We start from the raw sequence: 126,577 nt of genomic DNA, 5'->3' as shown, positions 1-126,577 counted from the left end.
ATTTTTGTCGTTGAGTGTTTCAGCTGCTCTAACTGTGATAACACCACTACCAGTTGACTGTAACTATTCAGCAGAGGGAAATTTTGACTGTATCACATTACAAAAATGTAGTGAGGTCCTACGAGTAACCAACCCTTTCACTAATGTTTTTAGAATCAGTTCACTTGCCCAGTTGCTGCCCAAGGCATGCAGAGAGCTTGGTTGAAAGGATTTCTAAATTATTTTGTGATTAAGTTCTTAATTAGTTGCACACACTTAGTAACTGCTATGAAACACATACGGTGGTGGAAGGCTCTTTGCTGATTCAAACTCATTAGCTAAAGTGTGGTGACTGAAGAATTTAACAGAAACCCAACACTTATAAAATGCAGCAGCATGATAAGCAAAGTTTTTTCTTTCATAGGTTCAAATACGTTAATTAGGGTGTTTGTTGATTTTGTTCTTATCAACCATGATGACACTTTGTGTAGTATGGTTGAATTAACTAGCAAGCACAGTTTAACAAAGCAAGAATAAAGAACATTCTTGCTTTATTCTTAAGATTGTCTGCAGTTATTATTCCATCAATTGGTGCAGGGCGAGAACCAAAAAGATCAAGCAGATGCTTCTTTAATCTGATAATCATAGTCAGAAAATGACAGATGCAGGGACAAATTCTAGTTTATTGTTGCCTTATTTACCAAACTGCTTATCAATGATTTACAAGGTGTAAATCATTGATAATTTTATTATGAAATCAAGCCACAGTTTTCATAAATCTGTCATGATTTATTATGCAAAACTGGTAGTATAAATAATACAGTAGCAGCACAAGAAAACTAAAAACATTCAGACCTTTATATATAAAAAAAGAGAGCTTGCTGCAAATGACTTGTATGTGAAGTTCTACAAAGATGTAAAAACACAAGACAAGTCAGTAGGATTGCCTTAAACTGCAAGCATCTGAGCTTGAAAACAGCTGGACCACTGAGATACCACTGTGCCTGAATATTCCACCTGGTTTATTATGAATATCCAAACTCCCAAAAAAAAAAAAAACAGTTTTCCCCGAATCCTTCTCATGTGTCAAGAAGGGCAAAGCCATGTGCTATCTGGAAGGAGAAGAAAGCCAAAGCACCTGCTCTTATTACCATAGCTCCCCTGGAAGCATTAGGATGCATATTGACAACAGGACCTTGTGCAATTACAGGCTTTATCTTCCTGCTTGACAAACTGTGCGCTTCATTATAAGCTTTTAGCTGACACCTTACCTCAGCCTCCCCCGCTGGATGATCAGTACTAATGCGCAAAATGAAATGGCTAAGAGGTTTGTTAAATTCATCTGAATTGTTTAACCATCATTTTCTTTTTAAATAGTTATTTAAAGCTTCAATTAGCAAGCAGATGCAGAGGATGACAGCTGAATGAAGAACATTGATGGACACAGAGGAAGAGCATTTAGTAATGTGCCAACAACTCAAAGACGTTTCAAGCGAAACATTATTATGAGAAACAAGGCAAGTTGCAATTCCGGTTATTGATTTAGGTGTTGTCATTTTATTTCTAAGGAATAAGGAAGGCAGGTTAACAAGTTAGATTTTGTGCTTTGTTCCCACATTTATTTTAAATACATTTCTTGTTTAAGACAGAGAGGTTTGTCCTGGTAAAACAGGCTACTTAGTGTTTAGAGACAGCGTCACTTGCTGAGTATGTGGGAGTTCATGTAATCTACATTCATTTTTTACTATTTCCCAGGTCCAACAATGGCACTGGCCTTTTGTGTTTTTCTTTTCATAATGTATGAATTGAGATTTGGACTGAGATTTTCATCCTGGAAACTTCCAAGAAACCCAACATGCAATTTTGGGATCTTTGAGAATGTGTCCTTGCATTATTTTGCCATTTTTCTTTGAAAATTTTCTGAAAACATTATTTATCCAAATAACTTTTGGGACAATTTGTTGCTGTGAGCGTCCACGTTTTTATGTTTGCATGTCTCCTCATGCTCTGTTATGGATTGGTGACCTTTCCACAGTACCTTCCATATTGACCATTGGCAATTGGAGATTAGCATTAACATCATGCAAACATTAAGTGGGTATAGAAAAAGTTTGTTTGATGATTCATTATTAATCCATAAATTATAAGTCAGGTTATGTATTATTCTTTTCAGTCCAGTCTTTAGAGGTCTTAGGTTTAAACCTTAGTCACTTTAATTCATCTATTAACTCATTCAAACCTTCAACCATCCTGCAACCACACCCTGCCGTGTTAAATTAGCCCAGAGATGGATCAGTCTGTGTTTGCCCAAGTACTGAATTTCAAAAATAACCTAAATTAGGTTGTTTTCACCCAGCTGCTTTTACTGTATTAACTTTTCTTGGCAATGAGCTTAGACTGCCTACAGTCCTCTTTGTGCTCTGGTTTTGGGAGTTCCTCATCATTGCAAAAGCTTTAGTGGTGGAAATATTATTGGGACGTCTAGTCTTTTCAGCCTGGTTTTGTCATAATATCAGAAATCCTTGCAATTGCCTATTGAAGAGAGAGGATTCTTTCTAACCACTAATTTCCTGCCAAGTGTGAGGTATTGCTATGAAGAGAATATTAAAGTTTGTAGGCTGATCAGGGAAACGTCTTCAGTTCAAGTTGCTCTCTAGCAAATTATTTTGAGCTCCGAAGACGAATAACTTTTTTTTTTCATTGTCAATTGTATGTAAATATAAGTATGGGCAAGTAGGAGGACTGCTGATTCATACTTCAAGCTTTCATGTTTGTGTTGTTAACTATATTGTTCATTTCTGACTTCATTGTTTGTTCTACCAATCCCAAGACACTAAACAAAGAGACTGACTTCCTTCATTTTTGCCTCTCTGCTTAAAAATCAAGGTTTACGCAAATGGGTTAGCTCTAATTACAAATAATGACTGCAATGAGACGTTGCAAGTGGTTACCATAGAAACTCTGCAGATGCCATGCCAGTGGGTGTTGTGTTGATATATGGATGTTGCGTACAAAATGCTGCCCGTTAATTAAATATGCCAGAGCTGCAAATGTTCAGACATATCCGGATGTGCTGCAACACACTTTTTTTTTTTGTTTCCCCTCTTTATTAGGACCGGTTGTCTACATAATGTTTGTGTAACCAAGCTTAAAATGAAAGCAGAAATATTTTTCTCAGTATTAAGTGTGCATGGTATTGTCATCTATCTAAAGGAGTAGAAACTACAGGCTGTGCTTGTTGCCTCCATAAGGAGAACAGCCAGGGAAAAAATAAACAATGCAGACACGGTCTGCCTGCTTAAGACAAATGTATGAGTTTCACATGTGTAGCGAATATCAATTACTTTAATGGACTTTTAAATCCATAGCACAACCAGTCTCACTGGTTGCAAAAAGTCCCATCTGTCTCTTCACTTATCAATAAAATTAATTAATCCAAAGATGAATTGCTGACCTTTGCATGGAGTTCTTAACAATTCCTCTAAAAGGAGGCAGAGCAGATTTCTTATTATTTTTATGGCTAGTATTTATTTAAAGAATACGTAAGAGAAATCAGTTTACTGAAGCTTTTAAAGACAAAAACGTACATCACATTGATGAGCTATATAAATGATCAACCAGACAAGCATTTCTAAATCTAAGATGCACAACTTTTTTGTTGCCTGAGATAATATTTCTTGTCTACAACTTAGATATAAAGTATATGTTTGATTATTAGATGCCAGGAGGAAGATTGCTCTGGATGATCTATGTCAGAGTTTATCACTTAGGGGAGTTTGGTATGAAAATAGGAAAAGGTTAAAGGTCACTGGAGAATCCACTTGCAGATACATCAGTATCTGCTCTGGTCATGAAGGGAAAACACCTTTGGGATCTGACACGTTTTCTGGTATCAGCCGCTCATGGAACCTTCTGCATCCTCACGTGGCTCCTTTACATTTGTCTCTTTGGCTTAAAGACTAACTCAAGAGGACAGCATTGCCTCTGTCTGCCCCTAGTGGTCACTTTCAGATAGGACAGTGGTGTCTTAGCTTCACTTTAGGTTTTGGATGGTTCTCCACTTTAAACTTGAACCAGGTTATCAAACCAGTTTAGAAGGATATCACTCAAATTTGACAAATGACCATAGTATTCAACACAAAACAATTGAAACTGGTACTACAATGAATTTGCTGCTCTTGGTGACTTGGTTGGATTAATTTATTCGGTAACACTTTATTTGAAGTGGGGTGAATTAGTCATAAACACCTGTCATGAACATGAATAAGCCTTCATGAATATTTATGACTGTTGTCATAAAGAATCATTCGGTAAATTATGATACTTTTAATACAAAGTTGTCATTCAAAATGTCTTTGTTATGACAACTTGACATTAACCAAGAAATCATTACTGATATAAATGTTATAAATTATTACTGATTGCACTTTAAAAATTAGGTAACTTTATGTTATTAAAGGTAAAGTTTAAACAGTAATGATTTCTTGGTTAATGTTAAGTTGTCATAACAAAGACATTTTGAATAATGTCAACAATCTGCTTCAGGGCACAAACAGATGTGTGTTTGGTTAATTGTGGGAAAAAGTATCATGCTTTGTGGCAGAAAAGCTGGGCTTTGCTTTCTTAAACATTATAAAATGTGAACCAACAAGCACGAGTAAAGCCACTGAAGCTGAATAGGGTTATTAGTTTTCTGCTCTCAGGCAACAAATTTGTGTATTAGATTTTACATCCTCCAGGGTCAGCTCCATGAAGCAGAGCTCAGCTTGACTATTGAGAGTTTCTGAATGTTTAGCCGAGTTCTTCTCTTGTGTTTGGTTCCACAAGCAAAGCGACGTTGTTTGAGGCAGAAATGTAATTGTTTGCTTTTAAGTTGGTGGAACGCCGAATCACATCCTCTGATGATGCAAAGTATTTCTCTTGGTCTGTAATTAGAAAGTGTGGTCAGATACCATGATAGAGCATGATCAATGATTTTGTGTGAGAATACACTCACTCAGAAACATAAGTCCAATTAGTCTCTGCAGTTTTCTTGCACTCAACAGCTCCCTTAGCCACCCAGGTAAATCATCAGTTTCGCATAAAAGCAAAGGCTGAGCAACTGTGCAAGAAATTTTAAAACTTTCTCAAAGCTAAGTTTAACTAAATTACTTTCCATTTTAATTAAAATTGCATATAAACACAAAAATGATTATCCTAAAGCTTGAGTATGAGGGGTTGGGGAGTTCCCCTCAATGTTGTAATATTAATGCAGCACTGCAACACAGATTCCATTGCAAGACAGTCTTATTGAGGTGATGCAGCAAACACCAAACCATATTTTAGGAAACAAAAGTACAAATAAATATAAAACTATTCCTCAAGAAACATTTTCCTGTTCTATTATTATTATTACTATTACTATATACTATTCTGACCTGAGAGAAGGTGTAAAAAAAAAAAAACTTTCCTTCTAACAATTAGCACAACTGTATCTTTAAGGGTAACAGAAAACAAAATCTAGGTTTGCATTTGTAAAAAATATAATCAGGATTAGTGTTGCCAAAAGTGAGGAAAGCATGGGTCACATTACTTGGAAGTGACTTTAGCAGTTTTCAAATAATAGCACTCTGGGTTGGTTATTTCCTTCAGCATTGTTTGACCTCAGCTGACCAATGAATGGTAAATAAACAAAACAGCTTAAAGACCTATGACCTATGATAGATACCATAATGGAGATGGATGTGAGGAAATGTAGGCCACCAGTAATATTTAACCTGCTGAGGTCAGAGTAGATAGCAGCATCGAAGGATCAAGTGCCTCCATTTGACAGAAAATCAAGGTCAAGGTTATCATAGGCTGTTTGCCTGAATTCACTTCTCAGCCCTAACATGCAATGCTACAATGCATATACATTATATATTATATATATATATATATATATATATATATATATATATATATATATATATATATATATATATATATATATATATATATATATATATATATATATATATATATATATATATAGATATACTGTATATATAAACCAAACAAATATTGAATATTGAAGTCATACTGAAGTTAACCAAAAGAAAAAGGCATTTGGTACAGATTTACTTCTCATTGGTAAAAAAGGTATTATAATTCTTTCAAAAGATTGAATCATTTGTTGAGTTTCCCTCAAAACTCTGATATCAAAGGACAACCAAGTGCCCTCTGACAGGAAGGTTACATCTGGACATAAAGCTATGCTTTTTGCACCACTTTTCAGTAGCTAAACAATACACAGTCTTGCAAATGGCTTTTGAGTGACTCCAGTGAGAGGTCTGCATCAACGCAAATGCATTATAGCTGCAGGAGGTCTAAGTATTTGCATCTTGACATCCACCATTATATAAGCAGCACTATGTGTTATTTTCCCACCCACGCGCATGGATATGTTTCAGTTCTCCATTTTTATTTATTTACAGACCTTACAGTATCTGAAAAACTTTTTGAACAAAACACAAACTCCTAACAGAAACAAACAAAAGAATAAAGAACTCAATAATAAACTGAACTGTAATCTTGGGTGTTCTTTTACATTATTTTTCACAAAAAAAAAGCCTCCATAAGTAGCCTGATGTGAGTATGAAGAACTGATTGTCTCTCCTTATTTATCTCTCCAGATACACACACTGCAACCTCGAGTGTGTTTGTGGGAGTTTCCTGCTGAAGGAGAGACCTTCTTTCCAGACGCCAGCACTCAGAGATCGTAAGTAAATGCTGTATTTTCCGTTCCGTTTTGTTTTAACTCTACCAAATCCCTGCATTACTGTGAGAATCACTGAGTTAATATATTGCAGCGAGACGATTTAATCTAAAGCTAAAAGGGCTATTAGACAGAGCGTGGGTTATGTGTGAGGCAGTATCCTATCGCCCGTCTCTTTTATTTTGACCTGACAGAAACACAAAGGCAAATAAAACCTAATTGCACAAAGACGAACTGCCAAATCCCCCATCAATGAGCCACATCCAAAAGCTAAATAATTTTCTTAAACGTATATCCTCTTTGTCAACGTCTGATCATACAATAATAAGCCTTTCAAAGTGCACCGTGAGCACCAGTGATTTACCCTCCAACACTCTCAGCCTTGCCGTCTTTCTTTAGAGACATTATGTTCATCTAGTCAAAGCTGTGTCTCGATGGAAATCCCCTGTTTTTATGACACTGCAGTAAAGGTGCGATCATTTCAACAGCAGTGATGTGTGTGCTTGTCCGCTGCGGCTTTTGCTCACATCTGCAACTCTGCATTGATTCTATGCCAGAGAGCTGAGAGCCAGGGCCGAATGGGGTCCTCTGTGATGGCCCAGTGTACCTGCCAGTACTTGAACAGAACAAGGGACTTTATAATTATGCTGTAGGGTAAAAGTTTGCAATCAATAGCGTAATCAAATCTGAAGCAACCACAAGCGTTTAAAAAAGGAATGCACTTTAAATCCATTTAAATGAAGATTACAAATGTTTTTTTATATTTTGTCTGCAACAGACTAGTATTAAAGTGTTTCAAAGCATCCATTAATCTTTGTGTTAATCCATCAGTGAAGCCAACGCTGTATTATGCAGAACGAGTAAAATGCTTTCTCTAATTACCATATTAAATACAATTTCTGGAAACATCAAAAACATTTTGCTCATCCTCACAAGGCTTTAGCATTATAATTAATTCACTGGCCCATTTATTGTCTCGTCGTGGTTGCCACTTAGCGCAGGTAAAACCTCTTCTGTGCTGAATCACTGCCACGTATCTCACCCCGCTCTTTAATGTAGATCAGTGGCATGGGAAATTGAAATGGAAAATGTTCCTGCTTAAGTCATAAGTCATGTGCCCAAATATACCATTCACATTTAGAAAATCTGAGGGAGATCTCATAACGGTATATCTACTTTCAGAAACTGTCAAAAAAGGAGAACATTTCTGGTTTCATGTGATCAGGTGATAATCTATTTCTTAATTCAACAAATGGAGCTTGTTAATAAAATAATGATACCTGCTGTATATATTCATGCAAAAAAGTTTTGGCCGAGTAAGAAATATGTTGTACATTCTTTAGTAGGACATTTCTTTAAATTAGCAATAAACTAGACTGCTGACTTGGAGATGCTTTGCAGGCTTATCTTTGGTATCTTTTGGTATCTTTGTCTCTTGCACATGACCATATTCAGCAAAGACTCATTTTTATTATGCAACAATGCTAAAAGAATTGTGATCTTGAAAAGCTGTCGCATTATTGTCGTGGTTGTGATGTAACGAGTGAAAACATAAATACAGGTGGGACTGAGCAACACCCGACATCAGTGCATTTACTGACCAATAGGTACTAATGTGATCAAATTAATCTATAAAAGTTCCCTTATCTCTTCATTTCTTGCTTGAAAGGAATCATCATAAGTTTTGAATTCCCGTCTGTTTTACAAATCATTAAACCTGCAATGTAGCAAGAGGAATATGGCATTAATCTGCAATAAGCAGTAGACCAGAGTTAAAGTTCAATTTTATCCATCATTTTTCAAATTATATTACTCTACCGCTTAATGCCATACATAGGCAATTCCAGTTATAATAAATATGGCACAATAGAACTATGGAGCTATAAGACCTTTTTAAAAGTGGTGGACAGCACAGCAGGGAGACTCACCAACTCACAGGCATAAGAGAAAAAATATTTCATTTTAGGAGGTAAACATATTTGACATTTTCCTCTAGCTGTGCCTGACAAATAAAGTGCCACTCTTGAATATCTCAGTGTTCCCACTGGAAAGGATAGGCTAGTGTCCTTCAACACTTCACGCTGATCTGAGCAAACTGTGACGAGAAGAGAAAGCCACAGAGCACTTGGCAAGTTGATCAAACAACACCAGAAAAGACATAAAAAATATTGTGGAAGGAACATAATAAGCAAATGCAAAACTATTTCTATTGTAAACAGAAGAGTTTGCTTTCCTGCATCTCTCTGTGTATGGAGTTATGTTCTAGCAAGAAAATCCTTCTGCAATCCTTTGCTCTGCCTTTAATGATTTCCGAGTTCATGAGAGACCAAGCTAAAGAACAGCGACATCTTAGTCTCTAAAGAGCCAGCACTGGGGAAAGCTGTGGTTGATAAGCAACTGCCAGGCATATTTTACTTGTGACAATAAGATATTAAAAATGTAGAGCTAGATCTTGGCCCTTACATTAAACCAAATTCAACCAAGCATTTGCAGACGCAAAATGTGTGCGGTCAAGAACCTGTGCACACGTCGACTTCTGAAATGAGACGCAGACTGGGGGCTAAAGTGGCGGCGGTGGTTAATCTCCGTCCTTGGGGAAGACACTTCACCCGCCTTGGTCAGACGTACAGATACTGCCAGAGAAAAAATACCATCCGCTGAAAGCTGGTCATAATTTTGGCTCAGCAGAAAAAGAAACTTTACATTCATGAAGGGGGATTGAGATGATGTAATAGTTCTTGTTTTTTTATTCTCACATTACTATAATCTAGTAATTTTACAATCTGAATGCTGTACAATTTTATTTTCAACAAATGCTTATTTCCAAGTTAATTAGTTAAAGGAATGCATCATTCCATGATGCATTCCTTTAATGCATCATGGGCCATCATCCAGAGGGCCATCATCAGTGTGTGTATGTGTGTGTGAATGCTTGAATGACAGTGTAGTGTAGAACGCTTTGGGGACCTTTGAACTTGAAAGTGCTATACAAGTACAAACCATTTACCATGCAACCTGCAACATGACTTATTGATTAAAAAAACAAAAAACACTTAGACACTCCAGTCAGATATTGTTCTTAAGGACGTGGACCTGGATGCTTTGTTTTATTCAAATAATAAAATATATTAATATTTTTCTCAATGTCTTTAATTCCTTCCCTGGGATCACTGTGTTTTTGGCTAAAGAGAGGGCAGTGATGTGTGTGTTTTCTTGCAAGTGTATTTAATGCAATCTGCTTTGTGAATCCATTGCAGAAAGAAAAAAAAATCTAATTGCTTGTTTAATGCAATATAGAAAATTGATGAGATTGCTGTGCTCCATTAAGTTCTTTATGTCTGAGACATACAAACATTTAAAAACAGCCTCCCAGTAAAGCCGTTTCCCTGAACCGAGCCCGTCCCATCGGGCTCCTCCTGAATAAGTAAATGCTTTAATACTGGCTCAGGTAGAAATCCCATCAGGTCAAGACGTGTCCCTTACCATTTCGTTGCATCGCTGATGTGGCAGCAGACCCAGTGCAACAGTTGCGTCAATAAAATTGATCAACTCGAATTTACACTGTAAAGGTCTCTCGAGTCGTGCATCGGGATCATCCTGCCTCGCCGACTCCATACGCCCTGTTCAAAGTTGCAGCAAACAGCAGCAGTCAAATGAATCCATCAAAGGCCAGACTGGTTTTTCCTTGTGGGAAGCATTTACCCAGATCAAAATGAGCAGACAGCTTGTCCGCCTCTTGTAGCTTATTCTTATCTTACGCCTGAAAGACTTGCTCCGCTTTATCCCCGGCCTCTCCGTGGCGGCTACAAAGCTTGACGTTTACTACTCACTGTTCCATTCTTCCTCTGCTTTAATCCTACATCTCCTTCCTGACTTCTGTACACCACCACACATATGTTTTGTTTTCTCCTTCTGCTCCTTGACAGTCGAACGCTCTGTGATGGTGAACCCCAAGAAACCGTTGAACACAACATATTTATCTGGCCCTTGAGCTCAGAGACAGTGAGTTCCCTTGGATTTATTTATTTATTTTTCCCCCACCGTTTAGAAAGAGAGAGAGATTGCCAGCATCTTCAGAGTGATCACACAGCTGGGCTTGTGCCAACGAGGCACTGGAAGAAGAAGAAAGAATGTGGTGACATCAGTGTTGCTAATCAAAGCCGTGTACTGCGAGACTACAGTCGGCCTATGACAAATAGGCAGCGCTTCCCTTTTCTACAAGCCGGACTGGATTAAAGCCAGATCTTTTGTTCGGCAGAGATGACAGAGGGATTTCTGTGCCAACATAAAGCCGAATGCGTGCGACCGTACATGTGTGCGTCTTACGAGTTGTGGGTGCGATCATCTCCTGATTCATCAACACGGTACGGGTCTTCTGTCACAACAGTGACGTTGAGCTTCTCTGTCACGCTGGGTGACACAGCACTCCAATTAATCACAGAAAAGTACCACTAATGAAGTCATTATGTATTCCCAGAGTTTCATCTTGACATCCACTTTTCCCAGTAAAAAAAACAAAAAAAAAAAACGCAGACACAAAGCTACACGTAAAAAGGCTGGAAGGCATGGCGGTAATGAGTAAGCAAAAGTGGCAGTTGACAAATGAAACCAACTATGAATATGACGCCGTCGGTTATAATTAGACCAACTCTCTAAGTTTATACACTTTTCATCCTAGTGTTGCTGACATTTTTTTTTTAACCTTTGCTCTAATTTTTTGTTGTCTTTTAATTTGTGGGATAATGAATGAAGAGTTGTGGGGCACAAAGTTAGAGTAGCAGTTAAATCCATAGTTTGTTACAACCTAAATATAAGGTCTCTGCCTCCTTTAGGTGGTAGATCGTTTTATTTTGGTGATAAAATAGAAGCACCAATATACATAATAAAAGCCTGAGGCTGATATAATAATGTCTGGTATGGATGATAAGCTGCTAAACATAAATATACAACGACTGGCACTTTTTACAAAGTACTCCTGTTTAATGTCTTCTGTCAAATAACGAATCAAGATTTAAAAATCATTCTGCACACGAGGTTACGCTTATTCTATACAAATCAACTGAAAAAAAATATACTCAAAGCAAAACAACCTCACTTCATAAGTGTGCACAACCTTAAGCTACAACTTTCTTGATGAACAGCTCGATTCAGTTTTAGCATTTCTTTGAACGTCTATCAACATCCAGCATCTTGACTTGCAAATGTTTTCCCCACTTTGTGCTTCAAGGATTTCCCAAATCTACCAGACCGTGAGGACATCTTTGGGAGACCCCTTAAATTCTTAGATTTTGTTCTGGACTCTGGATTTGGGTGTAGGCTTGGATAAATTGTAACGCTGAGAAATACACATTTATTTTTTATCTCCATATTTCCAGCAGACTCAAAAGATCTTGGGTCAGAACTGACTGGCATTTAGAAGCGATTACAATTTTCTCTCTTCTGAAATAAACCCTATTTCTGAAAAATATACCTGACTGGTGATTCTTCCATCACAGTGTTTTACTGTGGGTAGTTTTTTTATTATTTAGTATTGTTTTTGTGTCTATGTTTTGGACATTTCTGCAGCTCCCAAAAGATTATTGTCAGGCTCTCTGCAGGCTTCCTCACAAGTTTCTGCTTTTCGTCATTTCTTTGAACACAGTCCAGTTTTTGTATTTTTTTTGTTCTCCACGCCTTTTTGTTTTTTAGTTGCTGAAGACTTTCTTCCATGTGCTAATAAATTTGAACGATTTTTTTTGTATCCTTCTCCTGATTTATATCTTCATACAATGAGATTATTTCTGATCCTTTGCACCCTCCCTGTAAACTTTGGCTTTTGCAAAAGGATAAAAATGAGCAAATGTTTAATTGTGTGGTTTAATTCAAACCAAATTGAATTAAACCACAATAAAATGGCTTTAAATAAAGAAAGCCAATTTATTGTGGTTAAATGTTTTTGAACACAATGCCAGCAACACATTTCAAAACTTCTGGCAAATTAGCATGTTTACAACTGTGTTGCATCACCTGTTTCCTACTCGCCCTGTTGTAGAACTGAGCCACTGTGTGACTTCACTTTGTTGCAGTCACATTTTTCTTTAAGAAGAGGCAAATATAAGTGGCTCACTGCAAGCAGGTACATTTTTATTACAGAGCCTTGCTTTGGCTTTAAACTCAGTTAACAGATTTATATGCCCTCCTGTAGAAGAACAGAGGTGGGTTCAAATTCAGATTCACAGTCAAAGGGAAAGAAGTGAGGAGAAAATAAGCAAAATTGTTAAGTAAAATAGATCAAAGTTAGGGCTCTCTATCAAACTAGAACATTGTGTAACATTGTAAAAATGGGACAATGTGTGATAAAAAAGAGCTCTTGAGGTCAATTCAGGCCTATTTGCACCTACGCTTTGAGGACACATGATGTCTTTATGTGCCTTGCTACTTTATTTTCTTACCTCAAAACAATCTTTGAACTTAGCTTTGGTAAATCAGTTAATTTCTGTTTGCAGTTCAATATTTTGATCATTAATAATGATCAAAATATTGATCATTATTCAAGAATTTAGTATTTAATATAAGAATTAAATACTCAATTCTTATATCCAATTCAATTTAACTCTAGATCAGTTTTGGAGGTTTTTTTACTCTTTCCTGTATTTGTTTGATTGTGATCTCAGTTTAGGCCAGTCCACATTATGAAACACATTGTATTACAACCTCAGCAAATTCCCGCTGGAAGATATAATTTATTAGGCCGGAGCAGCTCATTCACTCCGAAAACTGTTTTTCTTTTTTGATGTTTTTTGCTACTATTCTCTCCTCAATTGATTTGGCTATCTGGAGGCCTGAGTATGTGCAGAACTCACAAAAGTGTGCAGACATGCCTGTTGTATAGAAATGTATGCATTTTAAGAGTTTTGCAAAAAGTCTCAACAGAAATAGCTCAACAGCGCCCCCTGGTAACTTAAAAAAAAACCCTCCTCATATACCTTTACTTTATCATAGAGATATGAAATTTGGTTAACTTAGAACTTTCCAAGATCTATACAAAACTAACTTATATCCATGCTCTAAAACAAACGGAATGCCAGCCATCTTGGAATGAACCTACGATTTTCAACGTTTTTTTACCCAGTTTTAGCCTCCGTATTTGATCAAACTCCTTCCAGAGGTTTTTATCAGTCCGTGTGAAAATTGATGAGTTTGCTCAAAAGGCACCAGTGCCTCTAAAGTTATCAAAATCTTCAACTTTTCACGCCTGTTGAAGGGCCGTAGTCAAGCCTCAAACTTCAATTACGCCCCAAAAACTCAAATTGTCGCAACTCCTGCAAAGAAAGGCTGTGGTTGGTCCTCATCTGGCATCTAGAAAATCTCAGTGATCAAGCTCCATGCTTTACTTTGAATGGTCTACATTTGACTCCCTAATCCTGATCAACATCAAACTGTGCTCAGTAACAGAAGACAAGTTGGTGTAACTCAGTGCATAGTACAGAGACATCTAGCAAAGGGGTGTGGCCTTGAAGCCCCCAAGACAATGAAGAAAAACTAACTGAGCCATAAAATTTTTATTATTTAATAAACAGAACAAAAACACAGCTGATAAACACAAAACATAAATGCAGTGCCACATACAGCGTGTTCTTCTAAAACTTTGATGCGTTGTTATGAATCAATAATGTATCCACACAGATGTGAAAATTTCTCGGGGCAATAACACAAATTGTGATTAAAAAGAAAACATCTCTGTTACTTCAAGTTTCTACTTTCCCATAGTTACTGTTGAAACATTTTTTGGCCACTTTTCTGCATCTTCTTTGCATATATGTTTTTCATTACATTACTGAGCTTTAACTCTTATTTTGCGATGCAGCCGTTAACTGTGTTCACCGACTGCGTTTCTTTGAAATGTTCTTGAGGCCATGCATAAATTTTTATGCTCGTTTTCAATGTGGTGCTGCCAGTAGCCCCAAAATATCATGTCTATTCAATAAAGCTTCCCAGCATATGGAAATTTCTCTGAATTCGCTAACGATTTTCACAATATCACATGCGGAACAAAATGAGCCCGCCACAATCATTCGTAAATCATCATCTTAAATTATTTTGTATTTTGGCCTCGGCCTTCTAGATAGTGAACTCCTTCCTATCATTATAATCGTCTTTCTCTTTACTTTGTATTGAACCTTGAAAACAGAAGTGAAAATATACAATGCTTTAATGTTCTCAAGAAGGAATGACAGCTTTCAGTTCAAGACTTTACAAAGACTCCAGTTTAGAGATTGGAGTAATAAGTCCCCACAGTGCGCTAAAAGTCTACTTCTGTTTTTTCTGCTTTATTCTCTGGGTTCAGCTGTACTCTGTACACCGTGTTGAACACATTCACGCGGCCACTTTTTCGAGAACTTTGAAACGGAATAATTGCCTTTTTTACTTGATGAACTTGATGAAGTTCATCAAGAGTCAAACGATTCCAGGACTCCTCCTGGAATCGTTTGACTTCTCCTGGAGTCAAATGATTCATATGGGCATCGTCTAATGGTGGAGTCTACGGGAAATTACCTGCATTTTTGGGGTATTTTTAATGCCCAAAACAAAATCGACACTTTCCATCTGAGAGCTTGCAGGGAAGATGACACAGCCTCGAGAGCTGCTCTGTGTGTGTGTGGGTACAGCCATGGTTCAGCTGTTATGCACACAGAGGCAGTCCTTGTGGACACCCATTATCGATAATCTTTGCTTTCCCCCCAACTTTACACTTGACAACAACACCTTCTGCATCATCGCTTTAAGTTTCAGCTACGTTTAGAGCTGGGCCGATGAAGCCACAGCTTGGTTCATTCTAGGTAAACAAAGCCAAAAAACAGCAGGAATGTAGTTCTTAAGATTTTTGAGAGGCAGTTTTCTCACCTGACATGTTTTTTTTTTTTTTAAACAAGATTTTGTTTAAGAGGTGCTTTAAACGTTTGAATTTACAAACACAATTTTAAGGGACTACCTTAGGTTCACAGTTTCAGACTCCTTTTGTTTACCAATGACCAAGGTATTGCAAAATGTGAATCAGTCCAGTCGTTTTGGGAATTTGGCCGTAACACTATACAGTGTAAGAGAGAAATGAACAGATATCAATGAGCTGAGAGATGCCAGGTTTCATTATAAGATAATCGATGTGCTGAATAACATCACGACCTATGTTTTTCAATATTTTCTGTCAGATAAAATATGGAAAATTGATGAGAATTAGATTATGTTGAAGCTGTGAACTTCCAACAAAATGTTTCGGTGGTAACCCCTGAATGCTGCATAGTTTTCTAAATAATTTAGCAAGAAAAGATGGAAAGGAATGAAAGTGGTTTGTGAAGAGGGCTGAAGAGGACTGGGGCAATTAGTAACTATACATCTGATGGGAATCTGCAAGCCTGCTGCATTATTCACCACAACTGGAAAAAATGACCTCCATGACAGCAACATGGACAATGTAAAAAAGTGTCTTGTAAAAGCACAGGATTTCTGTGAAATCCATTTAGACACAGGTTTGCATCCACCCACAGCAATATTGGATTAACATGAACAGCCACTTCGTTCAGATCGACACTTCTGTCTTTACAGTTGAGGATTGTTGTTTACAGTGCAGGCAATGTCCAGTAAGCTTCATAACGGTGGAGCTGCCGTGTCGCACGCCTCATGGCCAAGCGTTCACAGTTGGGTCAAATCTAAAACTTCGACAGAGTCCGTGCCTCCAGGAGTCAAACGATTCTCAATAGCTGAGAGCCCAGACCCTCAAAGTGCAGTACAAGGGGCGCTTCCCAGCTTTTACCAAGTTGGGAAGCGATACCAGAAGAAAACAATTTACGGAGTAGTGAAGATGTTTGGAAGGCAATAAGATTAAAAACTTAAAAGAATATAAAATATTTGTACTAGTTTCAGCTCCACTTACAAAACTAATCCTTTCAACGGTTTTCTTCGGCCTCTGCATCCATGTTAGCATCCATCACGGCACGTAGAGCCTGTGTGTCATGTTCCGGCCCAAGCTCAAGAAATGTTGTTCTCCTGGCGGCCTCAACGCTCTGTCAGATCTTTGTTATGGACGTATCCATACGAGTTGTTTTCCTCAGGGAAAGAGTTTGTCTAACCTGATGAGAACGCTACAAAACCCATGTTAGAATCAATCACCAGTCAACTGTCCAACATTGCATTCCTTAACATCTACCTAGAAGTTGATTTTCTGAGTACACGCCATTTGTTTATTAATCTCCTCGCCATATCTCATAAGCCTCTCTAATAGCAGGACGATGTAAAAGTGACTTGTAAAATCACGGTATTTCTACGAAATCCAACATGTGAAATTCAGAATTTTATCCTTTTTTTATTATAATTAAACAATTACTGAAAAGGAAATGTTGCCTCTTGTCATTTACTTCAAATGATTTAAATAGACTGTTAATTGTAGCTTTAAGGCTGAATGTCAATGAAACCTGTTGCATACTTGTCATTTTGTAAGCATAGCTCAAAATGTAAATTTTACAAAAATGTAACAACATATTTTGAGCTTTTTATGCTATAATGTCAGAAACATAAATGTAAACTCAAGAGGCAGCAGTTTTCAATTCAAAGCAACAACGCTGCTCAGCTAAGCCACAGAACAAGATGTTCAGACTTAAAGTTACCAGAGGCTCCATTTTCTTTAACTCTTTTGAGATTAACAAGCTTGACAGCAGAAAACAGACACAGAGAGACAAGCAAAGTGAAGAAGAAGAAAAAGAAAACTGTCAGATTGGTTTGGAAAAACAAAACAATGCCGCAGATTCGTACTACAGCAGCCTCCGAGGACATCCGAGCAGCCGCGCACACACACACACACACGCACACACACGCACGCACACACACACACTTTCCATCCACGATCCGACGGGCAAAGTGCTCTCATAAGATGAGAGGAGCAGTAATAACCGTCAGATAAGAGCGTCAGTTTTGTCAATATTAATGGACTTAAATAAAATAAATAAGGTGTTAAGTTTGTGAATCAATGTAAATCACTGCAATAAAAGGAAACTTGATGTCAATAGATGGCTCTGAATTTGACAGCGTGCATTTGTCTCCAGGTATGCCTCGGGAGCGTTCGGAGAGACGAGCCGGCGGTATAAAATGATGACGATGATGATCTAGTCTCGGGTGTTTACGCCGGGTCTGGTTTTCAACTCCTCGCTCGTTCGTTCTCCCCTGAAGCTCACAGCCGCACAGATGCCGCTTTGCTGCATGTTCCGCTGGTTGCTATGGCGACCGCTGACCGAAGACAACATGTAAATTATGGCCTTCCAACGTCGGAAGGTATTTTAAAAGAAGTGGGAGGCAATTATTTTATTTGGAGAAAATGTCGGATTACAGGCGGCTTTTCTGTTGAAAAGAAACTTGCTGAAGATTTCTGAACACCAGCAGCGGCGAAACAGCCAGTGCACAGAGGAGGTCCGGGTGAATTATTAAAAATTCAGCTCTGCTACAGCCTAACAAGTTTGTGATTTTGTAATGTTGAAAAAAAAAACATATATATTGCAAAAATATTTCAGTTGTTCTATACGTTTTTAAAATATGTGCTAGAAAACAAGTTAGATTTCCAAAACCGAGCACATTTTCAGACATACTTTTATCTGTATTTTTGCTAGATTTTATGCACAGGATTTTTTTTTCCCCCTTCATACATCTTTTATTGTTTTTCATCCATGCTTCTTCAGGTGTGTTATGGTTATGGATGTGACTTTTCTTAATTTAGAAATTAGTCACTTATTTAAAAATATTCTTTAAATTCAGAAGAGGGAGTAGTTCTGCTACATTACACATTTATTACATTTGGCAAATAGTTTGTAAAAGTCCCATTGTCTCTATATTCAACATATGAATTGTTTGGTTTACTTCAATAAAGGCCATTTTTTTATTTAACTCCATCTTCCTCCCACAGTCCAAAAAATCTGATTGTTGGGTTAATTGGTTAATCAAAATGATGTGTGTCTGTGTGTTGCCCTGTGATGGACTGGCAACCTGCCCTGGGTGTAGCCTCCCTCTTGGCCAAAGACTGCAGGAGATAATCAAGACCCTGCAAGGATAAGCGGGTGTAAGACACTTCAGCATTGCATAGATGCAGAATTTGTTGTTGTCACTGTTAATGTCCTTAAAAGCCGTCTGATCCCCGTTTTGTCTCCTCTTGTACATTTCTCATGCAGACGGACAGATTTGCTTGTGCGCGTTTGTTTTGTGGAGATTTCTGGAGCATGAAATAAGCTTTCCGGGAACAGTGACGATGAGACCGGATGGCGTCCCCTGGTATTTCTTAATACACACAGCTCTCACATTAAAATTGTAAATGTCAACTCAAAGCTTCTGGCTATATTTCTTGGTTTCCTCCTGGTTATGACTCTTCATGAGACGGCGAGATGTCGTCGGGATAATGCAGCCGCGGGCCATATTTTTTGGGAATGAACAGTGAACGAAGGGCTCGGGGTAAAAGAACATATACACAAAAGGCAATTCTTACTCTTAAAAAAAAACCCCTGAAAAATGGACTCTCATCTTAATTTCCACCCTTTTTCAACTTTTTCTTCCTCCCTCTCACACTCAAGGGTGTGCACTGTTGTGTGTGCTGGTTTTGATGCGTGTGAAGGTTCTTTCATGTGCTCTGCACTGATGAGCCAGGAGCAGGTAGCTTGACGATAAGAAACATATCTGAGCTCGGCACCTGTTCACCTGTCTCCTGACTGACTACACAAGCTGATTGCAAGGGAAGTGTCATTCATTGTCAGTAGGGAAAACTGTAATGAGGGGAAGTACAGGTGGTATGCAGACTTAGAAGTTCAGTTTTGCTGCTGTTTCTCTGCAAATATGTCACAAACACTAATCAGCAACCACACACAAACCATCACTGCAAGTACTTTGGGATTTTTCAATTTTAGAGATAAAGAGGACAGTGTAAAGTTTTGAAGATTAAGCTGCACACAGCCCAAAAACCACTTATTTATAACTGTGGAACCAAAGGTTGCTGCGTTTCATTCAGTGTAGCTTATTTTACCATTGCAAAAATGGCTCTCCCAGCTACTATAAATGTATGCACATGCACAATGAAATAATCTGAACGACCCCCTTTCGTGTTTTGCACCTCACGACCTGGATGAACTCATAGAGCAAGATCTGTCTTTTTGGACACATTATTGCAGCCCAGTTTAAATCTGCTGGAAATCAGCAGAGAATGTTTTGACTGAAATTTAGTTCAGACAGGAAGGAGGTACTATGCACACCTTTTAACTTTTACACATAATTAAATGTTTGCTTAAACCTGTAGAGATAGTTTAACTTAGAAGTTTCTGCAACTTACACATTTGCACAGAAAGATATTAGATTTTATTAATCGTTATCAGCCAGTGTCTAACTTTTACTACTACTTAAGATGGTCATATTTTACACAATGCGTTTTTTTTCTGTTTGCTTACTTGCCTGTGCTTCATTACTCTAACTGGTAATAAGATAATTAGTTTTCCTTCACATTTCATCTGTTTCCCCATTTCTATAGCCTTGTTGGTTTTTACACATTTTGGCTTTAGATCTTCGCTTGCAGTCAGTGGTAGCTTTTGAAATATAACAAGCGTCTCTCTGCTTAGAGCAGTACAATACAGCAGGTAGCATAATATATCAAAAAAACAAAACTTTCATTTATACACTGAGCATGATTTTTGGGTAAGTGGCCACCTGTGTTCTGCAAAGTCTGTGTTATAGAGATGTGCCGATCAGGTTTTTTCCTGCCGATACCGATCACCCATGAGGGCCGATCACCGATACTGATCACATAATTATTTGTTTGTTTTTATCATAAACACTACCGGTTATGTGGAAAAAGGAACCATGAATTCACCTTAATTTAGACAAAAACTTGTTTTTTATAACTTTTTCCAAGAAGAAAACTAAACAAAACAGGCATTCTGCAAATTGTACTACTATCAATAATACTATCTTTAACAGACTGATAACATATGAAGGCTCTGAAGAGGCTAAATAAGGCAAAGAGCCAAAATAAAACCTCTCAACATTGCCAAAAAAAAAATCAAGTATAAAACTTAGCATTCAAAGGCAAAAACAAGTTCCATTACAATAAACAATCCAGAGAAACTGAATGAAAACTTCCTGATAGCATGGCGGCTAGCTGATTACTGCTAGTTCTGAGTAGCTGTTTGTGACTGAACGGAGTAATTATGCAGAACAGGGAGGAGATCGATTATTTTTTCAGAGATTATCTGTCTCATGTTAGGACAGCGAAAGTTTTAATACGTATGTAAAATGTATTTTTTTTAAAATGTATTTTTTTTTTTTTTATAAAACTATTTAGGATGATCAATCTTTAAATAATTCTGAATATGGTTGATATAAAACACAATTGGGATTCATACAACATTATAGACTTCCAAGGACAGTTGATTGCTTTAAATTGTATTTGAGAATATCAGGGTAAGGGGGTTGAATACAAATGCATGCCACGCTTTTTAGTTTTGCATTTGTAATAAAAAGTCAAATCTTAATTTTTTTTTTATCATTTCATGCACTACTTTGTCCCATAATATCCCAATAAATACTTGGAGGGCTGTGGTTGTAACATGATAAAAAAGCAAAAAAAGATGTCTGAATGTAAAAGGGGTCCAAATAGTTCTACAAATCCCACTAATTTTCAGACGAAGATCGGTCCAAACACCTGCAGGCAGGTGTTATCCTTTTTACTTAGTGGGGACATTAATCTACATAAAGACAGATATTTCATTGACGTGAGCACTCTCTGTGTCGGCAATACAGCCTCATAGTCTCTTTACAATGGTCAATAATTTCTGATTTGTATCCGGCTGTAAGACATGCATTATTTCATGCATTTACAATCAAGTACATATAGTATGAGTGATTGTAGCATCATGGAGAGACGATACATTTCCTGCATTTCCCAGCTGTGTACGTCATAGCCTTAAAACTCATAGCCTACTCCTTACCCTTCACATAAACCTTCACCTTTTTCAACGCTAATCCTAAAAAGTGCACTTACTCAACTTGTAATTCCAGTGTTAACTTCAAATCCAAAGCACTCAAAAGGCACTCGGTGCACAGGGACATCAGCTTGGTCCTCTTGGTCGGCATTTTTGACAGTTTATAGTCTCCACAGGAATATGAGCATGCAGACACAGATGTGTAAACAAACACTGATGCATAAATCTTTCAATGGACCTGTCATAACACCACCACTTTGCAATCAACACTGGTTTTCTCAAACTTCGCACACATGGCTAAGCATCGGCTATCACAGCAGTGGAGAAAGGCGGGGACGATACGAGCCGTGACAATTAGCAGTGACAGGGTCTTAGCCTCAAGGAGTGAGGCAGTGAGCAGCTAGTAACTACCTTAAAGCCACTCCACCTCTGCAAGTTTACGGCTGACTCAAAGATGTGAAATTTACCATAAAATGCTGAGGCAGACAGCAGCATTTTCTCATGCCATTTGTCAGCTTGAGCTCCCAGGACTTTATAAAGACACATTATGCTGTCTATAATAAGAAGCAAGGAAGTAAAAGAAAGTACTGCAAACTTAAGGGATTGTTGATATTACTATAAAGCCAGTACAGTTGTGGTGAAAAGGCTACATATACCCAACCAAGTAGACATTTTTATTGAAATATATATTTTAGGGGTGCACAAGTTTGAATTTAACGTGGATTTTCTTCAATCTACACAATTAAAGTTAGACACTTCACTAGAAAAAGTGCACCTCTGTTTTCTATTCTGGTGAGCAATCTAGTTTTAAGTGAAGAAGATTTATTCTGTGGCATAATAAATTCATTTTAATGTAGTGGGTAATATTTACGCTTCTTATGGTAGGTGTACAGACGAGGCGTAGCTTTTATTTATTTATGGTACTCTGCGTACACGAGAGAAAATCCACAAGAAATTCAAACATGTACACCCAGTTCTTGTTATTCTTATTCGTTGAAGTGGGTTGGTGAACTGTTATTCTATTGAGAACATAGCATGGTTCAAATGTCTAATTAAAATGGGAGGATAAAATGGCATCAATACCGATGAGTGGAAAACATCTCGAAAGAACTGGAGCTTAAATAAAATAGATCTCATTTTGCTATTTATGATTCATCTTTACTAATTTACCAACATGAGAGCAGAAAAGAGTGATCTTGTAAAAGAGTCCTGCAGAAAGCTCAAAATGATGGGCCGCACACCAGTATACCTGCAATCTTGTTGGTAAACTCTACACTGGTATTGATTTTCCCCCCCATACTCAGTGAACACCCTGTGGTCGCTGATACAAAACGATTTTATTGACCAAACTGTTAACAATGGAAAAAAAAAAAAAAACTGCTAAATTTTTGGCTAGTTTATCACAAATCCTAGCAGTCTATGATAAACTATGATAAACATTGGTTTACTTTCTATCAGGTGCCTTCCAGAAAAAATAAAAATAAAAATCTGATTGTTTTTAGCAAGGAAAATCTAGAGGCGTATAGATGTAAGGGAGTAAATGCAATACAAGCAACCTGTGTTGGTGATAAGGTCTATAAATCATGACTAAAGGTGAACAGTGTCAGAGCAGCAAGCACCAGGACAACGATTACATATTATTCTTTTCCAAATATGGAACCCCATGACTAATGTGTGCAAGAAGACTGGGCATGACAGTGATAAACGCAATCAGAACTGCATGCAGTCAGCAGTTCTGCTTCAGTACAACAGTCGAGACTCCTAAAACGTGCCCAACCACAGAAAGCTGCATATTCATCTCCTGCCTAAGGTGCATTAGATGGATTAAAGCACCAAGAGCAGCCAAGCATGTATTCATTTCCTCCACACTGAAGGTGAGAGCAGACAGCCACCAGCATTTTATAGAGTGCCTCAATGTCTCAGGACCATCTTTCCAAATCAGAGAGGGAAGATTAAATATCTTTTTATGAAGTGAATTTAATGATGGATTGTGTATTTTTTTTTCTTTAAAGCTTTTAAAAGTTTTTCCACCTTATTTGCAGTCACACAAAACAGCCAAAATGGAAATTTTTCTTTTCTAGAATTGAATGGGTGAAAACAGATGGGCTTTTTGGACAAACTTTAGCTACTTCATTACAGAGAGTCTCTGATATTTCCCTTTGGATAGGATAGGCTTTCTTGGTCTGCTGTGTGTGACAGGTCATTAACTTGCTAATGCTTTCAGCTACTGTGCAGTTTCAGAAACACCACTGCAGTGGATCAGGCGTACTGGTCATCTGAGGATACTGGGATTCTGGGTCTGGCCAGAACCTGACACACAAAGATAGATCAATGTTGTAATGAAGAGCGAAAACAGAACAGCTCCAATGTTGGATAATGCAGGAGATTTATCTAATTTTGCGCAGTAAGTTGCTACTTTTAGTCCTTATATTAACGGCAACTGTAATTTTTTTTGCTCTGGCTCAGTTATTTAATTCAATCTGCTTGAATCAAATCAAATCAAGAAAATCAAATAACCAATTTGATTCCCGGCATAATACAATGCACAAAACGCAAAAACAAATCCAGTTTAGCTACCTTATTCCTGTTGCCCACGATACTTTGCATGTATTTTAGACGTTACTTTCTACAATTATACTGGCGCACCATTCTGATGGGAACGTTAAATGTTACACTTTAAATGGGATAATATGGTTAGGTGAAGTCAAGTTTGTTTGCATAGCTTTCAGCAACAAAGTGTGTATCAAACTGATGTCAAGTGTCCTTCAAATATTTGTGAAGATTCTGGCATATTCACATCAATTTCTATGCATGAAGAAGTTCAAAAAATAATAGATAAAGTTCAGAAGTGCAGTACTTGCACAGTAATAAGATTGGTTACGTTTTGTTGATCGAGGTCAAGTCCGAGCTTGTGGGCTTTAAAACAGATGAAGAGCCCAATCAGAGGCTTAATGCCACACATCATTGGGCTTGGGAATACTATTAGGAGAAATGCAGACGCAGGCCGTTCCTGTGTTGATGATGTTGAACCCATGCAGCTACAAAATCATTTGAAGAAATCAAAAATGTAATTTAATAGTAGGCTAATATGGCATTTTCTAAAATTAAATAAGGTAAGGTAAGATCATTTTATTTATATAGCACATTTTCAACAACAAGGGAGTTCCAAGTGGTGTTGTACCAAGCTTACTGATAAGACAAATTTCCCAAAATTTACCCAAATAAATATGGGTAGTAAATTATATCACTATTGTGTAATGAATATCTAGATCATGGATTTCAATTTTTGAGTTGAAGAATTATTTTTAACTCACTTTTTCCAATAGTATTCACATACGATAGTACAAAGAAGTTTTTTGTTCTTGTCAGAGAACTAAAGCTGCTACATAAAACACATGCTATGTAGTAGGAAAACCTAAAATGTCTGTAAAAGGGTCGTTATGTTCAGTATATAGTGTCCATTAATGGGCTGTTGAACATGTTTCATCAGCTAGATGGAGAGAGACACATTACAGAAACCTGTGCTGACACATTAGAAAAGCACGTAGAATAAAAAAAACGAAAAGAACAAAAAACTGCTCGGCACAGCAGACTTTGGTCCAAGCTATGTGGTGGATGAGTGGATCCTAGCTGGGCCAAAGCGTGCAGGCTGCAGGAGCATAGCATCTCAGCAGGCTATATAATTACACACCCTGATGGCACAGCCACTTGGTATTCTCTGCACACCCACTAAGACATACCAGGCCTCGATAAGTCAATGGTAAGAGAAGGGAACAGGAAGCAGAGGGAGAACTATTACAGACGCTTCAATCAGCGAGACCTCTGACAGCGGGGAGCCTGGGTCATGAATCAACCCCTGACTGTTGCGTGAACCTGAGGCATGGAGCCTTTTGACAGGCAGAGCCAACACGCTGCGCTAGAGGAGGAAATCTGACATTTTACATTTAATCTCTGATGAGTGGAATCACCTCATCAGGTAAATAAACAGCAGCACTCGTCAGGCTTGAAATCTATTGGAAAGCAGCGACAACAAACACAGAGCATGCTCTGTGTCACGCTGCAGCTGGGTTAGGAGACCACACAATTCATCTCATTACAGAATTATTCTGGATTGTCCTCAGCTTGTCATTATACGTTTAAGTCAGCAGCGAGCTGTTGTACCACGCTTACTGATATTCTCTTTTCAGCTCGTTATATGTTGCTGTGTGAAACCGAGCAGAGAAGCTGCTAAGACTGTTTTCTGTGCAGTTAAACACAATGTATGAATTAATATATTACAGGCAGAGCGTTTGTGGAAATGTGTGTTTACACTGCGGGAAACGGATATTAGGCCGAGGCGCAAACACAGAATGTGTGGATAGTGTGGGAAATGAGCTGAGCACTGCAGACTGCAGAAGGAAGGAGAAGCACTTTATAGGTAGTTACAAAAAGGGCGGAGCAGGGAGGGGCACGTGGGTGATATCTCATGGGTCGGGGAACACCAGAGAGAGGGAGGGCGAGGCAGCCATGCTGTACTTCTCCAAGAATGAGTGTCATTCTGAATCGTTCTGCTGTCAAGCAAGCTGCAGAGAACTGTTTGCTTCAGTGAAGGGTGACAGCAAAGAGACAGAGCTGCTCTGCTGCTGTCACAGCCACTCTGCATTTCACTTTCCAGACGTGGGCGGCTGCATGATATAAATGGCTATACAGGCCGCTGGACCTCTGCGGCCATCCGTGCTATTTTTATTTATTTATTTATTGATTTATTTGTGTATGGAAAAACTACACCATCTCTGTCTGGACTGTGAACTCCGTGAGATTCTCATGGTATCTCATGGCCTTGAAAAATAACTGTTTATTTGTATTTGCGCACAAAAGCATTGGATTAGAAACACCATTATTTTTCCTGTGTCTAATGTAATGTAACATATTGACATGATATAAAAATTCTACAAAAAAAAAAATTCTTCCACATTATGTTTAATCAAAGACCGGAGTTTTAGAACAGTGTTACTTTATAGAGTGGCAGGTGAGCTCCCTTCGTTTTCACAGAAACATTTCAGAAACAGCCAATATATGATGCAAATTTATTGCAATGTCACTGCTAATCATTTAACTATGCATTAATGTTTCCTAACAGTTTCTGATGCTTAATTTGGTGGCCAAGTGTAAAGACATTAAGAAACTACATGCCATGTATGCTTACAACAAACCCAAAGCAGAAAGAAATAACTCCCTTGTGTACTTCATTACTTATTGCAAGTCATATCATTATCACGTAGCAAGCAACATTCACCAACATCATTACATATTGTTTGTTTTGGTAATATTTTGCAGTTCCTTATCAACTAACACGGAACATTTTCAGCTGAAAGTGATGCGCTACTCCACACCTCAAACGATTCTGTTTTCCACAGTACCTTCTCTGGAGCCGCATTAAAATGATTTCAATTTGCAGGAATGACATAAAAAGTTGTTTTAATGGATCACATTTTAAAACCTTGGCATACCTTGATACCGGTAACCAGTCCATTTCTACTGCAAACAAGACCCCAATAAGAAACATCAATTAGGAATCGAATTTGTAAAGATCCGGTGTATTAGCCTTCACTGATAACCTTGGTCTATCCATGAAACTTAGAAAGACAGAACTGGAAAAGAAATATGCAGTAAAGAGTTACATGAGAGAAAAAAGTTTAACAATATCCAGAGACCACATAAAGCTCGGTATTGGATTTATGCCAGAGTACAAGTGGCTTCAAAATGTCTCGAGAGAAAGCAGTCTCCTCTAACTTACTGACGCATGCCTCAAAAATAGCACAAGACAAACATCTTGAGACAGAAATCATAGATCCAAAAGAAACCGTCAGAGAAAACAGATCTCTTCCCCATCACTGGGAGCTGATGGCTGATCATTTATATCTTGGTTTTTCATCTTGTAAGCATTCAATTTCTTCCCTGTAACTATGTAGATCAATGACTGTGTCTGTATTGCTGCCCTTTTGCATCACCATGCTACGACTTTAAAAGATGCAAACATATTCAGGGGTGCTGGAAAGGGACTACAATATTGAAAAATAGACTGGTTTAATTAAAAAAAAAAGAATATTACTTACAACACTTATACAATATTATCTAAGTATAACCTTAGAAATTAATTTTTATTAAAATTTCCTTTTCCATGCATTGCAGCAGCAAGCAAATGTGAGTTTGAATGTTAGAAAAACATATTTCTATTTATACATCTTTGTATGTGCCTGAAACCGACCTTCAGTTTCATGGGTGCATAAAGTAGAAGATTTTCTCTGTATTGACAATATCCCAGAGTGGAGACGATTTAGCTTCGCATTTTACCAAATCCATCCGTCTTATATTAGAAACCAGCCGTTGCTGCAAATTTTAATCTGCTCACACTGACCAGGCTTTGTGGCTTTAGAATGCACCACAGGTGTAGAAAAAAAGTAGTTGAAATAATTTCTGGTAAAAATAAAATTCAGCCTACTATGGAGAGAAAGGTGTAGATATATTTAAAAAAATAAAGTCCACATCTCATGGTTTTACAAATGACTACGACTAGAAACCTGCTGCCAAGAAAACACAACAGAAGCTTGAAAAACCCCAAACCTGAACTTACCAAAGGTAGATTGTGGGCCTAAATCTGTCAAAATATTTTAGAAAGGACCTAAAAGGTGAATCCCAGTTATGTTCAAGTGTAAATATTCCAGTCAAAAATGATTGACCTAATTAATAAAAAAAAAAGTAGGAATATTTTCATAGACAACAACCTGCTAAAACTTGAATGTTATTTAAACAGGATATTTTGGGATTTCATGTTTCAGTAAAAAAAAATTTGTGTCTTAATAATCACATCATTTTAAAAAACTTAAGAGGCTCTGACATGTTGAACAATCTTTATATTTTATGTTGGCTGAAGCCATTTTTAAACTCAACAATAAAACAGCAATTGAATATTATGGTAATTTCTTTATACTTCCAGTGACTGGATAAATGACTACAACATTTTTCAGTTCTCTTTCCAATACTGCAGTCAACACAGAACTAAATAAAATATCTTAACATTTGATTAAAGAGTGATTAGAATACTCCTTTTCTCAACTTATCGTTGGAAATTAAGGTTCCATTTACTCTGGAAACAACTCGTTTAGCAATTATTCTCAGCATAATCAGGCTTCTCTTTCAAATTAACATTCTCCCATATATATCCATCCATCCATCCATTTTCTTCCGCTTATCCGGGGTCGGGTCGCGGGGGCAGCAGCTTCAGAAGGGAGGCCCAGACTTCCCTCTCCCCAGCCACTTCTTCCATATATATATATAATTTATTTTCTTAATTACTTCAGTTATTTTTTGATGAATAGCTTTTCAGAGATAAGTAAATTAATGACTGAATGAGAGTGTTGTTTGAGTAAAAGTTCAAAAATTTAAACATAAATCATTTTTCTTGTCAGTGGCTTGGATTTCAATGGGACAACCTGTGTAAATTAAGGTTAAATAAAAACAAATCCAGTCTTTACATAGATCATGGTCAGGGACAGTGTGTTTTTATTCAATGTCGTTCATAATATGTGCTTAGCTTTGAGCATAGAGAACCTGTACCTATGGAGGAAAGAAATATGAGATGCATAAAGTCTTGTCACTTTCATCCTTGCTAGCAACTTATTTTTAAAAGTGCATAACTTAATATAAGAGAGAGTCTCTGAGAGTATTCTTTCATCTTGAAATTTTTCTGCCCCCCCTCCAGTTATAACTGTGATGGTTACATCTAATCAAATTTTGGGGCCTCTACCAGGTGTCTCTCCTCACATACAAAAAGTTCAGTTATATTTGTTTACCTTTGGACACAAAACCCACACAAAGGATGCAAAACAGAACTGTTTATTACGTTAAACATTAATTGAAAGAAATCCAACAACCACCATTTTTCCCACAAGTCTCAAATGTATTTACACATATACACACAAATTAAACAACAATAATCAATTATTTAACATAATGTGAGACGTTACTCCAGCTTTTTTCGGTTTAGTTAAATTCAGTTCCAAACGACAGTGATCCAGTTCATGTTTTTTTTTTCCTCACCAGTATAATCCAGCCAAAGACTCCACTCCATGTTTTTTGCACATCTAACTGCCGCAGAACATATTTCTACAAAGTATTAACTCAATAGTCTAAATACAGCAAGAAGTGACATATTTTAGATGTTACTTGTAAATGTTTTTTTGTTGTTGTTTGTTGTGTTTTTTTAACCATTCATTATTTTTCCTTTCATTTAAGTTATTTGCTCCTTTTTGTTGGTCTATCAAAATAAAATGAATTAAAGTTTTTGGTTGCATGATGAGAACATTTGAAAACATTGTAAAGAATGTCAATGTTCTTTCAGGCAGTATAACATTAAAAATACATTCATATGTCACTTCCTAGTTCAGAGATATGCATTTTTTGCATAATGAGGAGGGATATTTGGAATAATCATACTTGCGAATAATCATACTTGTAACGGCACAATAAGTTATGATCTACGGAGCAAAACCAGTGGACGAGTCAAGACTAGGCAAGTGAAAGCAGCAGCCATGTGTGGATGGAATAGACATCTAAGATTTATTTTCCTGGCGATCTAACCCATGGTAAAACATTTACTATGCTGCACAGCATGCCTGTTTATACATAATCTGCAAGTACAAACAACAGAACACCTCAAAAATCCTCTGTCACAATAACAGAACACAGCAAATGCACTCTGAGGGAGGCTTTTAATTATAGATGCGTGAAGTAGGCATATACATCATTTTGTTCTGTCCATGTTATGAGCTGTATAAACCGTTTTCACGGTTCATATCATGAGCAGCAGAAACGCATCACAAATGCTCTAGCAATGCATGAGAGTTTATGTCAAAGTTAGTCCACTGTCATTCATCATTCGTCTTGATCAATGTGCTGAAAAAAGAAACAAAGTGACTCACTGAGGAGGGAGGAAAAAGACAGAGAGGAAGTTTGGAGTTCAGAACAGAATGACAAGACGTCAGCATGTTCGATGAGTTACAGCGTCTACAAAAATCATCCTGAGGGACGTCTCTTCTCGTTGTCTTCAGTTGCAGCTAAAACCAATTTTTTATGTTTAGTTATTTTTCTGTATTTATGAGAAATAGTCTTATATTTTCCTTGTTTTCTCCTCCTTTGCAGTTGTTTATTCCTGCTTTTATTGCCTTATCATCAATCCTTGTCAGCTCACAGTTAACACTTGAAAATCACTTCATGATCAGTCGTTTGCCATTGTGATGACTGACAACAAACCATTAACAGTTCCTTAACTGTTTAACTAGACTATGTTGCGTTAATAACCTTTGCACAAATACACAAACATCAGAACTAGACCAAGAAAACTGAACAAAATTCTGTCATCTCATAAGTGACATTTTCCTTTAGATTGCATGCATGACTGCGGTATAATCATTACTTACCCAGAGAACACATGGCACCGGCATGTACTATAGGATGAAGGCAAGGCCAGCGTGGGAGTGTGATGCTCTGGGCAATGTTCAGCCACCTACCTAAGCATTGTTGCAGATCCTTTTACACCCTTTCTTGGAAATAATACATGGCTGAGACCTCTTTCAGCCGGATAATGGGCCCTCCCACAAAGCAAAAATAGTTCAGGAACGACTTGAGGAGAAAAATAACACAAACCGTCGTAGACTTAAAGCATCTGCTGCTAACATCTTGTCACCAGACGCCTCAGTTGACCTTCAGAGGTTTGATGGAACCCATGCCTCAACGGTTTATTGCTGTTTTGTATGAAAAAGAGGGCAAAATGTTATTAGGCAATCAGCCTTTATGCCACACTAATGATGTTTGAGTAATAATTGTTCCCATGGAGGCAAGTAGGCAATGTTAATTTATTAAATGAAATTTTAGCATGACGTAACATTTGTATGGCATGGTTCTACATTGAGGGCTCAAAGAACAAAGCGGACCATTGTGTGGTTAGACAACACAATTGAGAAGTCACACAAATATCTGTAAACATTCAAGGGATATCTTCAGCAAAACTTTTATAAAACAGCTGCAGTATGGGCAGCAACTTCAGAAAGTGAAAGTGATAAAAAAGTTTGCAGATCTTGATAAATGGACTTAATCTGGCTCAATCTGTAAAGGACATTTGGCCAAAGGGATAAATGAAGTTAGTGATGGGAGTACTACATAAACTGTAGGTGAAACCTGGATCTTCACAACATGATTTATTATTATTATTTTTCAAAGGAAAGCAATGACATCTGCATTAACATCAAGACAACTAAGACTAACAGAGATTCAGTTTTTAATATTTAGTGGGCAGCAGGGAAAGGGAGGATATATCCTGTAAATCTATTCCCATGAATTAGAAAAAAACCTAAAGCAGGTTTAAAGTAAAAAAAAAGTTTAAAAAGGGTAATGCGACGTTGATCTCAAATAATAAATCTGTCTTTATTGGCGCACTGAATAAAACGGAAGTAATGGCGGGAGACAGGACAGGATATTAAAATGATAAAACAATGGGAGTTGCATCCAATTTTAGTCAGAGTACTGCCAAAGATTTTAAATGATCCAATTGTCCGGATAAAACACACCACGGAAACTTGGTCTGAGAGGACCCACGCGACTACTTCTAACATCACTTTTCCAATTGAAGAAGGAATAGGTTTTGCTTTCCTGTAGGATTTATGCGTCTGTCAGGGTCACCCTTCATATGTAACAAGATAAAGTTCACTCCCAGTGGATTCTTTCATTTGAGTCTTTCAGTCCAAAGCCCCAATTACTTTAAGACACAAATCTCAAATCATGTCAACAAAAAGCCACATTTCTGAGTGAAACTTGAAGCTCAAAGCATATTGAAGTCAGGTTCCCACGTTGTGTTTATATTTGTAAAACTACCGGAGGCCAAACAGGTAGAGATTTATTTTATTTTTTTGTCTGAGAAGGCTCATTTCACAGTACAGTGGAGAGATTATTGTGTTGCCTCTTCAGTGATACTAACAGGATTTCTCCAATATCAAGGATTTGCTACATTTAATACGAAAAGTTGGAAGCTTGAACTCAAGAGTGAGGAAGGATTTTTCTGTGATGCTGTAGTAAAAAAAAAATGTTTGACCTAAACATAAAATATTAAATATATCTGTTTGGTTAGCTTCATTCTAATTCAGTTAACGTAATTCTTAGTGTCTGACCTAACATGGAGGATACTAACTCTCTCTGTACATAATGAATACTAAGTAATGAGCAATTGTCTGCGTTCCAATGTCAAAGATCCCATAAGATGCAGTTGTTCACTGCTCTCCCCAGTTTCCAATTAGTGCCACCCAAATCCCAGTTTTCGAATGTGATTTAATCTTTGCAACAAATTACAATTTATAATTCTGGCATTTTACGACACAGTTAATCAGTGGGCATAACAATTAACAATCGTAATTGGAGTAAAACGAGTAAAAAGAAACTCCTCAAGCGTAACAAGAAAGTGGTCGGATAATTAAAGGTGCCATGATGAAGTGTCATGCTCACTGAAACTGAAATAGATTCCTTATATCTTTAACTGATGTATCAATTAAACAAAGAAACAGCAATTACTGCAAGGCAGAAATCAGTATCTTGTTCAGTAATTTTATTTTGAAAGCATTTGTTTCTGTGCCTTATGTAGCCATAAATCTCAGTCCAGTTGTTTGGACTCTGATTTTATTTGACGACTACTTGAATCAGTAAAATTTTGAGTAAGATTAACCATTTTCTTTTTCTTGAAGGACCTTGGCTGTCTCCAAAAATGTCCAATGTACACACTAACACTAAAAGAGCAGTGTGAGTAGTGGCTCACTTTAAATCCTTAAAATAGACTGCAGTGAGCAGGGTTTTTTTTCCAGTAACATTTACCACAGACAATTCAGTAAAATATCTGGAAATTCACACGGCTCAAAATGCCTAAATTTCTTATCTGACGTATATCACCTCAAACCAATTAATATCAATATTAAACAGTCAAAAAACCCAAATAAAGATGTTTAGGTTTTTGTTAAGTTGAATGTGCCACAATTTGTTGAAATGTTGTTTAGTTGACAAATTTTGATCTACTTGGAGATTGTATTTTAGTGATTTGTTACCTTTGCATTTCTGGGTATATCTGTGAAATGTTCTGTTTATTTTTGTGTTTCTGGTTCATCCTGTACTTTCCCTCAATATGTTGATGTCCTATTGTGCCACAGGTTTATTCGCTTTCTTACTTACCTGTTATTATTGCCCATCTGGTGTCACAGAAGCCTATAGCCATTATAAGTCAGCTTATAATGGTAGACCAGCAGTGGCAACTGGGCAAATGAGAAGAAGACTTACTCACTTGCAATATCTTTAGATAGGCTGGCAGCCAGCATGCCTGGACTGGTCACTTGTGACACATACTTTATTGTTTAAAGGAAACTTTATCAAGAAAAACAATAAGTTTCTTCTGGCATACAATATCTTTTAAGTGTCTTGCTCTGTATGCATTGGCGTGTTTTTGTGGTGAGGAAAGGCCTTTCAATCCAGGGCCTTCTGTTTTCCAATATTATCAGAGTAGGATGCAATAGTGTCAGAATCGTTTGAAAATACAAAAAAATAAAGAATTCTTATAAAATACTAGCTGGTTATTAACAAGTGTCCTGAATTTTCACAGAATCTTGGACTGGAACAGAAGAGCTTGTTGTTTTTTACCTTGTACTCAATGGTTCTCAGTTCATCTGTTTCTCAAAGAAAAGCCGGTTTTCTTATCGACTAGATTTATATTTGAACACTTTTATGAAAGTTTCCTACTCATTTCGCAGTACATCTGTAATTCTACTATGTAAAAGAAATGTATTTAAATATAATTAAGTAATAAGCACAGTCGTAAAATGTACTCATGTTTTATTATGTAATAAAGAAAATCTGATGATCTTCCTGCACTGCTGCTCCTTACCCTAATATAACTAACATATAGCCACAGGTGAAACAATATTTACTGAACTAAAATTCTTTGTTTGAAATGGAGCTAAACAAAGAGTGTTTAATAGTATGAATGTGTGATTGGAATCGATTTAGATTTTTTTTTTCTTTTGATTTGTTTAGAAAACAAGAAGCAAATCTGTCCTCAAGAGATTTGCTTCATGTGAAGCTGTTGTTTCCTCACAGTTGCACAGACACTTTATGTACCCAGGCAAATTTATACATATAAAAAGACACTGAGGATAATGTTCATTAAAAAAAAATCCCAAATGCAAAGACCTCAAGATTAATTAAAATTTCCCTGGGGAACATACATGCTGAATGAAAATGCGGCAACCCTTGTTACGGTGTCAACAACAAACGTGTTTGAGTTCAGGCCCACAGGGTTAATAAGAGAAAGGTCGGTTTTCCACACCCCGAGGCGCGCCGAGCTGCTGCAAACCCCGACGGCTGAACAGAGCAGGTACGCGAGGCTCTGACCTCCAGTGCCTGAGGAAATGCTGGCATCTGGCCATGGTTGCTGCAGAGCAATCAAAGAGTGTCTGGTTAGCTTTCTTTCTCATACATCCCTATCGCCGTCCACCCACTAGCCCTCCATCAACCATAGCTTCAGCGAGCATAGTAAAGCTGTAGCCATAGCAACGAAAGGCCTGCCAATGTCCTTGGGGATCATTTCTTGACAGAATTCCCCTGTGTCTTCATTTAGCAAAAGGTTGCTCCCTCTGCTGAGTAACTGTTTATCTTTGCAGACGTGTACGCTGCGGTGGCCGTTGGCCGCCTTTATCATCCGCCCATCTGTTAGGTCCTACTGCTCCACTCGTTCTGGTTGCTGAAACTAATCCCCCCAAAACTTGTGATAGGAATTTAAAGCTGCCAACTCCGAGTTTCATCCAAAAAGCCCCGGGACAGTAAACAGGGCGAAGAAGGAAAAGGGGGAGGAGTGAAACATCTTTTTGGATAACAATCAGGTTGGTGGCAGAGCACCGTTTCAGATTTATTTTAGTTCCAGTGCGTTCCTTACTCGCTGCAATGTCATCTTCTCATCACGGAAATTACAAATCAGGCTCCGAAGGTGTTTCTGACTTAACCCTCTGCAATCGTTGCACGTCCCTCACACACCGCCAGTCAGAGGGAAGATGTATGGGACGGGTTAGCTTCCAGTAACAGATGGTGGAAAGAAAATGACATTAGAAGAGAGTGGAAGGATGAGTGGGAAACATCAGCTCCGCCAGAATAAATTGGAAGTATCAAAATGACACAATTCCTTTTCAGAGGCAGAACAAGCAAGAGTAGGATCTTTGATCTCCGCACCTTTGATATGTCTATAGCAGGCCAGTGAAAAAGACACGAACTCTGAATACTGAAAGATTCTTTGAAATTAATATTTTATAAACAGACGGGTTAAAACATATTTCCCTTTTTACAGATTTCTTCTGGATTGTTTTGTCACCCTCACTCACATGTATCAGATCATTAAATACATTTTTTGTAGCGTTCAAAACCTATCAAAGGCAATAAAAAATGCAGTTTTTAGATGTTTTTTTGTGTTTATTACAAGAAAAATGCAATCGCAGCTAATCTAGCTTAATGTGAAAAAGTAATCTCTCCCCGGCCCATCCCAGATCGGTGGCATTTACAATAAATGTCGTTTTGCTCCTGTCAAAGCACAACATTTTTAAAGTTCTGCCACAGCATCTCGATTAGATTCAATACGGAACTTTGTCAGTATTGACAAAGTTCAGAACGGCTTTTTGAGCCATTCAGAGTTTGCAGATTCTGAATTTGAACAGTTCGTAAGAATACAGCACTGTCCTGATGCATAACCTACTTGCTCTTGAACCAAAGATCCCAAAGTGGCTGTCAGGCATTTTCCTTTGGGATTTTCTGTCAAAAAGCAAAATTCATGATTTCATCAATTATGGCATATGATACAGACCCATAACTGGCAAAAGGTTATGGGTCAGACAATAACAACACCTCACCACTGTCAACATGAGCTCCTTTGTCTGAAGCTGTGTGCTAGTTTAAAAAAAAAGATACTATAACAAGAAGTTTGAGTTTTCTCTTGTCAGTCCACCGAATGCCTTACTAAAAGTCTTGTGGATCATCAAGATCAAGATGTTTTCTGGACATTTTTGTTCTTTTTTTATGGTTAGAAGTGTTTTTGTCTTAGAGCTACAGTATCCCATGGGTCTAATTTTGCCAAGACTCTTTCTTATTGTTAAAATATGAGCAATGACCTTAACTGAGACAAGAGAAGCCTGCAGTTCTTCAGATGTGTTTCTGAGCTCTTTTCTTATGACTAGTTAATGCGCTTTTGGAGAAATTTGGGCCTGCCACTTCTGAAAAGGTTCATCGCTGGTTCACATTTTCTCCAGTTGAAGATAATAGCTCTCAAAGAACTATCTCAAACTGGAGTTGAGTAGTCTGCCTCATTTCACATGTGTTAAAAGGTGGGATTTGACCCACTGCAGCATTCCTGATATATATCACCCCTTCATAAATAACTTTATAACACTTTCGACACTGACAGACATCATTAACTTTGTTTCTTATCTGATTTTGAATTTCATTTGATCAGTGCATGGCTTCATGCCTTTGTTCCTGTTGTCAGACGTGTTCAATTTAACTAATTTCTTGATTCTAAAGAGGCATCATTTTGTCACATATAACCAGATTTTTTTATTTGAAAAATAAAATCATCATTTGAAAAAGATTATCATGGTTGTATAGGTTTTATTTAATGGCAAGTAACAGGTCAGTGTGACCAGAAAGCAAAACCAGATAAAATCCTTGAGGGTGCAAAAACTTTTCCCCACAATATTGTAAATGATTATTTTTGAAATACCAATTGTATTTAATGTAATGCATTTCTATTTAACACAGTGACACAAGGTAGAAATTATTGATGCATGACGCAACTGTAAATAATCCATGCTCCCCTATAGCCCTGCACAAGTGCAACATCCTAGAAGAATATAAATCTAAACTATTGACCATTTTGACTTGCCCTCCTCTTTTTCACTGACTGTGGCACTCAGAGAGATATTGGCTCTCAACATTGTGTCCCTGCATAACAATACCGGGATAGTTCAGCCATGCTTTTTGTCTGCATCTTTCTATTCCAGCCCATCTGCACCATTAACATCACAATCCGCGTCTCATCTTGAGTCAGCAATCATCGCGGATATGGGCATAAATATCTGGTTTTGCTCTCTCTCACACAATGATTTCCATTTTTTTCCCTTTTTTTTTTCTGCCCCAAACACACACTCACTCTTTTTCAGTAGCCTTGCTTTCACGGCCACCCACGCAGGCATCTGTAAAAGAGCATGTGTGGTTCGCAGCATTTGTGCGGTCCACGCAGGCAGAAACTGTCAGATTCCGAGCCCTTAATGTGTTACATCCTCTGTGTGCTGCCGGTTCCTCATAATTGCGGGTTTTGCTGCCAGATACCTAAGGCAAATATTTTTCCAACATCCTTGACTCTGTTTTTATTTTTTTTACTTCGGTTTGTTTTATGTGGAAAAACTTTACGAGGCAGATTGGTTGCGGGCGAGAAAACAGAACGTCTCACCTGTTTGTTTTTATTTCTGCTTTCTTCCCGTGAAACAGGTGGATGATTGCGACACAGAGAGCAGCCTTTGCAGCGCGACCCCGTCCCATGTTGCTCCCTCCTCTCAGGGAATGGCCAAGGTCCAGGATGGACACACGAACGCATGTGAAAGGTGGAGATTGTTTGCAAGCAGCCTATCAATAAATCAGCACGGGATTGTTTTATTCCTGTCCAGTGGACAGCTGGTGGTGTTTTTTTAAATAGTGATGCTTCCTGAGCCCGCTCAAATTTTCACAATTTACTTCCATGAGATTCATCTGTCATGAAATTTAAAGTGGGTTTAGCTTCCAAACAAAACAGTGTAAGAATCTGTTGATGGGACACATATTAGTCAGATTACACAAACCTTTACAGAAGTGAAGGACACAAATATCAGTGCTGAAGGAAAAGCATAAAGTCCAATTTGCAGTTTGTCTTGAACAGTGCACCACCAGCATGTGGCAAACATGTGGTTGAAACCAGTATGAAATGTTTTGGCCCACGTGAAAAGTAAACATAATGCATTTTGCAAACTGCATTAAACTGAATTCATGATGAAACGAGGTGGCGGCAGCATCATGTTCTGTTGATTTGGTTTTATTTTTCTTTAGCCAGAAAGCTGTTGTAAAACTCAGAAAAGCACTGACCAATCCAGTAACAAAAGTTGCTGGAGGCTGCTTAAAACTTTAAACTGGGTTGGAGGTTCACCATTCAGGAAGATAATTACCCTAAACATGCAGCCAGAGCTGCAATGGAATAATTTAGATCAAAGCATATCCACACAGATATGGTGCAGTCAAAGTCCAAACCTAATTCCCATCAAGTGTCTGTGAAAATATATGTTCACAGACACCCTCCATACAGTCTGACTGAGCTGAGCCAGAAGTCTCTAGATGTACAAAGCTGGTGTTGACATTAACCAAAAGACTGGCAGCTGTATTTGCAGTAAAAGATTATTATCAAGGTGTTGATGCGGAAATGCTGAATGCCACACTTCTTAATGTGCACACAATGTCCCAACAAAATACATCCCAGTTTGGGATTGCAAAGTGACACCATATGTTGCAAAGTGACACTTGCAAATAAATTCTGAATTTCTGAATTTGCATTTACTTCACAGCACTGAAATGTTAGAGGAGAGCCACGATGGTATGGACTGTGGCACCCTGAGTCCTCCTTCAGCTCGACAGGTTACCATCAAGCGCCACCCTACACAAGGCTTCGGCTTCATAGCAGGCAGCCAGAGGCCTGTCATCGTTCGCTCCGTCTCTGCCGGTTAGTCAGCATGTATGTTTGGAAAAAAGGGACACCGGACGTGAACAAGAGGGACTTCATCAGATGAGACTATAATTTTTTTTACTGTATGTCTTTTCTCAATAGACGGCCCCTCCTTTGGAAAACTTCTCCCTGGAGACCAGATCTTGGCCATAAACGAAGAGACGGTGAGCGACGCGCCACGAGAGAGAGTCATAGACCTTGTAAGGTAACATCCTTTACTGTCCCAGGAGGGAGGGAGGGTGGGAGGAGGAAGAGGGTCTTAAAGTCAGGGGACCAGCAACAATGGCAAATGGGAACAAAAATCTAAAGACTCGGGTAAAGAGGATGGACTCAAAAGAACAAACAGTTTCTCACAGCATCAACAGCAAACCTGTGGATGACTCAGTCCTTTTGCAGCCAAGGAACAGCAATAAAGCAGCAGATAAAAACTATTCTTTCAGTGCTGCACTCTGTGTGGCATTATCTAACCCCCTCTACTTTCTGCTGTCTCTCAACAGACGCTGCAAAGACACCATAGTTCTCACTGTGCTGCAGCCCCATCAGGTAATACAATGGGGCGCCCTCCCTTTCATCCCCTCCTCCCTGAAGATTCCTCCTTGTCCTCGTCAGTTTTTTCCCCTTTCCGTTTGAATCGTACGACTAAACAAAGTGCAGTGGACTGTTCCAGTGGTGCAGAGTGAGGACGTGCATTAGTATTCATGACCTTGCGCCGTACACTGGAGTAATTTCTTTTCCTGGTAACCCTGCACAACAACTCCAAGTGGGGACATAACAGCCACATGAGACTTTAATAAACAAGAGTTTTATGTGGATGCATAACTCCCTGCAGAAAACAATAGAAATGTACAATTCGTCTTGGTAAGAACCAGCAGAAGATTTTATGTTGTTTGTTGCATAAAGATAAAAAAAACAACAACATTAAAATAAATCTTATCATTTGGAAGATAGAGTTATGATATGTCTACATAAAATTCTAAAGGTTAGACAAATCTCAAATAAAGAAACTTTTCTTTTGTGGATGATGTTTGCATTTAAATCTTGCACCTGCAACTTTACACCCAATTTATTTGCCGGTTCTTTAATGCATGTCTTTTTAGTGCGAGTCATGACTCACTTGTAAGTCGTACATCGATCAGCAAAGCTTCACAGAGTAACCATCACTCTCCTTATGTTTTTAGTCACCTAAGTCTGCCTTCATAAGTGCAGCCAAAAAGGCCCGCCTGCGAACCAACCCTCCTAAAGTGCGCTTTTCAGAGCAAGTGTCGATCAGCGACCCGGACTCAGTAAGTTTTAGCTGCATTAAAATAATTGCTGTTACCCTTTTGTCCCCTTCTTTGCAGGCTTTTATTTTTTTAGCAGGAAACATGAAAAAAAAAGAGCAAAACCATTTCTCTTTTCTATCTCTACTTTATGTGAGTGCATCAGACAGAGATGGGAAGTTTGGTCAACTTTTTTGACACTAAATAAATTGCTTTTTTTTTGACAAATTTTGCTTTTCTCAAGTGCAACTTGTGACTTGTTTGAAAACAGCCACACACAAAAAATGCTCCAGCGTTTAAGTTACGAAGGACATGATGACGATCCTAAGTGCTTAAACAGAAAGCAACTGGATGTTTCGCCTATCATCCAGAAGTCTTTGGTTCTGATCATGTGCTGGGAGCTCCTAGCTTATAAATGGTAGATGGAAGGATTACATTAATAGGAACAGTAAGGACAAGTGGGTTACTGACCCAAACACACTTCCTGTGATATTTATTTTTGGGTAGCTGCCCAGAGAAAAGTTGTAATGTAAGGCACTAAGCACCCTTTAGTAAGGAATTTTAAGCAAAACATTTAGCTGTCTAGTAAATTATTTAAAAAATATCTTCCCTAAGTTTTAAATTTACCTTACTGAAATGTGCAGACACCCTGGCCAACACTTGCGGATTCTTCCAAATAAGACCAATATGCGAGTTGTTTTACTCACATGTTTCAGAATATGAATGGCTGTGAAATCAACCAGCAAGGCAAGTCAAGGCTGCATTTTAGGTGTTAGAAAGGAGGAACATGAGGCGACCCTCTATGATTGCTATTGGCTTTTCATTTGAAGTGAAAATGGCTCCACTCTTTCCTCCTTTTTCTCTCTTTCTGTACGTTCTGTATGTTCCTCACTGCACCGGGCGCTTATGTTCGGATGTTTTCTCCCTGTGGGGAACGAGTCTCTCTCCAAATACCCCTATCACACTATTGCCTTTCTTGCATTTCAGGGGTGCAGGAAGATGTGCAGCTTTCAGTAAATAAAGCATCACCACACAAAATGTGATCCCCAGCTAAGCCAGACTTGCAAAGATTTTTTTGGACATGTCAAAAACTCGTAAAAAATTGCACATGATCATGTCTGAAACATGAGATGTAAAATTATTTATGAAATGTGCTGCTCAGTTGTCACAGTAATTACCCCCTAATAACATTAATCATTGCCATGCTAAGCTATGCAGATACTCTGTCTATGCTGAGGATAAATAAAAATAAAAACCTGACTGTGAATTCCACACCTTTCATCCTCAAACACTTGTTCAGCAAAATGTACTTCAAGTTTAAAACCCACAAAATAAATGTTTTTAATACAGGAAAAAAGCTACGTGGCAGCAGCTTTATCGTAATCACTCAACGTTGTTGCCGTTTGCACAGAGAAACAGCGCCGTTCCTTGCTAACGCTCACACCTTCCAGCAAGAGAAGTTTACAGTAATGATTTATAAATAACATTAATGCTGCAAAGTTCACAAAGATGTCAAGCATCATCAATTTAACAAAGGAGCAAACATGAAAGGATAAATTATTTTTGGTCTTTTTTAGTTGAAACTGGTGGAAGAACAAAGACAGCAGTATTGCTCATCACACCCACAAAGTCACGATTCTTTAAATAAAGCAACAACAGACTCTTGTGGAGCCACTTCGGTTTGGCTTTTTCATTACACCTGACTTCAACATCTGCTCTGCCCTGACAGGGCCATTGGTAATTAGCATGGGAACCAACCTATTAAGAATATATATATATATATATATATATATATATATATATATATATATATATATATATATATATATATATATATATATATATTTTTTTTTTTTTTTTTTTTTTTTTGAGCAGATATGGAGGATGGAGTTTGTAAAGGGAAGTAATGGAGCTGGTTTTAATGTTTTCACCAGTGCACCGTAGCTGTAACAAGAAAAATCAGTTCACGCTCTACACAGAACAGCAGCCTTTTTTGAGAGCTCTCGGTTCGGGACATGCTCTTACATTACAACTATTCTTTGATGATCAGGAGTTGCCCAGGTGTCTCCTATGTCTCACCTTTAGGATGAAAGAAAGTAATAGAAAGTAAGAAATAGAGGAAATGTTAAGAGAAATTCTGCGATTTTCATTTGTTTAGGCTTTCAAGACTCTCTCTTGCATGTCATGAAAAATCTCTCTGCTTTGTCTTATTACCTTTGGATTAATTTTTTTTTTTTTCCTGATCACAAATCCAGGAAAATCTGTTCTACATTTTGAGAACAGAGTCATTTTCTTCGTGATTCTTTTGCATGAGGTAAAATAAGTTGACATTAAGAGGAGAGTTCCTTTTTCATCTGATCCAAGTTAAGAAAAACTGCACTGCATATCAGATCTTTTCTCTGTCAGAGTGCTCTGAGTAAAGGCAGCAAGGTTGAATTTAGCCCCTCATTTATGACTCTCCTTCATCCAATTTTCTTTATATGGCATAAATATTAGATGTGTAAGCCGGAGAAAATGAATAATCCCTTCTTTGATCATAATACAATGCATAAGAAAGCCGTCTTAAGGCAACAGCTTTGCCCCTTCTCAGTCAGGTAAGTAAGTTAAAAGATCTCTTCCTTGTTTACTCGAGGCATCTTATTTCCTCTGCTTTCCATCGATTCCCACCGTCTGACACCGACCAGCCATTACATTTGATTATGTTCATTCCCGATCACCTTTTTAACTTATTACCACAGCCTTCTTTAATCTAAATAACCCATTTTTCTTCTTCGATCTTTCTTTCAGACGATGCTTAAGGACGACTCCTTGCTGCTCATACCAAATGTGCTGAAGGTGTTCTTGGAGAATGGACAGATTAAATCTTTCACGTTTGACAGCCGCACCACTGTCAGGGTACGTATGAAGGCTGCCGAACTGCCGTGACAAAGAAATTCAGGTAATAGTTTTATTCTAGCAAAAATTAAATTGACATTAAGTATATAGTGACGTGTTTCAGAAAAAGAGGGTCTTCAGTTTCATTTGGTTCACTTTTTTCATTGACTATTTTGTGTTGGTTTTTGATATGGTTGATATATTTCGACCTCTCAGACTTGATCTGGATTATTCTACACTGAACAACAGTTTGAATCACATTTTGAATTATATGAAAACACAAAAAGCAGCTTTTTTAAAAGGCTTTCTTGGTTTTAGATGTCACTTAGACGAAAACAGGCTTGAGAAGAGGATCTGTACCGATTAGACAAAAATCATTCGTACCCCTGGGGGATAGATGTGAAGCAATTTCTACCAACACGCTGTTTCCAAGTTGCGTTTTGTCAAAGTTTGGACATAAATCTGATGGAGCATCTGTGTAAGGAGATGAAGATTAAGGAGGGTAGCAAAAAATTATGAATGAAAGCCTAAGAGAAGCTGCACATCAAGTTTTCATTTACAGCCTCTGGCGACATCACTCATTTTGACAAAAAAAACAACAAAATTGATTACTGTGGTTTTATCAATATAATTATTTATTTATTTATACTTTTATATCGTAAATGAATTTGTATAGATATAGAGTACTGTCACCAGTGAATTTGTTACTCGGGGCTGCACAGTGGCGCAGTTGGTAGAGCTGTTGCCTTGCAGCAAGAAGGTTCTGGGTTCAATTCCCGGCCCCAGTCTTTCTGCATGGAGTTTGCATGTTCTCCCTGTGCATGCATGTGTTTTCTCCAGGTACTCCGGTTTCCTCCCACAGTCCAAAAACATGACTGTCAGGTTGATTGCCCCTAGGTGTGAATGTGTGTGCATGGTTGTAATGTGACAGACTGGCGACCTGTCCAGGGTGACCCCGCCTCTCGCCCAGAACATTAGCTGGAGATAGGCACCGGCAACCGACCCCACCAAGGGACAAGGGTGTAAAGAAAATGGATGGATGGATGGATAGAGTACTGTGAAATATAATTCATCAGTATCTGTCTTGCAATTTCTATGTAAGGTGTCATTAAATACAATATTGGGAATTTTTCTCATTCTTGAGTCCTGTCAATTACAAACTGTTTAATTGTTTAAAAACCAAAAAAGCCAATAAAAACAAGTTTCTTCATCCTCCTAACATAAAATACAAATATTAACATTAAGGTTGGGAATTGGGGCATTATCTTTGTAAGCCAGAGATCGTATTTATTTCTGTTTCAGCCTCTAACATGAACTTGACATCTTGTATTACACTTATTAAGTGCGCTCTATTAGATTTCTCGTATCCCTCGCCATGCTCATGAAGCGCGGGGGAGACACAAAGGGGCACTTTTAAGGAAAGATGGATGATGCGCTCTCCTGTCAGTCTAATTAAATGGAACTTCAGCATAAAAAAAAAATAAAAAACTCAGATCAATATTGCGCTGCCACAGATTGAATCAGTGGCACCGCAGGAAAACTTGTTGTCTGCCCATTTTAAGGTTTCGACAACTTATGAGACTTTCACTTGATTCTCTGTCTTTTTTTTTTTTAGCGTCATTTAAAACAAACCGAGCTTGTCAATTCCTTTTAAAAATCCTTGCATTTCAAAAGAAACCTGTTCTAACGCAGCCTTTCTTTTGCTCTTAACGAGGGTCCGTATTGACATCCACAGGCAGATTACAGCGACAAAACACAATTATAAAATCCTTTTCACAGTCAATTTCACTTAATATGGCGAGCACACAGAAGTTCAAAAACTCTTTCCTCAGGCAAAGCCCACTCCCAGATATGATAAGCACAGAGTTTCCTATTAGACACCTGAGGCAATTCCTCCGCAGATAAGATAAGCAATGAGTTTTCTATTAGATAGTGCTCTCTGCGAAAATCTCTGCATCGTTCACAGATACTGATCTCCAAAAAAAGAGCAAAATTTTTTGCTTTGAACATTATTTCCTTCAAATACATCTGCTCATAATGTAGAATAATGAAATTTCACAAAAGCTTTCTATTGCTCAAAGCAAAACTACGCAACAGAATAAAGAGGTGAGACAGTAAATGCTCCTTGAAGGGATATCAGTTTGACAAACTGCATCTGAAATTGCAGCGAACGTGGAAGGATTTCAGGTGAAAATGGTTCCCACGGATCAATCCATTTCTGTTGTGGCGTAAATGTGATTTCCTCTTGAAAATGCATTCTGCTTCCATCTGTTTCCTTCCAGGACGTGATCTCCTCCCTGCAGGACCGCCTCTCATTGCGCTACATTGAGCACTTTGCTTTGGTGCTGGAGGCAGGTGGGCTGGACCAGAATCAGAGGTTGCATCTGCTGCAGGAGAATCAGCCACTGACACATGTAAGATTCCAGTAATCTGGACTGGCCAGATGTGTGCAAAGACAGTTTGAACCAAGCAGCTTGAAGGCATTGGCAAAAGCAACAGGAGACACTCAACCGTAATTGCTGGGCAAAATTCACAAGCCAAACGGGTCACACAGACAAGCTCCCAGAGAAACTAATAATAAAATAAGATAAAAAATAAAATAGAAAAGTAACAGGAATAACTATTCCTGTGATTTATATAAATAAATAAATAAATAAATAAATAAATAAATAAATAAATAAAACACTGTTTTCACTGTGAAGCATTGTGGTGGCAGCTTTATGGTAAACCCAGGATGCTTTGTCAAGTCCAAGGACTCCAAACTACTTTACACTGCAGTCAGTCATTCACCCATTCATATAGTGATGGTGGCAAACTATTCTGTAGCTGCAGCTGCTCTGGGCTGAGGTTGCTATTCAATTAGTGTCACCAGGCTTTCTAACCCCCTCCAACCAGTCAGTCATTGCTCCAAAGACCACAATGACTGAGGCAGACAGAGCAGGGAATTGGACCGGCAACCCACTGGTTACAGGACAAAGCCCTATCCCCTGAGCCACTGTCACCCATCGTCCGTCAACTCTGGGATGTGTTCCTTAATCAGTCACAAGAAAACTGGACAGACTTTAAAGGAAGACAAATGGATCTGAATACAAGATAATACTGGAAGAAAACTTGTTAGGGTACAGCAAATGTGTTTCACAAAGTATTGACTTATGGAGGAGTTTTAGATTTTTATTTGTAAAAAAAAAAAATTTACAAGAAGGCACTTTCTTCCCCTTCACAAATATGGACTCCTTTGTGTCGGTGTGTCATAATACCAGTCATAAACGCGTTTCACTGTTTAATTCATTACTTTACTTTCCTGTGCAGCTGGGTGATTTATTAGAAACCCAGCACAGAAATACCCCACTGTGACCTCGCAAAGATAAACACTGCATTCAGAAATCAGGTCCACTTAAAAAACCATGATCCAGTGTTATGTGACTAAAGATGTTGCTGTTATCTAGCTGATGGAGCCCTGTTTCCCCAGGTGGTGCACAGAACCTATTTCCAGGGGATGAAGTGTCTGTTCCGTGTTTGCTTCTTCCCCAAGGACCCTGCAGACCTGTTAAGAAGAGACCCTGCTGCATTTGAGTACCTCTACATACAGGTAAAATGCTGGATTATTGGGGGATTTAAGCAGCACAGTCTCATGGCGCTGTTGGACTGTTGTCTCTTTGATGTGCACTGGGAGCCACGTGGGAGTCAAAGCTTTTAAATTCCTTCTTCTTTTTTTTCAAGTTTGCTATTTGATTATGTATACCTTTGTTATATTTGGATGACGTTGGAGACAAAGATTAAAAAAAAGAAGATAATTATAAGAATATGCATAAGGTTTTAAACATGTAGGTTTTGTTGTGTGCTCTTTTTTTTAATGCTTTAAAGGCAATTAATTAAAGGGACAGTTCACAAATTTTGTATCAAGGATATGCAGCAACTGCGTGCTAATATCCCTCACAATATATATATTTTTTTTATCAATAAGAAAATGCTCAGAGTCTTCTACCACCTGACTCTGGTTCATAAACCCCAACAGACTGAGTTAAAAAAAAAAATTAATTATAAAGAGGAATCCCGAAGTTATTTATAACATTTCAATCCAAATTTGAATGGGGAGGATTCTAATTTCTGAAGCGACTGCTCAAGCACGCCATTATGTTCTCACAGAGTCGCAATGACGTTATCAAGGAGCGCTTCAGCATGGACTGGAAATCTGACGTCACGTTACGACTGGCTGCGCTCCACATCTACATCACTGTGTCCTCTGCGAGGCCTAATCAGAAGATCTCTCTCAAACATGTTGAGTAAGTCCACGAAACAACTCCATTAATGTCTCTGTGCAGCATATCAATGAGCCCCACAGTGAAGTCTGCTCATTCACTGTCTAAATGAATAATTCGTTCTAAGAAGTATTAAAAGTTCTAATTATTCAAGGACCATTTTCTCTAGGTAGTTATCCATCACAAAATCCATTGCTTTGTGAAATTACATCTCACTAAATTCCCCCATTTATTATTCCAAACCTTAACTTAGCAAGTAATTAGTTAGTGCTATCATATCCACAGTAGCAGATCACATTCGCTGTGCTTGTAATAGACTTCAGATTACAAAATGAAACCAGGGATTGAGGAGAATGTTACTCACCCTCACTGTGCCTTCCGTGAATGAAAGAAAAAAATGTGTTGTTTTTTTTTGTCCTTTCAAATGTACTGTCTGTCTTGTACAATAGTTTCTCCTTTGTGTATTGAAAGCTGCCGTGTTTTTGCTCTCTTGTCTTGGTCACAGAAAAGAGTGGGGACTGGAGCCTTTTCTTCCGCTCACTCTCCTTCCCACGGTGAAGGAGAAAAATGTGTGTAAATCCTTGTCTCAGCTGCTGAAGACATACCAACATCCACCACCATCAGGGAACAAGGTGACTCTGTTAGAAAAAAACCCAAACTTTTTTGCATTGATTGTAACAATTCTGTTACTTAAAATTGAAAAATGCCAAGCTTACACACACTTGATTGCAATCAACATAATTTCTCAATGCATCACTGATTCTTTGCAGGAAATAAAGTTGTTTTTTTTTTGTTTTTTTTTTTACGTGGCTATGACTGCTAGATGGCAACCCGTTTGGGCATGCTCTTCAGCCCTGTACATGTACCAGTTGCATAAGAGTCTTATTATCCAGAATAGTGTCTCAACAGTGCCCCCTAGAGCATTTAGGATTTATAGCAGGAGTATTTTACTTTGACAGATGAGCTTTTTCTAATTATCACTTTGCTGGCAGGTTCCGCCACTCCAGGGAAAGCTGCAGTACATGCGAATACTCAACGATCTTCCACCTTTTGGTGGAATACTCTTTCACACAGTGGGATTGGTAATATATGTTTGAACATTTGCATTCAAGAATAGAAACAAATAACTTCTTTGCTCAATAGATCCTTATTTAAAATATTTTTAAGTCTTCAAATCTTTTATTCAGACCTGTACAGTGTATATAAAAATATGTAAAAAATGTTAAGGAGGTATTCCAGTGACAGAGTATGTGACAACTTGTTATTTTATCTTTGTTTTAGGACGAAAAACAGTCTGCCACAACACTACTAGTGGGGCCTCGACATGGAATCAGTCATGTTATTGATCTCAAGAACAATCTCACAACCGTTCTGGCTGAGTTCAGTAGGATTTCCAAGATCCAGCTTTATAGAGAGAGTCAAGGAGTAGCTCGTGTTGAAGTATCAATTCATGAGGCCAAGGTAATACAGAGTAACCTGTGAGCATCTACACGAAAACAAAATCTTTTTAAAATGTGTTTTCACATAAAAATATCACAAGACTTTACGAACAATTGCTCTAGAGCAATGATTCTCAAATGTTTTACAGCAAGTACCAACATTTTTGGCAGAAAGTAGTACAGCAGGACTTAATTGTTGTGTCCAAGTAAAAAAAACTAACAAAACAGCCAATTAGGTGGAAGTGCATGAAGGATACAACAAGGTAATCAACCTTACATCCAAAAGTTTGAAGTTTGAAATAACAACAATAAGGTACCTCTGGTATCTAGAAGTCAAAATTCCAAGTGAGGAAACAAAAGGTTCCTCAAACCTCTTTTAAAATTGCCACTGTCCATCTATAATCTAGGGATGGCAGCAAGGAAAATGATTCTCTTCTGATTCTTTTAGAATTTATTCTCATATAAATTCTGTAAGGCATACTGGACTTTACACAACATATTTGTGAACATGTAGCTACAATTTTTAAAGTACAAAGTGTAGAGAAACACAGTGAGCTAACTCTAAGTAGCTTTTATTGCTAGTTGTAGTTAGAAAATCACTTTGCAAATCATACTGGTTTATGATTGGTTGTGTTTGATATAGCACTTCTGTGTGTATATATATCTCTAATGTACCAAAATACTTGAACTACTCAGCAGTTTTAATGGTTAACTATACAATAAGTAATTACCAAACAAAATACTATGCGCCCCTAAAGATTGCTTGCAGTTTGAGAACCATAGCTCTGGATCTTTGTAACTTTATTTGAACAGACTATTGTAAAATAATCCATCTATATTTCTATCTCTTCTACAATCTTGCAGCCTCTGGTTTTACTCATGGAATGGCCTGATGCCAGTAACTTTGCGTGCCTCATTTCTGGCTACTATAAGCTATTTGTAGACCCCAAACGAAGCATCTACATCCGTAACTTTGGTCAGTCTCAGCTGACCAAGCCAGGTAAATATAATAATAGTTTTATGCAAGCAATATTTATCAAATACATATATATGGTAAGTATTTTAAGCAAAGATTAATCAAGAATGTAAATGTAAATCAAGAAAAAAAATGTGTTGAAATTGTTAAAATAGACTTACAGGTCTGCATTAAATACTGTCTATGATTATCTGCATTATGTGTCAAGTCTACGTGGAGATTGATGAACACTGCTTTTTCACTCAATGAAGTCATTTTAACAACCTGGTTTTCCCCCATCTCATGGCGCCCTCTGCTGTCTCTTCTTTCATCTTCATTCTAACTCATTGGACTGGAATTGCCATTTTGCTTTCCCAAAACAGAGTAACATGAAATCTGCTTTTTGATGTAATGATAAACTTTTAGCGTTCAATCATGAACAGATCTTCAGCCATCTGCTGCATCAGTTTGTAGCCTACATCTAAGAAGATTCTTACCATCTTATCATTGCATTACATCAGAATCTAACCCTCCAACCTCAGGCAATTTTCAGCCTTTAACATTCATTTCTGAAGTAAATAACCCCCATCTGACCACCAGCTGTTGCCTTTGCTTATCCATCTGGATCTTCTCTATCCCAACTAGTTCTTCACACCTCAAACTCTCCACTGCTCTGACCATTCTATCCTTAGATTACAGAAGTTCCCACCATCCCCATCCGCGAGCTGGGGCGGCTGGATTGCAAAGTGGAGGGCGGCGAGGGGAGGAGAGGGAAAGTTCCCACAGAGAGTCAGGAAGTTCAAGACCTGTGGTTCCTGCAGAACCTCAACATCTAGGCTTGTGTCACATTCACCTTAGAGAGCAGCAACAGTTCCAGGGGCTCCAAGTGCACCCAGAGACCGAGCTCGACATTAACGAGAACTTTATTTCTCACGAGCCACCTGGTCGACCTCGTACCAAATCAGATCCCACACAGGAGACTACAGAGGAAATAGTTGGGGTTTTAGAGAGCCCAGCTGTAGAGAAGACAGGATTTCGAGTGAGGTCCCAAACAATGGGTCAGTCAAAGAAAACGTCACGGTACTTCTGTGATTCCTGCAAAGCCAGGCTAAAGGCCGAGGGTCATTCAGCTGCCGCAAACAGCAGTGGGAGCTCGGGGAGACATTGCTCCAGTGCTTGTGCCTCTCGAGATGTCGGGGCGGTAGACCTCATGGCCCTCCCACCTCCTGGCAATGAAGAAGAGGAGGAGGCAGATGGTAGAAGTGAAAAGTTGCAACCACCACCGCCTGCCATTGCTGCCCCACCACCTGGCTTCAGGGATAACAGTTCTGACGAGGATGATCCAAAAAGAGCAAAGAAGGCCCGAACTAGCACTAATATTGAGATTGCTACAGGAAAGCAGGCACAAGCTAAAGAAGACGTGCCTGTGACCCTGATTGATAATGTGGCCACAAGAACAGTTCGAGACCATGCCCAGGAGCTTGACGATGCTCTGGTGTCCACCTTACAGGCTCTTGAGGCTTTGGCAGCCTCAGAAGACTACCCGCATCATCCTCAACAACCAACACAGACTGCAGGTCAACAGCCTCAGTCATACTACTGCTCACATTTCACTTACAGCATCATTTTCCTGATCAGACAGATACCAAATTAGCAATGCATGGTATTACTGATGTACTGTTTCCTATATGCATAGTGCATTTGTAGTTATCTATTTTTTCTACTCCAAAATTATAGCTAAAACTCAAAATATTCCTGAGTATTTTTACGAAAACATTAGCTTTATATAAGAAAACAAGATATTCATCAAACATTGTATGTCACAGAGAGACTAAAAAAAAAAAACATGTTTAAGTTCATTTATCAGGATTATTTTTTTATAAGTAGCAAAGCTACAATATTTCCAAATTAAACAAAACCTTTAAATCTGCATGCAAAACTGTAATGTTTATCCTATGAAAAAAATCCTGCACAAGGCCTATAAATTTAGTGTAGATCAACTGGTCGAAGATAGTTACTTCAATCAATTATTCCATTTGTGACCCACATCCATGTACTTCTGTGCAGATATTTGTTCTTTGATTATACTAACTGTGTGCTTTGTTGGTGTCGTCCTCAGGGTTGATTGTCTTAGCTGCCATTACACCTGAGTCATCACTGGATTCAGGTCATGAGACCAACTCCTCTGAATTGACAGATGTTTCTGAGATGGTGTCGGCAATGAAGCAAAACCAGAACCAGGCATATCTCCTAGCTCACCATATCAACAAGGAACGTATTCTCTGCCGCCGTGACTTCCCCATGGCAATCCCTGGCTGCACTGCAAAGACCATAGGGACTGGGGCTTTTACTGTGGGTCAGATTCGTGCTGGTTGCCCACCCAAGCAAGTAATCCTGAGTAAGACTGTTCCCTTTAAAGTAAGCCCTGGCCAAGATTCAGCAATACTTAGGGTTGTGACAGAACAAGGTGGCACTCAAGACACTTCTCAGACCGAACAGAAAGTAGAATTAAAAGCAATATCTGAATCTGTCAAAGCAAACACAATTGAGCCTGATTCTAAGAAATCAGAAGAACCTAAGAAAGTTAATCCGCCACTGACAACTCCAATCAATGCCGATCAGACCATATCAAACTCCTCAGAAATAGCCCAATCTCAAAATCTGTCTGATGGTGTGAAGATTAAGACAGCAGCACCTCTTGCTATAGACCCAATACACAAAGCCTTACCTAAAATTTTGCCTGTGGACACAAGTGTTTCTGTCAAGATCTCCTCTACTAATATGTGCCAAGAAGCCAAGACTGCCTCTAGTGAGACCATGAAGCCTTCAAGCTCTGCAGAACTTCTGCCAGTGGAGGACCTTTTCTGCACATGCCCAGTGCAACAGGAACCCGTACCTCAACTAAGGCTAAAAGACCCACAGGTCCAAAAGATGATGGTGTTTCAGTCATCCTCCCCCACAGATGACGAGCGTCTTCGAGCCAAAGGCCTCCAACTGGCAAGTAATAAAGAAAATGCAACAAAAGTAGGAGCTGACCCTACTTTGGTAAAGGCAAGCCCTCAAATACAAAGTAAGTCATCCCCTCATTTGCCTGTAAAGGTAGAAAGGAAAGAAACATCTGAAAACAAGACTGAGGGTGCCCAAGTAAAATCCCACTCAGAATCACACAATCAGAAATCCACTGTGAAATCCTTACCTATTTTAGATGATCTCACAACACCAAGTCCCAACGTGGAAAAAGTCTCCACTCTTCCAGCTAGAGACTCAAAGAAGCAGGGCAGTGACAAGAAGTCACAGCGCAATGCTCCTTTTTTGAGCTTTAGAAACCTTCTTTCAGCAACATTTCCTGCAAGAATGAGAAAAGAGACAGATGAACGAAGAGCACAGTTGCAAAAAGTTCGGCAGTATGAGCTAGAGTTTTTAGAGGAATTGCTGAAGCCCAAGTCGTCACAAGGGGAATTTATACCCCAAGGATCCTCTCCTGTGCCATCAGGCACTCCTTGCGCCTGCCAACTCCGTACCAGTCCTGTCCTTAAAGCTCCAGGCATATCCAGGGAGCAGCGACGCAGTTGTGACTGTAAACGAATGTGCAGGGGTATGCGACTACCTGACACACCAGTTGGCACCACCACAGAGACAAAAAATCGAGGCAGAGAGAGAAATATCTCAAAGACCCCTCCAGCTGTTCCCAAAACTCCTCAAACCCAAGGTGCTACAAGGAGACCTCAAACTTTAGAGATCAAAACCACAAGAATACGATCTACCAGTCTTGAGTCAAGAGAGCCAAGGGGAGACCAGAGCTCTTGCTTGCCCACCTGTACTTCTCGAACCGACTGCACGGGAGCTCCACAATACAAAAAGCTTCAGAGACGATACAGCATTGGAGAGCTAGACAATAGTTCGAACACACCTGTGTACGCTGAGGTGAAACCAAAACCCAAAAGTCTGGAGAAAGAAATGGAAAGAGTGAGGGCCACAGGATTAAGGCTTCCCACTCCTATAGAGCCAATTCATACTCAGTCTCATCAGGCGGAGGGTAAAGGGAAAAGGGGTGTCTTTTTCATTCAAGGAGAGGAGCTGCTACGTGACACTAAAGAAGGCACTGGGGAGGTTTTGCTTACATTGCCCAGTGAAGATAGTGATGACAAAGACAAATGCTGCTCATTTTGTTTCTGTTATAGGAAGTGCGAAGCCGCAGATGAAAGCAGTGAGAAAGATGAACTCTCATATTCCATACCTCTACAGGTCCTTCCAGGAATGGAGATGGACTCGCGCACATTTCCTGTTGTGAGCAAAACACTGCAGGTCTTAAATGCAGAGGACTGCAGTGGGGAAGAAGAGGAGGAAGAAGAAGAGGAAGAGGAACCACAGACACAAGATATTGACCTAAGAACCTGTGGCACACTGGAAGGGAGCCTCGCACGTGTACAGGCTCTGCAAGGGAAAAGTTTCAGTTTACCTGACGGTTTTCTAAATGCTCAGCTGGATGCTAATGAGTTGCTAGCTATCCTTCGACAGTGTGCCAACAGCCCACAGGCTGACGGCGAAGCTCGTCTTCAGTCTTCACGGATTGCAGAGTACAAACAGGAACTGGCAGTGCGGTTCAAAGAGTTTAGGGCATCGTGTCGACGAGTGGCAAGTGTCGAGAAAAGCCCAACACGAATGCTTGCTGTTGTTTCAGATAGCTTCCAGGTGTTATGCGAACTAACGCAGACCTTCATCAAACTGGTCAGAGGAGTCCGGTCAGACGCCCAAAGGCTACAGCTGTTGAGGAAAGTCGAGGAGGTTGCTATCAACTACACTTTACTTCTCCGTGCGGCGGAAGAGTCCATGGGACACTCAAGCAGTTTGCCAACAAAGACAATGAGCCCTCAGATTTGCTCCAATACCAATAACATGAGCTCACTTACACGACCCATCAAAACTCTGCCTGCACAGTAGGAATGAACCTGGCAGGTACATGGGTGGCTACTTTAGCCAAATTCATTATTTATTTAGCTTTTACAATTTTTACTAAATCTGCAATGAATCATTCAATTGCAATGCAACTCTTTCATCCCATGTTTACAGGCCCTGAGGTAGCCTTGTCTTGAAAACAGAGATACACCAAACTAATGCACAATTGAGCAAGAACTCTACAGCAGGCTGGGTGATACAGGGCTAATCACCTCATATGAACATTCGCAAGATGAAATACATATATATATATAGATATATATAAATATATGTATAGTAAAATATTTTATATACATATTATGTATATTTTAGTTGTGTCTATACAGCAAATATTATAAAGTTGGTGAAGAAAATGAATTATAAATTTATTTAAAATATACTAAAGTAATATAGTTATAAAATTAACAATACATCAGAAGTACATGTATGCGTTGGACTAAAATAGTTCAGAGATCTTGTCACGTAGCGACTTCTGTAAACCGAATAGTAAAAAGGGTTGGTTGGTTAGGTGGTGATGTGTTTGTGGAATTTCTTACCTGTTGTAATGCAAACATGATCTCTGTTGGCTGTGCTGGCAATGTGTGACATACAATGTACAGGCCAAAATGCAAGCAAACGAGTTGGAAAATGCAAAAACAATGAACAAAAAGTATAAAATAGATTATATTGACTACCTGGGGCCCCCTTTATCTCTTTACAAAACAAGCAGGTATGAAACACAAATGTTCAGAAGCAGACAATGTAGCAGAGACCCAAGTCACAGTTTTATCCACTGTACAGTAATGAGTGCGATTACATCACTCGGCTGTAGAAAAGACTTTACCACGGTATAATTTGTAACACGAACTGTGTACTTTACACCTTTATCGATTTATGACTCACTTGCATCTCACTGATTGTAAATGACATTGATAAATACCTTCACTAGCAAGTGAGTAAGCCTGTGACTAGGATTTTGCACAACCTCAAAATGATTTTCGGAGTTAAATGTATCCTTTAATGTTTACATATGTGTGTTTTTGTTTCATCCTGCTGCTGAAAACTTTACTTGAGTCAACATTACAACAGTTCATTTCCTTAATGCTAAAGCTGACCTGTTTCAAGATACTCTTTAATTTTTATTAATATTTTAAGATATTATAATAATAAAATCTGCTTTCTATGTGCTGTTACACATTGTGCAATCTAGCAAATATTTAAACACACAAAGTAGTTTTCTATGTATTTTAATAAAACTAACACACCATTTCCTGTCTGAAATCTTTCTTTGTGTCAGATCCTCTGCGTATTGCTGAAAATGATCTATATGCCTGTGCTGGCCTATAATGTATCACGGAGACTGTTAAAAGAAAGTACAATAAAACAAAATTATTGGTGGCATTTCTTCTGCACCAGTAAAAATGAAAAGAGATGGTTAATTTCAAAAAGATTCAAGAAACTCATTACCATAAACTGCATGTCAATCTGGTGGAAAGGTAAGTCTAAGGGTAATGTGATTAAAAATAATAGACAAATAATCAATATCACACAGCAAATAAAAATTTTCACCACATATTTATTAATTGAAAATAACTGGTTAATCTAGCACTGGAATGAAATTTGTCTGTAGAACCAACTACTTTCACTCTCTTTTAACAGTTTTTTTCTTTGCCGCTAATGTTGCATTTTCATAACAGTTATGTAATGTTCTTTTTCTTACCTGTACGTATTTTTTATCCCTTGCAACCTTCAGGGACACATGTTGGAGCTGGAGGTGATGATAATGTACAGATTTTTTTTAAAATGGGAAAAACAGACAAAACTGAAAGAGGAACCATGTTCACAAGTTGCAAGTAGTATCCCCATATGGGAATGTATAATTTTACACGGCAGATGTAAATGATGTGATAAAATATTTGAGAGAATAAGACATACTTTTAAATCATTACTTGTAATATTAAGATTTATCCGAGCCCTTCACTATTTTGTAAATAGGACATGTCTGTGAAGTAATTATTTGTAGCGTAAATGTAACATAGAGACTAATAGCGAAATCATATATTTTGAAGAATATCAGTACAAAGCATGGGACATGTTTATTTTTATAAACAAGAAAATATCAGACAATGTTTCCTCATCAGCCTGAGAACATTTCAGCATTACAAGAAACATTTTCTGTGTTTATCATTGTTTCTGTTGCTTTGCTAAATGGACCTCAGGTCAATTTGTTCCTTCTCCAAATTGTGCATCTAATTTGTGCCTCCTGTCTTTAGGTACACTACTGTGTGTCCAAACATTTCTCCCGATGAGTCATTTTTTTTATTTATGCATGGAAACAAATAATCGTAAAATATTACTAAAAATATGAGAAACTTTAAATTGCAATTCATGCGTTTTATATATATTTATAAACTACTCTGTTTCCATTTAATGTGATTGCAGTCCCAGTTTGGGCCAGTTGACTCTTTGAATATTGTCCAATGAAGATCTCTAGTCAAAGCAAAATGACTTTCAGTGATCATCTGCTCTGAAATGTTTATGAGTCACAAGATTTTCTTATAGTGGGTTAATTGTAGTTAAGATTATGTTATTTTAAACTATTGGTTGTCATAAAGACACCAAGGACAGTATGAATTGATGCACAGCTGTTATGTAACCCCTAGAGGCTACATAACAGTCTCTAGATAGCTCCTTTTCATACCCAAAAGGTCGACAAAAAAGTACAAATTGGCGAAGGAGTGAAATGACCAGCGCTGTGCTCAGTTGATCAGTCTGTGTTTCATTCACATAATGACGACCACCATGACTTGGTCTTTTGTTTTTCTTTTGTACACTTATTCATTCCTGTCTTAATTCACTGTCAATGATCTTGTCGACACTGTGGTCTTTTGTCTGTGTACAAAGTTACTTCATGTTTTAAGAGCAATAAAGAATATTATATAAACTATTTCAAAGAATTTGGAAATGCCATTGAATGAGCCAAGTTTAATTTAATATGCGATTTGTGTTGGCGCAACCGTTAACAAATGAAAGATTGACAACAAAGAAACATACCTCGTTTCTCTTGGGCAAAAAGTGATGTTGACTTAAAAGTGTAAATTAATATGTTCAATTGCAAGCTGGTAGTAATGTTTATATATTGTGTTGTTGGTTTTATTGCTTAAAATTTTAAAACCAAGTTTTACAGTATGCTAACCACTTTCTTGAGGTGATGTGAGAAAAAGTACCTAGTAACAGTATCCGAGTGTTCCTACTTAGCAATTCTCAGTGCATTATATTGAAACTTTACCAAGGTGTTTGCGTTGTTGTATACTTTTAAGTATAATCCACAAAAGAAATGTTGATGTTAAAAAAGATACATATAAAATTTTAATTAAAACCTTAGTGTAACACAAAGATAGAGAAGAAATTACCTAATAAATCAAAACTTTTAGACTATACAGATGATAAATGTTCACATACAATTTTTAAATAAAATGTCTTCACAGAGGCTGTCAGAGGCTTACATCATCACATGCCTGAATGTAAATAATAACTTAGGGCTTTTACCATGTTTTTTATAATGACATAATTATAAAACACACCTTCAATCATTTTTAAATTAAGTATATTGGTGCACAGATTTGTATTTTATTTTATTTTTTTATATCTCTAATCCACAGAAGATCAACATGATGCAGACAGGATAAGATTTATACCCCCTCTCCTAATATTAAAATGTCCAATAAAATGTTGCACCATTGCCACCCTTTATAGGCCATGTGTTAATTTGTGTTCATCCTTACACGTACTAGGATTTAAATTATCATTCACAAATTTTTTATAGTCTTAAGGTTGGAACTTTTTGTTTCACTTCATTTGTTTAATGTTAGCTTGCTTTATTCATTCCAGCCTGGATCTATGACCTGCAAGGAAAATAATTGTCTTGTCAAAGGATACTCCCACCTTAGCTATGGATCTGTGCCACTGCTCCAGAATTACTATGGCCCTCTTTGCTGCTTCAGACCTCTAAGGTCTTCACAGAACAGTATTTAAAATTTAGATTAAATCACATGCAGATTATTAACTAGGATAACTAGGGGATTGCCTGGATTTTATCATGTGGTATGGCCATAAAAAGGGAGCACAAAACAAAAGCACACACACTTTTTTATGTGTCCTTTCCTTTCATTCCACAGTTCTGTACTACTTTGTATTGAGTCAGTCACATAAAATTTTAATGAAACACACTGAATTTTGTTGTAGTAATATAACTTTTTGAGAAAAGTCACACTGTTTTAATATTGCTGCAGTGCACTGCACAAAGCACATCAGTTTATTATTTTATGTGTATTTTGTAGTTTCATAGGCATCAGCTAGCTTGATAAAAACCAATTTACTTCAACCCCAAAAGGTCACAGTGTAGATATGGGAACACCAAGCCAGTCCCCAGATTCCTGAGCTGTATTTAGAAACAGAGTACAAAGGGGTGTGTTCCATATTGAGAAGCCAGGCCATTGAAAGAAACACCAGTTTTATAGATCGGTTTATAAAAAGTGGATCAAAAAGGGCAACCTTCAGCATACTTTAATAGCAATGTTAAAATCATGACTTTTAATTCTGTGGATCTTACAAATTATAAAAATACCGCATAGAATTTAAGCAAATAAATAAATAAATAAAATAAAAATAAGAATAGTTTAATCCATAACAGCTGCATACTGACAGGATTTATAGTGTCTTTTTCATGTTTCCTCAGTCAACAGCTTTCAGTGACCTCGCTCGCGCACGATATCCTTTTCAGTTCCCTTGTCCATGATGACGTAATCGCGGCACAGCGTAAGCGAAAGCAGCGTGCGCGCCCCCTTCGACAATGAGCTGCACGCGCGAGGTGTGGGACATAATGGAGGATAGGTAGGAAAACTCTGCACGGCTCGGTAAAGAGTAGCTTATCAACTGTTGATATATTTGTAGTTGTTGCCCCTGACTCGACAAGCTTCTCGCTGCCGCAACCCGCCCGGTGTCGAACGACGACCCAAGCGACGCAACAAAATGCCGAATATTAAGATTTTTAGCGGCAGCTCCCATCCGGATCTTTCTCAGAAAATAGCAGATCGTCTCGGTCTTGAACTGGGAAAGGTTGTCACCAAGAAATTTAGCAACCAAGAAACATGGTAAGCTTCTTTTTTTTTTTTACGCTGTGTTAGAAATGCTAATTACGATTAAATGTCGTAACCTAGCGGTTTGTTAGCTGTTTATGAGAAACCGTGTCACGGTGAAAATTGCCGCGCAGTGTTTTCAGGAACTTGTAGTCCACGCATGCTTCAGAACTCACAATAACTTGTCTAATGGACAAGTGTGTAGACCCCAAGCATTCAAATAGTTTAAAGACTCATGTGACACTACCAAAAGAGTAGTGTCACATGAGTCTTCATACTTGTCTTATCGTCACTGTAACCGTTGATCAGGCCAAACCACATGGGGACACAAGCCATTGTTTCTTCGGTTTCATATGTCCTGCTTGCTTGGCTCAAAGTGCTGTTTGTTTACTCACTTCTCTCCCTCTGGTAGCGTGGAGATCGGGGAGAGCGTCCGAGGGGAAGACGTGTACATTGTCCAAAGTGGCTGTGGGGAGATCAATGACAATTTGATGGAGCTGCTGATTATGATCAATGCCTGCAAGATTGCCTCGGCCTCCAGGGTCTCAGCTGTCATCCCCTGCTTTCCTTATGCGCGCCAGGACAAGAAGGACAAGGTGGGGGTGAGGGATATTTGTCTACTTACTTCTGTCATGCCATTTGCCACCCTGAATCATGACAAGAAGCCCACAGACATGTCCACCCACAGTCAGCCCTTGTGGCGCATTTACTTTCAGTTTTGCCTGATGTCAGCAGCTCATTCCGATTGCACTGCTTAGTTCCCGCTTTCTTTCATTTGTTCATGTTCACTATTATTTCAGCCTTTAAATCACATCGCATGAGTGGAATGCACAGTGCATGTACGCACGCGTGTCGCTTTATTTGAATAAAATCAAAAAGTGGATTTATTTTTTATTAAATTATAAAGTGAATCAGTTTTAAGTTTTCATCAAACCAATTGATGTAGTTTAACAGTTTATTTCTGTTTGTAAGCTAATGATGGATTATGTTATTGAGTAAATATTACTTAATAAGTAAGTAATACTTATTAACATTAAGTAAGTATCATTTTCCTGCATTTAGTGTAGACTTTTATAGATTTTATCCTTTTATTGGTACGACTGAAGTCTGGTGCTGAGTGTTATTTTTAGAAATGAGCCATGCCTGCTAGATTTTTTTTTTTTATTCCATGTGACTGAGGAGATCTGTTTTCATTGCAGAGCCGGGCTCCTATCTCTGCCAAGCTGGTGGCCAACATGTTGTCTGTGTCGGGCGCAGACCATATCATCACAATGGACTTGCATGCCTCACAGATACAGGTGGGTTACAGGAGCTTGAAACATGACTAGCCTAACTGGATTTTATTCAGTGTTTTAGCTGTTTTTGTTTTTGACTTTCTGTGCCTGTTTATGTCTTGCTTTTTTCTCTTTTATTTTAGCAGTAATCGTGGCACAGCTAGTTTTACTTCTAAACTGCAGGTTCTCGCGACACTTCTGTCCTAGCCTCATTTATATGAGGGCGTTTTTGTTGACTTCTGCCCATTTTTACTTCTAAGTAAAATAAACAGTGTAACATGGCTTCATTTTAGTTAGAAACCATAACGACTTGGTGTCAGGTGAAGTTCTTCACCTGTCCTGTCTTTCCTGTTTGACTCCGATGGTCATGGTGAAACAGAGCACATATTTGTTAATGTAGCATAAAATTTGTTCAAAATTTGGTTGATAAAGTTTTTTTCTCTCTCTCTCTCTGCAGTCATGCTAGAAAACGCACTTAAATGAGACATTTTCCATAAATAGCCTTAAGGGTACTGATGGTACCTTTTGGCTTGGCACATGTTGCACTATGCAAATTCAAGGCAATGCTAATCAAAATTTGCTTTGCATTGCCTTGAATTTGCGTAGTTGTCAGCAGAGTGGGAAGTAAATCCACGAGAACTGACCAGAGTGTTTATTTATCTTTTTCCAGGGATTCTTTGATATCCCTGTGGATAACTTGTACGCAGAGCCAGCTGTCTTGAAATGGATCAAGGAGAATATCCTTGAATGGAAAAATTGCATCATTGTGTCACCTGATGCAGGAGGAGCTAAGAGGTATGCCAGGTTTAGCTTCAGTGTTTTCTTTTTGTTTGTTTTTTTGAAAGAATATTCTCCAGATGAGCAATTTTTTTTTTTTTTTTTGACATAACATACCACCCTAACATGCCATTTGAAGTGATTACCTTCAGCTTGTGAACTCTGTGTCCTCCCTCTGCAGGGTCACCTCGATTGCGGACAGGTTGAATGTGGACTTTGCTCTAATTCACAAGGAGAGGAAAAAGGCAAACGAGGTCGACCGTATGGTCCTTGTCGGAGATGTGAGGGATCGCGTTGCGATTCTGGTGGATGACATGGCTGACACCTGTGGGACAATCTGCCATGCTGCCGATAAGTAAGTTGCGTCACATTGCTTTTTAAGTAAACCTTGCTCCTATTTAGTCTGCAATATACTCTGGGATCATTTTCCACGTCTGTATATGCATGGAAAATGAAAATAAAATATTTTTAAAAATATTTGTTTTCTGATTTTATTAGGTGTAACACGCTCTAAAACTTGCATCCATCCATCCATCCATGACCTTTTATTTGTTTTGTCTGTTCATCCATCCATCTCTTCAACTGTTCATTTCTTTGTCTGTTCTGTGTTCTACTGTCATTCATCTTTTCCTCCTGTCATTCATGTATTCATTCATATCTTCCATTCATCCCACCCATAATACAGTTTTGTAATTATCCTTTAAAACACATAAAAAAATTGTGTCTGATTAGATAAAGTGTGACATTTTGACATGAAAAAAAATGTGGAGGAACCCAGAAGAAAGTGTGCAGCCCTACAGGAGGCTTAGGCCTTGGTTAATTAAGCTCAGGGAGAACTGCATTTGTTTTCAGCAATGCCCTGTGCTCTTTCTTTCACTCTAGACTCATCTCTGCTGGTGCCACAAAGGTTTATGCCATCCTGACCCACGGCATCTTTTCTGGTCCAGCTATTTCACGCATCAACAACGCCTGTTTTGAAGCCGTTGTCGTCACCAACACAATCCCTCAGGAGGAGAAGATGAAGCATTGTCCCAAAATACAGGTTTGAGATAAAAATAAAAAAAAGAAGATAGCGCAAGGGGATTTTATTTTTTAATAGACTTTTGTGATTCAGACACTTGAGTTTGATGGACAGTTTGTGCAATCCAGCTCTGGCAATGTGTTTCTTTTCTTCCTCCAGGTGATAGACATCTCCATGATTCTAGCAGAGGCCATTCGCAGAACTCACAACGGGGAATCCGTGTCTTACCTTTTCAGCCACGTCCCCCTGTAGCAACGCCGTCATCTGTGCTCAGTAAATACCAAATACGAGAAGAGGGAATGCCCCCAAACACTACCATTAACAGAGCTGTTCTGCTAATTAACGACGTCGAAAACAACCAATGAATGAATCAGCCGTCATGTCTTTTACTAATGCAGCCCCCACCCCCGTCCACCCGCCCGCTTCATTCGCCACCCTCCACCCTTTAAGTGGCACCCCTTGATGTTCAGGGAGCCGACGCAAGCGCAACCTACCAGTTTTAGACAGGCTTATTTATGTGTATGGGTAAATGAAGTATTTATCCACTGTGAACTTTGTGTTTCTCTCTCAGTGCATTTAACTCATGGTTTTCTCCTGATCGTCGTGTCACTTTGTTGTCAAAGAGCTTCTATAAATATCCCCGGCAGGTTCCAGTGCTCAGGAGAAGCGTCTGTTATATAAAGCTGTTACATTGTGCTTTCTGTTACAATGAATGAGTGTAGTTTCTCTGTTGCTCGAATGGATTACAGTTACTCCATTTGAATGTGCATTTAACTAGTTTACAGTGCCACTGAAGCTCCACTCAACCAAGAGTGCCTCAAAAGTCTGAAATGAAATTGAATTCCCCTCCCAAGTCTTCTACTATTCTCCCTTTTCTTCTCCCTTTGCTTTTAGTTTTCTCACTTTTCAGGTGTCTTAGCAGGCTGAAAACGAGATCTTTTTAGGATGTTTCTTTCAACTCTTGAGGTGCCCTCATTGAGTGGGGAATGCCCAGTGTCTCCAAAGTTTAATTTTTAATCTTTTTTTTTTTTGAGTCTAAAATGAAGATAAAGAAGGTTTTTAGCTTGGGGTCTCTGCGGGCTGGAGCTTCCTTCAGAAATCTTCACCTGCTATTTTTGTGCTTTTGTTTTGTACGTCTGGAAGGAAAAAAAGTTGTCATTAATGTGCAAAACTCAAGTTTTTGTGTTCTTTTACAGTAGAAAAAGGGAATGCACCAAGTGTTTGAGGGATGCATTCTCAATAAATTTGAATATGCCAAAAATAAATCTCTGGTCTTCTCTTTTATACTAAGTTAGTCAGTGATGAGAGATGGAGCTTACTTTGCATCACATTGCAAAAGTTTTCGAACCAGCTGAGATTTTTCTGTTTTTCTTGTGTAACAGCCGCAAACGCTGTTCTGTCAGTGCAGATTTGCAAACATGAAGAAAAAGTGTATCAGGCTTTTGAGCTAAAAGCTTTGCAAATTCATGGTTGGGATGGGAAAAAAATAGATGGAGTGAGCTCTTGCCTGCATTCATCGTGGAAAGTATGTTTATGCTCCAAACACAGGAGCTTCATGCAGGTATGGCAAGGTCAGAAGGCTTTCTCTGATTAACCAAGCCTATTTTCTGACAAAATGCTTTTTTTCCCTCTCTCTCAATTTGTGCTTGCCATGTGCAAAAGTGAAAATTGTTCTTTTCTTTTGTAACGTTCTGTTTCAGACAGACATACAGGAAGTTAAACTGTGTTAATCTTCATTCCATAAGCATAACTGTTATCTAAACACTAGATGAGTCGAGATGCCTTTCAAGTTATCACAAATGACATCATTGGAAACGTCACCTACATCTGCAGTCACAATTCAAGATATATCAAACGTAGTAGTCAAAATAAAATTTTTAGATGTCTGAATGAAGAAATTGTGCATAAGCCTCCCTGCGTATGAGCTGTACAAATGGCTGCCTGCAGAATCATGGGTGTGCACAAAACTGTCAGACAATGCCACACAATGTAGAAAGAAGTCATTAGTTTGGAATATGCAGAGAATGCAAACTTCCTGAACCTTAAAATCTGCAAAGAATTTTCTATGCATTCTTTCCCGACAGACACATTGTACTCATTGCACGAGTTTGAAAAGCTGCTATACTGTCAACCCATTCCCAATCTGAAAATGATGGATTATCAAAAATCTATTTTTGGTATATTTATCTCTAAGTCAGTTTCACCTAATCATTATTTTTTTTTGCTTTTAATATATCTGCAATTTCATTTCCTTTAGTCAAATCTAAGATATCTCTAATTAGAATTATGACTAGTCAGAATAAAAAGGAGATATCTCAAGTTTTCTTTAGTCATAATTTAATTTATATACCAGTAATTCACAGATAGTAATTTATTGTAAATCTTGAATCGAAGACTCCATAGGACTGCAACTTAACCTGACATAATTTATACTATAATTTATAATGAAGAATTACTCAAACAGGCATTATGTGTCGTTAAAAATAACAAATATGTCTATATCAAGAGTGTAAGTATGGTGAAGTCGATTTTATGCTTAAATGGCCGGCCATATATCAGGCGTTATTTTATAGAGCTCTTAAACGAGGCTGCTGGTAATTTATCGTTTAGATTACATTAATAGTTTGTCAGCACCGTTATTATGTAAAATGTCTAAAGCAAAAAGGTTTAGATTAACACAAATCTTGTGTCTCACTGTGGTGAATTACGCGATGATGTAGTTGACTGATTGGTGACGTAACCAATCCGTAAATCGAGGTGGGCGGATCAGAGGCACCGGCGGATTAACCTCCAGCAGCCTGTTATTTTCAAAGCCGCGCCTCATATAGAAACGGTAAGTCTCTTTTCTGTTTTCAAATGCTGAAATATTAAATTCGTCCATTGTGTCGTCCACTGGAAGTGAAACAGACGTTTGTGCGGCCTTAATTTAAAAATAAAAATAAAAATAAAAACGGTGCAGGATTTAATGGAGACCACATTTAGCCACTACCATCTTTTGTGTGACTTGACGACTGTGAGCGCGTTCATAAAACATTAAAGCAGTTTCGTTTCATACACATGACATGCAACTTAACGTGATGGGGTTTTTTTTTTTCTTCTTTCTTTTCCCCACTATTCAAAATCTTTAAATACGCTTCTGTATTGCACGTTGCCTTTAACGATATTTACTGTTTAAAATAAGTGTTTAGATTGATTTAAAAACTAACAGAATCAATTGAAAAAAACAGGAAAGGGGGACACTCATCACCAGGGGTGAATTCAGGCGGAAGCTGGGCTAAAACCAGTTGTTCTCTCTAACCCAGTTGTTCCCAGGCCTGGTCTTCAATCTTCTCTTCTCCTTCATGACTTATGCGTCTCCTGACTTGCTGCCACACACCTAACTTTAATGATAGGTTGATTAAGAGGCTTCAGCAGCACTAGATGACATGCAGAGGAATTGTGTCTAAGATATGTAGGTCAAGGGGCTTGAAAACCAAGTTTGGAAACTACTTCTGTAACCATACAAGTTTCACTTCTGCATGGAAAATACAGCAAACTGAGAGTTCCAAAGATTTTAAGCCTTTTAATTCTAGTATTTAAGGAAAAAAAATACTAGAATGAGAAATACAATTGATCTTTTCTAAAGAGTAACTTATAGATGTAGTGTATTTCTACAAATGTCTTTATTCCTGATAAGAATCATCACTGCTGAGTGCATGCCTGTTATACTTCTTGGCAATTGACAGGATGCAAGGCTTGTTATGGAGACTTGACCCCTTTGGTGCCACTCCTTGCTACATGATTTGTGGTGCTAAAATGAATCTCGTCCAGTCTAATGGGCTGTGAGTGGAATAAATGGGCCTCTATGTTATATATAATATCTTTGACCCAGGGAATCACAATGTCTAAATTATTAATAAGATTGTTTATTTGAGATGACAAAAAATGTGTCCCAATTGCTTCTTTATGTTTTGTTTTTTTTTAATATTGGATTTTATTTTATAGAATCGATGTACAAACATCGTGTTCTCTGCTGAGCTCGTCTCATATCAGTGCAAGACTAACACGGTTTGCAAATTTAATTTTCCAAGCTCTGGGATGGCAGGAAGCCCTGATCACGAACAAGAAGACGGAGGCCCTCAGAACACAATCATTCGCCTTCAAAGCTACTTACACGGAGGAACCTCCAGCTTGCTGTCAACGCTCCCCACCGTTTTTGTCTTTCCCGTCTACAAGACCATTTTCCGTCAGCAGATCCACAACGCCCCGGTGCACCAGGCGGTGGGACAGCTCTACAAAGAGGGCCCTCTCAAGCTCTATCGGGGCGTGGCTCCACCGCTCCTGATGAGGACCCTGAACGGCACGCTCCTCTTCGGCCTGCAGGACACACTCCTCCGTCATCTTTCATTGTCAACCACCACCTCTGCCGCTGCCCTGCCAGCTCTGGCTGGATTTGGGGCAGGTGTTGTGGAAGCCGTGGTCTTCACCCCATTCGAGCGAGTTCAGAATGTGCTGCAGAACGGCCACAATGACAAGCATCTGCCGTCCTTGAGGAGTGTTCTCATGAAGTTGAAGGTAGAAAGGATTAGCCAGGGCTATTACAGAGCCTTCCTGCCCATCGCAGCCCGCAACGCCTTCGGCAGCTCCCTGTATTTTGGCCTGAAGGGGCCTGTGTGTGCCGTTGTGGCTGGACAGGGACTCTCTCCCGTGGTCTCTTCATTCGTCTCAGGAACGGTGACCTCGATGGTAATCAGCTTGACTCTGTACCCTCTGTCTGTGCTGGTAGCAAACATGCAAGCACAGGTGGGAGGAGAGGTTAAGGGTGTCACTGCATGTTGGAGGCAGCTGTGGAAATCTCGGAATCACAGCTTGGTTTTGTTGTATCGAGGGGGGAGTCTTGTTATCCTGAGGTCATGCATTACGTGGGGAATCACCACAGCTATTTACGACAGACAACAGAAAGGATCCTCCTGAACGTGGATGCTGAAACTTATTCTGCGTAAACCCTACTTCTCATTAAGTGCACCTATGATAAAAGACTTTGTTCTTCTGATTATGTCAAGTTTTAGCAGGTTTTTCAAGTCTAGGCCTTTCTGACAGAAGAAATTCTGATTCGTCAGAGTAAAACTCAGGTGTTCCAGATCTCAGTTAAAATTACTCTGGGACCTGTGACTGTGTTAGAGCCGTTATTTGCAAGAAAGCTGATTTCACAGGAAACTGAGGTTGGAGGCAGTGTAACTTCCTGTGTGTAACTTCTACAGAGAATTAAATGTTGAAAGTATTTCTCAACAAAGTAACTCTTGGATAGGAAAGTCTACTAGTGAATGTTATTTCAACTGCGAGTGAAACAACATTCACTTGCAATTAAAATGAATGTAATTTTACTGTTATTTTTTGTGGGGGTTTTTTACACTTCCTTTAGTTTTCTGCAGTTATTCTGACTGGCAATGCTAAATGTCTTGTTCAAAGTATCTGTTTATTGGTGGAGCACCACCTCCTACAGCCAGTTCCTGTGTAAATAATCATCAGTTTCTATGTATATAACCACCCAATGCAAACATGGTTGATGAATGAAACATAAAACATTTATTTTTTGTCATTTCAGTTGTAAAACATAAAAATTTTGATTTATTCTTGAACCAACGTGTCTCCGACCTCTGGGACCAATTAATCTTGATTTGTTATGAATGAAATGCAAAGAAAATGATGTTCTGCATGTCAAATGTGAACTGCTTATAACAACCTAACTTAAAAAATACTGATTGATCTCTTTAAATCATTGTAGCACACCTGCCTTGATGAAAGCAACATGCTGCCTCTGTTATGTCCAACATTGCAAACTAATGTCACTACTGCCAAGAAGCTTTGGTGAATATTTCTCATGTTCTTCAAGTCGCAGATTATGGTGCTGGTTTAAAAAAACAAAAACAAAAAACTGCCTTTTGTTCTTGTTGACTTTTATGGGAATTTGTGCTCATTGCAATGCTGTTACATATTTGTTAAAGATATAGTCCGACATTTTTACTTATAGAATGGTTAGCTTGAGAACACAGCAGGCGTCGTTATTGAACAAATGTGATCAGTCACTTAACTTCAGATGTACAACAAACCAAAAGTAAAGAGTTTGCCTTTAAATGCATGTTTACTGAACATTAATCACATGCAGTGTAATATCAAGACACTTATATACATTATTATCCTGTAAGTAATGTTGTTGTTGGTGGTATGAGGTTTGCTAAACAAGGTAGCAGCTTAAGACGTGGTTTACAGGCACCCAGAAAAAAAAACAAATTAACAGTAAATCATAATGTTGTAAACCAACTGCATCAGTTTGACCTTTTAATTATTTATTGTCTTCCGCATTGTCAATTTAAATTAATCTTAAATGATTAGGAATTTTTATGCATTTTGTATCAGTGGTTGTTGTTTTTCAACTGATTTTTGAATAATAAACTCCGTTGGCCTTTAAAAGAACTCTTTAGTCCGTATTTACAGTTTTCATGTAGAGATACAAATACAACTACATAATTACATATACTGTAAAAAAACAAAAAAAACAAAAGGACAGCCATTTTTCACTGACTGACATAAATATGTTGCTATACATTTCTGTGAAAAATTAGGACACCCCATTAAGTATTTAATTTTTTTTTATCAAGAAATGTTCACAATTCAACATCTAATCAAATCTTATTAAGTCTGGAAAAACAAAGAAATGTACCTGCAAACAGACAACAAAAATGTACACTGTTTCACTCATAAGACAAAGATTATCTACAAAAATGTGTATTCTACCCGAGGAGGAAGTTTGGTTTCTCTACCTCCTCATAATGAGTGTTGCTCCCTTTACTCACTTTCAGTTGAGATGTGTTTGAGGACTTTCTTGCCTGCACAACCAGTTTCAGATCACCCTACGTACAGCATGTCAATGAAATAAAAACCTGGGCTTTGACTAGTCCCTTTTGACTATATAGATTTACTAGAACGCTTTAGGTTATTGTCATATTGAGAGCTTAAGGATTAAACTTTCTTGCAGATGGTCTCCATGCTGCACAACGCTGATGCTAGTGTCTGATTTGTGGCTTATGATCTGACCATTTTTAAATTGCTGGTGTATTATTTATTTATATGTTTTTATGTTTGGACTCCATTTGACCATCTAAGATCTTACATGTTTAGAGGTCAGATATCAATCAAAATCATCTTAGGCGAACAGGTTGTTTGGTTGGAGATTTATATCTTTATTTTTTTCTTTTCTTTAAAAGATTTACAATATTTTCAATATTTTCTTGGCTTTGGAACTACCATAGACTGTAGCAAGAATGAAAAGCACAAAAACGGTCTGATCAAAGATTGACCTAATCATTCTGAAGTGATTACAGAAGATTTGTGAAGAAGGGATACTTAGTCCAAAATATTATTTAGCTGCCTGTTTAAATCAATATTATTCTTTTCTTATTCTTTTCTCATAGCTATAAAAACGTATATAAATATATATTAATGTTCCTTACATAAACTTTGGGGAGTTGGTGTGTATTTGGTTGTGTGTGAAGTGCAATTTCCGTGCATTTAAGTTGCAAGACCCACCTCTGTATTGAAGAGCTGAGTAACAGTGAACCAGCACTACCACTTCGCATCGGATCAATGGTATCATGCTCGCTTTTTTTTTCCCTCATCAAGATGCAATAGTAAACTAATCTTACCAATTATGCATTGCTGCATTTTCTTTCCGTCATCCTTTATCGGCTAGTGGTGTCATGTCAAATGCAGGCCACTAGATGGAGATGTTGTAAAAGATTAAACACTACAATCGCGCGTATTAAAATATGTACGATTGTACGTACGATTCTAAAAGCCGTCGCTTCTCTTGCAATAGGCATTGGAGGTAAAGAAAATAAAAAAATAAAAAAAGGTTTATCTAAGCAACAAATTGTGATAACATGACGGCTGGTGGACGTACACTAAAGTGTAATATGACGCATGTCCAGTTGACATGCTTCCCCCCTGATGTGTGGGAGCCAATGGGAAGCAGAGCGATAGTGTCCATGTTGGCGTGCAGAAGGGCGTGTTGTCCCTATTTAAACCCCGAGCTTTGCACAGATTACACACAGGCGCATCTTACCTGGAGAGGACCGTCTCACAGAGCACCGCTGTACCAGGTAAAAGCAGCTTTTTACCATTTCTATCATTTGACAAATTCAACTTTGGGCTTTACAAAAAATAAATAAATAAATAATAATACAGAATTAGTGTAATCTGAAATAAATTATTTCATGTTCCTGAGGTCTCACGAGTCTTTGCCAGGTGTTATATAACATTTTTGCTGCAGGCCACTATAAAGCAGTGTTGTTTTAGCATGCGAATTACACGGTTATACCGTTCAGCCATACCTGACACTCCTGCATTCTTCACTGAAAGGGAAGCTTGACTAATAGATTTCTTCACTGTAAGGGAAGCTAGACTAATAAATCACTTATTGCTTTTGTTTTGTCGCATCCGCTTGTTTGTACATTTCATGTGGTTCAGAATTTCGCCGTGCATATAAGATTTTAGTGGGTTGGCAATATCCCACAAAGGTCGTGCCTTTAATTTGCATACACAATGCATACTTGTGTAGTTTTTTTTTCCCCTGAAATAAGTTTCATCATTTTACCTCCCCATTCAGTTTACCTCACAGTAACAGTGAAATGTGTGAACCGAATCCCAACAAAAGCTCTCTGTTGATGTTTTTGCATAATATCTGACTAGCCTACGTGTTACGCCTTCAAAATAGACCTCTATTGAAAAAATATTTTCAACCTAGGTGTAACTCAGTTCCGCACCCCCCACCCTCCACTCTCTATGGGCATGCGCTGCTGATTGTTTGTCATACGCGCCTCATATTTGCATACGTCTTCCCCTCTTTTCACACAGAACTCTTCCAAAATGGGCGACAACAACCCAGTCAATCAAGAAGTGGAGCAGTTTAACAAGCAGAAGCTCAAGAAGACGAACACAGAAGAGAAAAACCGACTCCCAACCAAGGAGGGTAGGTGTTAAAAGTGGAAGGAGAGCAGAGGGAGGGGGGGTTATGAGAGTCTTGGGTTAACAAAAGTTGATCTTGTCCACACCTGCTTCAAATTTTACCTTTTCTTTACTTGGCTCCAATGTGCTTCAACTCCTCCCTTATGAGAGGCAAACATTGCATCACAGATCAGAAGAGTGTACACACCCAGCCACCTGAGAGCAAATCCCTCTTTTCTATGAAATGTCTATGCATAATGCCGCCCACAAGTGCATTATGCAAGTGATTGATTTATATGGACCTGTTATCTTTTTACAGTTATTATAAATTTTATAACCCTGAAGAGCTTCCTTATTTCTTGATTAGTACGAAGAGAAAATGTACAGTTTTTTTGTTTGTTTGTTTGTTTGTTTGTTTGTTTAGCGACCATACAGGAGAGTAATTCATTCAGGATCTCTTTTTACATGTGAAAAGTGTCTCAAAATGCTCATTCTTTGCCACCAGGGTCCCAGAGGCTGATCTACCTCTTTCTTAGTCTAAATCTGGCCCAGACTGGTGTGTCACAGGGGAAGCGGGGAAACGGGAGGCTCTGCTGGCACATGTTCATTTTATGAGTTTTTTACTGGAACACTTCATAAAAGGAGGAAGATAAATTTATGGCTGCCATAGCACAATGGGAGCATTGAATTCACTGTCCTCTTCAAAACAGGATGATGGAAGGATTTAAGACCACAGAGACTAGAGTAATTAATGCAAAAATATTTGATAAGAATGTTCATAACTCTACGTACCTCCAGTCAGTTATTGAAGAAGCTGCTCATGCCTGGTGGTTGGTTTAAAGTTTAGGTAATAAATAGCTGAAGGCAAAGATTTTTTTCTGAATGAGTAACTTATATTTAGACTATTTAGGCAGCTCTTATGAGTTTTTTTTTTTTTTTTTTTCAACACAACCTCTGAAGGCTCGCTTTAAATAATACGTGATTTTTCTTTCTGTTCATATCTTTCATAAATGTTGTTAAATTGGCCCTTTGGACCACTGATAATTTTTGGCTTTCTGTTATGGCTTACTGTTGTGAAAGCCATAGAAGAAGTTTTTTTTTTTTATGCCAATACTACATTTTGCTTTGCATTTATTAGAGGCAAAAAGGGACAAAAAAAGAGTAAAGAAAAAATAACAAACTCATTTACTTTTGCTTTCTTAAATAAACGCTCATTGCAAAAATAATACCCTGTAAGGCTGTTTGGTTGGTATTGCATTTTTATCTGAGAAGACATTGTTTCCTCTGACACACCCCTGGTTGTGCTCTCCACTAATAGGTGTGTCAATACCAAGCCCTTTCTCAGTCAGTACCCACAGTGGAATTTGTCCTGTGTTGTTCTGACTTTGACTGCCTGAATCTCAGATAAAATAAGCTTAGAAAGAAGAAACCGACATATGTAAATTAAGTATTCAAGGTGACTGGAAGGCCACAACTTTAAAATAGAAAACATTGTATGAAAACCAAAAAGTATGTACATATTTTTAGTACTTCTTCTACAGTACTTTAGAACTCATCTGATGCACCTTATGAACAAAAGTAAATTTCATCCCACTGATCCCAGTATACATCCACTATTCGGCAAGAGAGTACATCAGAATGGAAACGTATGCTCCACAAAGACCGAACAGAACCTGACGTTCCTCAAAATCCATTTCATTTCCTTACATTAGATCCTCTTCCAATGCGCCAGCGTGCACAGTAAGACGGGAAACAATGGGACGGCAGTTTTAGATTGAAGTGCTAGTTTGTGGTATTTTACAGGAGCGCTTCTTCATCTGTGTTCCACCCACACCTGATCATTTTTGGAAACACAGAGGTTGAAACGTCTGACACTGGAATGCAGTTCAGAAAATGTATGTGGAAAACCATCTGTTGTTGGAGTTGCTATATAAACAGGGTTAAAATACTCTAGATTTTTAACCCTACCCTACTGGTAAAAATTCTAGGGTATTATAAATACCATAAACCTATATCACATATCCACAATCATTACTGTGTGCAGTGCATGTATTTATGATACAAGACCTCCATTTAAGAAAAATCTAACGAGTTTTCATATTGACATAAGTTTTTTTTTTTCTTTCCTGTTTCTCCTTTCAACCCTGCATAAACCTTCTTTGACAGAAGGTTGTGAACAAAATATTTGACGGTAATCTTATATTTTACAGTTTGAAAGTCATTCCCAAGATACATTTCTCATCAGTCTGTCTTTTGTGCTCACACAGAAATCGAAGAAGAGAAGAAGGCCATGAAAGAGGGGAACTGAAACACTACTGCCATGATTTTTCTTCCTGCTTCTTCTGTCCTTCTCGATCACCTTGCTTGTCTTCCAGTTCAGAGTTCTACATCTACATCTTTACTGCTGTCTGCCGTGTTTTAGTGGAAATGGGTTTAAAGGTTGCTCAAAGCAATTGAATGATCTCATCGTGATCCAACTTGTATCTAAATCTAAATGTAACGGGTGCTTCTTGTGCTCTTTCTCAAGATTTTCCACAGTGTTGAACTGAAGGCAGTAAATTGTGAGTGTTGGACGCATACTTAAGACAAAAATGAAAACGCAAATGTACTGCAATGACGTAATTCACTGTTACTAATACCAAAAGTATGCCTGTAAATGGTGCATTTAATGACAATGTAGAGAAGAATAAAGGGGGAAAAAAATATATTTTTGTTTTAATAAAACATCGTGACAAATGTTTTGCTTAATATGAGCCACTGTGTTGTCTGTTCAAAATTCTCTTTTAACATGTCAGATGTTGTAATCATTCAAGAACCATAAGAGTTTTGTCAAAACATGCCTCACATTTTTTACATTCCAACACTTTCAATCAGATGTTCTGTTAGATCTAAATATCAAGTACACACAATGACCGGAGATTTATTTTGCACAGTCCATCCATCCATCCATCCATCCATCCATTTTCTTACACCCTTGTCCCTCAGTGGAGTCGGGAGGGGTGCTGGTGCCCATCTCCAGCGAGCGTACAGGGTGAGAGGCGGGGTCACCCTGGACAGGACGCCAGTCTGTCGCAGGGCAACACAGAGACACACAGGACACACAACCATGCACACGCTCACACCTAGGGGCAATTTGGAGAGGCCAATTAACCTGACAGACATGTTTTTGCACAGTACTTTAGTAAAATAAAAAATAAAAAAATCATCTCGTACAAAATTGGATTCAATTTAAAACCTTGTTTTGGTTTGCCATGCTTAATCTTGTCTGGTAATCCTGGAGTTGATGTATGTTCTGTTTACGTTTTTTTTTTTTCTTAAAAAACATCAGTTATCTCCTTTGCAAGAGCTGGAACCAAAATATTTATGTTATTTTTATGTTGTCAGCATTCTGATGAAGGTCATTCACACACCCACAGGTCTGGGCTTGCAGGGACAGAAGAGTGGTTAAGAATATATTTCTATCTGAGCTGGCAGAACAATTTGTGTCTTAGTTTATCAACCTAAGTTTTAATTTATAAATGTAATGACATATTTTGTGACTCTTGCATTTGCTGTTCTTCCTAAATGACGAAATACACGGAACAGAGCAAACTTGTGTTTGTGTTTCTCCTGAATGTGTCCAGACTGATTTCTTCTCCCAGACTCTTCTTGCAAATAGCTTAAACTTGTGCAGGGTTTTTCCACACCATCTCTGTTGGGGCATGCTTTTCTCACAGCATGCAAGTACATGACAGGAAAAATCATCCATGCAAACTACTTTGGTAATTTTACATTACTGTGGAGTAAAATTGTCCCACTCTACTTTGCATGGTTGTTTTAATTCACCTGAACAGAGATTTTTGAACATGGACTAATTTGAGGTCACAGTGTCTCAGATTAATCGAAAACCATACCTTGACTAGGCCATTCCAAAACATTATTGTTACCTTTTTTTTTTTATTCATTGAAAGGTGCACTTGCCATGTGCTTTGAATCATTGTTTTTTTGTTTGATTGTTGGTTGGTTCTTTTACGGTGGCCGTCAGGTGCAAACGCGCAGCAACAGAGAAAAGATGCAAACAAAAAGAGATGCAACCAAATGAAATGCAGCAAACAAGAAGAGATGCAAACAAAAAACGAGACACAAACAAAAAGCTAATGCAGCAAACAAAAAGAGAAAACGAGACACAAACAAAAAGCTAATGCAGCAAACAAAAAGAGATGCAAAGTGCTGAAAACGGAAGTGCTCCAGACCACTAGGGGGAGTCTAACAAAAAACAGCTGTGTCCGAATTTAAGCTCTGCATCCTTTCAAGGGCCCTGAGAAACGGATCCTTCGAAGTATAGACATAATAAGAGTAGACCCTCCGATTGGCTGCTCCGGCGCAAATGCGCTCTTGGAGCGGTCTTCCCTCCTGCTTTGCTCAACCGAAACAGCAGAAGATGTCTCAGCTCTGCGGAATATTGTTGATCGGATCGACGGACTACTGACGTGAGGGCTCGACAGACTTTTCGCAAGTAAGATGGACATATTACTATGTATTTTTTTGTGATTAGAATATTACTATACTGTATTTATGTCCACTGGCGAAATACCAGCTAATGCTAGCTATAGTGCTTGGTGCTCAGCCCCCGCTCTGAAAGCTAAAATGTAAATCTTAAAATGTTTCAGTCATTCTTCAACATTTAGATTATCTGATACAAGAGCCTACTATAGAAATGAAACGGTATTATAAAAATCATAATACAACATTCACCAGCAAAGTTTACACAGGTGGCAATGGCTATTATTTAATTATTTAACTCTGTCAACGTAAGATAACTCGAAAATCTCCCGTTTTTGTTTTGAAGGTTTCCTACGACGTGAGGAAGAAGGAAGAAATGTCTTTAAGGAGAGAGAGATTCACTGCACAGCACGGATGAATCTCGTATCGGATTTTGGACCCAATCTCAGCTGCTGAATCATTTTTAAGCCAGAACTCGTAGGCTGGAAAACATATATATGTGTGTGTGTGCGTGCGTGTGTGTGTGTGCGTGTGTGTGTTTGTGCATAAACATGAATAGCCTAATGTATATTATTCAGTATTAATCATTATTTATTTATGTTTATATATTTATATAAATATGTATTGATAAGATGAGAGCGGTCCATTAGGCATCTGTCCTTTTATTATGTCTGTGAGAAACGGCCTGATCTACGGAGGACGGGTCCTTCGAAGGCCACGAATATGGACGACCAGAAGAGAGAAGCTGTAGCCTCCGGCTAGCTGCCTAGCTTCCATCTCGGCGTTATGTTGCTTAGCAACCGTGACAACGTGAAGCACGGAGCGGCGAAGGAAAAAACGGACTCAAAGTTGGGTTTTTTTACTCTTTATTTCTGTATTATTCTTCACCTTTTGTAATAAAGTTTGTTCCATAGTAAAACAGAAATCTGATTCTAAAATGTTTAATGTATACAAGGAATATTATTCATTTTCAAATGCTCTCCAGATCTCAGGTAGTAAGACATTACAGTTAAATAAAACTATTATGTTTGATTATGTTTAACTTTAATCAGTCAAACCCATTTGCTCAGGAATAAATTAAATACTTCAGTGAACCAAAAGATTTTACTACTACCTGACTTAATATCTGTGTTCCACCTTCACTCATAGGGGAAAACTAGCGGGAGTTTTTATAACGATTTGCCACCGGAGACATGCGTTCTCTCTCGGTGTACCGAACCTGGAGCGCCCGGTGAGCTGGCTGTTAATGCAGCGGAAGCAGACATCTCCGAAAACGTTGGAGCAATATTGGAATTAGGTGATTTATTAATGAACCGAACAGATATTTGAGATATATACAGCTACATTCTCGCCTAAAAACATTGTAAAAAATCATTTTGTGTAATTTTAAGCGTAATACAGCAAAAATTATTTTGTCGCCATTGCTGCTTTTCTGAACACCCGCTCGGACGCAGCTGTTTTTTTGTTAGACTCCCCCTAGTGGTCTGGAGCACTTCCGTTTTAGGCACTTTTTGTTAGCTGCATTTCATTTGTGGCTGTAGTCTTTTTTGTTTGCATCTCTTTTTTTGTTTGCTGCAGTTTGCGTCTCTTTTTGTTTGCTGCATTCACTTTTGTTTGCGTCTCATTTTTTGTTTGCTGCATTTTATTTGGGCTTGTAGTCTTTTGTTTGCGTCTCTTTTTTGTTTGCTGCATTAGCTTTTTGTTTGCGTCTCTTTTTTTGTTTGCTGAATTTCATTTGTTTGCGTCTCGTTTTTTGTTTTCATCTTTTGTTTGCTGCATTTCATTTGGTTGCATCTCTTTTTTGTTTGCATCTTTTTTTCTGTTGCTGCGCATTTGCACCTGTCGGCCACCGTATTCTTTTGCAAAACTAACAATAATCTAAATTCTTTTTTATCTTTAGATCACAGAATGATGGTCAGACATTCTTGAGGACTTTTTGGCACCACGCAGAATCCATGGGTCCATCAACTGCAGCAAGTCATCCAGGTCCTGAAGAGGCCTCAGGATACTATAGATCAGAGGTGGCAAACCTGCGGCTCTTTGATACCAACATTTCCCACACTCATTGAAGGCAGCACTGACAAAAGCAGCATATCGTGCAGGGTGTGAAATTTTAAGCTAGTGCTACAAGTCTGCAATAGTTGTCGGAGAGGTTGAGAGACTTAAGATCAGGGGTGGTGAACCAGTTCAGCATTAAGAGCCAAATAAACCTAATTATCACCACAAAGAGCCTCACGATAATTTCAAGATAAGCTTTATACCACATAGCTAGCTGAAACAGCTTTTTCAGCTAGCTATGTGTCCCTAATGCTTAGTGGGACACCTGACAGTGTTCTTTTTTTTTTTTTTTACAAGTGTCTTTAGATTTATAACTGTTTGAACACAACTCTTTCACATGTGTCAGTGAAAACGACAGTCACATAAATACAGAGACCTGTTGAGGAAAGCTGCCATGGAAACAGATTTTATTCCTAAATGATTCAGCTTCCGTCTATCTATCGCCTAACCAAAAATGGCATCGAGTCATTCTCTTTTCTCTACTCAGGATTCATGTTTTGAATCCTGAAAACATATGCCAACTGAGACAGGTGACTTCTACAGTGCTTGTTTTTTTCCTCTCCTGGATCAGTCCTTGATGATCTACAGCAATAATTTTGGTATAGCCTTTGCTACAAAGGTTCAGAATTTGCTCCTTGTTTTCTGTTCTCCATCCTGCTCACACAGGTAGGATGGAGTACTAAGAAATAATCCTTTCTAGGGTGACGTCAAAGACTTGTTTTTTATTGGTTCTTGAACCTACTTGGAAGATAATGTGTTGCTTTTTTAAGATAGATTAACTCATTCACAGCCTTAAGATGGTTCTATCTAAACATTTTCTCAATTTTAAAGGTCTAGAAGCAATCAGGCCAGAGCTATGTGGTCAAAGATGTCTTGCTGAGGTTTGAGGACAGAGAGGATGGAGGACACTGCTTTGAGATGGCTGAAAAGTAACAGTAATTCAAATAGCCACACTGTCCACCAAAATTGGATACTAAAATATCAGAACAATGTTGTCTGACCTGATTTGTCTCCATTTTAGCTGTACCATTCAAATGGTAGGGTCAGAATATGCTGTAAAAAACATCAAAGTATGATGTCAGTCCAGAATTTCTTCTGTTGTGTCAACAGTACAGGCTGGACGCAGTGATGTGAGAGTATGGGGAATATATTCTTGGCACTCTTAGGACCTCTTTTGGGTTATTTTTCAGACAATACAAATGATATAAAAAAAAAACATTTCTGTCACTAATGATTTGTAATTGGGCAATAAACAACTGCTTATGCCCTATTTAATCATAATGGCAAAAGAAAATACCCAGATGATGCTAAAGAAAAGTTTTCAAATGTGGACAGTTTGATCTGCACACTCAGAAATGGTCATCAACATTAGCCATCCTTGTTGCTTGTAATTAGAACATGCGTATAAAAAGAGAGTTTCTGTGCTCAACACAAAACCATTCATGTCTCATCCAGTGCTGCACTGAGGTTACTGGAGAAGACAGCTCAAGAATTAACAAGAGGGTGGATTCTGCCAGGATACGTACATTTATTAGCAAAAACACATTTTAAGACAACACCTCAATCCCACTGCTCCTTGGCATGTTTTCCAAGGAAGCAGAAAGAGAACTGTGGAAGTCCACCAGGTCTTATTCCCTCTTTCTTTCACTTTTATTTCAAGATGAAAGTGCCATGCCTATTTTCTTTAGACAATTTAGTGCAAAACACCGTGGGGATATCCAGTCATCGTGCAATTCAGCAAGGATACAGAAAAGCCCAAAGATATTTTGGTCTGAAATGTATATATCAGTCTTTCTGCATGGAGTTTGCATGTTCTCCCTGGGCATGTGTGGGTTTTCTCCGGGTACTCCGGTTTCCTCCCACAGTCCAAAAACATGACTGTTAGGTTAATTGGCCTCTCCAAATTGCCCCTAGGTGTGAGTATGTGTGTGCATGGTTGTTTGTCCTGTGTGTCTCTGTGTTGCCCTGCGACAGACTGGCGACCTGTCCAGGGTGTACCCCGCCTCTCGCCCGAAACGTTAGCTGGAGATGGGCACCAGCAACCCTCCCGACCCCATTAAGGGACAAGGGTGCAAGAAAATGGATGGATGGATGTATATATCAGTCCCAGATCAAAAGCTAAAGTGAGAGCCATTATCCACAGTGAAACAAGTCCTTTACTGACAATGATAAGAGGCCACTCAGAGCAGATAAAGTCATTACACTAAATTCAACATAAAGAGATGATAGTTTTCTGAAACACTCAGCAAAAGCTACTTTTTAGAAGCAAGTCCTGCGGTTTGATGAAACTAAAATGTATTTGTTTGTGTTTAGTCATAATTACCATTGCTACATTTAAGGTAAAAAGGGGGATGCTTGCAATTCTGAGAACGCCAGCACAATTGTATGAGGTGTTGGAACCATCATGTCACAAGGCTGTTTTGTAGAAGGAGGGACAAAAAATATATAGACATATTGAAACAATATCTTAAGATATCAGCTAGAAAGTTAAAGCATAGATTAAAATGGGTCTTCTGAATGCATAGTGACAGATGTGGCTTAAGGACAATCAAGAGTTCCCATCAAAAAAGGCTGACTTCAGTTCATAAAAAATAGGCAGAGCTGAAAATGTGCATGTAAACAAGGCAGCTTATGAAACTGACATGGTTATACCAGTTCTGTCAGTAGGAATAAACCATAGATCAAGGGTCATACACTTGAAAATGCAAAACTGCATGTAAACTTCTGAACTTGATGCTAAATTATACTATTTTAAATGACTCACTTATTGTTGAACATTATAAGTAGAAATAATTTCTGTTATTTTTAACTGATTGAATGACCACTGTGTATTTGAGTGTCTATCTGGTTACACGCCCATAATATTTGCACAAACACCTGTAACTATAAGAAAGGGTGTGTACACTTTGAGAATCATATTTATTAATTGAACTTTTGGATCCCAGCGTGAGTTGTTGGTGTAGAGAGTTCCTAAATTCTTGTCCCGAAATCTAAATTAAATTTCAAAGTGAATCTTGGTACACATTTTTTGTTTTATTAAAAGGCAAAAATGGGTAAAAGACAAACAGATAAGCACAGCAACTTTTGTTTTGTCTGAAACCTATTCCAATTAGCTAAATAGCGACGATTTCATAAGTCGATTTTTTTTTTTCCATCACTGTTATTTGTGAGCCAGCAGCGGGCACACCAAAAGACATATTCTGTCCCCTACAGTTGGAAACGTTGTTTGACACAGCGACACATGGCGGCTTTCACTGTGCATTACAAGTGTCTTACTGCAGTGCGAGGTTCTCCCATAGAGGGCGCTAACCAACAGGATAAGTCGAAGGGGGAGGGGCGAATGATGCTCCGCTGCAGGTCTGCTCAACTGAACTGGGCTAACTAATTCCATCATCAAGCTAGTTAGCAGCTGTGCGATGCGCTCACCAACAACAGAAGATGGACTAGCCGCTTTCCCCGCTTCACTGTTTGGACAGCCGCTTTCGGTCCGCGGGTCGTTTTCTCGTGGTTGTAATTAGCGTCTCCATTCATGCGGTCCCCGGTGCTGCTGTGGAGGGTTTGAGCTCTGAGTGGCGGGAGGCTCAGTCACCAGCTCGCAGGGACAGCACGGCTGAATCACCGGTAAGGTTCTGTTGTTGTTAGCATGCATGCAAGCATTTAGGCAGGGAGAGGTTTTTGTTTTTTTTTTTGTCTCGGTTGCAACACAATGTCGCAGTTTTAGGCTAATAATTAGCTTATACAGCCTCTACTAACTCATCTGGGGCAATGACATTAGGATAAGATAAGTGGAAACGCAAGCTAAGACCGATGGATGTACATGTGAATAGCGTGTTTATATTTGAGCTAGTGTGCTGGGTGAATACGTTTTTATGTAACGGAAAGAGGCAGAATTATGAAGCGCTTGTGTCATGTAGCATGTGTTACGGTGTCTCCCAACAGAGTAGCAGCATGGTGGTCCCGGACAGTTCCGGTGTGGTCCCGGAGCCCGATAACGGCAGGCCCACCGGCCTCACGGAGAGCTCCGATCCCGTGTGTGAAGAGGCCGAGGAGAGGGGTCATGACCTGGCTGGAGTGGAGCTGGAGGAGGTGCGGAAGCTGCAAGAGCTGGTTAGAAGGCTAGAGGTCCAGAATGAGACGCTGCGCAACAGGGGAGCCAAGACTGTTATCCCCAGAGGAGCCAATAGCAACCTGAGTGCCGCTGACAACGTCAACAAGAGGCTGACCTGTGATCAGGTCAGGGTGGACCACAGTGGAGAACCGGGCAGCACAGATTGCAAGCTGTCACCCCCTCAGGACAACAACAGCTGTGGGGAAGATATGTCCCCTCTGCCCGTGATCAGCAGGCTGGAAGACGGGGACGATGAGGAGGAGGAGGACAGGCTGGAAGAGGAAGATCTGGGTCCGTGTGGGGGCTTTCTTACTCTGACATGTAGAAACGGCAGCGAACGGTCTCAGGGGCAAAGCCAGACCCCTGAGAGCCCCTCTCAGGAGAGCTACGAGTCAGAGACGCTCACAGAGAGTGACTCAGGTGTGGACCAAACTGCGCTGGATGAGGTGGATGTCCTAGATTTGGAAGATGAGTGTTTGGAGGTAGAGGACGAGGACAGCTGGTAGGTCCCATTTTCTCTCTTGTGTTATCTATCTTTTCTAGTTATGCAAAGAAGGCACAGTTAACGGTTCACTTCATAATGTCTGCGTGCATGTGTGTAAAGGAGGCCCCTTCAGCCACATGAGTCATTTGTACCTTTCCATTTGATCGCTGGATTGTGAAGTGTGAAACTCCCCCACAGGGCAGAAACTAGGCAGCATCTGGATGCATAGAAAAGCTCAGTCCTGCACAACATCAAACTGGTGCCTTCTTTCTGAACTCATGCAGCTCAGACAGCTATATCTGTAATTTAGAAGATAAGACGAGCAAAAAAAAAAAAAAAGAATTGTGCTTGACATGTTATGGTGAGCATAATTTTACCTAAAATATATGCGTTTCTCAATGTATCTCCTCAAAATAAGTAAAAGCAGTTTCAGGAAACACAATTGCTGTTGTTGTTGGCTTGATTTGACACAAATAGCTTCAATCTCATTATTATTATAATTAATCATTATGCTTCAGACAATCTGATACAACTGATGCTTGTTTACCCTTCAATCTTAAACTACATGAAGAATGGTCAGCAACATGCTAGTCATGACTCTTCCACATGGTAACAATGGTCTTCCTGATCCAATAGAGCTTGACAGCCTAACCACTCAGCTTATTTTTTTTCTTCAGCTTCACGTTATTAGCCATACCATATGGGCTTTGTGAGGTTATCATCGCCAAAACATGGGGTAATCCTCATTGCAGCATAATCTGATCTGCCCTGGATGTTGGCGTATGGCTAAACTGCTTTGCGCTGGATTGCGCAGCATGTGATCTGAGGTGCCCCCCCGCCCTACGTGTGGCAAGACTGTTTTGTTCTGGGTATATTTTTTTATTTTTTTTATTTCTGAGTGATTAATTAGATGCCCCACATTTAAAGATACTGTGTTTTATTGATGGGTGCATTGTAGCGCCAAAGGAGATGTTTATCTTTGCATTTCCTTGCAAAGATGTTCATAACCTCTTAAACGTTTCCACATTTTGTCTGGTTTCAACCACAATAGTCGTATGTTTTTTTTGTACGTCATGTGGCACAACTACACAGCTTTCCCAATAATTATGAAGTTAAAAGAAAATTAATGACTAACAATCTAAAAAGTGTGGTGTGCATTTGCTCTCAAAGCTTTTCAGAACCACCTAATGTTGCTAATACAACTGCAAATCTTTTTCACATAGAGATTTAACTTTTTACCCTGAAGCTCAGTCTTATTGTTTAGATTTAAAGCATTCTGTTGAAGTTCTGGTTGTATGTTTTGGGTCAATTTCCTGCTCATATCTGAACCTCCAGTCTTTTCCAGCCTCGTATAGATGGGTTTTTTTTTTTTCCAGGATTATCCCATGTTTTGCTTCATAAACGTTGTCACCTGTTTCTCTGCCATCCTGCTGAGGAACCTACAGCAGGATGCTCCCACCACCATGTTTCCATTGAACCCAGTGTGTTCAGGGTGATGTGCAGTGTTTGTCATATGCCACCTTACTGTTTTGTATGTAGGGGAGAAATTGCAGTTGGACAGAACATCTTCCACATGGTACTGCTCTTCCAGATTCACAGGGGGTCTCTATTTTTTTCTGTGGCTAATATTTCCTGGTAGGTCTCGCAATGTGATATTATGTAACCTGAATCTAAAAATATAAATGTCTGACTCTCTTTAGGATTCTTATTTCCCCCCTGGGGGTGATTGTCTACCTCTTTGACATTGATTATAGCTTTATGATTCTGGGTGCTAATGTGACACAAATGGGCCTCAAACTTTCAATTCTGTCACATGTTTTGCTGAGAAGCCTTTTGAAAAGATATGGTAGTTATGTGGCAGGTGAAGCACCTCCTACGTCATCCATGTTTTCCTTGTGTTTTGACATTGTAATCGGCACAAAAACTCGCCTAACCCTTTCCGCATGGGTTTAGCATTTGATGTGGTTTCGATTTCTTCGTCTTCTAAATCCCCCGCTAACATCTCACCTGGCAACCAGTGTGAATTCATAGAGCGTTGTTGCAGAACAGTATGAGAGCAGTTTCTGCTGCCACCTCCCGCTCTATGTCCCCTACCCGCCTTCCCCAGCTCTCTGGCAGGGTGTGTGACCTGAATATTGCTCCCCGCATTGTTGCTCGCTCCACTGGGAAACGGGACCTTTTGTGTTTGCCTAATGGGAAGATGATTTGCTGTTGATTTCTACAGAACCAGTCTATCCAGCGTTGCTTTGTGTATCTTAACTGAAAAGATCGGCCCGTGTGATCGTCGCCACTTCAAAGCTCACACAGACTTCACGGCCGTTTGCCGTCGCCGGAGCAACAGTAGACACCACAGAAGAAGTGCCCACAAGCAGCCATGGAAATCTGTGGCTGATGTCTCCTGAATGGAGGTTTTCTCAGCCTTTGAATTGATCAATCATCCACCCAGACAGCACATTTGAAAAAGTCTCGGACTATAAAAGAAGGGCGTCCAGTCTTTTTGTTACAGGATGCGTTTGCTTTTTGCTTTCAAACAAGTTCCTTGGTCATTAAACCCCTTAGTGACTTGTTGATCGACTTGTTGCTTTGATTTTCTGCTGTGAAGTCGTGACAAGAAGGTTGCTCTCATTTCTTCTGTTCCTACCTGCGGTTTTCCACAGGCGTAACCCTTCGTCCCGTGTGTTTTCTCTTGCACAGGTTGTACGTTTCTCCAAGAAAGCAAGTGGCAGAGCAAGGTCCGGACTCGCCGCTGAAGTGGTGTCGGCAGGCCCTCGACCATCGCAGCCCGGAGACGGAAATGGCTTGCCGGACACTGATCAATCGTTTGGACCAGAGTACGCTTTTAGCACAAAACATGCATAATGTTTTACTGCAACAAATCCAATCTAAGGAATTTTTATTTGTATTTTTTTTTTTAAGGAAATGAAATTTCAGCACATTTCCTGCTCCTCCTTACTTACAGCTCACCTCTCCGAGACATCTGCACGAATCGGTCTGTTTGAGCTCTGTGGCGAAGTCTGAATGGTGCCATTCAGTGCGGATGATCCACTTTTGTTGCGCGGATAGAAAGTTTGCATCTGATCCAACAGACCGCATTCATTATTTATCACATGCTCGGCGTCGGCTTCCTGCGAGCTGCAGGACCTGAACAACAAAGCCATTCACACCACATCCCAACAACTGCATACAGTCATGGGTTAGATTGGATTACCTTCCCCCCTGTTCCCAGGGCTGCTCTCCATTTAAAACGGCATCAACCTGATAGCAAAGACTGTAGACTTAATCATTTAAGCAAGCACGCGCGTTTTATGTGTTAATCCAATACTTTCAGCCTGCTTTTTCAGACTTGACGTCATTCTCCATTCATGTCGGGTACCTGATCTGTCCTGTCCTGTTGCCCGCAGCGTCTCGATGGAGAACCATGTACTGCAGCCCGTCAGAGGGAGGCTCGACTAGCTCTGGCCTGATCTCTCCTGGGTACCACAAAACGACTAACAAATCCGTACTAACCTGTGGCAGCTCAGGTATGGCATGACATTAACGCACTGCTTCTTCGGTGGGAATAATGTTGATGACATTCACAGTTTACACGTGCGAGTTAAAAAGTGTCGGCTTTTGAGGAGCCACACTTTGACCCTGTGCATGTTGTTGACCTGCTTTACTTTGGGTTTCCCAGCTCTGCAAACCGTTTTCCAAAATCTTTTGCATTTTTTCTTTTTTTTTTTTTTTGACTGATTTCTAGTTTCTGCCTGGCAGCGATTTGTTTTCTCATCCACACAGGAAGCTACACAAATAAGGAGATTCTTAAATATGTATTTGTCATTTGTACGTTAGTGCCACAACTTTTTTTTAATCTGCACCCCAGACAAAAAACATCAGAAGTAAAAGTATTGATGTGTTTTTCATAGCCACATGCTATTTTATTGCATTATGATTAAATTTTATATGGCCGTCTAAAAATTCTTACTTTTTTTGTTTACATTTACTTCTAATTTTCCAACTGGAGAAATTTAAACATGATTTAGTTTAGAGTCTGATTTCATTTCCTATAGTTTTTTTCCCCCCAAATATCTACAGTATTGATGTTTCTCAACTTTTCCAAATAACAGGTTTTTGGTTCAACTTGAACATGCCTGGTCAAAGTGATCTGGTCCTGCTTAGTCTGAGATCTTTTACATAACATGTTTTGCATTTGTCTTAATCTGTTATTTGTCAGCCAGGGGACCTCATGAGGAGATTAATCTTTCTAGAGTAATGCTGCCTTGCAAAAACAGAGTGAAATCTGGAGAGCTTTAACTTGCAGCGCCTTGCAAAGGTCATACATTTTATCATGTTACAACTACACGCTTCAGTGTGTTTTATAGGATCCCTTTTTCTTCTGTTTTACATTTATGTTCTAATTGCTTGTTGTGCATTGACAGGATATGAAGACTTTTACAAGGCACTGTAAACAAAGCAAGACAGTAAAATTTTGTAACGTTTTACACCGACTTCCTGCTTCTGTGTTGTGCAAATCATTCTGTGAAGTGATTTTTGTTTTTGGAAGTTTGTGTGCAAACAGGGAAAGTACCCAGGATGTCTTCACAACATCAACAAAGGATTTATTTTTTTCAAATTACAGATTGTTTCGTGTACAAATGATGTGTTGTGCTATACCACTGTTTGCTTTTTTTTATGTTGATTTTTGCATTTTTTATTTATTTATTTTTTTACTCACCATAATATTAGAATCTCAGCATCATTATGTAGCATTTAGTTTTTGCTGTAACAGGTATCACTGTCTATTATTACAGCTGTCCCCAGCATGCATTCAGCCCTGAGCTCCCAATCCTCTATAGACAGCGAACTCAGCACCTCGGATGACTCCATCTCGATGGGCTACAAGCTACAGGATCTCACTGACGTGCAGATCATGGCTCGCCTGCAGGAAGAGAGTAAGTTATAAGTTAGTGTGTCAAACAGAGTTGTTGGCGCTTCCTCTGCATCGCTTCTGTGCGGGCAGTTTTTTGCTTCGGTGTGACGTCTTCTTTGTGCGACAGGTCTCAGGCAGGATTACGCTTCCAGCTCAGCCTCCGCGTCTCGCCGCAGCTCCACGACGTCTTTGCAGTCCCTGCGCCGCGGCGGTACGTACAGCGACCAGGAGTTTGACACGTACAGCCTGGAGGACGAAGAGGACGAGCTGTCGTCGGCTCCCCAGCGCCGGCATCGCTTTACCCCGTCGCCGCTGGGCTCGCCTCGCTGCCTCTCTCCCTCCACCTCCAACCACGGGCAGGAGTACAGCAGTCGACTCGGGGCGCCGCGCGCGAGAGCGCCCAGGCGTTCTCTGCAGGGTCCCAGCGCGGAGCTGCTCAAATTCGCCAAGAGTGAAGGTAGGCTAAAGCTTTGGCAAGGAGTTACCGTCGTGTGCGAGGCCGGGAATATAGTCCCGGGAAGGTTGCTGTAGTTTAAAATCAGGTTTATTCCTGTTGTTGAATACATTTTGTATGGTTGCAGAGGAGTTGAGACACAGCATGCCTAACCTGGCCCCCCGTACCAGCCTACGTTCCCTGGAGGCAGTCAGGAACAGCCGCAGCATGGAGGCTAACCTCCAGAGCTCTGGCAACCGCATGTCCCACCTGACCCGCTCCCCCTCCACAGGTAACCCCACCCTCCTTACCCGCTTCCCTCACTCCTAAAGTATAACTTTCCACCGCCTCCTGATGTGTGCATGGCCACAAGAGTGCTAAGACAAAAGGACAGGAGGATTCATCTGCAGTATGTTTGGACCTTTGTGTGCCAGGGAGTATGATTGGATCTTTTTTTTCCTGAGGCATCTCAAAAAAGATCCACTCATTTTTTTTTTTGTAAATCTTGTTAATTAATGTGTTAATTAAGCACATTAATTAACATAATTCTTGTTAATTAACGTGCTTAAAGATATCAATATTTCCAAGAATCATTAAATATAAAGAAAGAGATCCCTGGTAGATTAATTATTACAAATTTGAGGGTATTAACAAAGACGTAGCAGGCCTGTTTGCATTTATCCGTCTAACATGGCATCACATCTTGCACAACAAATTTTGTGCATGCTCGCATCACATCGCAGTGCGGATGCTAAGATAAGCAGCCCTCATCATGAGCAATGATGGTGCCAGCACTTTCGCCTGCCAGTAGTTATGCAACACTGCAGAGCTGCTGTCATGTTTTCAATAGAAATATTGAAACAAAAATAATCCTGGCTAAAACTTGTAGTCACAGTTAATATTTTATTTAAGACATTATTTGCCACAGCTGGATTAACACGTGCATGATGCAACTCTCAAACAGTTGCACAAGCATCTAAGATGCTTCTCTCTCTTCCTCCTTCTTGGCCATTTGCATTTATTTTTCTTTTACTTATCCAGAACTGCTCCTCGAAAGCTTGTGTGCAACTTCCAGACGACACAGGAGTCTCACTTACACTGCCTCCCAAAAGTATTCATACGATTTCATTTTGTAACATTTGTCCTGTTAAAACAACAGACTTTAATTGTTGGGACTTTATGTCATAGGTCAACACAAGGTGCATAAATGAGAAGTGAGGAACAAATTATTAATTTTTGCTGAATTAAACTTGTCATGATATGTTCTTTGTTTTTTTTTTTGATGTAAACAACAGTCGAACAAGGCTATAAATGTTAAGTGTTTGACGGTTAATTCAGAATACTTCCTCCTATAGAAATACACTGATAACTGTTTAAACAATCATCATAATGCAACTCTTTTGATCTCCTAACATGAATAAGGGGGAAAAAAACAGGATCCGTGGTAACTCCGGAGGAGCTTCAGGGACCCTTTGCTCATGTTTGTCAGTCTTTTGACAGGAGAACTATTGGTCATGCATTTCACAAATGTGGCCTTTATAGAAAAGACACAAGATGAAACCCATCCGAAGTTACATTTGCAGTTTGTAAAAAGCCATGAAAAACAGGTCGGATGAAACCAAGATTGAACTTTATTGCTGTTTGTTGCAAATACTGCACAAGCCCTCAAGAAAAACAGGTGGAGGCTGGAAACTGGGACAGAGGATCAGCTTCCAACAGAATTGCCTCCCTAATCATACAGCTTGAGCAAATATTCCAAAAAAAACAAACAAACATTGAAGCCAGAAAAGTTCAATCACATAGATAGCTTTGCAGGGATTATACATTCTCTTTGTCCTCAGTTTGTCTAAAATATCAATAAACTGCACATGTCCAGCCTGTGTTGAAACCTTTGCTGTCCTGCTTAAGGTATGGCTTGTAGTCGTCTGCGGAGCAACGGTCAGTCTCCGCTCACGTTGCGAACTCCGGTCAAAGCCGTCAACCCCGTGGGCTCCATGTCAGCCGGTCGTCAGTCCCCCAGAGGTCTCCCAGTCATCCAGTCGCTTCCTGTGGCAGGCGGTCGCCGGGTCCAGTCTCCGGGATCCGTGAATGGAGGAAGCTACGTACCCGGGAGGGCCTCGGTTGGGGGAGGAAGGCCTGCGGTGGGGCGGGGTCAGGCTGTGTCATCGATCTCCGCAAGAAGCAAACTCACCCAGCCTCCCAGGAGGTCAGTGATGAGGATATGGCAGAGAATTTAATTTTACGCTTGTCTAAGTATAAATGGAGACTAACCTTTCATTTATTTTGACAGGTCTTTGGGAATGACTAAAATCTCTGATGAATCCTGGAAAGACGGCTGCTACTGAGTACTTCCCGTCTTTGAGGATGCTGGAACACTAACCCGACTTTTCCTGTATCTGAAGAAGCTCAGCCACTGTGTCCCTAAATGAGTCTCAGAACCTCTAGGTCCTTCATTTCAGGCTGGATCCCTGGACTGCACTGGATTTGTAGTTAATCTCCTTCCTTTGCATGATACATTGTCAACCCACACATAGAGACAGAGAGAGGATGGATGTGTAGAACGACGTGGAGTTGCACAGGCACACTCCGTTAGTTACGTGGACCAACTCTGGATTTCCTACAAAAAAAACAAACAAAAAAAATCTATATATATGTTTGTGTCAATTTGACATATTTTTCTATGGTGTTTTTGAGAAACTGCTGGAATTTTAGGGGTCTTATTTCTGCACTGTTGCTGTAATTGAAATGAAGACAATAAAAATGAAGATATTGCTGGTTTGTACATTTGATTAACTAGATGAAAGTACAGTGTTGCATGCTGGGTTTTGTTGTTTTACCCTTTTGCTCTTCAACAGTCTTCTCATCGTTGTCTTAACTGCAATATGACAAATCTTCCATGTGTTTCAACAATGATCTGTGGAAACTTACAAATGTTTGAGTGACTTGTGAATTGTGTCGTGTTTGTGTTCTGCTACATGCCTACACAGCAGTGCAACTCTTCTCAACCACACTGCCCTTATTAATATCTGAAAAAAAAACCATATAGTTTGTGCCAAGGTGCATTAAAGCTGGAACTCTTTCATTCTATGAACAATTGAAGGTACTGAACACGACTGAACTTCACAGGCATTTTTACTGCATATCTGAAGGTGAATTGAAGGCCTGCTTTTTGTAAAACACTGTATTAAAAAAAATGTTTATGCACAGAGGCCTCGTGCCTTAGTCAGCTATGCACCCTCATGAAGAGTGCCTCTGAAATTTGGGAGCTATGATGAAAATGAATAAACTTGACCCTGAAGTAGTAAGTGTTTTCCTGGTTATTTTAGGCTTTATTTGCCAAAAATAAGTTTTAAACCACAAGCTACTTGTTTACTCTGCAGTTTATTAATGAACGATAGTAGCAGTTACAACAAAAGTCTAGCTCATTTATAGAGCATATTTATAAAAAACAAACTTGATGTGCACAAATGAGTTCGAAGCTTAGAGACTTGAGCTTCAAACTTAAGTCTCTAAGCTTAAGTTAGAGACTTAAGCTTAGAGATCAGGCAGTTGTTTTTTTTCTATTTATAAAAGTAAGTTTACTGTAGTGCAAAATATGAAAATAGTTTATGGAAGAATTTAATTAGCGTGTTTAGCTAAAATAATAAGATCATAAAGAGAACTGGTGTAACTTGAGTTAGGTTTGTTTCTTGCTTCCACTCACCTTTTCAGCTCTGCTTACAGGTTTATGGTAGGAATGGATCAGGGCTTTAGGTTGACCACTGCAGTAAATTGCTTTTATTGTTTGTCATTCACTATGCAAGTAATTTGGCAGCATGTTTCAATTATTCAATTGGAAGACTCACTTGTGCTGAAGTATAAACTTCCTCAGGTTGCGCATTACGCAACAAAGAATCAATATCTCTGGGACAAAGAATCAATCTTCTTCCTGAGGAATATCAGAAAATGACATCAGTAACTATCAGTAACTTAATCATATGGGTAGTGTTTACTAATCACAACTAACATATAACAGGAGAAGTGTAGTCTAATGTTATTTAATGTGTGTGTGTGTGTGTGTATATATATATATATATATATATATATATATATATATATATATATATATATATAATGTGATCATTGACTCAATGATCACAATACTATTTCTAAAGTGAGCTTTTAATATTGCATTAACAGTAATTCACGTAAATTTAACGTTTTTTTTTATTTGGCAAATTCTGTTTTAAAACAAAACGTTGTTTTACCAAGCATTTTAAAATTGTAAGAATCCTAAAGTATAATTTATAATAGGGCAACTAAGGTAATGTAGAGTCTAGTCTTCTATGCAAAAATATTGATAAAAAAATAATAAGAAAGGAATATTACTTGAGTTGTGGTGCCTTGTGGTGGGAGGAAGAGCCCCCCAATCAAATTCTGCCCAGGGATCTATATAGTCTTTGACAGGCTCTGCCCAAACCGATATATGACGTTCTTTTGTTTCAACCTTACAGAAATAATTTGTTGTCAAATTCAGTGTGTCATCTAACAATGGGTAGAATGGGTAAAATTTATTTGGATATTGCAAGGTGACACACATTTGTTGAAATACGTGCAAAGTTTCCCTTTAATCAACTGGAAGTTGTCAATTTAAAACTGACCGGCGTCATTGGTCTCAGAATAATTTGTGAATTTTTGATTCACAAGTGATTTTATTAATGTTCTTAAAAGTAATGCCGCACTAGGCTAAGGACATGGAGTGAGGCTGCATGATCAGCTCTCCAACGAGAGTGCTACGCTACCCACCCCTTGTGACAAAAATGGCCTACAGGCCTCGTCTGTGCTTACAAAGTCTGAGCGCAGATTGTGGAAGCATGAACTTTATTTTCTTACAAAAGTCAGATTTATTGTTGATATATTCAATTCTCGATACAAGTTGAATTAAAAAATTTCGATTACGCCAAGGATTGTTTTAAAGCAACTGCTCTCTTATGCATGACGCAAATAGTAAGGGATCAGCGGTAAACGAGGCCACGCATTGTCTGCCCCCCGCCCTCCCTCTGCTTGTCAGGGAGCAAGCTGATTGGCCGAGGCCTAGCAAAGAGTGGCCGGGAATCCAAAAACTGCAGGCCGCACTTAGCTTACCGTCAAAAATAAACCAAAACAATAACAGACAAATTCGTCAAAGGGGAGACACACCGATAGGGACAGGAGACGAAGCTATCAGGTAAAAATATTTCAAATCGACCGCAGAGGCACGGGGAATAGGACGCAAAGGCCCAGTCAAACGTAGCGGGCCTCCTTCGAGAAACAACATGGAAGATAATGCGGCACAAGCTGCTCCTCTTAGCTTAGCAAGCTAGGTAGCCGAATGGACGGCCGTCTGCGCAAATATACGAGCGAAATGTTGTTTATAAATAACATATGACATATGAATTTGTTGCTCTCGTTTCTAATCTTTTATTATCTTATTTTATATTAAAGCGTAGTGGTGTGCAAATGCATGTTTTATTCGGGCTTAGTAATCCAGTAAATTAGCTTTGTGCTAAAACAAAATGGCGCTTGAAGACTTTCCCTTAGCTTGCTAGCTAGCTAGCTTGAGTGGGTGGAGGGCGGTAGCCCCCTTGTTATGCATTGCATAACTGCGGTGCTTTCTTTGGTGGCCATAAAGTCTGAGCATTTGTATTTTTGTGTTGACTCGAGATCTAAGATATTTTCTAAAAGGAGTAGTGTGACAGCCCAATGATCGTCTTTATCCCGGAAGGGTGTATTTATATGTATATCCTTGAAATGCACAAACCATTACCTCAGACAGTATAAATTAATCGTATTTCAAATCAGCGTAGACATTGCATGTCATGCAAAATAATAACGCAACATGTTCCAAAAGCCTTCGGAGCAGCTGCCTATCAGCCTGACCCTTGCAAACTGAGAGGGACTGTCCTTTGTGCAGGGCTCTGCCCATCAAGCCCAACCAGGTCCAGGTGTATAACTAAACGAGTGCAGATTGTTTCTGCATGTAGTATTCTTGATAAACAATAGATGGAGCTACTGTTAAATAAAAACAACTCTTCCCCCAAAATTTACAAGACTGTCTTTTATTATATGTACTTTGTTTCTTTCGTTTAAAGCTGATTACGTTAACATCAAAAAACTTAATATAAACACAAACATACTCAAGATATGTTTACATGATTACATGGCAGTCTGAAATAATATGCCTTGAAATGTTGATGTGTTGTTTTTCTTCTGTCTCAGTGTGATTGTCTTCATGGAACAAGGAACTGCAGCTGTCCAGTTGGTTTTAATGTAAAGGTGTTGTTACTAGATGTGAAGGTATGTATTTAGGACTGAGCGTGGTTGCACTGTCCTACCTTCCGCTTTTGATTTAGTAATGAACATGTCCTAAAACATTATCTCAGCTTTTTACATTTCTGAAAAAAGTAAACAAAGCAAAGCAATTGGAGCAAAGCAAATAATTTTCAATGTGTACAATAAAATGTTTCAGTTTTTTACGAAGTGAAGACATGGATCAAGGAGGAGGAGTATTGGAGCTACACACCCAGGAGCTGAAGATGCCCCATGCTATGATCATGCAAGATTTTGGTGGGTGGTTAGGAAGGTCAAGTTGAGCTTAACCTAATGATGTGTAACTTCAACTTGTAGCAAATAAATGTTGAAAGTCTAATAAGACGTGAAAAAAAATAAACAATGAAATCAATCTAGTATCACATTATTTACTAGAGTTGCATTTTGAACACTTAAATTTGATTTCAATAGCATATGAGTCTTTGAAGGTTGATTTCCTACACCCCGCATATTACAATTACCTCAAATAATCTGATGATAATTCTGTCTAGATTCATAACTAGACAGAAAATGGGTAGTCTATATTCATATTTTTACATTTCAGAATGAGCTGTACATGGAATGAAGTAAACTACCATCTCAACTTGAGGAGACAGTTTAAAAATACCCATTACAGCATTTTTCCTAAAACTGCTCAGAAAGTTTTTCATTTGAGTTTTTTTATTTTTTTATTTTTTTTTTATTTTAAATTTTATGAAGTAACTCTTAAGACAGTCTTTGGTCTGAGCAGTGAGTATTGGCTATTTTCAGTCTCATTGTAGAATTATAGTTTTTTTTCTGTAAGCAAACAACAGAAATAAGTTTTTGGTTTTTATTACTATTTTTAAACTAGTTTTTCTGTTTCTTGCAGTTGCAGGCATGGGAGGGTTAGCTCACATCGATGGAGAGCACATTGTGGTGTCAGTACCCGAGGGCATGCTTCTGTCAGACGTGATGACGGATGAAGGCATCCTCCTCGAGCATGAATTGGAGGTAGAAGGTCTGGAAACTCAAGTTGTGCAAGGCCTGGAAACCGAAGTGGTTGAAGGACTGGAGACTGAAGTGGTGGAAGGCTTGCATGCAGATGTGGAGGGCTTGGAAGCAGAAGTTGTTGAAGGCCTGCAGACACATGTGGTGGAGTTGGAAGCTCAGGTTGTTGAGGGCCTGGAAGGCGAGGTTGAAGTGGAAGGACTTGAGGCGCAAGTGGTTGAGGGCCTGGAGGCCGAGGTGGACGTTGAGGCCCTGGAAGCTCATGTTGTTGAAGGCCTCGAAGAAGAAGTGGAAGTACACGGTTTGGAAGCTGAGGGTGTTGAAGGACTGGAAGTAGACGTGGAAAGTCTGCAGGCTCAGGCTGTAGAGGCTCATGAACTGACGAGTGAAGACATGGTCCCTCCAGGACACAGTGTGATCATGCCTGAAAACATACTGGGGACAGAGGTTGCTATAGAGGAGGCGTTGGACGCCCATCACCACCATGTTCTTACGGCAGACCTCATCCAGGACTCTAATCATCACCACCATGATGATATGCAAGACCAGGTATTTGTGGCAGAGCTACTGTCTGAACACCAGGGAAACACACTGGATCACCAGCTGGTGTCAGAAGGGCTGATGGTGGCAGAAGCCAACACAGAGACCATAATCCATCAACAGCTGCCGACCGAGGAGGTTCCTCTGCAGACCGATGAGGAAGATGATGCAAGAAGTAGCTCTGAAGATTACCTCATGATCTCCCGTAAGATCGTTTGTCATAAACGTTCGCAATTGAAACCAAGTCCCACGTTTGCATTTATTTTGTCATAACTGCTCATTTTTGTGTCATTGAAGTTGATGAGGTTGGAGAGAAGTTAGACATAGGAGACACGCCTCTGGAGATCAGCACAGAAGTCATGGAAGACAAGGACATCAAAGAAGAGGAAGACTCCGAGGTCATAAAAGTCTACATTTTTAAAGCAGAAGCAGATGATGATTTAGGCAAGTCACCATTAAAGCCCTTTGCAGCACAGCTTGTTATAAAGCAAAGAAATGAATTCCTGAATTTATAACAATTATCTTTAAATTTCCAGGTGGAACAGAGGTAATAACAGAAGATGACTATCAGAACGGCCATCCAGATCTGGAGGCCGCATCATCTGGGAGGTTGGGTGTTGGTCGTGACAAGATGGTATACATGGCAGTCAAGAACACCATAAAGGAAGAAGAGGACGAGGCAGAGGATGATGACGACGATGATGATGATGACGACGATGAGGAGAGTGATGATGATGACGATGATAGTGATGAAATTGGTACATTTTCTTTTTGTTTCCTAATTTAAGAGCGTGTGGTTTATAAATCTGTGAGGAGTCACAGCAGCTGTGACACAACTGCTGTCCAGGTGCCTTTTACAGAAAACTTATTAGAGATGCACTGATTGCAGTTTGTTCACTGATTTCCAGGCTCTGGGTTTTGACCTGCCGATAATATGAGGCAACTCAAGATTTCTTAAGAAAAATAAAAATCTATGGGAATAGCATGGGACATATTCTTTCGCCTGAAAATCATGTGATTCCTGTCATCAGCCGAGTTTTTTTTTTTTTTTTGATCAACAAAACACCTCCTTCATTTTGATGCTTTCTGAAAGAATTCTTGCAATTTTTATCTTCAGCAGTTCATTCCTATGTAAAATAATTTTTTTCCCATTTCTTTCCCAAATATTTATTGTAGCCGTTTACAACCTCTGTGCAGGTAATACCATTGATCAGGTGAAGAATGGAGTTGCTACGCCTTTCTTACAAATCAGAGAGGGACTGGGTACAAACCGTGCAATCAAACCCAAACCTAAGAAGAACAAAAAAGGAGAGACACGTCAATGTCAGACTGGTACGAGAAACATAACGATGGCCAAACTGTTTGGATTTCAGTGTTAATAATTTGTTTGTTCTCCCTGCCTCTCAAAACCTCTTCTCTGAAGAATCATCACAATAACTCCCTGCTGTTTTCCCAAACTTCTTTTTCAGCCGTCATCATCGGACCAGATGGGATGCCTCTGACTGTCTACCCTTGCCACATCTGCGGAAAGAAGTTTCGCTCACGGGGATTTCTCAAATGCCATATGAAAAACCACCCAGACCATCTGTTGAAGAAAAAGTATCAGTGTACTGACTGTGACTTTACCACCAACAAGAAGGTCAGTTTCCACAATCACTTGGAGAGTCACAAGCTTTTGAACCACAACACTGAGCGATCTCCAGAGTATACCGAGTACACAAGACGCTATCACGAGTCCAGTCCCCTGGGCTCTGACAAGCTCATAGTAAAGGACAGAGAGCCCAAACTTCATCATTGCAAGTACTGCGACTACGAGACGGCTGAGCAGGGGCTACTGAACCGCCACCTGCTAGCGGTCCACAGTAAGAACTTTGCACATGTGTGTGTCGAGTGCGCCAAAGGCTTCCGTCACCCATCAGAGCTTAAGAAACACATGCGGACCCATACGGGGGAAAAACCCTACCAGTGCCCGCATTGCGAGTTTCGATGCGCAGACCAGTCCAACCTTAAGACTCACATCAAGAGCAAGCACGGTGCAGACCTGCCCTTTAAGTGCAGCCACTGTCCCCAGGCCTACGCTGATGCACGGGAACTCCAACGTCACATAGAGATGGTGCAAGGCCACAAGACCCACCAATGTCCACACTGTGAGCACAAGAGCACCAACTCCAGTGACCTTAAACGACACATTATTTCTGTTCACACCAAGGACTTCCCTCACCAGTGTGACGTGTGTGAGAAAGGCTTTCACCGGCCATCGGAGCTGAAGAAGCACGCCGAGACACACAAAGGCAACAAGGTGCATCAGTGTCGGCACTGCAACTTTAACGCTCCCGACACGTTCACCCTGAGTCGCCACATCTTGTCTTTGCACACAAAGGATCTGCCCTTTAAGTGCAAGCGCTGCCGGCGAGGTTTTCGTCAGCCAGCAGAGCTGAAGAAGCACATGAAGACACACAGTGGTAGGAAGGTTTATCAGTGCCAGTATTGTGAGTACAACAGTACGGACGCTTCTGGCTTCAAACGCCACGTCATTTCAATTCACACCAAGGACTACCCCCATCGCTGCGACTACTGCACCAAGGGCTTTAGGAGGCCTTCAGAAAAGAGCCAGCACATAGCCAGGCATCACAAAGACATGTTGATGTAATGTCGTCACATTGACACACACACACACACGCACTCCTTTCTCAAGTCAATCTGTGTCTCTCATCCACAGGTAATTTTAGTGTATTAACAGAGAACTGGCTGATACAGGCAGTTGATATAGTAATTGCTGTTTTGTGTTGTGTCGGATTTAAACCTCTGCAGGGGGAACACACAAAAACATTTTATATTGAGTGAAGTCTGAAAAAGGACAGTGTATAATCTAAGTGGGATGGCTGTAAATTGTCTTTTGTTGCAGAAAATCGCATATGAACATATATTCAGGGTTTCAAATGTCTATATTTTTTATACCCACTCAGCTGAAATGCTGCAAGATGATGACTCTGTTAGTGCTTTGTGATCGTCATGCTAGTTGTTCCAGATGAGGCAGAAAAAGTTTGCCTCCACAGTACAAGCTAGTCTCCCTAATAGCAGCTTCGACCCTGACATTTCTGCTCGGTGTTACGTGATCTTAAAGAATCAGGGCCATCCATGTCAGTGGCACGCATAAAGCTTTTTTTTATTATTTAATATCGCAACTTTCCTCATCTTGGAGTTTCCTCTCAAACTTGAACACTTGATGTTCCGTTAAAATAATCTTGTATCAACAGTATCAATTATGTTTTGTCAAACATGTTAATCAGAAATATTCTGGGCCAGTTTGTTTAGCAAGAAAAAAAAAAAAAAAGCTGGTGTTCTCAATTGTTCTTCTAATCTGCACATTTCCCACACAGAAATCCAACATTCTGTCTGCAAAGATAATCCTGATAATTTACCAGTGTGTTGTTGTTATTATTATTGTTCTTATTGCCATTATTAATCTCAAATGAGCATAACAGATGGCAGGCTTCACATTTAGTAACTCCTGGAGTGGTTGTACTGTATCCGACTGCCGTCGTAAGTTGCACACATGTGACACAGATGTGCTCTCTGCTAACCGTCTGATTGCAGTCATGCCTTACATCTGTTTTTTATCCCTTAAGCACTGATGAACACAGCTAATCAGAAAACAAACGATTCTTAACTCTCACACATGCTGTATCAATGCCATTCTCAGAGTTCAAGTCAGTAGAAAGCACTTTAATATTTTTATTTTTTATTTTTTGTATTTTAATTACATGTATGGGAGTTAATTATCAAAAGATATATCTGTGCATATAAAGATATATCTGTAGGGAAAAAAACATTCTTGAGGTGAAGGAGAAGACTTGGAGTGTTATTTCTTAACACTTTGGCACGATCCATTACTTTAAAAAATTGTCATTGAAAGATGTGGGTGAACCCATTTGTTCTGTTCTATGGATAAGTGATTGGGTTTTGTGTTTTATTTGTGCTCACTAACAAGTTTTCCCACACACTAGTCCTACAGTCCTAAATAACTCAACCCAAACTCAAGTGTAGGATTATTACATTGAAGTCAATGGTCATTATATTGGCATTAGTCTTTAAAGTATGCACATATGCTGTTCATGAAATTAATTGTGGTATACATTAAAAAAATCCCCACATTTTGTGGATCTTAGTCTATATACATTTTTTTTCTTTGAGTCTGATTGTGGATAAACTACTAGTGGGGACAAAAAACTAAATAAACGGCTATCTTTTTAACTTATTTGTGTTGTTTCTCAAAAAAATTAAAACTAAAAATTGTATTAATAGATTGGGATTTAAAAACTACACTTCAAACTGAATTCATACTTCCTAGTATCGTTAGCTGGCACTTTCAATAAAACCTGTGGCTGTCATGTATCCATAATTTTCACTTGCAAGTGTCATATTTTAGTCCATGTGATGCAATTTCTACAAGGTCTTGGGAGAATTATTCTAACTACATATGCAAAACGGTACCATGCATAAGTTTTGGGAGGGTCAAAAACAGTAAGTGCAAAAACTGGTAAACAGCCTCAGTTGTCTTGCTGTTGCTTAACAGTGGTTTCACCTGTAATTTTCGTTGTGGTTTCCAAGGTGCAAGAAAGCTGAATGGTCATTCATCCGTTTGACATAGCTGGTCATTCCTATTCAGGACCTCAATAACAATGTGTGAGTATTAGAAATCAACCGTCCGAGTAATTGGCATCTTGTTTCAGCTTTGGGTGCTGCAAAGGTGGAGGCATTCCTTGATTAAGAATGAAGTAGGATTGTAGCACTTTGTGTTTGGTCAGTAAGAAGGAAAAGAAAGTTGGACTTGGTCAGCAGTGCATATATCCATGTAATTACACAAATGAGAAGTGTAGCATTGAGATTTTATGTGATACAGCAACACAAAGGAGTGCGTAATTGTGAAATAGAATGAAAGTAATACATTATTTTACCAATCAAAATAATATATTTAGCCCAGTTTAGTCTACATTCCAAAATTCAAATACATTCTACATTCAAATAGATTGATAGGGAATTTATTATGTCAGCACTCATTTGATATCGTTTTAAATGTGTAGTAATAGAAAAGAAGAGTAATTATTATTTTTTTTTTATTTGGTTTACAGCAGCCAAAATAATGGAACACAATAGACAAAAGCACAGGTGTTCAAATGAGCAGCATTTACAAAACCACAACTCTGAAATCAATGCTAATAGGAATATTGGCATCAGTTTTTACTTACTGTCAATGTAATTGTTTTTTGTTTTTGTTTTTTAAGGCCTATTAATTTCCTCATATGGCTGTTATGCAACCAATAATGAAAAGGACAAATCATCCACAATGATTGGCAACAATTGCATACAGACAACAACTAATTGTTTTCTATGAGTGCCAGATTTTATGTATAACTTCCTTTGCAAAAGTTTGGCCTATATATATATAAAAATATATATAAATCTTTATCTCTTTTACGATGGATGAAAATCCAATACTTTAAAGCTAATTGCTAATTTTAAACATTAATCAAGTTTATTTGTATAGCACATTTCAGCAACAATAAGTTCAAAGTGCTTTACATCATAAAAACAAAAAGTGATAAAAGCATCATACAGTCAATACATATATTGACAGTTTGAAGCAAACTGACACTCATAGTACCTGTAATATGAATGTTTCATGCACAGTAAAATGTGATTTCTAGTTGTCAAGGTTTAATTACTAATGTTTCCAGATCCAAAATTCATCTAATTTATTTTTTTTAATATCGAATTTATGGCAAAATCTTCAAAGCTGGCAGTAGGAGATAAGGAAAATCACTACTCGACAAAAAAAAAAAAAAATCACTGCATGTTTATGGAGAAGATCCTATTTGTCACACTATAAAAGGAAAAAGACATCAAAGGATGTGGGTGCATTCACTACAGGAAAGGAAAGCACAGTACGTGATAGTAACCGGCCAGCCATGATGTTTGCAGTTGTCCTTGGACTATTAAAAAACCCTAAACCTGCGCTTTCTCAGAGCGGCTCGGTTGTGTTGCAGCTGAATTCCTGCTGCAAATCTCTCTAAACTGTTAATGTGGGGGTGTCTTGTTTCAATTCCATGTCACCTGGCGTGAAAAACAAATTACTTCTCATACCGAGGGCAATGAGGCTTTGCAGACCGCATAGACACCGCCAACATCTTACAGTACAGATTCAACAGTCTCCTCATTTTTCCCACAAAGCACCACATAAATCACTTGTTGGTGCTGCTGTCAGCAGAAACTAGTGGCAATATGCAAATCAATACATAGATCCATAAAATCCTCTCAGAATAACTGTTCTCTCATCACTGCGTAAACCACAGGAGGGCAGGAACGAATTTGCTTTTATTTTCTCTGAATTCCTGCAATTTTAAGCATTTTTCCCCCCAGTATTTATATCTCCTACATGTTGCAAGCCTGCTCTCTGTTCTCTCCCCCACACACACACAAACACACAATGTGCCCAGCAGCTTCAGAAGGCCATCAATGTGATGAAAATTGACAGATGTACTTAGATAATCCAGATGCTTCAGAAGGTCAAACCAATTCATTTGATGTAGTCATTTTGTCCATGTTTCTGAGTACCAGTGGTGTGGATGTGATTAGAATGATGAAGTCACCAGTAAACATCCAGTCCCTTGCTGTCCATTGAATTAGTTACTTTTTTTTACCAAACACCTTTTTTTTAATCTGCTATAACTTACTAGTTGCTCCTGAGTGACACTGTTCGACTGTGGAACATGTGCTTTTTCTTCTTGAGATTTTGATGTCGACCAGTCTTATTTCAGTAAAGACTACATGCAAATGGAGACGGGGGCGTGTCATCAATTGATGGAAACTGATGGAAAGCTTTGCCACATCACATCCAGTCTCTTATGACGGCTCACATAACCACCGTCGTTTAATGCAGGTTGCTAATGACGAGGCTGCAGTGGTGCAAGCCAGCTGGAGACTGTGAGGTCTTCTGGGAAATCAGTGCCAGATTGGCTGGTGATGGAGGGGGGGGGACTTGTCCAATTACGAGTCAGGAAGGGGCCTGTGTGTTGGAGAAATTCATGACAGGGAAAAAAAAAACAAAAACAGAAGAGGCAGCTGGCTTAAAAGGATAGTTCAGAAACTTTGAGTTTATTAGCTGCAGTAATGACTTACCTGGGTCTCTTCATTTGGTTGAAATCCAACTAATACCAAGCTATTTTCAAGACTGCTTGCTCTAGTTATAATAATTTAGCTTTCAAATGTTAAAAGACCCTTCCAGGCACATCTTACTAGATGAAAACATCATGGCAGACAGACATATGCTGGACTTAGTATCACTTTGGCTTCACCCAGAATAGGCTGAATAACGCCACCAGAAAGAGGAAGCATTAACTGAGCGCCATAAAAAGCAAAAATCCTAAAATAAATATGAACAAAATGGTTCCAAATAATAATTTCTTTAAAGGATTTTAAGTTTCCCCATCATACTTTTTAAAGCTGCATCTTTATTCCATACAAACACTGATGCCTTTCAGGTGGGGAGCTCAAAGCAAACCAACCTCTACTTCAGGATATGAATTTGAAGTGGAGCTCTGCAGCAGTATCAATCTCTCATAAATAATTCTGCACCCAAAAGGTCAGGTAAAGTAAACAAGATATATGTGTTTTTGAGCAAATGTATAAAATTCGCTCTCATTGCTTTTCTAATCGTATTGTGATGCACCTGATCCCCTCAAGTTCAGGGTAACAGTAAAAACTGACTGGAGCTTTTTTGATCAGCAACAATATTTAATTTTACGTCAGTTTGAAGATGTGAAAACGGAATATTACGATTTTACAGCTTCAATGGCAATAAATGCCGAGGTGAAAATGATCAGGAATGATCCTAAAAAATAAAGTACCTCTCGAGTTCCCACTAGATGTCGCTGTTCTTCCATCTTCCCGTTAATCGCCGTCAACAAAAGTTACGAAATATAAATAGTATACATATATTCCATGCATTAACATTTCAAGCGCTTCGAAAATTTGTGAATGGATGTGAGAGATAATCTGAATGTCAATTAGGCGGTGCAGAAAGATGAGATTTTAGATTATGGTAAAAAATATTCAAAGATATTTGGTCGGGAGATCAGAAAAACGAATTAAAATAGCTTTCCATTTTTATGTCTTTGGTTAAGCTTGGCCAACGTTACACTTTCTTCACTCGGGAAAGTTCTGCATGGCCTTAAAGGCGGCTATTCTCGGCGGACTGGATCCCTTGACCTGGATCAAAGTAGCGGCGCGTCACTGCGGTGGGCGTGGCTAACCAGGAGCGATAACGCCTGTGCGCTCCCGTTACGTTGCAGTCTGAGGTGCAGCCCGACTCGAGGCGAGAGTAACGGAGCCAGAACCGCTGTCCATCTGGGTCTGGATCCGGGTGATGAGAGCCACGAAGAGCATTGATTTGACGGCGTCGTCTTTTTTTCCACCGCATCATCGAAACCGCACTCTGTCTCCTTCGCAGTCGCAGCAGAACTGCGGCTCTCTCCAACTATGGATTGCTTAATTGAAGTTGGGCCACCTGATCCTGTTTGCGCCAGGGCATCCCCGTGATATTTAGCGAAAGGAGAGAAGTCGTTATGAGCAATTGTGAAAGCGGAGGATTTCCTGCGCAGAGGCAACAATTTCATCCCGAGGACACAACATTTTCATTGTGCTTGACGGACATCGATGCTACGGAGCTCTTTGCAACTAAGTGAAATAATTGGCGCAATGTTCTAGCAGTTACAGAGAGACTCTTTAGTTAGTGCAGGGAGCGTTGTTTGTGATACAGCTTTTATTTCTCTCTTGTGCGTGCAGGCTGATTGCGCACCACTGTTTTAGCTGCTCGGGATCTGGAACTCTGATTAACTGTGAAGCTCTTGAACTTTTCTCTGCAACTACTTTTATTTTAAAGCTGCACCTATGGCTTTGCCGGACAGTGGCATATCTGGAGAGGAGATCCCTTTCCCAGAAATAATAGAGCTCAATGTTGGCGGCCAGGTGTACATAACGCGCTACTCTACCCTCACCAGTGTGCCAGACTCTCTGCTGTGGGAGATGTTCAGTCAGAAGTCAACCAAAGGGCTGGCCAGGGACACCAAGGGGCGTTTCTTTGTGGACCGCGACGGTTTCCTATTCCGCTACATCTTGGACTACATGCGGGACCAGCAACTGGTTCTCCCGGACCACTTCCCGGAGCGCGGGCGTCTGCAGAGGGAGGCTGAGTTTTTCAACCTGCCGGAGCTCGTCAAGCTGCTGGCACCCAAAATCAGCAAGCAGAACTCGTTGGGGGACGAGGGGTGTCCGAGCGACCCGGAGGACTCCTCACCCGGCATCGACTCAGCGCGCAGCCTGGGCTCCCTGGGGGCCGCGGCGGCCGCCTGCGCCAGCCTGGTGCCCGGTGCCATGGACGGGAAGCGCTCAGGGTTCATCACCATCGGCTACCGGGGGTCGTACACTCTTGGCCGCGACAGCCACACCGACGCCAAGTTCCGCCGGGTGGCACGGATCATGGTGTGTGGGAAGACCTCCCTGGCCAAGGAGGTGTTCGGAGAGACCCTAAACGAGAGCCGTGACCCGGACCGCCCCCCCGAGCGCTACACCTCCCGCTACTATCTGAAGTTCACCTTTTTGGAGCAGGCCTTTGACAAGTTGGCAGATGCAGGCTTTCACATGGTGGCCTGCAACTCCACAGGAACCTGCGCCTTTGCCCATGAACAGACGGACGACAAGATCTGGACCAGCTACACTGAATATGTGTTCTACCGTGAGTGAGATTATCGGCTTTATTCCCCTGGTCCCCTTCACCCTGTCTCCAAGAGACCACCCCCTCTCCTCCGACCTCCAGCCATCCTGTCCATCTCTCTGATGACTTTGTTCCAGTAGATGTACTGTAGATGTTGTGTCCCCCCCCCCAACCCCCTACCCCCAGCCCAATTTTTCTTTGCAGCCTCCAGCTTTTATCCTTTGAACACTACCCAGCTGCTGCTCCGACTCTTCATACCCCCCCTCACCTCTGCAAGTCCAGTTTGAAGCTTTCCCTTTCAACCCCAAATCCACCCCGGTCATCCTCAAGTCCAGCCTTGCCCCTCTCTTCTGTCGCCCGCCCGTCTAGTTGTAGTTCCCCAAAAACTCAGCCACAGCAATCCATCACCCCTCTCTACTCTGAGACTGATACCTTCTATGTATTATTCTCCTTTGTGTCCTACATATAAATATCTACTAAATTTGCCCTGGTGAAGCACAATACTGTATTTTCCTAAAAAACATAGCCAGAGTGTTTCTGTGTGGCTGATAAACTCAGCCATAAAGGTATAAAGAAAAGGGCTGAAAGAGTTTCAGTAACGTACTAAGCTACTCTTCCCCTGCTTACTCAAGCAGATCGGACTCTCTCCAGCTCCTCTGAACTAAATTACCAAATAATTGGACATCTTATCAGCCTTGAGGGACGCGAGCAGCCCCAGCACAAGCTAGAAGTGTAATCTAATTTCCTTCATTTTTTTATTTTATTTTTTACTTTATTCTATTAAATGTGTCCAGTACCATGTGGGGTTTGGGAATGTGCCATAGTTAACCTGTGCAGTTGTTGTTTTAAAATGGATGAGGTTGCTACAGCATTGCGGACTGGGTCGGGGGTTGGGGTTGGGGTGGGGGGGGGGGGGGGGGGGAGAAATGCAGCAAACCTGTTTTGAAAGAAGGGAAAAATAGAAAGCTGACTGTGTGTGGAGTTTATATTTCAGAAAGAAGCCGGTTATGTGGCAAATATACAAGCACAAAACCTGCATGGTGAAGTTTAAGCATCAAAAGATTTTCTAGTGAGAGAAAAAAAAAAGATTTACTGATTTATTGATAGAGTGGAAAGAAATGTATGTGTTTTTTTTGTTTGTTGTTTGCTTTACTTTTATGTTAAAACATTAAAAAGTTTTTTTTCATACTACAAGTCATGTCTTGTGAAAGGCCTGCTTCCTGTTGTAATCACCATAGCTGGCCATGTTTTGAGGAACCCCCCCCCCCCAAATAAGACCCGTTAATATTATTCTCAATAACTGATTCAGTATTTGAAGGTTCTGTGTATTTGTTGATAGTGCTCACTTAATGTAAGTGAATATACCCAGCAGAGAGGGTAGGATTACCCTGTCTGCAGGCAAAGCCAATTGTCTTCTCACGACTGAAGCAAAGGTTGCTGTAAATACAGCTGCTATAAACGGTGACATGACAAAAGGATAGGTCCTGAATTTTTACCGGGGTTCTGTTAAAATGCCTTAAACATATCTCTCGAAGCAGATTTGCACTGTCTTCAAACAACACAACCTCAGAAATGTATTAGCTGTTTATTCAAACTCTATTTTATGAACCTTTAAACATCGGTTGGTTATTTACAAAGAAGCCGACGGATATTTACGCTGGAAAACGAAGTTGTGCGCCATTAATGGTCTTCTTGTTTGAAACATACACGGATCATTTAAAGTGTTTTGGATCAAAATAAAAGTGAAAAACATGACTTTATGTGAAAACTATTTCCTACACTGGCTTACTCTTATATTAGACAGTTAGTCTGACTTGAAGCACTTTGCATGTTCCATTCTCAGTATGTAGAAGAAAATTGGCACTTTATCCACCGCAATTTCTGGTGTAATTAGCTTTCTGCTTCTTTATAAACAATCACATACAGCAAAGGTGCTGCTGGTTTAAAGGTTCAAACTCTTCACACATAAACCGTGAAGACATTTTAAAGACGAGTTATTTTAAGGAGGAAGAAGTCCATTTTGGACTTGGCCCCTTTCAGATTAGCCTCTAGTTTTAGCCTTCTGGCCCAGTCCCTCTGGAGTTATGATAAATCAAGACACCAAGAAAGCCATCTACTTCAGATAAGGTAAGATATTAACTGCTCATAAGCACTGAACAGAACCCCACTTTAGAAATCCTGAAATATCCCTTTAAAGTTTACTACTAGAGAGTTGGATCTGGCATCAGGACAGGTCTACTCGATCATGTGCCTCAGACTAAAACACATTTAAAGCCTATAAAGCATCCAGGTGATTATGTGAAATGCTAGAAGCATTGTAGATGGTTTGATCTAAAGTCAAGCAGTATTCAGTCTAAGCAAGGTTGTAGTTTAATGTCGTGGTGACAATAAGTGTTTCATGAAAGATTTTACCGTCATAACGTTGTGTTTCGGTGTGATGCAGTGTTTTGGACACCCTAAATCAGTGTGTTGAACCTGTTGCAGTGTGTAGGTTACATTGGGGCTAGCTGAGGGTAAACTGGTATACTAAATAAAATCCTACTTTCTTCTGATTCATGTTCATTGAAAACAAACAAAACTCTGAGTGCTGTTCAACAGCGAAGAAGAGCACACCTGCATCACGATTATGTTTTTCATTTTCATTAGAAATTATTCCTCAGTCGTAAAATGAAGGAAACAGGCTTTCACAATAAAAGGAAATATCATAGGAAGTAACCCCATTAAATGTTTAGCTCTCCTCCCCTCAGGCTCTGTTTTTCATCTTCCCATCTGCTACTCTCTTTTTTGCACATTTTTTTTTTTTTTCATCATTTTGTTTTTCTCAGCTTGGTCTCATATTGAACACTTGACCAGAAAACAGAGCCAAGACAGAATTGAGGACATGCATAGATAACGAGCTCTCTTAAAGCAGATTACAAAACCCTCATTTCGTTGCCAATAATTGACCCAGTTACACCACACAGTCCAAACTGTGAAGTCGACTAGATTCAAAGTTAAGGACTGGCGAAGCTGTGCGCCGCTCGAGGCTTCCTGCGGAGCAACAGTTTGCCTGTTTCTGCAGATTTTGTTTTCAGTATTTCACCTGAGCACATTCACAGACAACAGAGCTATCGCAGGTGACGCTTGAATAACAATCAGGGGCACGTTTGTGTCGGTGAAGCACTCAAGTGTCATTTCATGAACTCTGACTCATATTTGCCTTTTTCATCCAGGCATTATCAAACGCCAGTTGCTTCAGTATTACACCTCTAAACCAATCTCAGTGTGGCCTAGATAAATGCATCGCTGATGAGCCCCCCATTAAAGTTGTGAAATATAGAAGTGGCTCCCTTCTGGGATAACAGATGATTTTTTTATTTATTTTTTTTTTGAATGAGGCCACATTTTGTCCTCAGAGAAGAGGACAGTATACGCTGTCAGGAGAGTCTCCCAAACAAACACAGCCACAGGGCAGCATTCCTCTGGCTCTGCTCTCCGGCGTGCTATGGCAACACCGGGGTACCAGGGTCGGCCATTAGCACACGCATGGAAAGACGAGCCTCATGCGTAAAATTCCAGGCACCGCTGTCTGTCTTTACACCCAAGAATGGCCTTGAGGTTCAACATTCAACAGAAGGCGAGTGGGGAGTGTTGGCAGTCAGACGTTAAACAGGAGCAGCAGTGATGTACACAGGCCACACTGTGATGGTAAACTGCTTTTCTCAGCGCTGTTGCAAAACTTGGCTTGCCAGCGAAGCATACCTTCGTGTGAGAGCTGCAGGCTCTCTGTCTCTATCCAGAGTGTCTCAATAAAGGCATTTTACAATGACATGTTGGCTTCATTATTCTCTTAAAAACAACAATCAAGGGAAATTTACCTTTGATTATGTATAAGAAAATAAGAAGAAAGTGTTGCAATACCGTCGTTCTTCTAGAACCTTTTCACATTTTGACACTAATTTCACCTGAAAGTTCAAACCTTAAACGTGTTGTGTTGTTTTTAACGTGATAGACTGGCACAGAATAGAGCATAAGTGCAAAAGTGGCCACTTGGATTTAGTTCTGCTGGTGGATTTGCCTTTATCTCTGTAACATGTCACTCTGGCCTTATGCTCTGGATTATTGCCCGGTGGCACGGTGACCGTTCTCGTAATTTCTGGCAAACCAAAAATTGAATCTTTGCAGCTCGTCCAGAGTTACCATTGGCCTCTTGGCTGCTTCTCTGATTAATGTTCTACTTACCCTAGCCTGTCAGTGTAGCTGGTTGGGCAGCTGGTTTGCAATATTCCATCTTCTATAGATAAATAAAACATTCTAAGCTTTGGATATTGCTCTGCAAACCAACCCTTCTTTAACCTTCTCCACCGGTCTGCTGTGTTTATGATGCTGTTTGTTCACTGATGTTCTCTTAAAAACTGAGGCCTTTCTTTGAGCAATTTCATCTCTGGAAAAGATGAAATTACACACAGCTGGTATGAGTGTACCACTTTGATTTCATTTAGGGGCATCAAATACATAAAGAGTTTTATTCGTAAGTTATTTTTTAAGTACGGATGCATTATTTCTCCTTCTGCTTTATGTTGGTCAGTCAAATAAATAATCAATGAAACAAACTGGGGTTTGCAGTTCTGATATGGTAAATTGAAAATGACTTCATCTGGTGTGAAGACGTTTCCAAATCAACGCAACACTGTGCTGTTTTACAGTGTTCTTGTTACTGTACCCATCGTTACTGTGGCCAGCTTCACTCCTTTCATCTGATTCTTGACTCTTGGCCAGCTGGGTTGTTTCTCCTGTATTTGGGGTGGGAAAGGAAGATAGAGGAGGAGAACAGGAAGGCACGCACATCCCTTGAATGAAAAGCAAGTGGAAAATGGGACAAGTCTAAACCAAATACTTGAGTCGAAGCGAGAGGAATCTGGGAGAGTATTTAACTGACAAAGACTCGCGGCTCCCAGCTGATCTCGCCTTCTTAACAGCTCCAGCATTAGCTGTCCTTTTGTTTGGAGACATTCAGGATTGTACTGATAAAGTTCTCACAGGACCAATTCTGTAATGTGTGTTTTCTTTTTCCAGTTTGCCACTTCCATCAGCACTTAGCGATTCTGTTACCGGCAACACATGGCACGCTACATGCTACAAGGCTGTGCAGGAAAAGATTTTTAAATTAAAATAACATTTTTGCTAAAGTAAAAAAAAATGAGTGGATTTGCATGTTGCCCAAATAAAAGAGAACCAGATTTGAGATGAGGAAAATACAAACCCCTGTGCATTTTATAACTGAGAGGGCTCATTTATTTAATAAACCTGGATGTTTTTGGTGGTTGAGTTTTTCCTCAGAATTAAAGATGAAATGTTATTTCAGACACACCTGCTGTGTTTTCACTGACCATGAAGTTGTACAACTTGATGTTACGAAAATAAATACTCTTAATGGAAGTATGCCAGTTTTGAAAAAAAAAACAAAAAAACAACAACTTCAGTTTCTTGAATAAAAGTTGTTGCGTTGCGATGAGGTGATTTTTCACCCGTATCGAAATAGACGTATTTCACTGATCTGCTATGGAAAAACATTTTTGCATCCCATGAGTCACGCGATCATCAGCTGGATGTTCTTACTGGCGAAAGCCACAGAGAAGATGACAGGATGTAGTTGGAAGATGATGGTTTGTTTTTGTTTTTTGGACAATGTGCAGCTGGCTCTCACAAGCATCGCATTGTTCATAAAAAGTCATTTAAACGTGTTGAATCCATAGCTTTTCTGTAAAATCAGCCACTATATTCTCCTTATAACGATGCAAATATAGTCACTTTCAAATATAAGCGGCTTGTCACTCTGAATAAGAGACCGACGTCTCCTCTGATGGATGACAAATGAGCGCTAGCACTATGGCTGAATTATGATTATATGTCATGTAACTATTTACATCCATGGTTGCCATGGTTTTTTAATGACTTATTGCGTGAACAAGCTTATTCACATGTGATTTTAATTTTATTTCCCATTTATTGGCTACACCGCAATTGCAAAATTGTGTTATTTCTACATTAGCAGTGCATAGACAAAGATTTGCACAAATTTCTATTGGAAACGCAGCTATTGCTACTGACTTATGACTAATTTGGGATTTTTTTTGTGCAAAGCCTTCCTTCAACGCGTTGGCTCCCAAATGTTTCAACACAAGATCCACAAACTCAAAAGACAGCAAATGTTTGTGGAGTATATAAGCATTTCCAATGAATCAGTTAATCAAGGTTACCTTGAAAACACAAACAGCATCAACAGCCAACATATTACTGAGGGGTGTGATCACAGAACCATCGAATGTTTTGTGGCTAATAGTCAACAGGGTGGCAGGAAACGTGTTGAAGAAAAAAAAAAACAAGATGTAAATGACCTGCCAAAGATTTGAGAAGAATCAAGCACGAAGCCACCATTAACCCATTATCTTCCAGTTCTGCCACATTTCATACCTGTAACCTCCCTGAAGTTATCTACAAGTACAAGACGTTCAATGCTCAGAGACACGGCCAAGGTAAGGAAGGTTGAAACTCGACCACCAATGAACGAGGTGCATAAGCTCAAGCGTCTAGACTTGAGCTTATGCTTAAGTCTAGACAGATTTTTCAAAGGTAATGTGGATTGAGTTTATTGCTTATAAGCAGGCGACAGATTTTCTCATTTGAGGAATCTAAGATTATGCCGCATCATTCACACTGCGCCTACTGTCATAAAAACTTAGATATTCATTGATAAACAAAATCTGTCTTGAGTGCAAAGCAGCATGACTGCTGCTCTGATTAGAAGAAGCTCTTATGTAGCTCTTGATTGATCATTGAACTGCTACTTTATTTCTGTCTTTACAAAAATCTTTTTTTTTTTTATTCCTGTGTCAATTCTCACCCTGTAGCATTGAACTCCAGCTTTCCCTCCCACTCCTACTTTTAATAGAAAAACTAACGCAGAGTTTAAAAACTGACACAACTTTGACTCATTTGACATCAAAGATGGAAAACACAAACCTCCTCTCACTTCTCATGTAAACAGCGAAAATATCTGTCATGATAAAGTCCAACTCTCTGTTTTTTTGTTGGTTTTTTTTACATCAAAAAGAGTGAAAATGATTTTGCTGCTGTGACGAAATCGCACTTTTGCCTCATCTGCGAGTGAACTGAAATGCGCCTTTGAAGGTTCCCTTGCTGCATTTTTTTTTTTTCATGAATGCACGCAGCACATGTGTTACAGTATCAACGCAGAGTGAGTCATCCTCGCAGCTTCCTGTTCCGGCTGTTCAGTCAGATTTGTCTGCACGCTGTTGTTTCTGTTTTGTCAGAGCACTCGGCTGCGGACCATCTGTGACTCTTCGCTTACCTACGCTTTCTGTCGATCTCAATCCCTTGTCTGCTTTTAGATCTGTATACCAGCACGCCCCGGCTCCGTCTTGTTTTGCCATTCTCGTGTTTGTGCTTACACAGGTTTTGCTGAACAGGTTGGACGGGTGTGTGGCCCACACGCACACGCACACACACACGGTATTAGCTGGGTCAGAGCTGAAGTCGTAGGACAACCAGGTGGGGGAAGCAGGGCAGAAATATGTTGAGTCGCTTCACTTTCAAAACAAGCTGAACAGGCAGCTGGCATCTCTAATCTTGAACAAACGACACAAAACCACGCATCAAGGGAGGGAAGTTGCTAGGAGAACCGAGCCTCCGTTGTGAATCTAATGACTCGGAGCTGTGAGGTTTTTTTGGATGTAATTGGCTGCTTTCTTTTCGGTCTTCTCTAGAAAAAAGGATTTCAAACATGTAAAACTAGCAAAAGCCACTGAGGAGACGTGGAGAGTGTGAGACGAAAGCATACAGCTCGGCAAACCTTCCATCATCACCGCAGTGTGATTTCTGCGCTTGCTAATTTGCACATGTATGCAACCTTCACGTGAGCTTTAGCAATGTCATGGTTCGGCCATGTAAGCACACACACACACACACCCCCACACGCACACCCGCACGCACACACACACACACGCACACGCACACACGCAGTACAGTAGCACTGGCCTGAGGCATCTTCATCTCACTGTGTCGGTTATTTATAGTGTGTCGGGCGTTTGGGCCAGATGTGAACCTTAGTCACCACATTGTTCTGTCTGCGGGTTGGGCGCACACAGATGTTCTGTCACCTTAACTTCACTGCCACATCCTGCGAAGAGCCACTGTCACAAAACAGACTGCAGCCCGAAACAGCTGAGGTGTCAACCCTCATTGCTTTGGAGAGACAGTGCAGTTAATGGTTAATGAAGAGAAGTGTAGGAAATTAACGACAGGAAATCTGAAATTTAAAAATAAAACTGGGTATAAAACTTTGACGTGTGCTCTTAAGCATTAGGAAGCTTGTTGAGGGTTTAATGCACAATTCAGCCGACATTCTGCTTTCATACAGAGTCCAGTTAGTATGTCACAATGCTGCTATGATAGATCAAAGAACAAAATATTTTTATTTCCATTGTGGGAACAGGGTTATGTTGGCCAGGGCACCCTAAAGGCGCAAGCTCTGCATGTTTCTATCATTTCCCATCAACCCTCAAGAGAATTGGCTGAAACAGATAAAACAGAAGTCTGTTTGTTTCACTCTTAAAAAGATAGCATAATCTCCAAAATTAAAACATTAAAATGTTTTTTTTTTTTTTTTTTACAAATAGAGTGAAATTCTTTTCATCTTTATTTCTTTGAAATTATGGCTAACAGAGAAGCAAAACCCAAAACTCAGAGTCTAAGAATATTAGTAGATAAAACCATCAGGCTTCTAAAAAAATATATATGTCAATTTCTATGCACTCACCACTTGATTTTTTTCTTTTTTGAACAAATTATTGCATGAATGTGGTGTGAGATCGAGGAAATCCTCCTGTGGTTCTGCTGTAGGAGGCCTTTAGTTCATCTGCATTGTTGGGTTTGTGGTCTGTCGTCTTCCTCGTGACGATACTGCATGGAGTATGGGGTTCAGGTCAGGCCAGTTTGCTGACCAAACACAGTTACACCATGGTTATCAAATCAGCTTTTGGTACTTTTGAGTTTAATGACAGGTGATATGTTCTGCTGGGAAATGAAATCAGCTTCTCCATGAAGCTTGTCGGTACAGAAGGAAGCACAAAATGCTCTAAAATGTAGACTGTGCATCGACTGTGAACTTCAGAAAAACCAGGGCACCCCAAATTCTCAGTTTTTGTGAAAACATCACACTGGACTTCACCTAATGTGGATTCTGGGTCTTTCCACTCTTCCTCCAGACACTGGGACTTTGATTTTCAATTGAAATGCTTTACTCTCATTTGAAAAGAGCACTTTGGACCACAGAACAATAAGTCCAGTTCTCTTTCTTCTTCGGTAAGTCGCTTGCTGTTTATGTGCAGGATTTGTCTGTGTGTAGTGGCTCTTTATGCGATGACTCCTGCCTCAGTTCATTCCTTCAGCAAATCTCAGGAATTTTTGAATTATTTCTTTTTTTCTGAACAATCCTCTTAAGGCTGCAGTTATCCTGGCTGCTAGTGCACCTTACCCTACCACACATTTCCATTCACTCAGTTTTTTTTTTTTTTTTAATAAAAATACCATCAAGTACTAAACTAGAACTCACTGAACTCCTGAGAATAACCCATTCTTTCACAAGTGTTTACAGAAGAAGCAGTCTGCATGCCTGGAGTTTATACACCTGTGCTCACGGAAGTGATAATAACGCCTGAATTTAATGACTGCGCAAATACATTTGGAAATAGAGTGACTCTGTGCAAAAGAGTTGTCTCAAATGGAATAAAAAATGTTAACTGGATTAGCTATTTTGTGGAGTTCCACTCTAAAAATATCTTGAAGTGGGCAATGACATCCAACTTCACAAGGTTTAATTATACGCCATCAATCTCCCCAAGTAAAAGGTTTATATGTCTTTTGTACTGTGGTGTAACCAAGGAGTAAGATGTTGTCGGAGGTGTTGTTAGGATGGGATTCACCTCGGCCATCTGGAGCCTTAGGCTTTAATCTGACCGTCTAATTATCGGTAATCTGTGCAGCCAGGATTGTCCTTGTTGCTGCTGTTAAGAGTAAAGAAGAACTGTAGTAGGTTGCTATCAAAGATCCTGGTGTAAACGGATGTAAAAATAAGGAGGCTACACTTTTTCAGAGGTTTGAATATTTTTAAAATAATACGAGTTCACGCTTGTTTGTTAGTCATTCACGTCTCGCTCACAAATTTCCTCGAACATTTCCCTCCAACCTCCCGTCTCGTGTTTGCTTTCTGCCGTTTGGCAGCTGCACTCGCTCTCCAGCTGTTTGCGTCAGACATTTCCTCCACATTATGTAGAATGACAGATTTGTAATTGCTCCGAGACTTGTGAGTGCACTCCCGAGATTTTGATACGGGCAACTGTGCTTATACGCCAGCATGTCAAGTGAGTCTGTGGAAAACATTATTATTATTATTATTATTACTACCACCATGTCTTACCACGCCACCCCTCCCCGTACGCGTTTTCTTGACAGAAATGAACACGAAAAGACAATGAATGAGAGCGCTGCAGGAGGCGAGCCTCGCACTGTCATTAGGCACAGATCACGTCTCAAAAGCAGGGTGGGGAGTTCGAGCTGAATATGTTGTGATTAGTTTGGAGCTCAGGCTGCAGTTACCAAAACACGGCAGCCTGAGCTCCTTCCACAACCCCAGGAAAGAGTCTGACTTACCCTTTCACATGAAATTCTACTTCTACTCAGCGAAACATTACTATGCATTTGTGTGGCGCACTTCAGGGTGGCGTTACCATGGCGATGGCAATGTCCTCTTGTTTGCCATGTCTCTCCCCCTCCGAGGGCCACATCACCTGTCGGTGACGGCAGTGAATTTTAAAAAGTAACCCGAGCGTCATTGTTCAGGTCATACTGGCTCAAGCTGCGGTCCACGTTAATACGATGCTTATGTTTGAATTTCACGCCTAAGCTTGAAACTGTTTGAAAAAAATAAAATATGCTTGGCGATTTACACGTTTCGGCACATTGCAAGTCTTTTTCGATGCAGGTGACAACACGAAGTAAAAATGTCTTCCCAGCAACAAGACTCCTTCTGACATAAACCAAGTCTGAGCATGATGAAAGCAATCTTTTTTCAAACACTGGAAAAGCTCCAATTTGTTGTTCAAAACATTTGAGCTGCACAAAAAAAAAGTAAAGAAGTATTTGACCTGGAACTGCTTGCCTTTAGTGCTGGCAGGGGCTTTTCCTCCTTTGTGCAAGCTACTCTCTCCTAACCCCATTCCACCAAAGCTTTTTCAGCCCCATGCTCTGCTGCAGGGCCAAGTGCGTCCAGTGGCCATAATCTGCCAAGCTCTGCTCCCAGCACTTTCAGGCGCAGATCTCTGCAGCACATTGTTCCCATGCAGGAGATGAAGCCCTGCACCGATTCTGCGTAATGCCAAAAACTGGAGTAGGACAGGTGCAGAGCAACTGAAAGGATATTTGACTAAATGAATGGTTTGCTGTTAAGATTACGTAAAAATGTTTATGTTGTTGTTTTTTAAGTATTTGCAACATAAGAGTTAGGGCAGGAAGAAATAATCCCACATCACATCATATGTTTCTTTTTGTGTATTCTGCTCCGTCTTCTCTCATCCCCAGTCGGTCGTTGCTGACGGCTGCTTGCTCTGAGCCTGGTTCTGGTTCTGCTGGAGTTTTCTTCCTGTTAAGGGAGAGTTTTTTTTCTCTCCACTGTCGCTACATGCGTGCTCGGTAGGAGGGGTTGCTGTAAAGTCAACAGCACAACGAATGCGAGCGATTTTCTGCTCGTCCAGGATTAGTGAATTCTTCAAGTCCATGACTTAGAAATGTTTTAGGCTACTTTGATCACTCAGATCAATTAGACTTTCTGTGTGGTTGAATTGAAATGATCATTTTAAAGTGCCTCAAGATGACATTTGTTGTGAATCGGCTCTGTATAAATAAGATGAACTGAATTGAAACGCATTTTGCCAATTCTTTCTGACGCCTAAAATTATGCCTGATTTGTGCCAGGCAGAATTCATTCTTTTCGGGAGAAAATTTTTTTTTTTTTACTGTGGTATTGTGTTGTAGCTCAACCACAATGCAAAGTTCATGGATTTTCTTCCACGGGCCTTTTTGTAGACAAAGTTGCAGAAATGCAAGTCTGTCTTCATCACCTTGGCCTTAGATTCTTCAGCCACATTCATCGTTATTCCTCCTCCCTCATTAACAAAAATGGCGGGTTAACTACGGTTCAGAGGAACGATCCCGTTTCACTTTGGGTGCATGGCTAAGACACGCTTGTTGAAGACATATGCTGAGCTTAGTCTGATTGTTGGTGCAGATTGTTTGGACATGTTCAAGCTTTCTTTTTAAGTCAGTGATTATTGAAGCGGAGAACCATTTTTAATATTTTTTCTGCCCTTACTTTCAGTTTTAGTGACTTAATGCCACCTTTAAATTATTATTTCATAAGAACTTTGGCACTCTTCCACTCTCCAACCCCTGCCGACCATTAAATTGTTTACGGGGACTTTCTTTCAAACAATATCCATTAAATGCACGTCACAATGTCTTCCAAAGTTGCACGCCTAATAATGACTTCCGGAGATTGATGTTTCATTCCTGTCAGGTTTCATTATGAGTGGAATTCCAATTTTAATAAAGCGCCTCATTTATGTCCCATGTTGTGCTTTATGAGTCCGCGCATGAGAATACTGTACATGTAATACACGTTGCAATAATTTCAGGTAAACCCATTACAAACCACGGAGGACCCATTTTCAAACCGAGGGGTGTTAAACCCCGGCAACAGGGACACGTTAGCGTCACCATTAGCAGTAATGATGGTAATGAAGGGCTCTGAAACGCTAAACAGCTGGGGGAGACTAAAAGAAGCAAGGCAAAAAAAGGGGAGGGCAGAGGGTGTGTATATGTGTGTGTGAAAAGGCTTTAGCTTTTGCGTATATCCCTGGAGAAGTGGCCCGTGGAAAAAGAGTTAAGTGCACTCTTTTTTTTTTTTTCTGTTCTCCTCCATAAGGCTTAACAGTGAAGAAAAGCACGGAGCCCATCCCCCGGTGGATTATTCCTCTGACACACTGTTAAGCCCCCCCATACTCCCACGTCCAGGCAGTTTCAAAACACATGTATTCATTATGAGAGACTCTTAACGCACCCAAACATGCGGGCAAACGCACGTCGGAGAACATCTTTCAGTTCAACCCCCTCCTTCATCCGCATCGTTTTTTCCGGCAACTCTGCCTTTATTTGTCCCGTCGTACGCTCCGAGCCGCCCACACGCAACCACGCCAACACATGCAGCGAGCAGGCAGGCTTACTTATCTGTGCACGCCTGAGAAGACGCACGGGGCAGTCAATTACTCTGATGCACTGGCTTTGAGAACCTCTGTCATTTTCAGGTGTTCAGAAATCCAAGCAAGAGGGGAGAATTATCTTTGACCACTTCTGTTGGACAGAAGCAGCTTTTGCTGTTATATAAGGCAGGTTGATGAGCCCTTCTAAAGGAAAGCAGGACACTCCTGTGCTCGCATAGGGCACCCTGAGCTTTGTCTGTGGCATATTGCGTCTCTGCATGAACATCCATGGAAGCAGGTGACAGAGATTGGCTATTTGTGTGCATTCTCTGTCACCGAATTGGGTCAAAGCGTCCGGAAAAAGGACACACACAAACACACACACAACAAAATCTGAATAAAAGTTCCTTACAGCCAACAGTTTTGAAACTGCCTCTCAAAAATTTCTGTTCCACCTTTGCTTTGTTAAAACTAACAATGTGTTTTCTTAGACGGTCAGACTGACCAGCAAGGTGTTCAAAGTTTTTCCAGCCAGAGCCAACAGAGTTTATGTCAAGACTTGAAATCGATGTTCACAGATGTGCTGCATTCAATACAATTGAGCTTCTGTTTTTCAACGAGAATGTACGGAAAGACAATTGTTTAGATGTGCAAAGCTGGTCAAGACATTCCCAAAAGACACTATGCAGCTGTAATTACAACAAAATGTGGTTCTGTAAAACAAAACCAGGACTGAATATAAATACCCACCACACTTTTAAGAGTTGAAGTTGTAATAACATTTAATAGACTTGTGTGCTTTTCTTTTCTTTTCATATCATATCGTATCACTACGTAATACTTACTGTTGGTATTTTGTGTAAAATCCCAGTAAAATACACTGAAATTTGGGGCTGTAGAGTGACAAAATGCGAAAAAAAAACTCAAGGGGTATGAATATTTTTTGCAAGACTGTAATTTTTATGCACAAAAGATTCAGCAGATGAGTTGAAGGAGAGGTTTGAAAAATGTCACATTAAAGTAAGATAATTAATCTACTGCATTGCTGCACTAACCGTTAGTACATAGACGCATGAGTTCACTTGTGTATGTTGTTCTTTCATGTCCGAGACCTACTGTTGGGATGAAGATAATACAAGAGTTCCACTTTAGCGAGTTGACATGTGCAAAGTAAGACCCAGGGACCCAGTCTGACATGTGTCACCATAAATAGAGAAAAAAATAAATAAAAAATGTGGAAAGAAGAAAATTGCATTACGAACTGGCTGATCTGAAAACAGTAATTTAGAAACACAGACGGCATGAACTTTGGTCTTCAAACATGTACGTACGTAAGCCTCTCTTTCTGAGAAGTCCCTCATCAGCAACTTCTGTTCTCACACGGGGACGAGATAAGAAATCAACACGCTGTAAAGAATGATTTGTCAAGCTTTGGTCAGGAGGTTTTCAACCTGACCGTGGCGCCGCAGTTTTCCATCTGATATAATATGCTTGCCAGCAAAAAGGGAAGAGGATTGGAAAACGGATTGAAACTATCTCTCGCTCCTCTTGTCTTTCATCTGCCATCTCATCGTGCCGAGCTGCTTTTTCTGCTAATTTCTCCTGCCATTCTGCTCCTACACGCTGTTCTGACACCATGCTTGCTTTTGTACTCACACAACTGTAAAGTTGAAGGCTGAGATGGTAGTCGGTGAGCCAGAAAGCAATTTCCGTAACCATATTCTTCACCGTTTTTTGAGTTAAAGTATGACATTTTTTTGGAAAGAGTGTATTTTGCAAAATAATAAACGAGACTTCAGCACCTGTATTCTCCTAAAAATAGAGGATTATCAGCAAAGTGTAGCTGTGCCAAACTGTGGAGGCTGGAAGGAAATGAAAAATGAAAATTTCACCCATACAAATTCAGAATAGTGTATGAGACTCAAAATATGCCCAGTAAGCTTTCTTTCATACTGAGGGACAGGAAAGCTGTGTGTGTAAAGAGCACCTAGGAAAAAAGTGTATAGTAAATACTGTAATTGTTTAATGAAAAACAGCAATGTAAATAAATATGTTCAGATGACATTTTACACTGATGTCACACTTGTCACATTAGACAATTATGCACAAGGAAGTTTGTGACCTTGCTGGTCTGCAGTTAGTAGTAATATCATTACCCTTAGAAACATGCACTACAAAACTAAAACAAGATATATCTTTCTGGCCAGAAGTAACTGAACAAAGTTGTTTCCAGCTGAACCTTTAAGTTATTTTCAATTTTGTTTTTTGTAACAGAAATCCTCGTTACACACAGTGAGCCAAGACGATGGGTTTCCATGTCAGTAACCTTCTGAAGGACTTTTAAATGTAAAGTAGCTTTCACATGAACAGCATACACTTAAAAAATGGATTGTTTGGAGAACTATTAGCTTGAGAACTTCTTCCTGTTTTGTTGAAATTAAACACCTGGAGCATTATCAAGTTGTATCTAGCCGTTTTATTTATATGGTAAAGGTAACTTTGACCCAGTAGACTGTAAATGACGGGTAGCGTCCTGTTATCCAGGTTATTTTGTTTGCTGTGAAACATAATCAGGTTGTTTTAAAAATCCAAAATTAGCTTTCAATTTAATTTTGGCAAGTTATGTTCCCTCATTTATAGGCTTGCCAGGTTTATAACGAGTGAACCAGAGCTGGCTCACAGAAAGCTCCACCATTAGGCTAATTATATCCATTTTAGCGCCAGAACTGCAGTTTCTACCTTGTCATAGATGAGCCTAAGCTAGGATATTTTATGAACACAAACAGACGTAACGCATTTCAACACATATTACAACTTACGCTGTGTAAGGTGGGAGCTGAAATACTTTCAGTGACGTTGTTTTTTAAAGTTTTACTTTGTTTTCCTCCGCAGGCAGTTCCTCTGCCATTCCTGAGGCAGTCGCCTCGGACCCACCAGCTCCCGACGAAGCAGTCACGCCCAAACCTGCCGCCCTCCATCACGAATCAACCATTGTGGAACTCGGCAGCACCGGCAGAACCAAAAGCCTCCCAGAAACAGGCTGCAGCTCCTCGCTAGACCTCCACAAACCTCTCCCTCCTCCTCTGACTCCTCCTCCTCCGCCTCTCCCTCCTGCTGCAGACATTCCCGACCTTCCTCTTCCATCGCCCCCCATCCTTCCTCCCCCTCCGCTTTCCACCAAGTCGGCTTCCACCTCCAGCCCTCCTCCCTCTCCAATGCCGCCCCTCGGCGACAGCCCCCAGCGTCCCACCACGCTCAACATAAAGACGCTTCCGCGCTCCACTGCGAGGGAGAACGGCGGCCCTCCGCATCGGGTCGACGACGACGAGGATGAGAGGAAGCTGCTGGAAGAGGATCTAAAAAAATGCATTGAGGACTTCAAAAAGATCCGCTTGCCCACGGTGTTTCCAGACCGCAAGAGGCACTGGCAGAACGACCTGCTCAAGAAGTACAATGCGTGAAGAGAAGAGCCTCTCTGTGGTACTGCTGTGAACAAACCCGGCTAAAAACCTTTAGGAACTATATGCTGCGGTTGGTGAAGTGAAGCTCAGGTTTACAGTAATGTAAAAAAAAAAAAAAAAAAAAGTATTTGCAGCCAGTTTTCTCTGATTTAACTTTTTGTTGTCACAAGTAAATGTTTCAGATCATCAAACAAGCTGTAACATCAGACAAAAAAAAAAAAGCAGAGTAAACACAAGTCAGGTTTCAAATAATGACCACATATATTAACAAAAAAAAAAGTATCCAAACCAGCAATGTCCAATATAAACAAGTAATTAAACCAGCAACAGTGTGACTGTCAGTGAGTCCTTCACAATGTATTTAGAGCCATTTAGCATTGATTGTGCCAAGTGTGCTTTTGGATCTCGCTGTCCTGCTGCGTAACTCATGTGTGGCAGATCACAAACCGACTTTAATGGTTCCATCAAATTACAGCAAGTTCCAAAATCTGATGCAGAGAAACAGTCCCAGACTGTGATACCACCACTGCTTTTGACAGTAAATAAGTACTTTTTCTAAAATGCCTTGTTACTTTTTACATGAGATGCAGCCGAGTGCACCTTTCAGAAAGTCGAATCTTTTGTGACACCCTGGACGAGACTTCACTGTCCTCTTTTAAGTAATTTTAGAGGATGGTCCTCTCCTGGGAAGGTTCAACACCACGTTTTCTGTATTTGTGAATAATACCTCTCATTGCGGTTCACTGCCATCGCCTTAGATGCGGCTTTGTGACCCTCCTGATGTGAATTGCTTGTCTTGCTCTGGTTATATTTGACATTAAAGCGTGTTTGGCGATCTGAAACATCTCAGTGAGGCAGAAGAAATGCCTAAGGGAGCAGATACCTTTTCACAGCGCCGTAAACGTCAGCAAGTTTCACTTCACCTGGACTTATAAACAATTTTTCTGTTTGTCAGAGAACGTGTCGCGCTCAGGTTGAAACCGAACGCAGTCACTAAAAGTGTCCATTCACCTCGAAGAAAACCCATATCCCTACAGTGACTCCTTCCACGTAAATCTCGCTAAACATCGAAAAAGGAAAGAAGATAAAAAAAGCGTAACGTCATTTATTAGGTATTCCTGCTTTCCTCTCCTCTGCAACGTGTCTGCTGATCAAGCCACTGGAAAACGCCGGCAAACCGTCAGGCTTCCAAAGCATTTGACCTTAATGACGCAAAATAAAGGAAGGGAGTGAAATTTCTGGATTTAATCTCTATGAGTTCACCTCATCAATATTACATGGCTGGCTTCAAAGCCTTTCTACTCTAATACATGAGCTCCACATTTTTGCTTCATTCTGTGTTTATCTTCCAGCTTGCAATGGGAAGAATTCAGAGAGAGAGAGAGAGAGAGAGAATGGAGCCTATCGGAAGCAGAGAGGGTAATTACAGGCAGGGCTGAATGTGGAATAAGAATGGCAGTAATGGCTAGATGAACCACTGTACAGCCCCATTTGTTCCTCTGTCTGCGCTGCATAAAATGCTCATCCAGCTCCGCTAATGAATTACCAGGTGTCTGTATGTCCCAATTTCCTTCCGTCATTGTGGGGAAAATGTGATAAGCAAGTCGGCATGAAATGAAAGAATAATTGCCTTTTGTCTTTTCAATTGTTCTGAATCGTGCACTGTGTGCATTGAAAACAAAAAAAAAAAGGAGGAGAAAACAGCGTATGAGGAAGAGTCGCTATATTTTTAAAAGTGGATGCACAAACCCAAAATATCGCTGAAAAGAAACGACGACAGCTGTTCCAACACAGAGTTACTAGTGACAGTCTGTGCTGAAATCACATAGAGGCTCAGGGAAGGCAGAGGACAGGCAAGTTTATTAGTATAGCAACACACAAGGCAGTTCAAAGATAAATGGAGAAGACGATGGAGTATAGGAGCTAGAGCAAGACAAAAACAATCGCATTCAAAACAAGAAACGCATTTATTGGACGATGGCATAATTCAAATGTGACTAATTAATTTGAAAGTGATCTTTAACCTTCATGGAAGAAGCACAGTGAACTACTTTCGGTCCTATTTCTGCAGATCTCAGGTTTTCAGGAGGTCTGCAGAGGAGCAACCTTAACAAACTAAAGTACAGCACTTGTTGGGTAAAACCGATTATTTAGCTGCTATGTTGACAGAAACACATAAATCATGACCTAATAAAGTCTCCTCTCACTACATAAATGTGTGAAAAAAATGCAGTAATCCTATTTTAAATGCAGAGTGGTGCAGCTAAACTGATTTTTCACACTGTCAGCTCATTGAATAGATGTTTGCTTCACCTCGTTAGACAGGAATGCAGCAAGATGCGTAAGATGTGGCCTTGACGGCAGCACAGGACACAACTCTGGACAGCAACGTGATGACTGATATGTCATCTTAAAGGATTTACTCACCGCGAGCAGCAGTGGTCCTGTTGGGTTAGTATGACTAAACAACGGTGGCTCGACATCTGCTTGAGCTAATGCAAGATGACTCTACTGAAGGAAAGCTTCTTGCGACCTCTGCTGAAATAACTTTGTTGAATTCCTGAAGGAATCTTATACATTGTCTTAATTTGCATTAAGTTTAGGGGAAAAAATACAACTTGAGCAGACAAATTTTCTCATTAAGAACAAAAAGGAAAACAAAAAGTGATTTTCCACTCTCCTCGGTATGAATGAACCTCTTTTAATACAGAGTAACACCTCAGGAAACCATAAACTCCCAGTTAGAAGGAGGCGGTGGATCCTTGAATCTCCCACGCCTGCAATTCGGTGGTGCCTTAATCCATGACAAGATAAGAAACAGAGTGAAAGCGGCTTAATAGAAGCAACAGTTTTACCACCTCCAGCTGATGCAACGAACATGTCCCGATCAATAAATCAGCGGAGGAGAAGATTGTCTCCTGACAGCGTTTGCAGCCAAGCATCGGATTACTGTTCTTTTTTTTTGGGGGGGGGGGCAGGCAGGAGACGATGGGGGTGCTCGTGTTCAACACTAGTTTTTTTTTATTTTTAATTTTGTCTTCAAAAGTCTGACTAATTACCACTGCAGCTTTTGTCTGGTATGTTTTTTTTTCTTTCATATTATGTTTGGGGTCCTCTTGAATTTAGATGCACCTTTGATGTTTCCCCTCCACGTCTCCGCTGCAGCCTCCTCTCTCTCCAGAAATAATCACTGACGCATGAGACCATCCGATTGCTGTTTTTGCTGGGATTCATATAAAAATA

General features: G+C 39.6%; 7 protein-coding genes and 1 long non-coding RNA gene across 17 annotated transcripts; all 8 read left to right on the top strand.

The window, feature by feature from the left end:
- The first annotated feature begins 6,610 nt into the window (after nt 1-6,610).
- frmpd3 (FERM and PDZ domain containing 3) lies at nt 6,611-58,552 on the top strand. 6 transcript variants are annotated; one of them, XM_008420020.3, is made up of 16 exons: nt 6,611-6,718; nt 38,287-38,399; nt 39,387-39,541; nt 39,647-39,749; nt 40,042-40,087; nt 40,723-40,827; nt 43,591-43,698; nt 45,960-46,091; nt 47,147-47,266; nt 47,824-47,960; nt 48,442-48,568; nt 48,929-49,018; nt 49,218-49,397; nt 50,240-50,375; nt 51,023-51,907; nt 52,450-58,552. In XM_008420020.3, the coding sequence occupies exons 2-16, from the start codon at nt 38,359-38,361 to the stop codon at nt 55,269-55,271; spliced, it is 5,187 nt and encodes a 1,728-aa protein (XP_008418242.2). In that variant the 5' UTR covers nt 6,611-6,718; nt 38,287-38,358; the 3' UTR covers nt 55,272-58,552. The 6 variants fall into 6 exon arrangements, with proteins under 6 accessions (XP_008418242.2, XP_008418246.2, XP_081467712.1 ...); XM_081611586.1 differs by lacking the exon at nt 6,611-6,718 and adding an exon at nt 18,506-19,003; XM_008420024.3 differs by lacking the exon at nt 51,023-51,907.
- Nucleotides 58,553-60,085: 1,533 nt separating this feature from the next.
- Nucleotides 60,086-64,740, top strand: prps1b (phosphoribosyl pyrophosphate synthetase 1B). 2 transcript variants are annotated; one of them, XM_008420017.3, is made up of 7 exons: nt 60,086-60,418; nt 60,816-61,005; nt 61,603-61,701; nt 62,348-62,472; nt 62,636-62,809; nt 63,337-63,496; nt 63,635-64,740. In XM_008420017.3, exons 1-7 carry the CDS (start codon nt 60,297-60,299, stop codon nt 63,725-63,727), a joined length of 963 nt encoding a protein of 320 aa, XP_008418239.1. In that variant the 5' UTR covers nt 60,086-60,296; the 3' UTR covers nt 63,728-64,740. The 2 variants fall into 2 exon arrangements, with proteins under 2 accessions (XP_008418239.1, XP_008418240.1); XM_008420018.3 differs by having other exon boundaries at nt 60,087-60,418; nt 60,816-60,999.
- A 1,480-nt stretch (nt 64,741-66,220) lies between these two features.
- Nucleotides 66,221-69,093, top strand: LOC103471177 (solute carrier family 25 member 53-like). The gene is made up of 2 exons (XM_008420016.2): nt 66,221-66,308; nt 67,546-69,093. Exon 2 carries the CDS (start codon nt 67,553-67,555, stop codon nt 68,426-68,428), a length of 876 nt encoding a protein of 291 aa, XP_008418238.1. The 5' UTR covers nt 66,221-66,308; nt 67,546-67,552; the 3' UTR covers nt 68,429-69,093.
- Nucleotides 66,287-75,205, top strand: LOC103460981 (thymosin beta-a). Of its 2 annotated transcripts, none has more exons than XM_081611598.1 (3): nt 66,287-66,308; nt 72,368-72,482; nt 74,725-75,205. In XM_081611598.1, the coding sequence occupies exons 2-3, from the start codon at nt 72,380-72,382 to the stop codon at nt 74,763-74,765; spliced, it is 144 nt and encodes a 47-aa protein (XP_081467724.1). In that variant the 5' UTR covers nt 66,287-66,308; nt 72,368-72,379; the 3' UTR covers nt 74,766-75,205. The 2 variants fall into 2 exon arrangements, with proteins under 2 accessions (XP_081467724.1, XP_081467723.1); XM_081611597.1 differs by lacking the exon at nt 66,287-66,308 and adding an exon at nt 71,461-71,613.
- Nucleotides 75,206-76,665: 1,460 nt separating this feature from the next.
- LOC145553080 (uncharacterized) lies at nt 76,666-78,510 on the top strand. Its single transcript, XR_014089270.1, has 3 exons — nt 76,666-76,952; nt 77,286-77,787; nt 78,089-78,510. It is a non-coding gene; the product is annotated as an uncharacterized LOC145553080 (long non-coding RNA).
- Nucleotides 78,511-82,199: 3,689 nt separating this feature from the next.
- LOC103471176 (SLAIN motif-containing protein-like) lies at nt 82,200-92,236 on the top strand. Of its 2 annotated transcripts, XM_008420014.3 has the most exons (9): nt 82,207-82,618; nt 82,937-83,607; nt 86,284-86,420; nt 86,991-87,110; nt 88,380-88,520; nt 88,626-88,955; nt 89,080-89,223; nt 90,840-91,137; nt 91,222-92,236. In XM_008420014.3, exons 2-9 carry the CDS (start codon nt 82,946-82,948, stop codon nt 91,274-91,276), a joined length of 1,887 nt encoding a protein of 628 aa, XP_008418236.2. In that variant the 5' UTR covers nt 82,207-82,618; nt 82,937-82,945; the 3' UTR covers nt 91,277-92,236. The 2 variants fall into 2 exon arrangements, with proteins under 2 accessions (XP_008418237.2, XP_008418236.2); XM_008420015.3 differs by lacking the exon at nt 89,080-89,223 and having other exon boundaries at nt 82,200-82,618.
- A 1,697-nt stretch (nt 92,237-93,933) lies between these two features.
- znf711 (zinc finger protein 711) lies at nt 93,934-101,042 on the top strand. 2 transcript variants are annotated; one of them, XM_008420012.3, is made up of 8 exons: nt 93,934-94,137; nt 95,169-95,246; nt 95,419-95,516; nt 96,130-96,993; nt 97,086-97,232; nt 97,325-97,546; nt 97,965-98,120; nt 98,258-101,042. In XM_008420012.3, the coding sequence occupies exons 3-8, from the start codon at nt 95,438-95,440 to the stop codon at nt 99,436-99,438; spliced, it is 2,649 nt and encodes an 882-aa protein (XP_008418234.2). In that variant the 5' UTR covers nt 93,934-94,137; nt 95,169-95,246; nt 95,419-95,437; the 3' UTR covers nt 99,439-101,042. The 2 variants fall into 2 exon arrangements, with proteins under 2 accessions (XP_008418234.2, XP_008418235.2); XM_008420013.3 differs by having other exon boundaries at nt 93,944-94,137; nt 97,986-98,120.
- A 3,894-nt stretch (nt 101,043-104,936) lies between these two features.
- Nucleotides 104,937-124,572, top strand: kctd12b (potassium channel tetramerisation domain containing 12b). The gene is made up of 2 exons (XM_008420010.3): nt 104,937-106,581; nt 122,766-124,572. Exons 1-2 carry the CDS (start codon nt 105,738-105,740, stop codon nt 123,332-123,334), a joined length of 1,413 nt encoding a protein of 470 aa, XP_008418232.1. The 5' UTR covers nt 104,937-105,737; the 3' UTR covers nt 123,335-124,572.
- Nucleotides 124,573-126,577: the final 2,005 nt, after the last annotated feature.

Source organism: Poecilia reticulata, chromosome 10 (genome assembly GCF_904066995.2).
Source record: "Poecilia reticulata chromosome 10, P_reticulata-male-v2, whole genome shotgun sequence".
Lineage (NCBI taxonomy): Eukaryota > Metazoa > Chordata > Actinopteri > Cyprinodontiformes > Poeciliidae > Poecilia > Poecilia reticulata.
This window is presented reverse-complemented; position numbering and strand designations above follow the sequence as displayed.

Coding starts and splice junctions, on each gene's coding strand:
- LOC103471177 (XM_008420016.2), top strand. CDS start 67,553: ATGGCAGGAAGCCCTGATCACGAACAAGAAGACGGAGGCCCTCAGAAC.
- kctd12b (XM_008420010.3), top strand. CDS start 105,738: ATGGCTTTGCCGGACAGTGGCATATCTGGAGAGGAGATCCCTTTCCCA. Junction 106,582..122,765: donor CACTGAATATGTGTTCTACC/GTGAGTGAGATT, acceptor TTTCCTCCGCAG/GCAGTTCCTCTGCCATTCCT.
- LOC103471176 (XM_008420014.3), top strand. CDS start 82,946: ATGGTGGTCCCGGACAGTTCCGGTGTGGTCCCGGAGCCCGATAACGGC. Junction 87,111..88,379: donor ACTAACCTGTGGCAGCTCAG/GTATGGCATGAC, acceptor CTATTATTACAG/CTGTCCCCAGCATGCATTCA. Junction 89,224..90,839: donor GACCCGCTCCCCCTCCACAG/GTAACCCCACCC, acceptor GTCCTGCTTAAG/GTATGGCTTGTAGTCGTCTG.
- znf711 (XM_008420012.3), top strand. CDS start 95,438: ATGGATCAAGGAGGAGGAGTATTGGAGCTACACACCCAGGAGCTGAAG. Junction 95,517..96,129: donor TATGATCATGCAAGATTTTG/GTGGGTGGTTAG, acceptor TGTTTCTTGCAG/TTGCAGGCATGGGAGGGTTA. Junction 98,121..98,257: donor GACACGTCAATGTCAGACTG/GTACGAGAAACA, acceptor CTTCTTTTTCAG/CCGTCATCATCGGACCAGAT.
- frmpd3 (XM_008420020.3), top strand. CDS start 38,359: ATGGCCAAGGTCCAGGATGGACACACGAACGCATGTGAAAG. Junction 38,400..39,386: donor CACACGAACGCATGTGAAAG/GTGGAGATTGTT, acceptor TTTACTTCACAG/CACTGAAATGTTAGAGGAGA. Junction 47,961..48,441: donor ATCTCTCTCAAACATGTTGA/GTAAGTCCACGA, acceptor TCTTGGTCACAG/AAAAGAGTGGGGACTGGAGC.
- prps1b (XM_008420017.3), top strand. CDS start 60,297: ATGCCGAATATTAAGATTTTTAGCGGCAGCTCCCATCCGGATCTTTCT. Junction 60,419..60,815: donor TTTAGCAACCAAGAAACATG/GTAAGCTTCTTT, acceptor TCCCTCTGGTAG/CGTGGAGATCGGGGAGAGCG. Junction 61,006..61,602: donor ACAAGAAGGACAAGGTGGGG/GTGAGGGATATT, acceptor TTTTCATTGCAG/AGCCGGGCTCCTATCTCTGC.
- LOC103460981 (XM_081611597.1), top strand. CDS start 71,476: ATGGGAAGCAGAGCGATAGTGTCCATGTTGGCGTGCAGAAGGGCGTGT. Junction 71,614..72,367: donor ACAGAGCACCGCTGTACCAG/GTAAAAGCAGCT, acceptor CTTTTCACACAG/AACTCTTCCAAAATGGGCGA. Junction 72,483..74,724: donor CCGACTCCCAACCAAGGAGG/GTAGGTGTTAAA, acceptor GTGCTCACACAG/AAATCGAAGAAGAGAAGAAG.